Source organism: Lytechinus variegatus, chromosome 12, assembly GCF_018143015.1.
Source record: "Lytechinus variegatus isolate NC3 chromosome 12, Lvar_3.0, whole genome shotgun sequence".
Classification (NCBI taxonomy): Eukaryota; Metazoa; Echinodermata; class Echinoidea; order Temnopleuroida; family Toxopneustidae; genus Lytechinus; species Lytechinus variegatus.
Genome location: NC_054751.1, coordinates 33,756,278 through 33,900,456, shown reverse-complemented (window position 1 = coordinate 33,900,456; position 144,179 = coordinate 33,756,278). Strand labels below are relative to the sequence as shown.

The window sequence follows — 144,179 nt, the reverse complement described above, 5'->3', positions numbered from 1 at the left end:
TCTGTCTAATATTTCATTTATATATAGCAATTTTGATCATTCAGTATAGAATATCAATTTCAAATATTCCAATAGTTCCAAGAAAACACGCAGTTCAAAGCTATGTCATGCTACAGTGGACATCGTATAAACCAAACCGTGTTTGGTCAGCATGCATGTACAATTAACATTTTGCATTCGACGGAGCATGGAACTCAAATCATTGTTGTTTTTCAATAGCTTTCTATGCAATCGTTCTTCACGGGTCACTTATGGAATATGGATGTATAACTGGTAGAAAAATAAATATCATGGAATCCAAATTGCGTGTGGGTCTACGCCTTTATAACAATGATAACCATAGCATGCAAAGTCGAAAACTTCTAAGGCTAATGTGTATGGTCACTTGTTGACAGGTGGGGGTTGGTGTGAGTGTGTGCCTGTGTAATAGGTGTGTTGATGTGTTTTTTGTGTGAAATATTTTTCGGGTGGGGGTATGTTATAGACATTATAAATACTTTACAATGGGAAGAAAGTTTTGATGGTCTCTTTATGTTTCCTTGTCGCAATCCCTCAGAGGATAAAACGTATATATTAGAAAACTTTCAGTAAACTTCACCCAACTTACTAGGATTTCAGATTTGAGGGTGGTTGCAAGTTTTGCATGTGAAACACTTGCACATATTTGTACAGAGTACGCGACGCGTTTTATTGGAGAGCAGACATCGGGCCTTCCGCGCGAAGTGCGGATACCTTTTTTTTTACCAAGTGCACACCAAGTTACCAATAATGCACATAGCATTTCCATTTATTTGAAAGCAGTATAAAGGAGCATTATACATTAAAATGCTTTGCTCACGGGCATAGGTGCCGCGGCCGGGGATCGAAGCCCGGACTTTCTGTATACAGCCAGGCGCCTTAGACCACTCTGCCACGGCACTTCCGTTTAATCAAATTTTAAGTGAATAGGAGGTCTTTGGTACTGAATAGGGCATTACTAGTAGGCGGGAAATAGGTACAGATCGAAAGTGGTCAAGAAATATTGGTTAAAAGGCAATATTGTCTTCTCCCGCGCGAAGCGCAGAACGAAACTTGACCTCAAAGAGAAAATATGCTTTCTTTATTTTGAGAAAAAAAGGGGAAATTCGCGTTGCTTTGATTCGTCCCATTTCTCACTTTGCTTACCCTTGTCTTTCCTCGTTTTGCATTTTTCTAAAAGGTAGGATGGGTGACCACCTCTCTAACCAACTGGCCATTTTCGCGTTCTTGTATCATTCAGGTAATATTTTTGTCTTGGTAGTCTATCAAACTTTAACACCGTTTAAAATCAGCAGACTGTCGGGTTGGGGAAGGCACTGCAGTACGTAGAAGTGATCTGTCAGTGATCCATGCCATTCTCTGAAGCCATTCTTCTCAGTGGTCTTGATCAATCTCTCTTCAGTTGTTTTTGGTCAAAAATCTCAATATTAATTTGATCTCTGGAAGATCTAAGTAAGTCCGTCAGATGACCTCAGTCTTCTCTCGATGATCAGTCAGCAATCTTCTGGGTCCCTTAGAGATCTCTAAAAACATACTTTGGGTTCTTTCAGAAGTATCCCTATAGTTCGTTACAGTCCTACCACAATGACACTTATTTCTCTGATAATGAAGACAGCAGATAAATATCTTTAGTTTTCATAATTATAGGTCTATATCCCTGATCTACTTTCGATCAGGGATATTTGGGATTCCGTTTTCCCTATCCATTTTGTGACTTATGAAAAGTGAAATATCAATGAATTTATCAATTATCAAATCCATTTGGATTTGGTATTAGATTCACATGTTAAATTTCATTTACACATTTGTATGAATACATGTTCAATGTCAGAAATTAAAACAAAGATTTTTTTTTCAACATTTTCAAGTGGTCAGATCCGAGAACTTTCCTCAATTTTTGTTTGGCTGAGAAGCACTGTTACTATGGTAGCAGTCCCGGCGATAAAACGAGACTTATTGGATAACATGTGAAGCGTCCGACAAGTCCTTTCATAAAACGACCCCCTGGTTTGAGTTAAAAAACATACAAAGGGGTCAGGCATAGCGTATAGTGCAAAATTTGTAAAAGGCTGCGGGAGAGCGAGGAAAGCTACCAAAAAATGACCATATATTCATCAGAATAATTTTATAACAGATTTTGACATAAAATCCAGAAAACAATATAATACATGTATTCATAATATTTCATGATTTTGCTTTAGGTTCTTTTTACCCATCTTTTTCGTGACAATATTTAGGGGGTACATGCCTCCAGCACCACCATCTCTATACAAGTGAAAAGAGGTAGATCATTGTACATAAAAATGGTGAACTTAAACTAAGTTGACTTACAAAAAATTATATGTCAACATGGCGAGATATGCAGTGTCCAAGGTCCGGTGAGAGTCCAAATATCTCGCCAAGTTGACATATAACTTTTTACAAGTCGACTTGACGAGATATTGTATCTCGCCTTGTCGACATATAACTTTTTATAAGTCGAATTGGCGAGATAACATATCTCGCCATGTCGACATAATAAGGTTATTATGTCGATATGGTGTCGGCACTTTAAAAGCTCCATACATACACAGTTAATAACAACAAACAATGTCTGTACGGGTGTTTTGATAGGTGGAACTTGATTAATCTAATTCAAGCTGAAAAATCCTGGTCATGTTTATACCTCGCCATTTTAATCATGATGATTGACTCGGTTGGTTTCTTTTAAAAAAATACACTCATTCGAATAAACTGAATAATCGTAATTATTACCATTCTCAATTTTTTTAATCAAGAGGAATGAAGAATGTACAACGAATGCAAAATGAGCATGATATGGAGGGAATATCTAAGAAAGCAGGTCTGGAGTTATCACTTTTTCATGGAATTTATCCAATGTTAAAAAAAGTTTGCTCTTTAATAAACCCCTACAAAACATGCAAAATGTATATATATTCTTCATGAATATTCGCTTTACAGGTCTATTTAGCATGTTTAGTGCAGGAAATATAACATCACTGCTAGAAAATAAGCATAACAAGGGCAATGCTATATTGTAACCATCTGCGTGTTTTAAGAGGAAGGGAAAAGGGCCACACGGAATAACTAATTATGAAAATTAATCAGTTTTTATGAAAATTGTTGGTGGACTACTGTTGTTTATATATTATTCATTAGTTGTGAAGAATAAATATTCTTACAACAGTGGTTTTTATATTACGATGATTATTAGCAAGGCCAGCTGACCGAAGCACAAAATGGTTTTACAAAATTTCCAGGAAAAAATTAATAGGGCATACGGAAACAATATTAATATGCATTATTTTTTTTTTTTTGGGGGGGGGTTGAATGTCAAGTCCAACCGAACAAAAAGTTTATTTGAATGAGAAAAAGGAAGATCAATCAAGCATGACGCTGTTTTATTGAAATAAGATGGAAAATAAGAAAGTTATTATATTTTAAAATTTCGCTTATATTTCAGAAAACAGTTAAAGGTACTAAAGAGTAATATGAGATCTAACTATGATAATTCCATATTTTCATAAAGGAATAAATCTTTATCTTACTTTCAAATTGGAAAAAAAAGATCAGATGAAATTCAAAAGAAACATGAGATGGGTGATCTCATTTGTTCCTTCACTGTATGATATCCGTACCAGGGAAGCGTTTCATGAAAGGACTTGTCGGACGTTTTATCCGACAAGTCCCATTTTATCTGACAATTGCTATAGTAACAGTGCCCCCCAGCCAATCAGAATCACGGAAAGATGTCAGATCTGACAACTTGTCGGACAAAAATGTTGATGAAACGGTCCCCAGGATGTGCATATATAATTATGTAACTCTTTTGAGAAGTTAAACGAAGCTTTCAAATATCATAACTTTCTTATTTTACATCCGATTTTCCCTTTTATGCATATCAATTGTTTGTTTGGGATGGATTTGACATTCAGATACAACAGTAAACTAGAAAATGGAAAAAAAGGGAAAATGGCAGAAAATATAATCAGAGCTGGCATTCACTAAGACTAAGAGGTCTTTAAATAGATTAATATACACATGTTTAAAATTACAAAATCCCGAACTTTTAACAAATATTTTTCTCTCGTAAAGTGTAACTTTTGATATCATGACTGAATTCTTATAACTGAATATTGAAATAATCATACCTCTTCAAAGATTTCATACTTATAATCGCATGAGTTTTGTCCATGCATGGATGACCCTTAAACTTATCTTCGCAAAGCGAACGAATCTAAAATGGGAAATGAGGACTTAATTTATTTGAACTCAATCTCATTAAGTTCCAAGCTGATGAATAATTAATTCCAAGGCATTTTTTAAAATTATCATTCTTACATTAAAATATCCTCGTGCTACGGACAACGTTAACAGTACTACAACACAGGTCAACAATGCGTAAATTTTACTGGTCCTGGTATTTCGAAATATACACAGCAAAAACTGTGGTGTACATAGAGGACCACACCAGTTATTTTACACCGTTGTTAAATTGGTGCTAGTTTTACACCTATAGGTGTTATTACAACACCTTTTGTTGTTACGTTTACACTCTTTCGTGTTACGTTTAATCTCTAGGGTGTAATTTTAACACCTCAGGGTGTGGTCCTCTATTAACACCAATTGGTGTCAGTTTTAACACCGCAGTTTTTACAGTGTAGCTTCTCTAGCACATCCGGTCATGTCCTTCAGAACAAATAATTAACAAATTCTATATTATATTAAAAACATCTTTATACGATATTGTAAGTACTTGGAGTATATCATTATGCATTGTTCATGCATGTACTTTGTATGTGTGAGGGTAGTTTTAGGGGTGCTGTATATATGCATGCATGGCTTTGGGGAAAATACTTAGAAATCATGAAATTATATTACCGTGTTGATTTTGGTTTCTCTTAAAGATCTAAGAAAGTGCACTTTTTCTGAGGTGAATGGTTTAAGTTGATTCATATTCTAATATCATTAAATTAATTCACATTATCGTGCACGAACGAAATACGCGTTTTCGATTACGCATTTTCTTAACTTTCGTAACGAATGATAAATCTGACCTTAATGAGTTGATCTCACATGGGGGAAAACTCGGGATAAGCATTGAAATTGCCTTAATGAGGGGTCAGTAAGCACACATTATGTGTCCTTCACAGTAATAGATAATCTTGACCATCATTTACGACAGACAAAACATATGGAACATAGATCAGCCTGTGTGATTCTTTATTTCCTCTGAGCATTCAGACCTGATTGTCTTCAATTTGATCCATTTCCAGCCCCCACATCGCATACATTATCTCTCCTCCGCTCTCCTCCCCCTCACTTTCGTTTCCAAACTCTCTATTTTTGAAGATGGCGACGAGCTCTAATTTCTTTCCCTTTCAGCTCATCTTCTTCTCATCAAGGGAGCGGAATTGACCATGAGTGACCATTGATCAGCTGCTATACTGACTGACCATCGAGGAGTCTGGTCCAAGCAGACGTGTTAGTGTGAAAAACAAACCCCGCCAAAGTATGAAAACAGGAGAAAAATCAATCGATTATGTTGATATGCTTTGCTCGCCTCCATATTAGTTCTCTCACACGATAATGCATTTCTGTTTTATTTTTGTGTGTCCTTCAGTTAATTCTCCCGAATAGATGACCAAAAAGGATTTTATTGATATAAATGGACCATCAATCAGTAAACAATGTAGTTGAATAAACAAACAAACAAGCACATTTTCCTTGCTTACAAAAATATGTGTTTTGGGGTGACTGTTTTTGCATTTATTACACTTGGTATCTTCTATGTACAGGAAGACACACGAGCTCGCGGAGCACACATGTAATTGCTATCAAAATGTAAATTCTTTATGTTTAGCATACATGTTCTTAAGGGGTGATTTAAGAAATATTAAGGACTAGTAGAGAATGGGTGGATCCAGATTTATTAAATGGGGCCTGGTGGGAGAGCCGAGAAAAGTTCGATATTAATATTTTATGACAATTTCATTTTCGACTTAGTGTTCTTGTTGCCAGTCATTTCATAATGGTTCCCGAAAAATTTGGCCAGCAGAAATAAAGCAGCCATTTGAAAAAATAAAGATTTGACAAAGAACAAGTCATATTTGCCTGGCAACGGACAAAGAAAAATAGGTTCGCAACTAAGCAAAGGATCATATTCTGTGACATTACAAATTAAAGGTCATCACGGATCCATGGGGAAGGGGGGGGGTTGGTCCATCTCTTCTTCAGTTTAAATATCAGTGGATTATCCAGGGGTTGAGCCAGGGTATCCGGATCCCCCCCCCCCCCCCCCGATAGAGAAGAATGCTGGATGTGCAAAGAAATCAAACATGTTTTTTGATTTATAACTATTGATTGATCTAAGCACTACTCTATTTCTATAATATTGATATCATATTTCTTAGTTTATCCATTTTCAATCATTCATTTATCAATAGTTTCCATGTTAGCCCATACCTTAACACATGATTTTTTATGAGGAAATTTTAATATCATTACGGTTCATGAAATGTTTATATAAAGGAATGGAATGTATCATCTAAAAAAGTAGCATTCAGTTTGTAAATATATGAATGTCGTATATAAGCCTATACTGGGAATATCGGCTATGTGAAAAATAGCACCGGAATATATTAAAGTTAAAGTTTGATTTAAAAAAAAGTCATCTCCTTGACTGAATCCCACCATAATCATCAACTGATCTATTCAAGATATAGTTCAGCATGTTTAGCCGCTCTTCACCTTTATGAAATTTGTGATTAAAATGAGTTTATATCAATATCTTCTTCGTAGAAACATTTCCATTACCAGAATGGCCTCAACAAGTTCAGGTAACATGGGGAATGCTACGGTTATTTTTTTTATACAAACTGGAATCAAACGTATTTCCCTGTTCGTATGACTCGAAGGTTCGAAGAGTTTGGTAAAAAAAAGGTGTTCTCAAAGGCGTCCCTATGAAGTTCATACGAACACAATTTCATTCGCAAGAACAACTTCAGATCTTCATGAGAAATGAAGTAATTCTTAGTTGCGTAGTGACGTCAGATTTTTTTTACATTTTTTTTTTTACTGTTTTTCATATTCATGCTTAAGATCTTATCTTTTCATACGTAACATTTTATGCTCACAATGTATATCATGATATGTGTGGTTAAAAAGATCCACACTTATTAAATGGAAATTTCCCACTGGTCAGAAATAATTGACGGTAGCCCTTCTGATACGTGACTGGAATATGATACTCACCATCATGATACATGGCAAAATTAATATTGAGTGATGAAGAACTGACCATGAGTGACCAATGGTCAGTATATCATGCATGATACAGATACACATTCAAGGACATGTAAAGCGGTCAATTTCAATTTGATATATGAGGTCGGTAAAGCGCACTGCCATGTAACTTTTTTTTGATGATCATCGAAAGAAAATCAAATCATATTGCTCTGGATACTAGTATGAAAACGCAAATAAAGTATCTAAAGAAATTAAACAATGCAAGCATTGTCATTTAAGTACATTGCTGTCTTTTTTACAACCCCTTCTTCTCTCTTCCCCCTCCCCTCTCTCTCTCTCTCACTATCTCTCCCTCTCACTCTCTCTCAGGAAACGAGGAACCGCGTTTGGATTCAGTCCGTGTTCAAAACATAAAATACCATGTTATTGCCCCCCCCCCCGATACCCTCTCCCAAGTTTAGAACCGTACTGAGGTACATGATTGTCTCTCACCCACCCCTCAGCTATTCTCTATGATATTATCCCCAATATAAGCTGTTTCACTCTATCTCTAGTGCCCCCACCTCTTCTCTCTTCTTAAAGGGATGCTCTGGGTTGAAAATAATTATATCTAAAGAAATAGAGTAAAATTCACAAAGCACAATGCTGAAAATTTGACCTAAATCGGATAACAAATAACAAAGGTATTGCATTTTTAAGATTTTGCATTATTCCGGTGAAACAGTTATAGACATGTCTTCATGAATATTCATTGGGTGGGCTGATGATATCACATCCCCACTTTCCTTTTTCTTATTTTATTACATGAAATCATGATTCATTTTCCATACATGTGTAAACGATGAGTCTCCATTATTATTTAATAAATTGGACCAAAATATAAATAATGCACTGAATCAGTTGCCAATCTAATTGTTTAGTTCTTGGTATATAGAAAAAATAAATAAACCTAATTTCATGTAATAAAATACAAAAGAACAAGTGGGGGATTTGACATCATCAGCCCACCTATTAAATGAAGACATGCCGAGAGGTGTTTCACCGGAATTATACGAATATTTTAAATTCAATAACTTTGTTATTCGTTATCCGATTTTGATGACATTTTCAGCATTTTGCTCTGTGAATTTTCCTATATTTATCTGGATACAAATATCTTTAGCCTTCAGAACCCTTTTAAAATCCTCTATTTCTTTCTGCTTGATGAGTATCGTAATTTACTAATGGTCAGTATCATCACCATGCGTGTTAATCACCAATCATTTATAGAGTGAGTCATAGAGTACATCCATTGACCAGTCATTCATCCACAGTCCAGTAATATAACATCAATTGGTATTTCACTAAATATTCTGTTCATCGTTACTGCTCTTTCTATCAATGTCTATTAACATTGGCCAATACATGTATATATACATTGTACAGCTTTGATTGAGGTGTACAGGCAATATTGGAATATTTACTTACTATATACTAGTAACACAAAATTAGAAGTAAGATTTTGAGCACATTTCATTTTTGTCTCGTACTTTATCAAATCTGAAATTTTTAATGTTTATTACAAAAAATACAACTTGAATAAATATTTTACATTTAATAATGGAAAAAATATATTGTTTTATTCTAAATCCTTTTTTGTATTCGTGACTACCATTCCTATACACTGTAAAAACTGTGGTGTTAAAACTGACACCAGTTGGTGTCTATAGAGGACCATGAGGTATAACATTCTAGAGATTGAACATAACACAAAAGAGTATAAATGTAACAACCAAATGTGTTGCAATAACACCTATAATATATTTTTAAAATACTTAAAATGGCATATTTGGTATTGATTTGTGATTTTCAGAAATAATATCTTGCAATCTTTTTACAGGTATCTGACCAAAAATTACACGAAATATCAAAGTACAGAACCATATTAATTACACCTGTTAAGTTGAAAATCTAGTATTATAGCAGATATTTAATTGAATATATGTGTGTATGGGGTGTGCATGCGTGTGTGTGTTCTTTGTGGCATGTTTATTATAAAAATTAATGATGGCTTAACACTTAACAACATATGGAATTGGGTAAGGGATAATGTGGACAAACTTAAAATATCGATCAAATTCAAATGAAAAATAAAGTGGACAGAAAAGACGATACATGCAACCCTTTGGTAAACGCTCTTTACAGATACCCAGCTTATAAAAGCCAGACCTGACCTCATTATGTATTCAAAATGAGAAATAAAAGAAAAGAAAAGGCATGCATTGAAAGCAATTGGGTTACATTCAGTATGCACTAAAATCACTCATCAAGGATGTCTGATCGAATTGACCGAAGCTAGCCACATTCATTAGAACGATGGTCAAGCAGTGGTCAAACAGTGCAAGTCCACAGCCAAGGCGAGTTATGTTAATCACGCTTGACCGGAGAGCTTCGACTGACCAATGGTCACTTTTCTGTCAACACCGCCAGGCACATGTCCAGCTGAATATCCTGAATGGTCAATCTCGAAAGGACAGCAAGACTTGAGGAAGGGGTGATAGGGAAAGGGGGAGCGGCTCATTCGAGATGTGAGCAGACATTCGTGAAATTGGCCAAAGGAAGTAAGCATAAAAACAGTCAAGAATGGTTTCATAGAAGCAAAGAATGAATCATCCAGCTTCAGGGCCTTGGTGTCATTTTATATTGATATCTTATCAAAGTATTTTTAGCCAGCGAAGAGTGCTGCTCGGACATCTGGATTTTCTAACTGAAAGTCCCACAAACTGTGCCCCTTTTCTTATCAGAGTCCAGTAATATTACCTGACCACACCATCCGTTTCTCTCTTTCGAAACACTAAACTAAAACTTATAGGATCCATACTGTAATTACAATTCTTGTGCTCTCCAATACATATCGATGAATAAATTACGTTTAAAGACAAAGTGTTACCGAAACGACAATTCCATGCGACAAGTGGACTCTATTATCATTATTTCAATATAAATAAATTTCTTAATGTACTTATTGTTAATTTATAACATGAGTAAAACCAAAATATCAAAACAAAATGCGGAGACTGCATGCATTCTTATTTGGATTACATTCCTCGTAAAAACTCCGAATATAGTGTTGCCATATTTATGACACAAACTTCGAGAAGACAAATCAAAATAGATCATTTATAGAAATAATCTGTTAATAGGAGTTTTTAAATAATTTTTTTTAAACTTTTACAACGGAAAGGTGAAAGTTGGTCTTAAGATATTAGTTCACATTATGAAGGTGTTGTTCAAGAAATTAATGAACTTTGATGAGTGTTGTATTGAAAATTATTGATATGGAAGAAAAAATACCCAACAAAATAATCCTACTTTCAATAATATCTGTGAAAATTCATCATCCCATTTAGATGACACCGTGCGGTAGCTTCAATCTAGAAGACAAACAGAAAAGTAAAACAAAAATTATTTTAAAACTCCTATTAACAGATTATTTCTATAAGTGATCTATTTTGATTTGTCTTCTCGAACTTTGTTTCATAAATATGGCAACACTATATTCGGAGTTTTTAAGAGGAATCTAATCCAAATGAAGAGTCTTTTTTTAAGGAAACAAACCAGAGAAGTAGATCGGCGACAGTTTGAACAAACTGGAACAAGCAACAAGAAAGTTATGATTTTTTTTTCTAATCTGTCAATAATTGTAAACACTAGGCCTATTTATGGGAATGTTGAATTGGTTACATGATTATGTTGATGTCACTATGACGTAGGGAAAAGACAATCATTCGATTTCATTTAGTACACAAAAAAGCTAAAATGTCATATTATTCCAGAATTTTTCTTGAAATGATCATGTCTTTTTTTTCTTTATGAAGAAACTGTAGCAATATGCTATCTATATATGTTATAATTTGATAACTGCCCAAAGGGAAAATTGCACTAGAGAGAAAAAATATCACTAATTGGTAATAATCAAGTAGGCCTACACGACATTCTGCGCAGTAGTTGCCAATTTGAGATTGACATAATGTTAGCGATCTCATTATTTTAAACCGACATAACTTGGAGCCATGCCCCGTCCAAAACAAAAGTTTCATGACCACCAAAAAAAAGAAGTAAAAAAGGGAAAAATAAAATGGTAAATATGAAATCATTGGTTGAACAATATGTAAAAGCTGTCACAAAATTAGATTTTTATATGAAAGAGGTCAAAATGTCTGCTCGCTCGCTTTAGAGAAATTTAGCACTTTATACCATGTCCTGCCCCTCACATTTAGATTTGTTTACCAGAATAAAAGGAGTACAGGTAGAAGAAACAGAGCACGTAAAAACACAGATGGCAACTTGAATGTCTATTAAACAAATTTAAAATCTCCAAAACCATCAATGGGAATTGGGATGACATTCGATACTTTACCCCAAACTGATACAAAAATTACCAATTTGAAGAAAAGAAAATATTTTTTACACTAAAAATGGCAATGATATTATTTGCAAACAAAAGCATACTGCTTCTTCTAGTACTACTAGTACTACTACTACTACTACTAGTAGTACTAGTACTACTACTACTACTACTACTACTACTACTACTACTTCTAATAATAATAATGATTATGATGATGATGATGATGATAATATATATATTTATTTCCCAGTTTTACATCAAGTTTTCATATATACATATAGAAATAATACGTTAAATGAGCAAATTCTTTATGATTGATAACATTCACTCTGTTTTAAAAAAAGTGAAATAATATCCCTGGTATGTATATAACCTTGTATTCAACTTTCGTTTCCTGTTCCCATACACTTTATTTTCTTTATGTGCCAATCTACGACATACATTTACAACAAAGAAATGCAGAGATTGGCTTGTGTAGGCCGATGGTGGATAAATACTTGGAATGTAGCGTGTGGTCAATCGCTATAACGGCTCACATTGAAATTGGAGGGGAAACGCAAATAGAATATGTACACTATTTCCTTTCATGGACTTGACATTGTGACGTCACGTTGATGTGGACGGAGAGAGTCGCCTGCAAACGTACACACGGCAGCTGGACCATTCAACACGTTGTTTCAGCTAGTCAAGTTCTCGAGGAACAAAGAAAGAAAAAAAAAGAAACGGGTCATTCAAAACCACAAATAACCACCAATAAAATCATAGTAGCAAAAAACATATGCTGCATATAATCGGATGTATTCTCGGATGAAACTTCTCCCCTCTTTCGGGATTAGTAATTATTAGTGAGAGAAAGACACGTTCTTATTATTGGTGAACTTTATGTTTAAAACTTTAAATGATGACATAGTCATTAGTAAGGTTCATAGTCCTCGAAGCTCAAGTGTACGAAAATGGCCTCGGGCCAGAGTTCACCGCAAAGTAGTTTAAAATGACCTACTTCTAATGATATGTTTCTGAAGGAATTCTTCTTCAGGAGTTTGAAAAACTTGATAGCAACGCGGACCAACAGTGTAGGATCCAGTTGACCCCTCTGAGCCTATTTTCACTCCCCTTTAATATCATGTAAGTTATTATCTTTGAAAACGATGTACAAAATTGAGAAGTGATGTTATGAAACACGGCATCTTTTTATTTTACAACATGTTTTTAAATAGCAATATCATATGATTATGATACAGTTGATCATATTCTTAGGTGCACATTATCTGTTCAACGCCTTAAAGGTTAAAAACTTACGATAATACTTTGCTTTATTTGCTTTGTTTTTGTTATTGTTTTTGACGAAGATTTACTCCTCCTACTTTATAGCTTATCTTCTCATAAATAATAAGATTCCACTTATTTTTTTATTTATGTACCTTGTAATAAGATATCAAAATTTTTGTAGAACGGTTTAAGAGTGTAATAGTACCACTGCACCACAGGCCCTACAGCACTAATACTAACAACATGTCCAATTAGCGGTGGTGAAAATAATCGGCACAAAAATACAAATTAATGCGTAACACAAGCTATTCATGATGATACATTGGTTACAGTACTCCCATTACTACTACCACTCCTATTCCTATACTATATCATAACCAATCGTATAGATTAAACCTTTACGCGAATAATTTTGATTTACCGTTTAATTTCTTTTAACATCAACTATAATCTGCATAATGAATAGATTTATCAAAAATATCTATTTTTAATATCAGTGAATATCCATGTTTTGCTTGTGGAATATATTCAACCCATTTGGTAAATGATGAAATCTAGGACAGTGTCCATTTACAAGGAATCTTTTGATCTCAATGCTTTTAAGCTAAAACTGTTGTGAGATTTAAGAATGCTAATAATTATGATTTATTTCTGAAACCCGTTGCCTAATCCGGATTTTAAATAAAAGTAACTTTGTGCTCTGGGGTCCGTTGCAGAAAGATTTGCGTTTAAACGCAAGTCAAAATATAAATCGCAAATCCCAAATGCGCGCTGTTGATTGGTTGAAAATCAAGTTGCGTATGATTTTTAAAGTTGTGTTTGATTGCAACTCTTTCTGCAACCGGCCCCTGATCGGGATGATGCACCAATATGTGACCTTTGTCTACATTTGGTAATTTTATGGGTCGGGTGCTGGAAGGGGACATACTCAAATTTGGTAATACCAAGATTTTCTAAAAAGGAAACTTGTCAGAGAAACAAATGTTGAAAAATCTATCAAAGATTGGACTAATGAAAAGAAATTTATGGCTGTTTCGTTCACCAAGATCATGTAACTCTCAAATTCATTACCGTCTCGGTGAGTGTATTTAGATAGTGATCAGTAGTGTGAACGAAGTTTGACCTCCCATTTCCCATCAGGGCTGTAATAAAAATATAGTAAAGCATTTTGTTACATATCTTCATATAAAGAAACAATAATTCTGAGTAGAACTAAAAATACATGATTTTAACTATTTCTGTAAAGCACCAAAAAAGCAGTAGTTGTCCTTTCATTATCACCTGTGCTTTAGGCTTGTAGAAAACAATTTCCTGAAAAAAAGTACAGCTATAACTATAACTAAAAAATGACAATTAAAAATTATTGATGCATTCGAAATGCTTAATATTGACTACAAAATTTAGTTTGAAGGAAAAAAAACAACTACAAAATGCTACTTCAAGGCAAACAAAGAGCCATAGCAAAAACCAATGAACGTAACGAAACCGAGTGTTTACTTCACTTTTTACTTTTGCTCGCTTCTAGATAGGGTTTACGTGGAGTCCGACAAGGATACTTTCTGCACACATTCTTGTTATTATCGAATCAGTGATCTGAGTCAGTTCACGATTCCTAATGACAGATTACATTTCGAAATTGAAGAATTTATTTTTCACATTCCTGACTACATACATATCAGCTAATAAAGGTTATCTTTTGATATATTATAAGGAAGAATAGTGATGAGGGCTCGACAAACTTTGTTTAAAGTAATATTTTTAAATCAATTCCGTATAAATACCGAAAAAGTACAGTTGGCTTCGTAACGGTCCTGCGCTGATGGTTTATAGAAATCGCACGTTATAACATTTTCATAGGGACCTCTCTAATACTAATTAGACTTTAAGAAGGATTTTGCAAGTAAGAGTTTAAGATCTTATTTCAACCATAATACTCCGTAGCAGTGGCGAATCCAGGGGGCATATCCGGCCCGTGCCCTCTTTTGAGAGTCATAGTTTATATCTTTACTTTAAATATGTCGTTAATACACAAGTGTGCCCCCTTTTTTGAGAGTCACAGCAAATATTTTTAATGGGAATTTGTCATTCATACGCAAGTGAGGAATTGGCTTTGGCAAATTGTACGTGGGACGAATTTACCTTCATTTTTTATGGGGGGGGGGGCTTGTCAAATTTTCCCTGGGGAAATATTTCCCCCTTATGGAAAATCCTGGATCCATCCATGCTTTGCCAAGTTCTGACTATAGTGATGATTGGCCGAAAATTCAGCAAATATGAAAAACCCGACCCTAAAAAAATATCCATGATAACAATTCATATCCATTCACATCCATTAACATTATTATTACTGCCAATATTGATAAACCTACTTCTGTCAATATTAATGTAGTATCATGAATATGAATTGTATGAACTTTGTACTTATCTATTTATTTACATACACACGAACTTGCTAAATGTCATTTTCAGATTTTATGCATAATTGTTCGAATTGATTGAGTGCTGAAATCTATATGTAAGCAGACATATTAAAACAAAAGTGCGCAATCATGACGTAATATTATTGTTATCCATGACTAGAAACCCTAACAAAATCCGCGGGCCGTTTCATAAAGCTGTTCGCAAGCTAAGAACGACTGAACGACTGGTGATCCTTTCTTGTTTTTATGGTATTCACCAATTGTTGGTGATGATTTATAGTGCGTAAAAGGTTTACCAGTCGTTCTTAAATTCGCTCTTAACTTACGAACAGCTTTACGAATCACCCACCTGATGTCAAAGGGTCTGCCAATACATATATTTCAACAAACAAGAGCTTCATATACCACCTTGTACGAGTCAATAATATGCAGTTTTTGAGAGGGTTGGAGAGTGTACAAGATGTTTGGAAACATAAGGAATTAGCGAAGCGACACAGCTTCTGATTAAAAAAAAAAACTTGTTCTAGCATCTCGGGTTGAAAGTTAACGGTGCACAAATTTCATGCCTTTTTGTACAAATTTGCAATGAAGAAAGGAGGATTTCAAAATTTCGGGGACGGGGGCATCTGCCCTTGCGTCCCGCGTAATGCGGAAGACCATGATATTAATCATGTTATTAAGAACTTGGCGATACGAATGACGAACTTTGCAAAACCTTTCCATTGCACTGAGCCGTGTGTAGTTCATAAAACAGATTGATGGATACCTCGTTACCAGGGACTGAACACATCAAAGCTTATAAACATCTGTATGTGATTGGGTTTATTGGCCCAAAATCGTAAAAATCATCTCGAGATATATGTATATATGATACCCACGGCATTATAGTAATCATGTACATATAAGTGTAATTTAGATGTCATTAATCATTGAACAAACATTAGTTTATTTGATTATATTTCTCGCTCTCACCAGCATAAACTCCAAGCTCGTGTATTTATGGTTCCAAATTGAGGTCAATCGTCTTCTCCGACCTTTTCTACAATAGTATTCGTTCTATCAATTACTTTGAATTACCTCTCAATAATAATCGTTATAAAACATCGATTTGTTTTAGGAAAACATCACTAAATAACTTTTAACAACGTGAAATTGTAAATTTTACTCTAGACTTGCAATGACCTCAGTCGAACATGTTAGTGAAAGGTCATTCGATTATTTAATCGGTTCGTAATCATGACTTATATATTGCTTGTATTGGATTTTATTTGTAACATGACTTCATTTATGCTATACAAATCTTATTACTATGATATATGAAGAAGGGTATACTTCGCAAAGATTGAAAATGGGAACCCGGATCGAATTAATTCAAAATTCAGAGAAAATATAGGCCTATAAAGAGCCTTATTGAGCCTCTTTTCTGAACTCATATTTTCATCTATATAACGCAATAATGAATATCATTTCCATAATTATTGCTAATCGACATTGAACTTCAATAGCTTTGCTGTCCGGGAAATGCTTTTAGCACGGGTCATATTTTATCCTTTTCTTTATATTCTGTAAACTCTATGACCATCATATTTCATCGTATATGTCCATATGTTTTTCATTGAAGCGGTGTATTTGTTAATAATATTATGTATTGACTGTTTAAAGTCCAATATAATGTGGACTTGGGCCAGTGGTCATTCTCGATAATAAAAGATCTCGAGGTCATATTGACGTAGAGACCATAATCAAACTAACCATGATATATACTCACGTAAACCATATACATTTTGTCGCCATATATCATTCTTTGTAAACAAACTTATGTATGGTTGGAATTGCACATGCACGAATCTATATTACTTGGATTTTAATTGGTGTGGTTCTCCATAGCATTTTCCCTCGTTCTCGCCATTTTTTAATTTTATATACTCATTAATTTTGATCTTAGGGTTTTAATGAGTACAGCGGGTGGTGGAGAACCCTTTATTTACCAAGATAAATTTTCAAATATATGGATTAATCCTCATATATCTGGGCTATAAATTCACTAAAACGAAATGCTATATATTTATGTAATGATCATGTAATTGGTATAAGATCTTAAAAGATTTATATATATATATATATATATATATATATATATATATATATATATATATATATATACATAGTTGGGCTATAAAACCTTTATGATTACAGGACAATATAGTTCTATATTCTCTCGATAAACAACACAAGTACAACTTTATGTACAAACGATTTGTAGCAAAGAGATATAGGTTAACGCTTTCTAATTATTCATTGGTACTTAAAGATATAAGATTTTTCATGCATTTAATGCAATATGTTTATCCACATCAAATTTCTGTTTATGAAAACACCAATAATTTGAAAAGAAAGATGTTTTCAAATACTAATATATATCTTTGCAGACGCTAGTATATGTAACCACGGTAATACAAACTATTCAAAGCAATGTTGCACCTTTTTTTAAGAAAGATCTATTATGGAGTTTTCCATCGTGAACAATTTGATTTTTTGTTAGAAATATAATGGAATCCTTTTAACGTAATTTTTTTCATGAAAATGATCTGTATTTTCTTCAAAATATTGTACTTTTTATGCGAATAACGCTCAAACTGCCTGAATTTCTGAGACTTGAGTAAGCATGTTGATCAGTTATTTTCTTTAGTTTATGCCTTAAGACACACTATATGCATGAATTTATCTCTAAAGCGTTTGAACTTAAGGATAAAGTGACTAAAGAAAAATACATAATCTTACAAATTATTGTTCACCAATTTCCAGAGACACGGTGATGCACTAGCAAAACTTATATAGTCAAAATTGTACTTTGAGTGGATTCAAGTTCTTACGAGTCACGCCCCTCCTCAAGAATGAGTGTCGATTTACTTTGCATCTGCCTCATTGAATAAAAAGTGGTAATTTCCAATACATTTTCCATTTTCCAGGAGGTCACCTAAAAGATCACTCTAGGTAATTTTAAGAAAATAATGATTACAAAGCTATCCATTTTCAAAGAAATGTGATTTTTTGATGTAGAACTGGTTTGTTGAAAAATGTAAGTGTATCACAGGGGAAAATTCAATTTTTCAATTCAATTCAATCTTTATTTCGCAAAATAGGATAAAAATACAAAGAAACATCAAGTAATGTGATTAGATTATAAAATAAATTGCGTGGCTTTCCATGAAGGTTATAAGAAACCTGTAGGGCTGGATCGCCAAAACATAGTTAAAAGACAACAATATTAATTTAAAAAAAAGAATGTCATATCATTATAGTAAATACAATGTAGGAAAAGGAGAAAAAACAACAACAAAGAAAACAAAAAGACACGAATTGAAGCGGGGGTGGGGGAGGGGGGGGGTAGATACGGTACAAGTAATGCATTGATATCAACTGCGAAAATTAATAATCATTTGCTAGAAAATTTTTGCACCACGCGGCTACTGTTTACAAAGCGACATCTTTTTGTAGCCAACAGATCTAGAAACGCCATCCAACACCATCATAAAGAAAACCTTTAAACTGTTATAGGTATCCATTAAAAATATCACCGGATATTGAAGTAAGCATGGACAGTTTTTCATGACACTTAACCCTGCTCTATTGAATATTACGCCTGTGATCTAGTTGAAGAAAAAAGAATAAACAATAGAACTGTGTCTTTAACGCTACATAAACATTTTCATAAATCCATATATGATTTTAGTGGTGATAGCCCACCCCCCCCTCCCTCATTCAACGATAAACAACCATTCTATGCATTTCTCTGTGAAATTAACCGATTTATGTGTTGTTTTATAGTTTGCTTGGCTTACTTTGACGGTAATTAAATTGCACTCGATAACAATTATCACCCTATAGTTATTAATGCATGTGTATCCTACAGTAGAAAGTGGAGAATTTATATGATGCGTAGTGTGAAAGTGCAAAAGATAAGAAAATGAAATGTGTACTAAGAACGACAAAATATTACGAATTGCGTTCATATGCAAAGTTTTATCGATGAGGGCGGAAACTTCGAAACTTATTCAGTGCTTACATATTTTGTCTTCTTATCCTCTTTACGCTTCTCCTTCTTCTCTTCCTCCTCTCCCCCTTTTCTTCTTCTTCTTCTTCGTGTATAAGATTCATTTTTAAACTGACAAAATCATGCATTCATGAAGTGCATGAAAGCACATGATTATTTTACATTACAAAACAGTGATCCCGATTCCAGTTGCAGATAAAAGTGTTAAGTTGAAAATTTGATTAAAGAATGAATTATGTTGATTAAATAAAACTGATATCTCTGTAAGACTTTTCTTCTATTTCTATAATACATCATAGAAATGTTTTTAAGTTTTCTAGGGGGTGAAATGAAGGTTAGGCCGAGTGCCAGTTATTTTGAACTATTTCTATAAGGCCCACCATCAATCATAAGCAGTATCAAACATCAACAATTCAAACAAATTGCAACAATATCTGAAATTGACAATGTAGGAATGGACTGGTCTGGCAAAGATTATGTGACGTCACCATCACTGACCGTGACTTGATCGTCACTTAATGAAAGCTTATATTGACGAGTCATATCCCCTTTGGCCCCTACTGGAACTTGCTTTTGCACTCGCACTCGCACTTTTTTGTACAAATTTCCCAAAAAAGTATTCCTGAGATTACATCGAAAGAAAATCGTAACCGTATAAGAGATATTTGAGTAATCTTTTGACCAGAGTGTACTTCTAATTATTAATGAGCGTTGTTATTCATGAGAGAACGCATGCGCATTAGAGGAAAAATATATAATAGGGTGCGTGTGTCTATAAATAGACCGGTTTACTAACATATTCAAATTTTATGCATACCAGTTTAACAAAGGTTGCCTCTAACAACCGGAAAGCCTGCCCGAGGTTCGCCCGACATAGCAACAACTAATGTACGCAAAGTGGATACCAAGTATTGAAATACCATTGTTAGGTACAGGTTAATGGAATATCTCGTTACTAGGCCCCGAGGGAATAAACATCCATAAATTTGACTACATTAGTAAAGCCGTCTATTGGCACTTGAACACTTGAGGGGGTGGGAATGGAAAACGAATAACATGTTCAGACGAATATGTATTTGATGTTGTATATTGGATAGTGACATTGATGTTATCCCCCCCTTCCCTCCTACTTTGAATACTGATATTTGACATTTCAGAAAATTTCTCTCTCAAAGCGTGTAGTAAAATGTCCCTGTAATACACACGGCCTTTGTGAAGACATTCCTATTGCCATTGTCAAAGAGGGCCAGGTATAAAGGGGGTCAGGGCGATGAGTGAAAGCCCGACCCAAATGAGAAGAACTTTCGTGCGAGGGAAAACAAAAAAAGGAACTTTACTTTGATATCATCCTTCGTGCTGACATACGGGCTTATCTCGGCTTAGGCGGCTGGTCATGACTACCCCCAGCCTCCCCTACTCGCCTGTGACATGGTTCAGGGCAGTCTTATTTTGTCAGTCCCACAGTTCCTTTGTGCAACATGAATTCATTATGAATAATACAAATTTATCCGTGAAAATATTCGAACATAATCTAGTGATTTGAATTTTTGCATAATATAGGCTAACGTAAATACTTAAAACCATGTTAACACTGTTGGTGGCCAATTTTTATAGGCCTACATCTACCTTAGACCTTAGCACTGATACTACACTAATCCATTTCGGTTAGAACGAAATATCGAACATTTTTCAGGTACCTTAGGTACGGGGACAAGGGACGTTCCCCTTGTGCCCCTGAAAGGGGGGGTTGAATAAAAAGTAAAATAGCCCTATCGAATTATTCACCATGAATACATATTTCTAAGCATTATGAAAGGAAAGAGTTTTCAATGTTCAATCTTAGACATTTCTGGACTCTTCAGACTATAATTTCTTATCAGATTCTTATCCCAATGACATAATTTTAACACGCTCTCTTTAAAAGTAAATAGATTTTAATTTTGGAGTTAATGATGCCACACTTTCATTGGTTTTGCTTGCTCTCATGACTCAAGTTTTGTTTGCTAGTTGCGACTCAACGTTTTGTCTTGTTACTCAATACAGAATTTTAAAGACTGAGATTTGAAAGAAATTGAACATGTGACAAGTGACAACACCAGCACCTGGCGGCGAAACTCTATAAAGGGGGAAAAATAATTAGAAATCGTAATCTTTAAAGGATATCTTCAGAGTGGATGCACTTAAGATATTTTATTTATAAGTTAGATTTCTTCTTCCTAAACTCTGTTGCTTTTATCCACAGTATGAATATTCCTTTCAGGGACCTACCCTTGCAAATAAGAATCGCGTAATAACTGTTGAATGATCTGGCTATTTTGTTAACCATAAAGTTCCATAATTTAACAACTTGTTGTCAAATAGAAGATACCTTCGAATTGAAAAAGTAAAACGGTTTCAATTATTCAATTCAATTCAATTTATTTTTTCATTCTTCAACATAATACAAATAAGTACAAGATAGATTGATTCAATTTAAATAAAAGTATGAACAAAATTCAATATTGAAAAAAGATATACATATTTGATAAGTGATTTAAAAATAAATTAACATACATGTCAAGTTTAAATCAATATAATCAATATCATTAGATATAATTAAATCAATACAATTATATATCATAAGAAGAATGGAGGGGTCCACTGAAAAGCAAAGCTTGTAGAATGTGGACCCCTCAAAAAATTATGTACAAGGAATATTGAAATATACGTAAAGGAATACATGAAGATAACGAAAAGGGCAAATAATAATAATAATAATAAATAACACGAAACAACACAACACAGGAACATGAGGTGGACAATAGTACGATGACAACTGCCTAGAATATAGAAAGAAAAATAGAGATAGGGAGAGGGATGCAAAGCTAATCTGCTGCTAATATATTATGTCTACACATACAATTGAATTGAATTGAATTATTAAAAAATAATCATTATTATGCAAAGACTTTTAGCAATATTAGTGGAAAGATACAAAGAGATACCAGAGATTCAATTGCTAATTTCATATTAAACAACCCTTTCTTAAATAATCTACTGTATATTTTTTCCTATATAGGCATGTTTAACTTTACAAAGTCGAATTTCTATTTGTTTCTTGGAATGTGTATATGCTTTTTTGTCATCATTATAACTATAACTTTAAACCCTAAAGGAACGTTGTATAAGTTAATAATACTTGCATTACTTACTAAATAATATTGATATTCATGTATGAGTGTAAGCTATTCGGACAATGAAGAAGTTAATTGATATTGTATACTTAGTAAAAAGCTCATTAGGCCTACATCCTGGTTATTATTTGAACTGATGGGGTATTGTTTATATTTAAGCAAAACGTTTTTTTTGTATCTATGCAGAAATGTTTAATTTTTAAATACTCTCATGGAAAGTTGAACGTTCCAGATTTTTTTTTAAGTAGTAGTTTTAACCACCTTGACACTCTAACGGAATGTTGTAAGTTCATTTATCCCTAATACTTCATACATAGTAAACTAGGAAATTGAAGACAAAATAACATTTTTTTTTATTACAATGTAGTTAATTCAATTCAATTCAATTTATTTTCATTCTTCAAAATAATACAAATAAGTACAAGATAGATTGATTCAATTTAAATAAATAATAGCATGAACAAAATTCAATATTGAAAAAAAAAATGAATTACATATTTGAAAGTGATTTAAATATAAATTAATATACATGTCAAGTTTAAATCAATATAATCAATATCATTAAATATAATTAAATCAATGCAATTATATATCATGAGAAGAATGGAGGGGTCCACTGAAAAGCAAAGCTTGTAGAATGTGGACCCCTTGAAGTTGCAACAGGATTCTCCTTGAATGACCTAAGTAGGTCCTATAGCAAGACGATCGAGTAAGCTACAATTGTGCAATTACTTAATATATAATGATTAATTATTTCATTTGATATTCATCGATCATTATCAACTTCAAACAAATCACATTGATGCCCTTTACAGAAGGAGTAAGTAAAGCACTGGAGGTCCATTTCACGAAAAGGTTTGTTATTAAAGTGTGAATTAGTATTGAAAAATATACAACAAAAAGGCGTTTCAGATGAGAAAAAAAAAGAATACTGGTAATATCAAAATTATAAAATCATAAAAAGACATAGACATTAAATAATTTTGTCATTTTCTTTCTAAATTCAAAATGGCGTCGTCTTTGTGTAAGAATGACTGTGCAGTTGTGTACAGAACATACACGGTGGTCGTGTGCTTGGGTTACACGTTCACAAACTGACCTCAAAATGTATAGAACACATAAATAATGCATATCACATGGATGGAGTATACGTGTAAGTCCAATGTAATATACTATGCACGGAGACAAGCCTAGTCACGATTCAATCAACTCTGGTAATGATAGGATGATATATAGCCTTGACCTCGACTATGGATACCCCCTCTCTTTGTCACTTTCCTGTCTTTTTACCCCACCCCACCCTCCCAAACATCATGCAAACGTGCCTTTTATAATCATCAAATCACATTTAACATTAACGTTTATTGAGTACTAAACTGTTTGTATATTTTTGTGTAATTCATATTTACCATGATATGGCCTTAAAAAACACGTTATTGCGATTAGTTGTATTTCTTGTCTTTAATCTTAAGCTAGTCCCTCTAATTATCTTATGTTGTGCAGTAGTTTAATTATGGACACACATAATTATGTGTGACGTAGTAAAAAGATAGCTTTATGTAAAAAAAAATGATTGTAACTTTTGTCCACGGATTGCCATCGATGTATACAATTATAAGTGAATATATTTCATTATTTTGGGGGTTTCTCAGATCGAATTTTAGATTTAAAAAAGAACAATAGGCCCTAATACATGGATTGAGTGAATAATTAAAATACGAGAAAAGCAGAGGAGAAGGAAATCATTAAGAATCAGATGGGAAAGGTGTTTATTTGAAATATAATTATTATTCAATAAATAAAAGAAGCTTGTGCGAAAAGTTGAAAGCGATAAAAGGAGGAAATCACCGCTGGCTAGACATCTAAGGTGCGTTATGTATTCAATTTAGGCATGCTTTAATTATTAGCAGCACGAACTGACCGGATAAAACCATTGGACAATGTGCCATAAAGAGAAAAACTAAGAATGCGCGCGAGAATCCGCCAAAACAAATTATCACACATGGGGAGAAACGAAGCAATATCGTGCGATGGTGGGTTAGAATGACGCTGATAAGAAAAACAAAATGGAACATGATCGAGACTGATTTAATTTCAAAGTGGTTGTTGAAAAGGCAAGGTGGGTTCTATCATGTGTGCGTAATGCTTCAAGTCCAGTTCTCTTTGTGGATATTGTCCAGGGGTTGACCAATCCACGGGCCTGGAAAGGGTCAAGTCTAGCTCAGGCCAATCTATAAGCGCACCCCCGGGCATTATTGGAATGAGCTGAAGAGCCGGCGAGCGTTTGGATGTCAGAATGCGGTCAGTGACCCGAGTGTGATGCACAGCGGACCGCTACCGATCGATGAGGCGGACCGTCATCCCTGCACGAATGTTGAGACGCGTGCGGAGGTATAACCAGTTATGATTATCATACTTTAGGGGTGGGGTGGGTGATTATTTCCCCAAATCCCATCTGAAACATAGGGAATTGTTATTTTTGTTTATAAAATAAAGATAAAAGTGGGTAGCCTGCAGCCACGTCATCTTAGGTGAACATTTTTTTTTCAGATGCTTTGAGTTTGACATAACAGATGATGTGCTTCTAGGATTAAAGAGGTGGGATTCGTGAGTGACCCTGGGGACGTTACAGATGCATTTAGAGAATTGATACCATGCGTCATACTATAAGCTGTTGAAATGAGACGGTCACCATGTAAATTAGGCTCGTCCAATCACATCAAAACTAGTAGGGGTAAAATAACGGGAAACAAGACTGAACAATCAGTCGGGTCACAGCGAAAATAATGGAAAGATTGATTAAAAAATAATAAAGATGAAAGACCAGCAGAATGAGACTGACTGAATATTAGAAGAAGAATAGTAGAGGGAAACCCGCATCTCACAATTTGTTATTTTCCTTATTCTTGAAACGCCACATTATCGATAAATATGTTATCATGGTACCGGTCAAAAAAGTGGCATACACAAATATTTTGTAGTGTCCAGAGGCTGTTTTCATCATTCAACCTAAATAATTCCACCCTTTCAATCGAGGTAATACACCTGTTTAAAATTACTTATTAACTCAACGTTTTCAGGTGCCAATAAGGATGATCGATGCCTAGAGATAATTGACGATTTATTGGCCAGTTTCTGGCTGATTCCTTTATTTTGTGTGATTTGAAATATTACCGTAAATGATTTTGATATTGGCGTCGATTCGATAATCTTCTTTAGTGGGGAGGGGGGGTGTTGAATTTCGACCATGCCAACAATAATGATTTTTATATTTTTTCCATTCAAATAATACTCAAGATTGAATGTCAATATTTTGTCAAATGATTGAAATATAAATATCTGAGATATCAAATGAAACGAATATATACATAGGGATAAAACATTGGTGATTGGTTATAAACAGATGTTTTAAGATTGAGTGATACGAGATTTATTTTGGTTGGGGCAATCATACCTTTATCTTAATAATCTTACAAATCCTTTTAATATTGCAGGCGTGGATCCGGAAAGGGGGGGGGGTGGGCTGAAGGTGCGCTTGCCCCTCGTAGGATTAAAAAAGGGAAAAAAGAGACGAATTGACCTTAAATATAGATGAAAACGTTTTTTTTAGGGGGTTGTTAATTTTTTGGCGGACGAATTATGGATCTTAAATTTACGTGACAACCTTTTTTTTTGCTGGTCAAATTTCGAACGGGTAAAATTTTAGAAAAATCGTGGATTCTGTAAAACCCCGTAAAATTTCAACTCTGGATCTGCGCCTCCTTAGCCCCATGATCGTACACAATTTTTCCTATTCCTTACCCTTTTGCTTGATTTAAGAATGTAACGTATTAATGACCAATACCAAAGTAAAGTTTATCTCTCATATCTTTTATATTCAAGCGTATCTGATAATACAATGCTGCCGTTATGTTCGTGCGTTCAATGTGCCTAAGACCTCATTCATTTCAATCCAATATGAAAGTTGGTAATCAATACCCCCAATCCTTTTAGAAGTCGAGTATTAAAGGCCAATGACGGTGATGGAATATACAACAAAATGGAATATTCTGCCAAGTAAATTTTGAATACAGATGAGGACACTTTATGTAAATATAATTAGAGCTTAAAACGTGTCATGTTTCCTTTGGAGGTAGAATGAGAATTGGATTAAAAGGTGATAAATACCAGTGTTACAAAATTATACAATAGAGCCGTTTTAGTGTTACAAACATGTCTAGCCTATTAGAATGAATGCTGTGTTTAATTAAAGTAAAGGAGCATTTTATGGTGTTTACTAGTTATTAATAATAAATAATGTACTACCGTTCTGGATTCTTACGTGCATTGACAAAATCATATAGCTCATCGCTATTGTGACACATGAATATAAATACAATTTTTTTGAAAAATATTTTTTGTGATAAGGTTTTATACTATGTCCACATCAGCGTGAGATAGTAATTCACCCCAAGCTCCCCTACTTGACCATCATAATGATCGGCTGAATAGAATAGGTCAGAGTGGTCAGCTTTAATCCATATGGTCATCATGCAACGATGGTCAAACCACTATGACGTAGACAAAGAGACTGGATCTGTGATTTTTTTTTTGTTCCAAATGAGTGATGAGTTGTGATTATTGTTCGTTCTTTCCTATTTTCCAGCTCGAGATATCCCCTTTCCTTCCTGGCACATGTAAAAATCACCTTTTCAGGAGATTGGAGGACATGCTTCCTTAATGATTCATTTTTTGCCAAAGAGAGAGGTTGTTAATAATTGATACTGCCGACCCTCCCCTTCCTAGCTCACTCCTCCACTTTCAATTCCCCCTCCCTTATAGTATTTTTTTCAATAACTCACACGTTAGGAGACAATTAAAATTAAAGGGGAGGAGGAGGGGGGAGGAGGAGAGAAACACCTGTCGCGCATATGCTTTCCATGGTCGTCCCTTAAAAACAAAAAAAAGCTCTTGACATTATAGGGCATGCTCTGTTTATATATCACTTGTCGCTCACATGTGTTCTACAATGATTTTGAAAAAAAAAATAAAAGGAAAAAAAGGAAGGAAGAGATAGTGAGAGAGAAAGAAAAAGAAGAGGATGGCGTCGAAATGAAATTAAAAAATATATGTTTTTTTATTTTATTGGTTTTGTTTTTGGTATACCCCCCCCCCCTCTATCAACCATCTCTTTAAAAGTATTTTAGAAAAAGAAAAAGGAAAGTTCAGTGTAAAATACAGAGATTAAGGAGAGAAACACGAGTAGACAGATATAACAAATTCTTCTCACATCCGTTATAACTTACATTTTCTCAATAATTAAAAAATCATTTCACCTACATTTCCACTAGAAAATGATAATGGAATGAATCTTAACAATTTATTTTCTTTTACATGAAAATATTATAATTCTCAGCCAGTTTGGAAAAACTTTCGTTTTTTGATATCGTATATGTTTTCCATCTTAATTAGACGTAAATTTTAAGTTGTCGTAAGTGTCAGTGTCCGTAATACGTTATAACACTTTCTAGAGCGTGATGTATAGATATGAATTATACATAATTATTGTTACAAAATCATAAACAAGATTGAAATTAGAAAAATGAAAATTGAAGAAGCTTCTAAAGGGTATTAGGTCAACGTCAAATGGTTTCTTAACATCATCCATTAGCTTAGTAATCGATTTTATCGTTTTAAAGTCTAATGAATACTGTCGTGACAAAGAACAAATAACTATTGTATAAACTATATTTTCTGAAATGGCATGACTTCATAAAAATCGTAAATATCTTATTTCCACTTTGCACTTATCTTCAATTTCAACAGTTTATCGAGTATTACTCTCCAAAATTAGGTTAAGCATGTACATGTAATTTAGATATCCCAGTTTGGACAGGATGTATAAACTTTTTGCAAATGGCCATTATTGTCAAAAGTACATGTCTTGCCATTTTTTGTTAATATATCATTTAAAAAATAATTTCACAAATAGCCAACCGTAATTTCTAAGTTGTCAATTAACTTCTTTCAAATGCGCCAGTTTCTTGAAGTTATCATAGCAGATAAGAATATTGTCCTGTCCACTATAACCCTTTTAGATCGTATTATACTTTCAAATTATGCAAAATGGTATTAACTAATGCATTTAACCTATACATAAACGAGAAAGCCATAAAAAATCTGACACTTCTGTCATGAAAAAAATATAAAAGTGAGTATCGTTGATGATCGAGTTTGTCCGTATAATTGTGGTGATCCTCGAACCTTTATATTTATCTTTGAAAGTTAGGACATTGAAAAATATGATATGAAACCTAGAGTTATGTGATTTTAGGGAGGAGAGGGGTCTTCAGCCCCTCCGCCCCCCCCAAAAAAAAATAAAATAAAAATGGGCATGTGCATGACTCTGAAGACCAACCATACTAATCTTGCCATTTTCAGCAATAATGTCAAACTATGTAGATGAAATCAAAGAACACTTAATCATTAAAACACAATTCTTATACCCCTTTCATACTGCCCTCTTCATTTTTCACCAGCGAACTTCGCCGGCGAAGTTCTCCGCCTCGCATTCCTCACTTCACCGGCGAAGAAAAAAATGTACCCTTTCGCACTGACATTTCTTCCCCGGCGAAAGTCAACGGGCGATTGCAGAACAAACGAAAGAAAATTGTAAACATTACTTCTTACCTATTACAAAAGGTATAAAAAATAATTACAACATATTTTGGAAGTATTACGAGAATTACTGAAAATTTCATCAAAATCGAATATTAAATAAGAAAGTTATGAAATTTTAAACTTTCGCTTATTCTCAACAAAATAGTTATATGAACGAGCCAGTTACATCCAAATGAGAGAGTTGATGACATCACTCACTCACTATTTCTTTTGTATTTTATTATATGAAATATGAAATATTTCATATAATTGTCATTGTCATGTGAAATGAAGTTTCATTCCTCCCTGAACACGTGAAATTACATTATTTTAACATTTTGTGCTTCAGGCAAGGAGGTCCTAATCGTCAAATTTGTAAAAATTGAAATATTGTATAATTCAAACAATAAAAAACAAAAGAAATAGTGAGTGAGTGACATCATGGATGTAACTGGCTCGTTCATATAACTATTTTGTTGAAAATGAGCGAAACTTTGAAATGCCATAACTTTCTTATTTTTCATCCGATTTTTATGAAATTTTCAGCATTGTGCTTGTCTGATTTTTCTCTATTGATTCAAATCAACATTTTTGTGAGGTGGACTTGACCTTTAAAGATCTCCTGCTTGTATCATATCTACGGTCCTGGTCAAGAAATGTATCAATCTTGCCCATTTAATCTCGAATGACTTAAAATCATACCTCAATACTGACCGCAACACAATATACTCTCATCCCTTAGACTTTAATAAAAATACTGTATCTCATTTTCCTTGATAGGGTAGAGGGTGTATAGAGGTCCATAAGAGATCTATGGGTTTAATGTAATCGATGTATACATTTTCTTCAAATCTTTTATTCTAGTTTTAATATTAAAGGACTCTAAATGTCTCATCTTGAAGTAAATAGTAAAAGAGTCAACCACTATGTTAATCCTCGTCTTCCGTGATCATCATCCATGTGGAGTCAGTACCAGGCGCGGATCCAGGATTTCGTAGGGAGGGGGGCCCAAATTCGACCTGATTTTGGCGCCCCTGTGTACTTTTCGGAAAAATGGCGGCCCCTCCCTCCCCCAGGCAATCATAAGTGCCTTAAATGCATGTTAAATTATCTTATTTCATGGGCACATGAATCAGGGGCGGATCCAGCCTTCGCCAATAAAGGGGCCCGGAATTTTTTTCAGCCATATTTTCCCCGATCGGCCGCTCGAAGATGTTTTTTTTTCGTTTGTTTCTTTGAAGGGGGTAGTCCTATAAGTCACTTCTTAACTTTATTCTTTAAATCAACATAAATGTATAATATCATAATCCTTATTTTATAGTGCCTGCGCGAAGCGCGAGCAATTTTTTTTGAAATTGTATGTATTTTTTCCTAAAACATTCGGAAAAAAAGATGTGCCTGCAATAATTACTGCGAACGCGAAGCACTAGTAGAAATTTTTGATAAACGTTTTCAACTGATCGGAAAGGTAGGCCTACCAGTCCTGTTAAAGACTGCATACAGTTAGCCATGAAGATGTTATATATTTCAACAATCAAATAATGCGAGCGCGAAGCGCGAGCTGAAAAATTTTGACATTTCTACATAAAGAATGGAAAACTTTAATCAGTTTTTGTAATCATGAACAGGACAGCTATACAGTATAACTAAACAATTGATACGAGCGCGAAGTGCGAGCGGAAAAATTCTAGATTTAGACCTAGAACGGGACACTCTATTCATGTTTCCTAAATCATGAAAAAGATGAGTAAGAGGGGATCTTCCTACAATGCGAGCGCAAAGCGCGAGCAGAAAATGTTTGTATACGTTTTGAACTGATCGAAAAGTGCCTTTTAAGGACTGCTTGCATTTAGACATGAAGACATTACATATTTCACAATCAAATAATGCGAGCGCGAAGCGCGAGCTGAAAATTTTTGACATTTCTACATAAAGAATGGAAAAATTTAATCAGTTTTTGTTATCATGAACAGGATAGCTATACAGTATAACTAAACAATTGATGCGAGCGCGAAGTGCGAGCGGAAAAATTCTAGTTTTAGACCTAGAACGGGACACTCTATTCATGTTTCCTAAATCATGAAAAAGATGAGTAAGAGGGGATCTTCCTACATTAATAATGCGAGCGCAAAGCGCGAGCAGAAAATGTTTGTATACGTTTTGAACTGATCGAAAAGTGCCTTTTAAGGACTGCTTGCATTTAGACATGAAGACATTACATATTTCACAATCAAATAATGCGAGCGCGAAGCGCGAGCTGAAAAGTTTTGACATTTCTACATAAAGAATGGAAAAATTTAATCAGTTTTTGTTATCATGAACAGGATAGCTATACAGTATAACTAAACAATTGATGCGAGCGCGAAGTGCGAGCGGAAAAATTCTAGTTTTAGACCTAGAACGGGACACTCTATTCATGTTTCCTAAATCATGAAAAAGATGAGTAAGAGGGGATCTTCCTACATTAATAATGCGAGCGCAAAGCGCGAGCAGAAAATGTTTATATACGTTTTGAACTGATCGAAAAGTGCCTTTTAAGGACTGCTTGCATTTAGCCATGTAGACATTACATATTTCACAATCAAATTATGCGAGCGCGAAGCGCGAGCGTAAAAAAAATCGAGATTTCGACCTTGAACGGGATACTCTATTCATGTTTTGTAAATCATGAAAGGGGATCTTCCTACGTTAATAATACGAGCACAAAGGGCGAGCAGAATTTTTTGATATTGTGATCTGAAACTGGATAACTGAATGAAAATGCGCGCGCATATTTCAGATTTAGACATAGAATCTAGGCATTCTAAACAATCTTTTATCATGGAAATAAAAGCGAGCGCGAAGCGCGAGCTTAAAAAATTTGATATTTCAAACACTTTGTAGGAAACTTGTAAGGTGGATATAAATCGCACTTGATAAAGAGCTGATATGTTTCATTATTACTTTGATTTTGAGACATAGGACCTTGACATCCTTAGGACATGTTATCATATGAATATGATGACGGTATATCTTCCTATTCATCTTGCTAAGCGCGAGATAAACCAAAAGTGACAATTTAATTATTAAATTGATATATTAGTATTAATGCATAATGAGGGCGCGGAATCTGATGATATTATGGCCTGAACACTGAACATTTCAAGCACCTTTTTTATTTATGAATAGGATGCATCATTAATTAGTTGATATATTTTTAACCATTAATGCGAGCGCAAATCGCGAGCCGAAATTTTTGATAAACTGTCATGAAAAGGGGATTTTAAGTAGTTTGTTATACAATCAATATTGAGACATACATAACCCGCCAATCAAAAATGCAAGCATAGCAGCGCTAGCTGATGCGTTTTGACAATCAGACCTGAAAAGGGATATTTTGAAAACTTTATGGAATACATTAAAATAATAGGTACCTGATAAATCAAAATTCGCGAACGCGCAGCGCAATTGGAAAATGTTAATATTCAGACCATAAGACTGACATTTTTACAGAGCACTTTTTAAAAATCAATATGTAAATCACAAAAATTAATGAGAGTTCAATTTCCAAGGAGAACTATGTTTTGTATACTGACTTCCAAACTTGATATTTAAGCTCAGTGTTGAACAAGATATGTGGATCACTTAACAGGCAATGCGAGCGCGAAGCGCGAGCGAAAATTTTATATAGTGACATAAAATATTTTTTCCAAGTCTTCCTCTCATCTTATTTTATTCATTCGTCTTCCTCCTTTTCTTTTTTCTCTTTTCTTTTCATTCCTTTTTCTTTCTCCCCCCCTTTTTTTTGCTCTACCAATAGGGGGGTCCGGGCCCCTCGGGTCCCCTTCTGGATCCGCCTATGCATGAAGAAGAGGCAATTGAATAATGGTTTTATAATGTGTTCATGAATAAATGTACTATCACCTTAAAAAATAATCAATGCGAGCGGGAAACTCGAGCGATTTCTAATTCAACCATTTGATGCTTTCAATTTCGTTTAAAAAAAACTTCTCATCAGAGTAGATCCTGCTAGAATTATGTGATTGGGAGCCAGGCGCGGATCCAGGATTTCTTAGGGGGCCCTAATTTTAAGTCAAGTAATAATCGTGCCGAAATATTGACTCCCATTGCCGAATGAGTAATGTCTAGTTCAGTTACTTCTCACAGAAACCTCTCTTGCATTGTAGGCATTCTTCGTTCTTGTGGGTACTCCCATTTTTTTTCTACTTTTTTGCTTCAGGGGTTGAAAAATCTTACGGGGATGACGCCCCTGTATCGCCGCGTATGAAAACTGGTTGTGCAATAACTAAATTGCACATTCTGCATGAAAGAAAATTAATATTTTGTTTTGGGTAAATATTCTTGAAAAGAATCAAAAGTATCAAAAGGTTATGTATCTTATAATCTTGCTCAAATTTTATATACTCCAAATAGATTTTCAAAAGAAACAGAATGCGTGTAAACGGTGTATATAAAAAGAATATAAGATACTAAAGATAAATATACTGTAAAAATATACTTTATTGTCAGTGTCTTTATAAATATGAAAACAATGCTCTTAAGTTCGCATCATTTTGGACGATAAGTTCTTATCTCTCTCTTTAATACAATACCAGTGAAACATGACTTCCAATGTCCCATGTATCTTGTATACATCAACTATTTCAAGATGTAACAATAAATGTAAATGATAGCAATGCAGTTTAGGCCTGAGTAAATCCACGTAATAGTTTCAGTGGAATTCGTTTAAAAGAAATAAAACGTGATTTCCCACTGTAGGTTGGAAACGAAATGGTGTCGTATCAACTGTATATAGCTGTCTTTTACGCATTACTACATGAAACAAAAATATAGGAACGATATAAACCATAGAGTTATTTCAGTTATTTGAGTATTTGACGATTCGTCAAAAAAAAAAAACGCATCCGAAACTTTCACCATTACAATGAAAGTTTCATTTATTCTTTTACATATTGCACACTAAGAAATAAAGGTTCAAAATTGAACCCCGAAAGGTTCATGCAAAATCAGCACCCTATGGGTTCAAAAATTGAACCCCTGATTTGGGGTTCAAAAATTGAACCCTGCGGTTGGGGTTCAGTTCGAACATCATTTTGGCATCCCTTCGAACTCAATTTGCCTTCCCTAGTTCGAATATCATTTCGCCCCCCTAGCTCGAGTATCAATTTTGCGCCCCCCTAGTTTGAACATCAATTCGGCGCCCCCTAGTTTGGGTATCAATTTGGCGCCCCCTACCTCGAACATCGATTCGGCCCCCATCCCTAGTTCGAGTATCAATTTGGCGCCCCCCCCCCCCGTTCGAACATCAATTCGGCCCCCAGTTCGAACATCATTTTGGCATTCCTTCGAACTCAATGTGCCTTCCCTAGTTCGAATATCATTTCGCCCCCCTAGCTCGAGTATCAATTTTGCGCCCCCTAGTTTGAACATCAATTCGGCGCCCCCTAGTTTGAGTATCAATTTGGCGCCCCCCTACCTCGAACATCGATTCGGCCCCCCTCCCTAGTTCGAGTATCAATTTGGCGCCCCCACTTCGAACATCATTTCGGCGCCCTCCTAGTTCGAATATCAATTCGGCGCCCCTACATGTAGGTCCAACATCAATTTGGCGCCCCTAGTTCAATATTAATTTGGCGCCCCTACATGTAGGTCGATCATCAAAAATTGAACCCTGCGGTTGGGGTTCCGTTCGAACATCATTTTGGCATCCCTTCGAACTCAATTTGCCTCCCCTAGTTCGAATATCATCCCCCCTAGCTCGAGTATCAATTTGGCGCCCCTAGTTCGAATATCAATTCGGCGCACCTACATGTAGGTCGATCATCAGTTCGGCCCCCCTCCATTCTAACTTCAATTCGGCCCCCAGTTCGAACATCATTTTGGCATCCCTTCGAACATCATTTCGGCGCCCTTTTGGTTCGAACATCATTTTCTTTCCTCCTCTTCCTCTTTTTTTCTTCTCGTCCTTCCCCTCTTTCTCTCCCCTTTTCTTCTCTTCTTTCTCCTTTCTTTCTTTCTTTTTTCTTCTCTTCTTTCTTCGCTCTTCCTCTTTTTTCTTCTCCCTCCCCCTCCCTTTTTCTTCTCTTCCTTCCCCCTCTTCCTCTTTTTTCTCTTTCTTTCCCTCTTCTCTTTTTTTTCTTTCCCTTCTTCTTTTCTTTCCCCTCTCTTTTTTCTTCTCTTCTTTCCTCCCTCTCCCTCCCCTTTCTTTTCTTCTCTTCCTCCTTTTCTTTCCTCTTTTTCTTCTCTCTCTTTTTCTTCTCTTCCTTTCCCCTCTTCCCCTCTCTTTTTTTCTCCTTTTCCTTTCCCTCTCTTTTTCCTTCTCTTTCTTTCCCCTTTTCCTCTCTCTCTTCCTTCCCTTCCTTCCCCCTCTTCCCTTTTCTTCTTTTCTTTCCCCCCTTTTCCTCTCTTTTTTTCTTCCCTTCTTCCTTTCTTTTTTTCTTCTTCTTTCCCCTCTTCCCCTCTTTCTTTCCCTCTATTTTTTTTTAGCCGAAGGGGGGGGGCCAAGGCCCCCTCGGCCCCCCCTATGGATCCGCGCCTGGTCAGTACAGCCGTCGGCGCCGTCGAAATCGGTCTCGGTGGATCAGCCATCATCCTAGCATTATCATCGATTGCGGTGGAAAGGTAATTCTACAGTGAAAGAAAATTTATAAGAAGGATTTCATTACAAGCCAAAAAGATTTGCAAGATAATACAAAGTAAAGTTAATCTCCGTCATCTTATACGCCTACATAGAATGTTAGCGAAATAGTAATTTAAAGAAAAAATAATTGCAGGGCATATTTTAAGGAAACAACATGACAGGCAAGTAGCAAGTATAATCGGTCTTTTTTATTTTTTTATTACCTTCCATTTTATGATATATTCAAAGAAGATGCACAGTAAAGTGGTCATAAAGTATATCATGTCATTAGTCCTCTACCACGCCAGACTTCTTTATTGGAGTATAGGTTTTAAGAATATGTATAAAACATTTCCTCATTAATCATTTTGTATCATGATTATTTTGGGGTAATCGTTCTAGGATCTATCACCTAAAATTGATGCATCAGTTGATACCTTGTAAGTTTACATAAATAATCTTTGAAAAGCCTCGAGTGTCCCTATTCCTGTATACTCAGCGGGTATCACGGCGGATGAGAAATAATGTGTTTTAAAGCGATATTCAGTTTGAAGTACGATCGTTATGAGTTTTTTTAATGCTGATTCATGAATTTCATGCGGTGAGAGTAAGTTTTAATAATTATTGCCAGTTGGGGGTATGTCATGTTGAATATGACATGCACAGCGAGATATTGGGGGATTTATGTCAGCCCATGCTCGGAGGGGGGGGGGGTGAGATGGGATGCTTGCCTATTTATGTTTGATTTCCGTAGCATAATTTGCCACTACCCATGAAAAAGTTTAGGTCAGTTGTAATTTGACCATTCGAATCAGCGGTCAGTTCAAATGCAGCAGCTGCACATAATAACACATCGCATTGGACTTGTCAGTATAGTCTGCCATTTCAAACCTTATTTTACTGTGTATGCAGGATTAAAAATAGTTTTATAAGATTATCAATTTTATTATCATTATCGATTTCGTAGCATTCTCATGTATTTTAAGTGCCCCAAATCTTGCCAATCGACTTGTATTGAGTTAGATCATAACTGACTAACATTTTGTTGATCCGACACGTAAATCCTAAAACAGATTATGAAATGTAGAGGTATTATTACTTCTCTGTTTTCTCAAGGTGCGTGGGTTTCAAAGATATTCTAAAGTATATTCTGATAATTTTAAGCAGTTCACATTGACATTTCCGAAATCAGACTTGTGTTTTATTGTTACATTATTTGGTCGCCTTGGATTATCTCTTCTAATTTCTTTTACCCAGTTATTCGCTTTTTGATTTTTTAGCATTGACAGTAGTCTTTCGAGTGGAGCGATACTATTTATATATTTACAGCATTTTTGTTTTCGATTCGATATTGACTTGTTTTGACTATACAACATATGTTGTAAAAAATCAAAAGAATTGACTGGATAATTATGTTCTAGTAGGTACCAGTGACTTGTAACACTTTTAAAAGATACGGTAATAAAAGACCACATTCAACAGATTTTATGAAGAGGTGTTATGGATGCATCCGACTTTAGATCACTGCAATCATGGACCCTACTATGCTGTAACTTACATTATGGCGGCTATTTAAGGAGGCCTTCTAAAGAAGAATAAAAACACTTTCAAATGGTTACGCAATGAGCAAGGTGCGTTGCTATGTCAATGCATATATTACTTTTGTTAGGAGCTCTTGAAGCCCCCCCCCGTTAGAAATTACCAAGGAATTAGTGATTGTTACCCAGTTCTGCACCACCATTGTATCTCCATGAATTCACTTATTTACGAATGTCTTGACTCGCTATTTAAATTCACCAGCAATTCGGTAATCCAATGATAACAAAGTAATGTGATATAATAGATCGATTCGACTTGGCCGTTGTTTCTTATGGCAATGGTGGGGAGTCAAACATGCTTTAAACGAAATAATGTTGGCACCCTAACCCCATATAGCAACGTACGTGGCTCAGTCATTGCATAACTAATTGAGAGGGCTTTGGCTTTGGAAGTCACCAGATGTGGCCGCCATGGGTTACATTGCTCCGACATCGGATTCATCTCAAACTAGAAGATCTAATGAGTGTCACCACAAAAATTGTTGCATTTACAAAATCATGCTGACGCTGACGATCGTAGGAACGTCAACGATGGTAATGTTCTTTTTAATTTTCTTTTTCAATATGCTCAGATCTTCATTGTCTAAGTTCACTTATGACTGTATAATTAGTATTATCCTTGAAGACTCCGTGATGATATTTTAAAAATATTTTTACATATACTTTTACATCATGGATGTGATGTTCTTTTACATCCGTGATGAAAAAGTAAGTATATGTAATGTAATATGTTGGTATAATATCTGTAATGAAATATGTTGGTAATATCGCTACAAGTACATGTAAAAAGTGTTCTAAAAATATCATCACGGAGTCCTTAAGGCTAGATTAGTATATCGTCGGTATGAGATCTAGTTTAGTATATCGTTTTACATGTGTTATTTCAATGTAGTATCTCAAAAACATGAATAAATGGAATGAATGCTTACTTCAACACCTAACAACTTCCTGGTCTTTGTATGAAATAACAAAATTTAAGATATTCATGCAGCTCTCTTCACTGCGACAGAAAATTGTAATAATCAGAATGAAATATTGTAAGTGATCCTTTAAATCTGTAAAGAAAACAGAATGACATAAACTAGTTGGTAATATCGCTACAATTTAACGTTGCCCTTATATTAATGTTCATAGTAGAACGATGGTGTAGAGATTTTCATGACCAAGAAAGAAATGACGAAAAAGGGAAAAGGGACATGGTGGAATGTGATACTATGTTATGAATACTATGTCAAAATATGTCACAAACTTGCGTTTTTAATGTAAAAGTCAATTATTTGCTCGCTCGCAGCGTTTCAGGAGTTTATGCTCTATACTCCTAGCCCCGTCAAAAGGATTAATCAACTCAGCATATAGGTCTACAGTGTGGACTATTCTTTTTACACTCAGAGTGGAAAGTACTTGATACACTAAAGAGGAAGTTGGTACACCCGGTGTGGACTTTACTTTACATATACAGTGTTCACTGTCACTAACATACTCGATGTGGACTTCTCTTGATCACATCAACTCCTTCGACCAAGGAAACTCTTCGACATTCTTGAAAATAAATATCCTCTCTGTCGGAACATAACAAGCTCGGATGAAAACCTAGACAATGATTCGAAATCGGTGTAAGTTTACCAGCTGACACCGCCAAAGTGCAAATTAGGTTATACAACTGGAAGGTTAAGAAAGCATAGGAGCCTTGAAAAGAGACATATGGTCAAGAACTTAACCTGCTTTTTGGTCCAGATTATCAGCGACTCCTCTGAAAAGTCTCAAGAAAAAAAAGTGGGGCAAATATTAATAACCTTCTTTCCCACCCACCACGGGAAAATGAGTCTCCAAAGTTTGACATAAGAGGAAGTACGGGTCTGTGGAATTGGAGTGGGTGACCAAGAAAGGGGGGCAAGAAGATGATCTCAAGGGAAGGGTGTAGGGATAGCAACAAAAATGGATAACATGGGTGTGGGAAGTAAAGAGGGTGTGGGTGTGAGCTAAGGCCAGACTTGTTGTGTGTGTGTGTGTGAGCAAAGGCCATACTTGGTATGTGGGTGTGGGTGTGAGCTAAGGCCAGCCTTGTTGTGTGTGTGTGTGTGAGCAAAGGCCATACTTGGTATGTGGGTGTGGGTGTGAGCTAAGGCCAGCCTTGTTGTGGGTGTGGGTGTGAGCTAAGGCCAGTCTTGTTGTGGGTGTGGGTGTGAGCTAAGGCCAGACTTGTTGTGGGTGTGGGTGTGAGCTAAGGCCAGTCTTGTTGTGGGTGTGTGGGTGTGAGCTAAGGCCAGCCTTGTTGTGGGTGAGGGTGTGAGCTAAGGCCAGCCTTGTTGTGGGTGAGGGTGTGAGCTAAGGCCAGCCTTGTTGTGGGTGAGGGTGTGAGCTAAGGCCAGCCTTGTTGTGGGTGTGGGTGTGAGCTAAGGCCAGTCTTGTTGTGGGTGTGTGGGTGTGAGCAAAGGCCAGACTTGGTATGTGTGTGTGGGTGTGAGCTAGGCCAGCCTTGTTGTGGGTGTGAGCTAAGGCCAGTCTTGTTGTGGGTGTGTGGGTGTGAGCTAAGGCCAACCTTGGTGTGTAGGTGTGAGGTAAGACCAACCATGGTGTGTGTGGGTACGGGAGCTGGGTGTAGCAGACAAAGCGATCATATAATGGTGACTCTTAATATTTATATTTTATCATATGTTTTGATACACAAAACCTGCCAGTGTGTGCATTATTTTCTCCTCTCACTTTGCAAGTGCTAAGAACTTGTATTTTTTTAGGTCCAACGAAATAGTCCTAATTGTTTGCTAGCGCGTTGGTCCATATAAAAACCAATGGATTTAAAGAAATTCACTATGGGTTCCGATAATTATTGTCTTTGAAACTAAGCTCTGACGCAGAGAAATTCAACTTGTCATTGTAATTTAAACTTTAATACTTCCAAATTTTTTCCAGTTTTATGGAATTTCTCTGAAAGGTCTTAAGCTTACTGAAATAGTAGGCCAGTATAGAACTTCTTGAATTGTCTAAAAAAAAACAAGTTTATTTTGTTGGAACACTCTGTAGGAATATGTGTTTGTCGGTCTTTGCAAACATACGAAAAGAAATAATATATATATGATAATTTCTTTGTCATAGTTCTGGCGACAGAGCTCGTTCAAGGAATGTCCAGTCTCTTTATTACAGTTATTCATTGACGCGATCCAGTGAACTAAAAATGATATTGTAGACTGAGGTCAAAGGTCACTTAGGTCAATTCGGAGAGGGAAAATCATTTATAACTGACCTAAATATCTCATATCAACATTCCTTTCTTTTGTTTTCATATATTTTTGTTTCACATGCACATATTCGTTTCTTCTTTTCTTTTCCTTTTCATATATTTCTTTCGTTAAAATCTTCGTCCCTTCTCTCTTTTTCTTGTTCTGTTTGTCCGTAATGTGCGTTCCTAATTTACTATTTTTTAAATTCAATTTCCTCTTTTTGGTGGGTATAGATATCCTTTTTGTCATGAAAGTTTATAGAGCTTAGGCATAGGCAAATAGGGATAATCTTTGGAAAAAAAACAACAACATAATTTTTTTGTAGCCATTGCACATTGGGAATTTTGTTGTCGGCAAAAATCAATGTACCATAAAGATTTAGCAATCAAATTCCTTGCTATATTAGCAATTCGTTTGTTTGTGTACTGCTTATCACTTCTCACCATATCCGTGTTTTGCTGACAATTTCGCTGAAGGATTTTCGTTTTCATCTAGAGCCTATAAAAACGAACGAAACACTTTCAACTAGTTGGTTTGTCTGAAAAAAAGGAAAAATCAAATGCTGACATCAATGAATGTTGAAATCAATAATTGGACATACAATATGAAAGTTATGATCACTGGGATATAGAAATCAGAGATGTTACAGAGATCACTCGTTGTGCTAGCACACAAGTACATGTATACTGAAAATAAACCACAAAACATTTTCCTTTGCTCACTCTTATGGTATAAACTTTTTTCCACGATATACTTTATAAATATTCTATGGCATGTCCTCATATGAAAAAGTTAAACACATTGATCGTAGACTTACTAAAAAAAAATGAGTGCCAATATGCAACGTATGTTACAATATGTAACGATAAAAATGTTTTCAGCCTGGACCATCCCTTTAATGGGCAAGGAAAAGAAAAAGAAAAGAAAAACCCGGAAATTATTAATTCTACATTTACTATTTACGGTATATACATTATTAGTTGCATAAGTCGTTATGCCTTTAACCACTTCCACGGCCAGCATGAAAATTGTGTACACAATTATTGCAGTGTTTGTTTTTCTATGAACATGATGATAAATATCGTAACCTAGTATTAACCACAACGGTCGACTAATATGATGTAACTAAGTAAATACTTGCTCCAGCATGATAGTAAAGCTATTAAATGATTAATCGTAAAAAAACACATGGTTGTAACAACGGGGGCATCCCCCTCCCTCCCCACCAAGAAATTTTAAGAAATGACATTGTTATCTGAAAATTTCCATAAATTTACCAAAAGAATGCATGAAATCCTTCAATTTCACCTCACAAAATGCAAAGCCGAGTCCCCTCCCGTGAGAATCTTGGTCACTTCGATCCCTCGCTTTCGAGTATCTTTAAAAAAATATGCGTCTTGCCCCCCTCCCCAGAAAAAAAATTACATATACCATAGATCACACATGTTTCATGTCAGAGCCCGAAAATAGTTTTTGGTAGGTATGAAAGCTTTATAAACAAAATATTAAGCTACCCTCAATATAAGATCAGTGTGAATCAACATTGAATAACTTGAAACGTAACTAAGGAGATCTACATGTGTAAAATCACCATGGAAATCACACATATTGGTTGCATTTCAAATGGGACGATGTGCACATTTTTAGTGATCTCAACATCCAAATGCTTCTTACTTATTGCTACAATTAAAACATTCATTGATTTCGATTTCAATTTCAATTTTATTTATTTCACTTCCATCAAACAAAAAGAAATTGTATACCAAATATATAAGTATACTATTTTTCAATAGAAATTAAATTAAGATGGAAATGGAGGGACCCACTAAAAAGCAATGCTTGTACAATGTGGGCCCCTCAAAAGATAGATAACAAAACCAATAACAAAGTACAAATACAGACATATGTAGTCAAATGAGATTTGTTTCTTTGATTTTTCTTTTTTTTCAAAATTAACTTGTTTCATGAGTTTTATTCTCCTTTACGAAACTCCATAAGAGTAACATGGGTAAATATAAAGCATGACATGATTAATGATAAACAGCTGTTGAATAATGATGCGTTTCATGTGTCTTAATAACATTGTAATTATACTATGAAATATATAAACAACGAAACTACACTCGAGCATTTATCACGTTACAATGTTTCTTCATCATTCATGGAAGAGGAAAAAAGGGAAAATTAACCCAGACTTGACCCGTGAAAACCTTGAACAATTACTTAAATGATTACCGAAACTGAAATTAATGCATGATTATCTAACATAAGATATAATTGACAAGAGGTTTTGTATAATTACATGAAGTAGATTGAAACAAACATTTACCACCTAAGTACTTCCCACTATTACCATCGTTTCCTCCCGTCGACTACCACTTGAACAAAACTCCTCAACATTCACACGACATGGACATTTTGGAAATTGGTAATGTTAATTTTGTCATTTAAACTATCTTTTGAAGATCGATGCTTAATGAAAGGGACAACTACTTATTTTGGTGGATATTTATCAATAATTCATGGTATTATGATTTTTTTAAAGAATTTTTTTCATGGATCTTCAAGGATTGCGATGGGACTTATCTATTTGGAGCCTAATACAGTTTACTGTTATCTTGAATATTGTTTCCACGAGATTCCTTGTCCTAACGAGTATATTACTTTCTCATGAAATCATGAAACTGTTTCTTCTTCGACAAACAGTTATTTTAATGGGTCTGACGTTTTGAGAGTTTCTTCTTTGACAAACAGTTATTTTAATGAGTCTAACGTTTTGAGAGGCTCTACTGATAAGTTTCCGGGATGTAGGCAACACTTTCAAATTATCATTTACTTGAAACCAACTTCACCACCTCATTTGATTTTCAGTTAAAAGAATTTAATCAAGAAACAACCGACCCACCCCAATTAACGCTGAAAAAGGAGAGATAAATTTACTTGCATGCTAGTTTAAATACATAAGTGTGCAATATATATGATATCTGCAAATTATAACCTCACCTTTTAAATTTTCTCACGCTGTATCTAATGTAGAAAATGATTGCCGATAATGAGTTCTATTTTTTGATAATATGAAATGTTAATTTGAGATTTGCCTGCCTTGGCCTGAAATTACCTTGGCACATTCAAAAAGTAGGCGTGGCCTGCCATGTATGTGTTACATTACCAATGGTTTCATGCCCCGCGGGCAATGAATGTATATTCCATTGACCTCTCAAAATGACCTAGCCCGTCATAATGACCTCAGCTGACCCTGGTAATGTGTACGTGAGAATGTTCCAAACCTGATGACCGTTTCAATTTTGTTAGAAAAAGTTAATTTTTCCACGATTCATGATGATGAGGACGTGATGTAGTGAAGGACGATCAATACCATTTCAAGTAAACAAAATGGCCCCCTTTTATTATTGGTCAGACTATGAATCCATATGAATCGGACAAAATGTGATGTGTGTGCTATAGACATTAACCTTGTTGACGAATGGTCAGGGAAATTGAATTCAATTCGTATCTCTGGGTCAACGCACAATAAAACAATTTTTTAAATCTTTTTCTTCACAACTCGTTCAATATGAGCAAAATGATCCGTAACATAATCTTTGAATGCTCTATTTTTTGTTTTCATTGTCACCCGATGTCCATGGAATGGCCTTTTTAGACTGTAAAATTCAACAAATTCAATTAGCTTGCTCTAATTCTCAGCCAGACATCTTTCAAAGTACCTGGGAGTCTGGAATTGTACTTTCGTAGTTTGTGAAATAATCATGAATCCACATCAGCGCGGTGCACGAATGACCGTTTATAAACCTGTAAATTCAATATTGATAAACAATATGCATTTAATATTTCGCTATTTCTTCTTAGTACTGTTGTTCGATTAAAAGAGAAAACATATATCCAGTAAAGTGACATATCTATCATTAGACGGGAATTACATTAGAAAAATATTTCGAGTGATTTTTTAGCTTTTCCACGTACGAAAGAAATGCCCATTTCAAATAAGTTTAAAGACTTAATCAAACCGACAGTCCAATTGCAGAACTGTTTCAGTAAAGGGTGGAGAATAGGAATATGGAATATATAATTATGACAGACACAATGGGGTAGAATGTCACAAGAAGCCTAACCTTATTCTTTTCCATCATGATCTTCTCACCGCCACATTTATCATAATGACATCATCCATATCATTCATCACCAAAATCGTCACTCGTTATATTAGTTAACAGAATCGTGTTCATCATCATCATCATGATCATCATCACCACCACCATCATCGTCATCATCATCATCGTTATAACATTCTCAAATTTCAAAGGAAATAATCATTAGAATGTTTTGTTCTGTTAAGTGGTTCAAATTTGGTTGTTGGTCAATCATTTTCTCTTTCTCCCATGTTTTTGAAATTCCATAGGTATTCTCAATAGTATACTTTGTTTTCCTTTTCGTGTAAGTGATTAGAAAAAATTGTACTTAACCACTTTGTCAGATTTGTTTAATGTCTCTTAGACCTGAATACAGGTTATATTAATATATCGTGTATATTCACTTCATTATCTTTCATTTCCCCTTCTTTTTTCTCCCTTCATTCCATTTTTCCCAAAACTAGTGCAAAACTATTCATGAGAGCGGAATTGGGTGCACTGTTAATATGTAATTTATGTTTCATCCTGGTCAAAAAAACCTTTCATAATTCATACTTCTGTGAGCTTATTCCCTTTGTATTTTTTTTTAGTTTGCTTTATTAAAATCTGGCTAGAACATGTTCTAGCTCATGAACATTCTTTTGTTACTGTTCTTAAGGAATCTAATTCAAGCATTTTGAACAAAACTTATTGTTGATAAAATTACAGGACAACAATTTTTCAAAGTTTGGAATTAGGTATTTTATTATACTTTCATACAAATATAGTTGGCCGGGTGTATATCATATGCCATTATTTTCTGGATGATCACCCATTTACATCATATAATTTTCTGAAATACAGGTTCTTGAGGAATATATTGTAAAAGCAAAATATCTAATATGTTCAGATCAATGAAAACTTGGATATAATTGACTAATTAATGAACATATATCTTATGTAAGAAAATGAAATGTTTTTAGTGCAATGAAACTATTTTCAATATAATACAATATACAATACAATATATTCATTTACATATACAAATTTCAACTAAAATACATTTAATGCCCAAATCTAAATAATATTTATCACATTAATATTGCAGGTATTGAGTAAAACTGTATAAGTAATTACATAGCATTATCACATATCCTTTTAAAAGAATCGTTCAACAAACATAAGCAATTTTCTTACTTAACAATCAAAACTTTATGTCAAAACCCCTCTTAACATAAAGACATGTTTGCTTTCTGTAGATTTATGCATACAATATTAAACATTACGAGATATATTTCTATGAAAGAAATGAAAAGTTGAATACTTGAGATAAGTTTGGTCTTTAAAAAATATGTATATGGACAACAATTCAAAATGAATTTCAATTCCAAACATAATTCTCTTATGTATATACAGTAAATGCCACATACATATGGTTTGATAATATTCTCTATCAAATATTGCAAAAGAAGTTCAGCATAAAATTGAAATTAATGACAAAATAACATCCCATTATTGAATGAATATACATACCTTCCTAAATTTTGTATCAAATATTGCAAAAAAAAAAATCAGTCTGAAGTTCATATCAAACAAATACAAAAATAGAAATTCATCATCTTGCATTTTGGGTGAAATGTGTCATAAAATTCCTGTAAATAGGTGTCCATTATGCAAATGAGGTTCAAGAATGGAAGATTTACTTGGATTAGATTGTTTTCTGTATTCATAGGCCATTGCATACCATTATCTTTATTAATGAATTTAAGATTATTTGCTAAGAAACAAAGGTTGACATGAATCAAGAACAAATGAGAGAATGTCTTACACTCCATTGTTCAAAGTAAATGCATGCTGTCAATGTGATGAGAGGCAGGGGGGAGTAGAAGATGGTGCTGGAAGGAATGGGTAGGGATAAACAATGAACCTCTTTTTGGAATGAGGTCAAGAAATAGACATTCTGCATTTTAAAACAAGGTTCATCGTAAAAGATGATGGGGATTGTTGAAGATACTGGGGTAAGGAAAAGGAAAGGATGTGGATATACTGTAAAGAACTTTGTTTCATGTTGTCAAGAATACTGTCTTTAACTATGGAGTGGTTAGAATAAGGGTTTATGGTAAAAGACAATGATCACATCAGCCATAACACTGCTTGGAGCAATGGGACTAGATGAGGATGAATGCTTGAATGCATTACAGGAAAACATTTATATATTGCAAATTGCATGGTTTGTAAAAGGCAACTACTATCAATGCTTCAGGTAAAGGCAACCATTTCAATATCAGAAGATCCTGCAGGGAGGCTGAGAGTCTGTCAGATGGCAAAGACCTCTTGAATCATTGACAATGGCATACCCTGATGACAAAGACCTCTAGGTTCGTTGACAACGGTAAGCTCTGATGACATCCCTTATAGGTGCCCTGCACATTGGACAGTGCGAACCCATGGTTGAGAGACGAAGGCCACACGTCAGGCAAACACACATATGACCACACTGGTAGAGCACTGCATCCACTTCTTTATCAAGGCAGATGATGCAGTTACCCTCAGAGGCTGGCTCCGAGACAGGGGCAGCAGGAGAAGCAGCAGTACCTGAAAACATACGAGAATGATTTGAAACAGAACATTATTAAGTGACCTTTCAATTCCTCTAGAAACACAAGGCCATCTGTCTTTTATTCTCATGTATGGTATTTTCCATATCAACAATTTCTTTAGAGTCAGTGACATGGAATACCTCCCCAGACAGAGGTACTGGTGTCCATGTCCGACCAACCCTAGGCATTAAGTCACTATCCAACGATTACCATCGAATTAACAGTCAGAGACATGTGCTTCTAAGCCAATCAAAGCCAAAGAAAGTTCTGTCAACTTGTCAGACAATCGTTGATGAAGTGCCTCCCTGATTGTCGAAGGCCACACTTACCATTCTGTTGATGAAGTGCCGCAGCCACCTCCTGTCTGATGGCTCTTTGAAGATCAAGCTGCATCTCCATGCTCATCCTAACCATCTCATGGAGTTCAGACATCTTGGATTTCAAACTATCCATCTCATGGATCTGCAGGAAGAACAAAAAACAGATAGAAAAGATTTGATAGATCATTCATCCGACTAGTCACTATTATGTTGTACTGTAAATGCATAAGGAAGTTAACCCTTAGGATCTATGCCCAAATAAACATGGGATAAGCTGTATGGAAAAAAATGCACAAAAATCAAATCATATTCAATGGGTTAAATTTGACTCAAAGGTTAGCTGGGTGCAACTGTTTATAATTAGTCATATTTGACTATTTCCTGATCCAATCTGACTAGAATAAATATGACTTGACCTATCAGTTGCTTCAAGTCAACTACTAAGTGTAAAAGTGTAAAAATGTTGTTTCTGTTTATTCTGTTTATAAATTCTGTTTATTGAACTTGAACCACTAAACAGAATTTACTGAATTATAAAGTGACTTATCATTGAAAAACTACTTTCATAAAACAATGCAATACATCTTTGTGTAGTTGATAAGGGTCTGCAAGTTCATGTATCACAATGCTGATAATTTCATAAAGAATAAACATACTGCAAAATTCAAATTCAATGTCTGTATTAACCGAACGTGGCATTCTCGATAAATAAGATTGCAATGCATTTTGCCATACATAAATAATCAACATAGAGAAAGAAATGTTGAAAGGCAGCTCAATATTCATCATTATAGGCAGAACATTCAATTATTAATCTTAGCAGCAACAAAGACCAAGGCTTCCTTTTTGCATCAATCTCCAAACTGACCTTTGCATGTGAAATACACAACCTGTTTCTCAAACCACCCATCATATTCAATCCAGGGTCACGCTATTAGGACTATCTATTATTCAGGAATCGCAGATGTGTTTATGAGTATTGTCCATCCATTTATGATACATGCGTCCATACATTGAATTGCATGGTGCATGGATAACAAAAGAATGGACTTGTACAAAACAACCCATGCAAAGGCCATCCCATATTTGTTTGTGCAAAGTATTCTACCACTCCTGCTATGTAGTAATGCACATACTAGAATCCCCAAGCAACCAACAATATTTTACTGGAAGTCTGTCACTGTGAGTGAAAAATAGGGGGATTGATCCTTTTAATGAAAATCTATTTTCCTTCTTGTCCTTAAAAAACATTTTAGATTGAAAAATGTGAAATTAATTTTCTCTATGACAATTCTCTCTATATCATGGTCATGATGATAGTGGGGTTTATGTGTCAGATATAAAACACTTCAGAACGGTGTCAGGTAACAATCTCTGTTATTGGCTATCAATAAATAAAACGTGAAATTAATACAATTATCCAACTCATAAAGGCAAGAGATTTACTGATATTGACACTGTTCTTAGAATCCTTCCAAGATTAATTCAGCAGAAAACCCCACCCACTTCAAAATAATTTGATTTTGAATTACTAGTAATGTGATGTTAGAGTAAATATTGTAATATCTTGCAGAAATCTACACATTTGTGATGTTAGTTGCTTTGTGTTTAATACATGAATTGAAATAACATATTCAGTACTGAAATGCAGGTAAAATTTAAACTGAATGGAACGATTCTAACATCTTACTTCTAAACAAGTAGTATATTCCAATGGTTATCTAATCTAATGGAAATCAACAAACTTCCATTTCATGATTTTGTTTTTACAGTTCCTTCCAACACTGAAGTTGTGAAGAAGCAGGGGTAATGAAGAGCACCCATTCACCTGTTTGGGTGTTCTGAGAGTACCTCTTTTCTTGTAACCTCCCATTGTGAAGTGGGTCAAAGAGGGTAACATGGACACCCCTTATAACCCTCTCCATTACCCTGTAGGCACAGTTAACTTGACCACAGCCTTTTTCTCTGTCTAGATCGAACATGCCAAATATGATTGGGGACGGGCGATATGAGAGGATTCAGACTCCATTTCAGTCCTCAACATAGTGGATAAAAAGAATACAATGCTATTTCTTTCCCTAACAACCTATCCATCTATTTAATACTCATCTAATGTAAAAAAAACAACAAAAACAACAACAAGACAAGAGTTTTTGATGATCATGTTCTAGTCAAATGGCTTTGTAAAGAAAAATCTATCTATCCATCCATTTATCTATCTATCTATCTATCTATCTGTCTGTCTGTCTGTCTATCAATCAATCAATCAATCAATCTATCTATCGATCCCCACTTTACCTACACACATTTTTCCTTTCTAACAGATTTCCACTTATAATTTATGAATCCATTCCGAGCAATTATGAAAAAAAAGACAATTTTTTATAACCGTTTTCTTCTCTTTACTTCACTAATTTTCCTACCCCTCTCAAACTGGGTCTAGCTGCTATGATAATAGTCGTGTAAATTACAATCTTACATTTTGAATGTATTTCTATGTAATCCATAATGCCCATTTACTTCAACCATGCAGAAGGCCTATATGTGTATGTGGCAAATTTATTATACTCTTCCCTAACCATTATACCTTCTTTAATCATTAACATTAACCAAGAAAATATTGAGTTATTTTTAAGGGATTAAATTACATGAACCATTAGAAAATGAGGTATTCTAAACAACCTCTCACGAAATAAAATTCCTTCTTTATCCCAAGAGTACATGACATACATGCAGGCCTATATCATTATCAGTAGGGTATATGATTGTATAATCTTGCAGAAGTACACATCCTTGGCTATTCCCAAGAAAGTTTGTGTATTGAAATACCCATATAACATTTTCAAAAAAGAGCAAAATTGCATAACAGACTATTTTTAATTCTTTGTTCTTCTGAACCAAGTAACTTCACAATCTGAACTCATTGAGTTCAATAAAAACTAATTTTGGTTGTACTTTAAAATGCACTATTGTCCACAGAAGTGCTTAATAACATGCCTTTATGTTTAATCCAAATAGGAAACACGTTGTCTACATGGAAATTACATTTAACCACAGAATAACAACAAAAACCGCCCCGAGGCATGGTCAGTTCATTAGTCTGGCTTATGGTCAAGAAAGTACAGCAGTCTGGAGTTTAAGGTCTAAACCTTGACCTGCAATCATATTTTAGATCTTTTCATACAGAAGAGGGAACAAAAATGGAGAGGAAGGGAGTGTGAAGACAGGGGAAAAGTTTTTTAAAAAGCGTCCTCCAGAATGAGTAAAAAGGATCTGACCTGACCCGGTTCCCCTACTATAACCCTACTATTGTCAGCTTTCCAAATGTTTTTGTGATTACTGTTTTATGGTAGTACTCTTGAATTCAGCATTAGTCATTATCGAGAAAACAAAACCCTTTTTAAACAAATTTAGCTGCAGAAGAAAATTTTGATTCTCATGTCTTCCCACCGATGCAAAGAAAGTAACACTTGATATGCCAATTTGTTTGGTGTTTTTTCTAAATAGATTTCTTGTTGAGCAAGTCCTTTGGAAGCGCATAGAGACATTATTCATAATTGTGATATGCGCTATACAAGAACTGTTTATTATTATTATTATTGAGCAACTGATAGGTTATGCCGATATCTTCTGTGTAACTGCCAATGATCCAATCACTTTGTATTTGTTACAAGCATACTTTTTTTTTCTAATGAAACCATTGTTTGTTTGTTTGTTTTTTTCAGAATGTAACTTTGTTTACATAGAATAAACAAAATGGTTATCAACATACCATGTACATGTACATAATATCCAAGAGTTCTGCAGTGTGACAATTTTTTTTTTTAAATAAACTTGTTTTGTGACGTGTTGGGGATATTTCTGTTTCATTATTTCGGAGTGACCATTATAGGAATGACCATCGGTACATCATCTGGTTCAAACAGTCATGCATCATCTATCCAATCTATCTAATTCATTTTAAAATGGCTAGCACAGGTCACTGGTCTCCATAAGTGATTAATCCACTTCTAATTTATGAAATATACCTCCTGTAACGGTACAGGCCTACACAAAAGCCAATCCATTTCTGATATACCCTGCCAAGGATTCGCACAGCTTTATACTGGTATGACCAAAGCATTCATGCAGTGCTAATTAATTGTACATTTCCTACCATTAGGAAAACAAATTTTCTCATTACGCTTGAAAATGCCAATGTCAAGTTTAAACAGTGACATTACCTTTTGAGAGCAAAGCTAAAGCATATTCAATGTACCATGCCGACCACGGTCATTTAATGGGTTGTATTCTTATAAATCATTTCTCTCCATACCCCTTCTGTCCATTTGAATTTCACTTTGGAAATGCTGACGTAAGCCTTTAAATGTGAAAACCTGTATCAAACCATGAGATTTATCTCCAAGTTCAGTCGTCAACAGGTTGATAATAAAGAGTTATTGATTTCACAATGGCATGGGTACTACTGTTGTTTTCAATTACTGCGCATGAGTCAATGCCTATCATTAATTATCTAATACTAATCTCAGCCACGGCGCGTATTCATTCAGCAAGAAAATTATCTACATTGTGCTGCACTCAACCCAGGTGAGGTGAATGGGTACCGGCAGGATTTCATTCCTTGAATGCACCAAGCGCCTTTAGCAGCTGGAGCTACAGCTGGGTTATATATAGTGCGCAATTGAATAGGAAACTAGATAAATCAGCGGCTCATAAATGCTATATATTATTATTACTAGTATTCCAAGATTTGAAAATGCCACACCTTCACTGTAATTGTCCATTCAATTCATTTTAGGTTGTATATAGGCCTATATTGAGTGATGATTTTCTTTTTTATTTCAAAGTGAAAAGATTTTTTTAGCAGTGGGTAAACAAGGATAGCTAATGCTACATTTTGTGACATCATCCAATGTGACTCCCATCTCCCTTCTCAAAATGAATTATAAACCTTAAAAGAGAAAGGAAATTAACCATTTACCAGTTAAATACTCCAAAGCATTTTCTCCCAAAGTGAAATTTTTATAAAAAAAATGTGGCATAGTCATGTTATTGTTTTAACATTTCATTCTGTCTTTTTTTAAAACATTTTTTGGGGTAAAACTCAAACTGCAAGCAATATTAAAAACATTGTAATTATCTCCGCAAGCTTTGAATTTACTGTAAATGTGATTTTTTTTCTTTTCCTCATTTCTTGACTTTATTAAATAAGGTCATGATTTTTTTCAAATGGTATGAAATCTAGAGTACCTAAAAATTAAAAAAAATTTGATGAAACTTAATCCTTGGCTCATCACTTTAAGTACAGGTGCAACTTTTGAATGTGAATAGGGTGTATTTGTATTGGTCAGGTCATGTCCATAGAGAGTGTAATATTACTAGGGTTAGAGGATATAGGATGAGGTGACCATTACATTCAAACCACAATCTGACCTTCTAGTTGAACTCAAAATGACCTCACACTGGACCCAAACAGGTCATATTTTCTGAGTTCTCCATCATGGTGTGTTCACACAAGACCATCCTAGATTCAAACATCCCAACATATTGGTTTTAAGTCATTACCTCCTTGGTGTAGGTACTTGCTTTACCAATCGAGACCATCAAAGTTTCAAACATTAGACTGATGTTTGATCTCTACAAAAATGTGCAGGTTTCTGGGTGGATACGTCTCGCTAATCCGGTTTAATGTTGCATAAAACATTTAAATTCTTCCTCTAGGGGAAACACTCGAGGCAAATACGCTTGAGAAATTATCTGCTTAATCTCTATTGAGCTTTACAGCTATTGTTTAAGCCCTGGTAAGCTTCCTTATTGTACCCTACAAGTGTGTTGTTGGATGGGGCATTTTCACTAAAAAAAATGTGCTTGAGATATTCAGACTCCAAGATAACAAGATGGATCTGGCCCCCATTTCATAAAACTTGTAGTAATAACATATTTGCAATAACAGTTAAAAGCTACTGAAATTCGTTGTTTTGATTGGCTGATTGTAGATTTGTTATTATAACAAGTCCTATGAAACTGGACCCTGATCTTATTTTCAAAGAAAACATTTAAAACTTGAGTGTTATTATTATAACTCATGATTGTCATTTTCCATTATAAAAATGTGCTTAAGAAGGTACTAAACAGATATAATACAAAATTTTTACCTAAATGTGTGCTCTTATAACTAGAAAGTTAATGATGTTTAAAAGTTATAATATATGAAGTTAAAGCCATGACCCAAATTTAAAATTCATGCCCGGCTATGAGAACACAACTAATGAATGCGCCATGCAATACAGAGGGAAATGCACATGAAAGGAGAGATGTATGGGTGGTATTGAGATTGAGGTCAATGCGTTTCTAGCAGGATACACAAATATCCTTTCTGAAAGTGACCATGAGTTGAAACATGGTTGGATGAATTCACCCATTCATAAAGGCCTGCACTTTTGTTGCTGACTAAAAATCATTTATTTAGTTCCTTTATTTCATGTCCACTGCATTGTTGAAAGGTTGAGTGCCTTTGAATGGAGCGATTCAAGCAGGAATGATTGGCCTACATACATGGAGAGCTCTTTCACAGTACTGTACTTCAATTACACATTGTGAATCATCATACAACTGTAAAGACTTTACCAACAGATGGCGCTAGGCTTCCAATCAAAGTAGTCCATGATTTGGCCCCCCCCCTCTCTTTTCAAAGTTTTCCTTTTCTGCAACATTGCAGTGGAACCAGATTGGATGTATGGTATGTTCTTCAGTCCTTTCCTTCCACGCAGCACACTTCTTGTGATGCAACAACAGATGGGGCTATGATAGTTTGAACGACTGTAACTAAATCTTTGGTAAACCATGAGTCACTTCCCTGGATAAAGTTGGCACACGTTTGCACTTTGCATCCTGGCATAATCATACCACTAGAGTGTGCTAGAGCAGTTTGACTGTTTTCAAATGTTAACTTTATCCAACCGTTGTTTGAGATAATTCTTGTGATAATATTTTGTTTTTTACAAGAAAAAAATAATGAAATATCATTCAAGCAAATTTAAACGATTTATAATGGCTGCTCTTATTTTTAATACTTTGGTTTAATTCGGTTGTTCCAAAGATACAAGGAGGGCTTGATTCATTTTACACGATATGGTTCACAAAGATAAATTATTAAAATTAAACTAAAATTAAAAAAGAGGAGTCTGTATACAGTCAGAATTCTACATAATGATGCTTTTCTTCAAATCTTCTTAGTTTTGAATTTGTATTTGCTACTTCATTACCTTATGATTGGTTCTAAACTGGTAGTTTCATCTAATTCAGAGGGAGAAAATCAACAAATATATCAAGCCACTATTATAACCATCATTGTCAAAGTACCCTCTCTCACTCAATCTCAAAGTGAGTTCGTTACTTACGAATGCAGCAGGTACTGTAGCGCCCCCAACGGCTCCGGATGGTCCATCATCCCTCTGAGTAGAAGGAGAGTGAATTCCGAGATGAGTGAAATCATTTCGTCTGATATGTTGACTCTGTGGGATTGTGTTGAGATAGTTCATCACCCGTTCGCCAGACTCAGGTCCAATGGTTTCCAAACGATTCTAAAAAAAAGTAAAATAAACTTTAAATGAGAGTTACAACCCTGGGCCCTGTTGTACAAAGAGTTACGATTGATCCGATGAATCGTAACGCTATGGAAATCCATCAGTGTCCTAATTTTTTCTACGAAAAATTTGCACAATGTCCTTTTCATGCAAAGAGAAGCGCAGGGGAATTTTCAAGGAAAAAAAGGAATGCATGAATATACATCACAGCTAGAAAATATTTTGAACAAACATGCATAATAGATGTTGACGTTGCTGGCCGTCCATAGTTGCGATCGTTCGGATCAATCGTAACTCTTTGTACAACAGGGCCCTGAAATCTGAAAAATTCCTTGACATCTCAAAGACAATAACATTAATTGTGTGTCGCCACCAAGCGGCAACGACGATTTCCCACAAGTTCAGGCAAGCTAAAGAAGCGTCCCAGATCGCACGTGAAACTGTTCTCTGATTCAAACCAGTAAGTCCAGATGATCAGATTAATTTCTATTCGTAAAATGAGATATTGATGAATAATTACACTGATCAGCTGATCCACACAAATAGCAAGTTAATTTACATAAATAACTTAATTTGTGTAAAAATCAAGTAAGTCTTACAGTGACCAACTAGAAAAAAATACATATTACATCTCAGAATTACTGAATTTGGTAGTCATTTTTCATAAAATGGCATACAAAGGCATAATGTGGTCTGTTTGTAAATGAAGGAGTGGGGAAGATTTGTTCATAGATTTACAAATTATGGTTTCATGCACAAATTGGCATGTAATTAATTCATATGAAATAGAACAAATAGATCAAGTGAAAATTACTGATGGGAACCTGCTATTTTTGTTGTGATAACACAATCCACAAACAAGGACAGACAGGATTACAAAATACCCCAGGTGGGTGTTTCATAAAGCTGTTCGTAAGTTAAGAGTGACTTTAAGAACGAATGGTGATCCTTTCTATGGCAAATGGTATATTCATAAGCGTTGGTTTTGCGCATAAGAAAGGATCACCAGTCGTTCTTAAAGTCGCTCTTAACTTACGAACAGCTTTATGAAACGGCCTCCAGGACTACTAGGGCTGAATGGACACTTACCCTCATCAAGAATTCTAAGCGTCCTCTGAAATCACTTTCTAGGGTCTCTTGGACCAGCTGACGATGGACTAACTCACTGATCTCGGAGACCACAGCCTCTCTCTGGACCTGCTGTAGGACCTGGGTCCGACTGGGAGTTCCCTGGGTTCCACTCACACTGGAAAAAACAAACCCAAAGGCCCTTTACAACTTTGCCCAAAGATCTGTAATTGGTGAAATAACCTACTTTATTGGTTTGCACTGGAATTTGACCCTTTTTTGTATACTTGACTTCTGTAAAGATATCGTATTAGCACCTCCATGTAGAATGCCTAGCATAGCACCATGTATGTGGCCGCTGTGCATTCAATATTAATTGCCAACACTGTTTACTTGGGTTGTTTGTGAGGTACAGGATTTTCTTTAATAAGATATCTTTGCAAAGACAGACATCTCAAGTTGTTAGAAAGGCAGGCAGAGAGGTTAAGTTTGATTGCTTATTTGTATAACTGTACTTATTGTCTATGTGGAAAATTAATGACATTTAGGAATTCATTGAGAAATATAATTTACATGCATGTTACGTACGTTACTTTCACAAAGAATATGTGTCGGCAAGGATAAATGAAGTGTCTCTGTCACAGAGCATTTCACTTCAATTTGCATTTAATTAACGAGATAACAAATCTTGAGTTCTCAAAGTCGAGTTTTTAAATCTTACCTGTTTTGTACCAACCAAGGTGCAGTAGGCATGGGCCATCTGTTGGCTTGTTGTGGTTGAGGTGGTGGTGGTGGTGGAATGGTAGCATTCTGTGGTTGATGATGTTGCTGGGGTTGCTGTGATGGGGGTGGGGGCGGGGCTGGAATGTGATGCTGGCCAGGAAATGGAGGAAGAGGTGGTGCAGCCTGTTGAAGAGAAACATAAGAAAATTTTGATGATGATGATGATGCACAGCATTTGTATAGTGCCATATATCTGTCAAAGACATTCAAAGGCGCATTGGAGGAGCCAGCCAATCTGGGTCGCCTACAAGGGCGCGCACACAGAACTGTGACCCGCAGGTCTCTCCTCCTGATAACTGGTTGGGGAATGCAGGTGGACCACTACACCGGGGTTTCCCCCTACTCTTATTCGAATAGTGCAGTGGGTTCTTAACTTGTAATTCACGTGTGATTCTCCACTCCTCTCCTCTAATTTTCATTTTAAAAGGAGCTATAGCAGTTTAAGCATTGCTCTTTTACTGATAAATTTCTGTGGGGTGAGGGGGCGGGGTCAATCTGAGCGTGACAAGTTTATATATAGAGTTTTTTAATTTTTAGATATCAAATATTCTAAATATCACATTTCTCTAACAAAATACACTGGCAAATTATGATATAATTACCTAATTAAGAATGGGTTTGAGGAGAAAAATAGAAAATGAAATCGAGTAGAGAGAACGGGGCTAAAGGGGGGCAAAGAGTAAAACACATGTGATTGAGAGAGAGGGGGAGTGATAAAGAGAAACCAAGCATTCAACAGAGGGCAAGCTAATTATCAAACCCAAGAAGGCAAAATACATGAAAGAAAAATAAAAGGAAGAAATTCAGAAGGAAAAAGGGAAAGGGAGAGGTGGAAGATAGAGTACCCCAACCCCTTCTCTGGGACAACAACAAATGTGTTACTAATCACAGACCTTTTGGCTTTAAAAGACATATGTGGTAAAAGATATGGATAAGTTTGAGAATCTGCCAAAAAGGTATGATACCCTCCTACCCTTGACGAGGGCCCCATTCAGCATAAGCCTCTCCAGGCATTGTAAGGGTGTTTAGTCATTCAGTATTTCCTACTAGTATCAAAGTCCAAACCTTTTCAACAAGTATGCTCACTTATGTACTGATACCAGTAAATGGATGGGACATATCATATCAGTTGACCTAATACTCTAAGACATATTAGGAAAGACATGGTTTCTACATTTATTCACATTTTTCCTGATCAACATGCATGATCTCATCGTATAAGCCAATAGCATTCGCACTGGACTATTTCGTCCATAAAAATATTAATTGTCCTTATTTACTTTTTTGAATGGGATAGTTCTTGTCAAAAACATGCTAAAATTGTCAATCTAATCACATTTCTTAAAATAAATTAGCCAAACATTTGGTGTGTTGTCTCATTAGCATTACTAGCTGGATTACAACACAAACACTATGTATTGCGCAAGCAATGAGTCATAGCAGATGCTACTATTGTTTGTCACATAACAAGGATATTGACATTTATATGGCATTAACTCTTAAAGGTCAAGTCCACCCCAGAAAAATGTTCATTAAAAAAAAAATAGAGTAAAATCAAACTAGCGTATTGCTGAAAATTTCATCAAAATCAGATGAAATAAGAAAGTTATGACATTTTAAAGATTCGCCTATCTTTCACAAAACAGTTATACTCACATTGATGTTCCTCACTCACTATATCTTTTGTTTACCGATCAGGATGTGTATATAACTGTTTTGTGAAATCAAGCAAAACTTTCAATGTCATAACTTTCTTATTTTACATCCGATTTTGATGATATTTTCAGTGTTATGCGTGTTGGAATTCCTTTCTTTTATTCAAATAAACTTTTTATTGGGATGCTTATTTGATGATATCCTTCACATTTTGTTCTGACACTGTTCAAGATGGTATGGCATGTAAGGGGAGGGTTTAAGAAGTCGGTCTGTCATTTAAGAAAAATATATTAAAGGTAAATTCCAGTTCTGGTAACAATCTCAAAATGACTTTTACAGAATCTGATATAATGACCACCCAAGTGTCTGTTTGTATGAATAAAAAATATGTGCTAAAGAATTCTGGAAGAAATTGTGTAATTGCTGAGAAATAAGCAAAATAAGCGCGGATTCTGTCTCTTCCGTCGGGTCTTTATTCCAGCAATAATAATACACTGTCCCACATGTGCCTATCTGTGTTGGTGATCTTCAGTGTGAACATTTTTCAGCGTAGATTTCAAGATTTCACAAAGTTCAGTTAATGTAACTGAACCAGATCTAGATCCTCAATGATATACTGACAATTAAGCCTGGTTTTACAGACTTTCTCACAAAATCAGTGTTTACTGCAACTACTGGCATTTCTCTTTAATCCTGGACATGGCCATTGCATAAAATAGAGTTACTTACCGGAATACCATTCAATCCTAACATGGATACTGATGGAAGGAGAGACTGTCCACTGGAGACTGACGATACCGCACTGATAGAACTCCTGGTATCAACTCCACCTGCTTCACCAGCAAGAGGGAGGGGCCTGTTTCCAGGGAGACCAGCTGTACGCAACCTCAGAGCAGCCTCAACCTCCCTCTCCTGTCTTACGACAACGCCGCGAACCATGTTCTCAAGATCACGACGAAATGTCGGGCAACGGAGACGCTGGGTGACAGACTGTTGCCGTGACAACCCTTCCAGCTCCTGCATAACGATACCATTCCGCCTCCTCCGTCTTGGAGACTGGTTGGTACCCTCGTTGGAACCCTCACTGGTGCTGTCCGACACTTCGCCATGGAGATGTTGTCGGAGGAAGCGATCAATGTTTCGTCTCTGATCACCCTTGCTTACTGGGCGATGACTGTTCTGAATCTGTCTTAGTTCATGGTTCAGCTCCCTAAAGAACACAATAAAAAATATATTTTTTGTCAAAAATAATTATTAATTTACTGTGTTCTATTAATAAAGTTGCACTTATTTCATTATTAATTTATTCTCATTTCATTTAGGGGATGTTTTGAAATAATTTGGCCACGCGTGTGTACAGCAATACATTTGACTGCCCCCCCCCCCCCCTCAGGGTGTAGGACCAAAATCCCGGGATCAGGTGGGGTGTTTTTAGATTAGATCAACCTGTATTGTTTTCTCTGTGTGCAAAATAGTTTGACTCCAGGGATAAAGAGCTTGGGAAAAAACATACCTGATTCATGTTTGGCTAGTCTTAATAAAATACCCTAAATACATTTGACCCTGCAATTGATCATTGACCAGTTTTTTAAAAACTACCCCCTTTTTTTTAGTGTTTTTGATACCCTTAACAAGTGCCCACGTGGCCCGCGTCCAAAACTGACAAAACACCCCTTTAAACGTGTTTTGATGGTCATGCGTGTGTACAACAATATATTTGACTGGCCCCCCGGGCGTTACACCCCCCCCTTGATACACCTCTTTAGAATCAGCCCTTATTCACTTTCTTTCTCTCTCTTCACACTAGTTTCGACCTCTTTCTTTCATTTACATATTCTTTCCTCTTAATATATCTGCCATACATAGGGTTTTGAAGCTGAAGTAGATTGATGTTGGGTATACACTATAATCTATATATAGACTGAAAAAAATCCACTGTTTGAGTTTTTTTTCACATATTCTGATTTTGTTTTCAGCCCTCCTCTAATTATGGGAGGGGATGCCACAAAAGCAGGACAAAGTCTAATTAGAGCATGCATATGCAAAAAAGACTGATTTTCTGTTTATTTTGAACTAGCTGTAGCCTGGGCTGTAGTCTTCTCTCGTTTATTTCTCTCATTGGCTCAATGATCATAGTTCTTTAATTCATACCTGCGTTGTTTGATAAAAAGCTGATCAATAAAATCCTGTTTTTCATTTCCATCACCAGAGCCCCGTACTTCCTCAGTTGAGCTATCCAAATCACTCAGTTTGACAGCAGCAGCTGCAAGCTCACCGGCCTCCAGTGGACACTCAGCCGTGGTCACCATGGACGTCGATGCCTCTGCTTTGGGGTCCACCTCCTTCGGCGAGGACCCCCCTAAATCTGTTTCCTCAACATTTCTGGAAACTCGACGAATTCGCCGGCTAGCACTTCGCAATAATTTCCTTGCAGACTCCATTATATCTTCACAGTCAAAACTAACGGCAGATGATGACAACGGAATTACTTTCTTCCCACAAACAGTGTGAGTACCATACTTTCTGCACAGGATTGAATTTCCTTTTTATACCGCTCTCGCGAACAATATTGACAGTTTGATGTCATGCTCTAAAAATAGATTAGGGGATGTTCCGATCCGTAGGACGATCGCGCTCTGATTGGACGATTCGTTGGGAAGTACCGTTACATCATTGTGTGGTACAATATTCGGCGCGAGGCAGCTCTATTGACAATTGAAAAACACCACACACCGAGGTTAAAATCAATACGTGAATAACTTCTTCCATCATTCATATAGCCAGTTGATTATTTTCGCTATTATAATGGGACCCAAAATAATATAATCGTTCACTGGCGGATCCAGGGATCCCCCTTTTGAGAGGCACAATCAAAATTTATAAAGTAAAAGATGGCGTTAAAACAGAAAATAACCTTTTTTTATAGTGTATTAGTTGTAAAAATACTTTCGCTCAGCATAAACGCCTTTTCATTACTGTATTTTTTCAACAACAAAAAAGGAAATCGTTTTTCAAACCTAAAAATGGAGATATTGTTATATTCTTTTTAAATACTTATTTCCTTTTCCCCAAACAACATTAATGGGTGCCTTTTGAGGATGAAAAAAATGAACAAACAAAATACTCCATGTGATAGCCGTTGTAAGTTGAGCTTGTTTTTCTTCGTATTTCACATCAAATCAATGATACAATTTTATCAGATACACAATGGTGGCATTAGGATTTTTAAACTAGGGGTCGGTCAAAAAAAGGGGAAGTGTGAGATAATATTTTGATATAAGCCCTACTGATTTGAAAAGGGACCTGGACTGTTTGCAGTGACTCAATACGTGAACCCAATAAATAAATGATGCGAGCGCGAAGCATGGGCTGAAAAAATTAATATCCTGAGATAATATCTGGACTCGACGTTCTAAAAAAAATTGTAACCATGCATGGACAGGATGAGCATCTCACTAAATAATTGATGCGAGCATTAAGCGCGAGCTAAAAATGTCAGATTTTCAGCTTTTTTTTGGTAGAGTGAATTTCAAGAGTGAAAATGTAGTTTTGGAGCACTTTACACCTTGAGTAGGATCAGTGGCGTAACTACGGGGGGCATAGGGGGCACGTGCCCCCCAATCGTCTGACCAAACAAAAAAAAGGAGAAAAAGAGGGAGAAAGAGAAACGTAGTGGGAAAGAAGACATTATTGTTCATTATTATGTTATATTATATCATAATTATGTTATGTTATATTAAATAAGAATTTTTTTTGTCAGAACTTTATGAAACTTAATTTGCTCAGGGCCTATGTCTTCACTGTTCCTGGTGCTCGCATTGTTTGTTTACCGAGATATATAATCCCGTTATACTAAAACCTCCCATTTTCAAGTGAATATACACCAAACTGCCAAATATATTTCCTCGCACTTCGAGTTATTATTGTTTTATGTACAATAGTATGCTTCTTTTTCATGACTACTTAAAGTGATTGCCCAATTTTAAGGTCTTAATATAAACATTTCCTGTCCGTGCTTACGTTCGCTGTAGTGGATTGGTGAAATATGTCTGCTCTCCATGAATCAGTCCTTAAAATGTCCCTTTTCCTAATCTGAATATCAAACATTTTCAGCTCGCGCCTTGCGCTCGCATCATTTGGTTAGTGAACTACGTATGGTCTTCGTGAATTCCTACAAACAAACCTTAAAATGGCCCCTCTTCAGGTCTGAATTTCCTAAATTTTCAGCCTGCGCTTCGCGCTCGCAAGATTTGGTTAGTTAGATGGGTATGTCAATCATAATTACAAGTGCTTTATGCGCATTATTATTATTATTATTATTATTATTTGTACTGCGCTTTTCCCATTAGGCATGAAGCGCTTACAATGAATCAATTAAATGTAATATTTCAATGACTACAAAATACGAAAAAGATGAGGTTTGATGACTTTTTGAAGCTTGCTAATGATGGAGACTGTTTAATTATTAGTGGCAGGTCGTTCCAGGATTTTGAAGCCGACATCGTAAAATTTCTGTCACTAGCCAATGTATGAGTTAATGGATATGTGAGGCGAAGGTGATCACTGGCTGACCTACATGAAAGAGCTCTAGTTGGTGTATAAAGATTCAAACAGTTACTTAAATACTGTGGAGCCTGTTTATTCAGTGTTTTGTAGACAATCAAGAGTAATTTGAACGTAATTCTCTGTTTAAAAGGAAGCCTGCATGGCAACTTGTTTAGATGTAATGTTAACAAAATCAGTAAGCGCTTATTGGCACTCGCATTAGATGACTAAGGAGATATGTGTATACTCTTAATGGATTCCTAAAATATAGTCCTTAAAATCTTCCTGTTTGGGGGGGTCAATATTTTAAAAAATTTCAGCTCGCGCTTCGCGCTCGCATTATTTTGCGTGACATGTACGTATCATGATTACAAAAGATTGATTATAATGTCCCTTCTTAGGTCTGAATATCAAATATTTTTTACGCGCTCGCATTATTTGACCAGTGAGAGACATATCCGTTCAATGGCACTGTCTCTATTAGGTCAGTATACCTGGAAACCGGGCGCGCTTCGCGCGCTCACTTAGTGAATAATTTTTTTTCTGGTCCCCCCCCAATGCCGTGACCCACGGTACGCCACTGAGTAGGATTCTTATGACAGCATATACTATACATTTTTTAATGGGGGGGGGGAGTGCTCCCCTGCCCTCCCTTGGTGGTGTCATTGCAGATACAGCTACAAATACGTTGATAACTCAATACGTTGTCAGGATCACGTACATCCCCATATACATCCTTCTTTAATTTAAGTCATTGAAGGTAGAATAAAAATCATGGCAAATGGGCAAATTTAAAGGGTGTTCATAAAGAGTTACAACTTTTGTAACTTTGCCATCATGCATGGCAACTACCATGGCAACATGGCTAAGCAGCCAATCATAATCAAGGTTACCCCCATGGTAGTTGCCGTAATGTCGTAACAGTTGTAACTCTTTATGAAACGGGCCCCTAGTGTGTATTTGCAATATTTAATTCAACGGTTTGAAGTTTATTAGCAATCCATCAATCAAAATAGTTTCAATTAACATTTCTTCTTTCCTTTGTCATTAACATTTTTTTTCTCTCCATCATTTAACTGACTTAATGGTATATCACGCAATAAGAGAATGATAGACTGATCATAGAGCTATTATTTAACACAGAATAGCCTCATGGTCTGATCTATTCTGCTTCCGATTTGTGTTACACATTAAATCTAGTATTAACCCATTCGGATACTGACGTATTTCCACATTTTCCTACCAAACGTCAAATTGGTCGACCACAACAAGATTTCGATGGTCAGATGTTATTTCCTATCCAAGGGGCATAGTCATTATTACACAATATGCGATTGATTCTTTTACAGTATCCGAAAATGATTGTTTATCATACCAGTGATATGCCTATAATGAACAATCTTTTTCAAATACTGGTACATTCAATTAAAACCCATTATAGGTGCACGATTTTTTTTCAAATGAGAGTACCCTATTTGTGTTTATATTCTATGTCACATGTCAGGCGTATCCCGCCACAAACTATTGATATTTACAAATTACTCCTTCTCCTCTTAAAAAATCTACTATATAGATATATTCTTTGATAACATATAATTTATTATGATATATATTGTCAAAAATATAAAGTTTGAATAAATGAATAAATTAAAGTCAGAGAGGAGCTGTCACAGAGAGCGGAGCAGACAGAAGAGTTGTTTCCGAAATGAAATAATTACTAAAGTCCAACATGTCCAAGGTTCATTTTTTGAACTGTTTAGGATTAAAGGAAATGTGAAATGTAAAGTAGACAGAAACACAAATCCATCATCCAATGGAACGAAATGAAGTTTGAGAAGAATAGAAAAGATGAGGAGGACATGGAGGAGGAGGAGAAGGAGGGGTGGGAGAAACGGAAGAAAGAGAAGGGAGAGGAAGAAATTTAGAATATTTTATTTCATTTTTATGAATGGCCTATACGACCGCTATTATATTATTCAATTATGTTGTGGACGTAGGCCACATTCTTTCGTTATCTTTGAATGAGACCAAATAATTGATAAAATACATGAAAAATAATGATGTAAATTAAAATTCTTTTTATATATAAAAAATATTATTTTCAGTTGGATAGTTCGCTATATTTTAGCAAATCCAATCATATCCAAAATTTATCCCCTTTCGTTCGTTCTTTCTTTTTTCTTTCTTCATTAAATACGCAGTGCGGTGTTTCAATATTACTTCCATTGAATACGCCCCTTTCCAGTTTTGCTAACAATCTTTTTTTTGCGAACAGTTGTCGGTTCTGCAAACAACTATTATCCGTTTCGTTTCAAGTCAATAATTATATCTATGTAAATTTTGATTCGTTTTATACTGAGGGCTGCTTTAACTTACTTGATATTTTTTCCGTTAAATTCTCAACGCATTTTGAGTAAACGAGCTTTAAAAAAAAATAGATGAGACGAAACAACCCCCCCAAAAAAAAAAAATTGTGTAATTATCTTGATCGTAATATTAATTCATTTAATTGCTTCAATCAAATAATTTATTGTATAGGCATCTTTAAAAAAAATTGGACAAATATGTAATGAAGTGATCAACCGTGTCAAAATAGGCTTGGACCCCTGCCCCCCCCCCAAAAAAAAAGAGAGAGAGAGGGGGGGGGGGGGAGATAGAACTGTGCTTCTCCTGATATGATTTAAGTGTTATATTGAGTGTATAGACAACAAACCCAGTAGCCAACGCCCACCTATTATGACGTCAGCAAAGATCACACAATGCTTGAAGGACTAACAGGGCATAGTTTAGTCAACAATGATGGATGACTCATTGCTTCTATCATTGTGCTAATGGTCAAAGTGTAGAATAAAATACGCGTAATTGATTGGTATCTTGTTGATAATTGTAATGACGATTGAGTTCTTGTCAGGGTGTAAAAAAAAGCAGTGGCACCAGCACCAACACTTGAATCAGAAAAAGAAAGGAATGGTAATGGATAGAATGAGAGGGGGATGGGGAATCAGGGGCTGATCAAGTTTGTCTAATGGGGTGGGGGAGGGCCCACACGCTTAAGGGGGGGGGGTAGGCATCCAGACTAAATTTTAAGTACATTTTAAAACAATTTTTCATCTATATAGAACTGAAAGCGGATCATTTTATGAAGCACATCAAGTCGGGAATAGGATGAGTATCTTTGTAATTGAGCGAACGCGAAGGTCAGCTTAACTTTTTTTAATCGACCTATACCCGCCTGCGCGTTTCCGTTTTACACCCTGGCGAAGGCATTTTCCGGAAAAGTAGCCAAAAAGCGACTAGTGAAGAGTCTACGTCTACGTTTGTTTACATTATCAGCTGGGCGCGCGATCCAAAGTCCGCACCGAAGTTATCCGCAGCTGAGCTTATACTTTCCAGGTTCAATACGAATGTTTGCCTTGATCATTTGCCTAACCGATTTGCTGATGTCTGTCTTTCTCTCTATCTGTCTATATATCTATCTCTCAATTTCTATCTCTATAGAGTCTATCTATCTATGTAACTGCAGTATCTATCTATCTATCTATCTATCTAATAACCTTCTCTGTCTCTCTCATTCTTTATCTAACATCTATCTATCTCAAATTCTCTATCTCGATCTCTCTATCCATCCATCTGTCTGTCTTTTTTTATTTCTCTCTCTCTACCTACCTATGTAACTACAGTATCTATCTGTTAATTTGTCGCTCTACTCTCTCATTCTTGATCTATCTGACATCTATCTATCTCTCAAATTATCTATCTCTCTATCCATCTATCTATCCATCTGTCTGTCTTTCTCTATTTCTCTGTATCTATTTATCTATTTTTTTAACTAGAGTATCTATCTATCTGTTAATAATCTTCTCTGTCTCTCTCATTCTTTAATTATCTATTTAATATCTCTCTCTATCTATCTATCTATCTATCCATCTGTCTGTCTTTCTCTATTTCTCTCTATCTATCTATCTATCTATCTGTTAATTTGTCTATATTCTCTGTCTCTCTCATTCTTTATCTTTCTATCTATCTAACATCTATCTATCTGTCTCTCAAATTCTCTATCTCTCTCCTTCTCTAGCATCTGTCTGTCTTTTTTTGTCCGTCCATATTTCTATCTACAACATCTATATTTCTCTCTCTCCCCCTCTCCCTCTATATATCGATCTCTCTGTCTCTCCCCCTCTCTCTATCTATCCATCCATCTCTCCCTCTTTCTCTCTCTTTCTATCTATCCACCCCTCTCTCTATTTCTATCTATCTATCTGTCTATCTTGTCTCTATATCTATTTATCAGTCTTCTATATCTATCTTTCGGCAGCTTCTAAGTGTATCAATCCATCAAACTTAAATTTGTCTTTCCATTATAAGTATCTGTTTATTTTGATTTTGTCTGTCATTCTATTCATTTAGTTAATAATTTATTTTTAGAAAAAAAAAAACTATCATAAACAACGCGACTGCAAAAGCATGTTCAGATTTCACTCCTGACTGCCGCTCTCTCTGTACATGAAGTGCCGAGGAACTCTGTGCTCTCAGTAACTGTGAGTTACTGTGCAAATTGCATGCGGTGGTGGACTCGCCTGTGTCGCACGCTGCATGCAACCCAGCGACGTGTGTAGACTCTTCACTAGTCGCTTTTTGGCTTCTTTTCCGGAAAATGCCTTCGCCAGGGTGTAAAACGGAAACGCGCGGAATGGCTACCCGCCTCATAAACGACAATATATGAACTGTTTGGGATCTAATAACGCGAGTGCAAATAATAATTCGAAAAGGAAATAATAATTCGAAAAGGATATACTATTAGTAGGAATTGATGAAAATGAATGATACGCTATTTACCAATGTAATGTGAACGCGAAGTAGAAGCTAAAAGCGCGATTTTAAACACACTTTTCATTATGAACATGTTTGTTCTCTCCCCTTCCTTCCTCTTCTTTCTACTCCCCCTTTTCTAGCCAATTGTATGTAGGTGCACTCGTGATCCACGTCATGATCGTGTTCAGTTGAACCATGATTGATAAAAAAAAAAAATTAAAGGTATTTGCGTTTTTTTTTTCTGTTTTTATTGGTTTTTATTAAAAAAACTTGATCAGTTACTGGTTAAGACAAAAATAGCGCCCTCTTTTAGGTTTTTATATATTGATTTTCAACAGCATCACTCCTGTTCGAAGAAACTGCAATTTATTTTGTTTGAAATTGTCAATAGTAGTGATCTTTGAGAGAAATGGTTACAAGCTAATTATAGTTGAAGAAATATTTTGTGGAGTGATCTTTTGGTAGCCCCCCCCCTCAGCGCCCCTACTGGTCGATCCTGGATGCGCCTCTGGTAGCCTCCACCCACAACCACCTGTGGTTTCCAGCACTAATATTTAATTTTTTGCAGTATAATGTTCATCTCAAATGGATCAACAGGCAAGTGTATTCCTCCACCCTTAGCTGAAAATCGGAACATAATCAAGGTTCGTAGCTTGTAACATAAAACTTAATTAGCAGTTGATCGTGGGCCTTTCACAATCGATCATACACAAATCGGCCCCCAAAATAAAGTGCCAAACAACTTTTGTGATGAAACTTTTGTGGTACGACAGGCTGATTAAAGTAATTTTACAAAACGGCAAATAAAACAACACTGAGAATGCAGATGACATTGTGCTTCGTTTCCAATCTTCATTTTATTGTGAAATTACGTCTCATAATGTTCGGTACAAATATTGTAATATGTTTGTATATTCATCATCATACGCATTCAGCACGGAGCACCTCGTTAAAAGAGAGCAGTGCCTAACCATGCTTGAATTCAATGAACAAGAGAGAAATATTTACAGCAGAAATGGGCAAAAATCCCATATTGTAATAACCCTTTCCTTCTCTATACCATGAAATGACTATAATTACTTGCATGTAGCAAAATTTTCTACAATACCAAAATGGAAATATACATATCTGATGGAACTAAACAGAAAGAAAGATGTACACAGAGAAAGATTACTGACCTAGCATATTGAATGTTAAACCATTTGCATCTGAGGGGTGCTTGTGCACATTTTCTTTTAAGCATTTCTTGTTACAAAGATATCTGTCATGACAAGTTCAAAATGTTTTGGGCTATTTTGAACAAATGAAATTGATAAGTACAATTTTTACGTCATTTCATTCTTTTATAACTGAAGTTTGATTGTGAATAAATTGAATAAACATTTATGCCATGGACAGGGAAAGAAAGAAAACATATTTGTTTTATACAAGCAATACAACTTTACTTAAGTATTACTTAAGTATTGAGAAATTCTCTTTAATTTTCATCCTTTAAAAACAATGGAGAACGGTTCACAATCTAAACACATATCCAAAAAGTGTAAGAAGAAAAAGCAGTGAAAACACACATTAATGATTAAACCATAGAGGAATTGTTTGATCAGACGAAACAATCACTATTCTATTATCTGATACTGACGGTGAATATGATTTCAATGCGAATAGCTAACACATTCTGTTCGTCCATGCATAGAGCTATAGCTTTCAATTAATAAACTGGAAAGAAAAATCACAGTATATTTCAAACAAATTTTGGTGAGTTTACCAAAATCATCAAGAATACATATTCAAATCAGAATTACTTAAAACCCTGTCCCCAATTCTTGATATTGTGTTTTTAATATAACAATGTAAGGCTCATTTTTAATCATGTGAATGATATAATCCTAGATCAGAGACAGAAATGATACGGTATGTAACAATATCTGAATTTCATCAATGGTCTTATAAGTGATATGAATGCAAAAGTTATATCAGGAAACGACCTCTCTTCTTTGTTACTATCATCACTCATTACTTTTTTTTTCCAGTGACAAGGGTCAAAAATATACAGCAACTAAGCAGGCTTTTGTGTCATACTGAACTTGTCTATACATATAAAATGATGTGCCTCAATCTAAGCCACATTTCCATGATGTGCACAAGAAAAAAAGGTCTCTCCGATTCTGTTCAAGAAAGACGATAGTTTGCCTTTTCACTTAAGAAGGCAGGAACAACCCCTTCCCACTTTTATCAATACTTGTACATCTATAATAAATTTGTGGGTATAATGCAATTTTTTCTGTTGACTTTATATGTAGAGTAAGTAATACTGCATATGCTTATTTTGAATATGTGATTTTATATGGATTGAATATGATATAATAAAGATTATAATTTTTGTTGACATTTGCAGTTTTGATTAACTATGATACATGCCCTTTATACAAATAAAGTTGGGATAATGAAAAAATGAATGCAATATCCACAATATACACCAGAGAATACAAAGAGAGGTATTATGGTATGATAAATATACACATAGTAGCCATGAATTGCAATGCTTTCACAAATATTTTTCAGAGAAAAAAAGTTAATCCTAACTGAAACAGAATGAATGCAACACTTATTCATATCATACAGTTAAAATGAAATCCAACCTCCTCATATCTTATAGAATCAAATAAAAATACTGTCTATTACTCTGGCCACATCCAACTACATTCATACATCATCTCTATATTGCAATATCCACTTGTATTATTCATACAAATTGAAGAAAAAAACCCAAAGAAAATATTTTTTCTCAGAGACAGATATAATGATGTACCAATGTGATTTACATACTTGCACTTTTCCTAAAATTATGACATCTTTGAAAGCAATTTATACCTCGATCACAGTTGCTCTACGGTGGCCATACGGCGAGTCGAAAAAAACAGCCATTTGAACATTTTTTTGTACCAGCTACATATAGGTGGTTAGATTAAAAATGAATAAAACGCTTGTTTACAGCTTGGCGTATGGCTGCTGTAGAGTAAATGTGACCGAGGTATTAGGAATTAGGAATAGTGATTATATTATATTGCAAAAATAATGTAAATAATTCATAATTTTCTCTTGATAAACTCTCATACAAAGCTTTTATACTTGACCCTAGTGTTATATTGGGATGTTCAAATTTCCCTCTTAACCCATTGGAGACAGTATGATTTTGGTATAACACACGTTTTCCATACACTCCACCCCACATACATGCAGGCTCAGTCTACAACGGGTTAATGAATTTAAAGTTACACCAACAAAACTAACTGATCAAAGCTGTTACATTATTTCAAATGGCATGTTATCAGTCCATTGTTTGTGTGACTAAGGAAGAATCATAATCACAATACAAGTATGGTGTACGAATAACCTGCTATAAAAGTCAAATATTACATAATTTATTTTTTATCCATAATGGCATAGATTTAGATCAAATTTGCAGATATTTCAATAGGAATATATACACAGAAGTACTACAATAAATCAACTTAGAAGCTTGAAAACGAAAAAAAAATTCAATCCAACATAATAGACAGCAATCAATTCTATTAAACATTGCAAATTTATGCCTTCCTAAGAAGCAATAACAAACTAAAATCAAATATATCTGAATATTTTTGTTTAATACCATATTTTGTGAAGTACTATAAATGATAAAACTTCTGAAATGCATAAATGTATTTTTTGTTTATTTACATACCTCAATAAAGCTTCCAATAAATATGAAAGGCACTTTGTAAAAATGTGATCATAATCAGAAGAGGAAAACGATATCATTTTAACTGATAATAGCATAAAATATCAAACTAAAATTCATAAGAAAACTAAACGACATTTCATCTAAGGTCGTAACACAAAGATAAGCAGTTCATTTTGATATATAGAAATGGAATGCAAAATGTACAGAGAAGTAAACTATGTCATTCAATGTATTCACTCATTGGACCTTGACAGTCCTTGTATAAAGTCTATGGAGATTGCAAAATTCCGTAAACTGGTTAATCAGTTTAACATACAGTCTATTGATGAGCTTCAGAGAGAATATAATATTGACTGCTCTGGAGAGGAACAGTGAATATGTTGCCAGGAACAGAATAGTACTGCACCTAGCCTTTAGATAAGGGCAATATTGTTCTTTTAAGGGCAAACATTTTTCCAAGTTCCCCAAAACAGACCCAGCCAAAGATATCATTAGCTAGAGTGGTATAAAACGCACAATTTAAGCGCATTTTTTCCAGGTTATTTAGGTATTTATTTAATTCTGGATTTGAAAAAAAAGTTGTGATGTATTGATACCATGTCTCTTTCAGATGTACACAGTAACTGTGCATTGCACTTTGATAAAAACACAGGATGCAATATGAATAAATATTGCCTTCTTTTATTGTATAGCCATCGATGAAGGAAAAAGAGAAAATGTTGCCCACTGCCAATTATAATTCTGAATAGTATGCAATTTATATTTGCAGCCATAATGTTTAGTATAGCTGATAATATCAAACATTGCTGTTTATGTCATGAGAAGGAATATTAATTTGAAAAATACTAGATGATTTATTATGTTAATGAATGCCAACTTCAAGATAGGGTAGGGGAGGCCGGGTAAGTTGAAACATTGTAATTTTCTTTAACGCCTGTAAAGTAAATTCATGCAATACTGCCCTCAATTTATTTCTATTAATAATACAACAGTTGTAGTATCAATAACAATAAATTGAGGGCAGTATTGCATAAATTTACTTTACAGGCGTTAAAGAAAATTACAATGTTTCAACTTGTATGTTCCAACTAACCCCGGTCTCCCCTATACATATTTGGAAGAAAAAAAGAATGAGGAAACATTGATTTATGAAAGAGTTATTGTTAGTAAACAGTTCCCGCATTAATAATGGCAAACTATAGAACTTGCATTTTAATTTCGGCAAGGCAAGCATAAAAACTTGTTCTGGTAAATTTCTAATTATTTGCTCCAAACACCTAAATTTTCAGGGAGAAATTTTACCATACATCAATTCATACTGTTATTTCAAATGACAAAAACATAGTCTTGCAATGCAGAGTAGCTACATGTTTTAAAATCAACAAGAAATAGGATTGTCTTCCAACTTTGCTTTCACCAAATTTATCTATCTTGCATTTGGAGCTCATGTAGTTATCAAAGATATCACCAATACTACACAAATTTAAACTGTCCCAATAAACCTAATCGTTTACCTATTATGCTAATCATCTAATCCTTATAACAAGTTATCAAAATGCATTGTACTAGTACTCTTTTACTAGTGATAACATTCCCTATCTCGTATAATACAGGTATTATGTAGTAAAAACCAGCTTCACCTTCAATAAAGAATTTCTTTGATATAGCACCGGTATAAATCAAGACAGTAGAGTTCTTCCCCTCCCTCAATTCTTCAAGAATGATTAGACTAGCATCCATGCTCTTTGTTTCTCTTTGTTTCACTATCACTGCATTTTCACCATATACCCCCGCAGGATACAGGCAATTTTTTTTTCAAAGAAAAGACTGGCGCAGCAGTCTATACAGCACAGAGAGTAGAAAAACTGCAAAGAGGTTTTTGTACAAAGTAAGAAAGGACACTTCAGGCTAAAATTGATAGTTGGGCCAAGATGTGTCTTTTCAATAAGTACAATTGGAGAATTTTACTACGTAAAAAGATCTTTTACAAATTCCTTTTCTGTAATGATATTTAATTTTTATTTTGCTATGCATAGAATGTACTTTCAGCAGATAGGTAAGATCTTTAATATGTGCGCAAGCACTAAACTTACTCAGTTTCACTTCAACTTATGAGGTGGGTAAATCATGAAGATACTGAATTCATTTCAATAAAATCCTGGATAATTCATAATGCAAATTTTATTTTCCAATAGAACTGAACAATCAGCATGCTTTTCTTTTGCAGAATGGAACCATCGCGATATATGAATATAAATTAACCATGGTATTGATATCAAAGACCAAACAATTTAATACAGTAAAATCCAGTAAAATATTGTCGGTAAAAGTTCACCCGATTACAATTTTAATCAATAGATGATTTTATGCGTCGTTTATTTTCAGTTTTACTTAGATTTAGATTGGTCAATCACTGCTTGGATTTGAATTCCTTTTTACAGAACTAGTTGTGCAGCGGACGAATCAGAAGCTAGATGCGATGTCACATGATCAACTGATTTGGGGACAAGGATGTATAAAATCTTGCAAAGAGTCTGACGATATAATGGTGAAAGTTTTTGCTCCTAATGTTGTATTAAAAATAAGTCTGGAGGATGTCTCTCCTTGCTCATCCAATGTTCAAACATTTCATCAGCTGAACCAAAGAGGGCGCCAGTGCAGATCATAAGATCGTGTCAAACACATGCATGGACTTCTTGATGTTATCGTCCTAGAAAGAACAAAAAATATTAACAAAATGGAATAAAAACACTGTCTTCTGAGCTTGTTAAGTGCACAAATGAAATAGATTCCAAAGATCAGTAGCTGAAAATAATATCATTTTAACTACCATGATGAGTGATGAACTTTATTATAACAATTTAAATTCAACTAAACATAAAGATGAAAATGAAGATAAATTGAATCTATTTTGAAACTTAAATCTATTGCTTGTGGAATTATATGGCATAAATATTTCATTTTTGTTCTGAATTAAATAGAAGTATTTTCACACATTTCACTATTTGTTCTGACTAAATTTTCTAAATCAAATCATATTATCCTAAATTCACTGAATCTGTAGAATTGATGGTAAATGGGTGATTTTTTAACTGGTAGCTAAGAAAGCATGAATGAATGAATGCTTGTAAGCAAGCAACCAGAGGACCGACAGCTTTAAGTCCCATGATGCAAAATTATTGTAAGAGATGTACCCCAGTTTCGAACCATGAAAATCTTAATCACCCCGGGCCAGTTATTTAAGTATCTAATCATGTGTTTCTTTACCTCGATGGGTCCAATAAGAACTAAACTGCAGTGACAGGAGGGGCCATACGCAAAATGAAAGTGGATGTGTGTACATATCTTTCTTCTCTTTAATAGTTTCCTTATTTCGGGCCCGATTTACTTCGTTCGAAATTGAAAACAAATTAACAAAATACAACATGCCTTTGAAAACTACAATAATTTCATTCTGAAGAGCCTACTAAAGGCAGAGCTGCTTTCAAAACAGGTATAAAACCGCAGGTCAGATCTGGGCAGTGGTCATCTCCCAAACCTGGTAAGGCCCCCGGAGGGGCCACTTACATTGACGAGTGGATACCATGCGCGACCAAAAAAACACGTAAAAAGGATGTCTTTTTCACGATAGGGCACGTTACGTACGTAACGTGATAAGGGTGCCAAAAACACAAAAATAGTGAAAAAAGGGTATCTATTTCGCTAGGAAAATTACGTGTTTAGGGTCTAATTTGCGGGGATGATAAAACAAAATTAAAATGTTTTATAAAGGATGTCATTTTTGCCCCAACACTTCGTGTTTAGAGTCCGATTTGCGCGAGGTGTAGAAGTGGGGTCGTAACCAAATAAGGTAAAGCCGACGACCGAAGGAACCGTAACAATAAAACATTCCTGTACTTGTTTAGGGGTCCATTTCTGGGAATATTTGCTAAGAGTATCGTTTTTGTTTCCAATACTTGTTAAGGGTAGGGTTTTACACGCCAATACTTGTTAAGGGGTTCATTTTCAGAATATGGAAATTACGTGTTTAGGGTGCTTTTCGAGACCCCTTGGTCGCGCATGGTATCCACTCGTGAATGGAAGTGGCCCCCCCGGGTAAGGCCTCTCCGATGGACCTGGTAATAAGGACACTAGCGCACTTAGTGGGGATCGAACCCGAGTCACTGGCATCTGAAACCCTGCATTACATCAAACCCTTGTTGCAGATTCGTCACACTAGCTCATGGCTTTGCATGACGAAAATCTCGCGTTTGAGGGCTGTATACCCCATTTTTCCTTATCATCAAATATCTTCTCCCAGTAATACAAATCCTATTGCCCTCAAGCATGAAATTTAAGTATAGAAACACCTGTTTCTTGACCTCGGTCCGAAGATAATTCACCCCAGCATCTACGGTCACAGCAGGGGGCCACACACGATAGATTGCAATGTGTGTAGTTCCGGCGAGCGCATGGATGTATACACGCGTTGATAGAAAGTTTTTTCTTTCTTTCTTTCCTTCTTTCTTTCTCTCTCTCTCTTCCTTCCTTCCTTTCTTTCCTTCTTTCTCTCTGTCTGGCTGTCTAATTCTTTTCTTTCTAGACTTATTTTCTTCATCCACCCCCTTTCTACACATGGGCAGTTTACCGGAGAACCACGTATGGTGCAATAATACGTTTGCGATTAAAAAAATAGTTACAGGCATAGTTTGTATTTAAATTATGAATAAGACTTTGGGGTAAAAAAAATAATGATTTCATATTTTTGTGCATATCAGCAGCATGATTATTATACTTTGTATGTTGGTATGCCATTCTATTTTTCGAACGTTAAGACTGTATCATTGCGCGAGTGAACCCATTTTCTTGCTGGACGGACAGAAACTATGCATGCATCGCGGTCCTTGCATGCTAAGCATACCGTAATTTTTATTCGCTTACTTTCCTTATTTCAAGGTCGATTTTCTTCGTTCGAAATTGAAAATGGACTAGTATTGGATGTCTGAATGTAATATGCCTTTGAAAACGTGATTAATATCGAATACAATAATTTCATTCCGAAGATCCTTCTACAGGCAGACAAGTCTTACGTAATAGCACAGCGTTGTTTATCATTTCGTCCTTGGCTCAACGCTCATTTAGCTGGCCCGTGGTGGTGAAATCGAGACAAGGGGATTACCTGGCCAAGATGGGTTTATCGGGGGTTGGAAAAGTTGTTTGAGATATTCCAAACGCAAATCGGGGTATGAAACCGCAGTTTGCAGTCCGAAGTGAGGTCGAGAATCAAACGGGAAATTTTCGTAATGCTATGGTCCTATATCCCGATAACAAAATCCTAAATGGAGGAACCAAGATATTTTATTCCCAAGCGCTATCAACCCTGAATTACGTAACATTTCTCCTCCGCAGGCGCAAGCCCGAGTGTTGGACCATAAACAACAGCTGTGATATTACGTCAGAGCAGCTCTGCCTGTAGTAGGCCTTTCAGAATCATTTTGAACTTCAATGTAATTCTGTTTTCAGTTTTGAATGAAGAAATCTGGCCCCGATATAAGGAAACTATCAAAGAGAAATAAAAATGAATGCATGCAATTGCTCGAATCGGCGCACTGCACATGTAATTGCGGTTTATTTTTTTTGAATCCATCGAGGTCAATAAATACATGTTTAGATACTTAAATAACTGGCCTGGGGTGATTAAGGTATTCCATGGTTTGCAACAGGGGTTTGCCTTCTCCAATAATGGTTTTGCCTCATGTGCTTTACTGATTGAGTTATCGCGTCATTCATGTTAAACTATAATATGCCCTTTTTACACAGGATTTTCTTAACCCCGGACTATCGCTAACCCCGTACTATCCTTAACCCCGTACTATTTTTTTTCCTTTTCACACATGCCAAATTGTTATTGCTAACCCCGGATAAGGAATGCTTGCTTTTTACACACGAAACTCGCTAACCCCGGACTAGTGGTTTTTGTCGATCATTCGTAGTACAAGTGCTTCACTCGCAATTTCCTTAACCCCGTACTATTTAAGCTTAGCCCACTTTCGTTTTACACATGCGATCTTAACCCCGTACTATTGCTCTTAGCACCGCAATTGGTGGGATAACCCTGCTTTTTTGCAGGGCCAAATAATCCCGTACTATAGGTGGGGTTAGCCCACTTTGCAAAAACGCTGTGTAAAACGAAAGTGGGCTAAGCTTAACCCCGTACTATAGGTGGGGCTAAATTGCCATTTAGCCCCACCAATAGTACGGGGTTAAGGAAATTTTAGCCTGTCTAAAAAGGGTAATAGTGAATACTCACTCTTTTACATGAATCAATGAACTCATCCATTGAAACTACACCATCTCTGTTCATATCCATTTTCTGTAGAAAAAAATAGTATCCAGAACATAGGATTCAAAACTATTCAAATTACTTTGCTTCTTTCTTAAGACAAAATTAAAGATAACATTGTCATCAACACCATTTATTGATGTATTTATTTATATCAAAGTCTTTTTGTAAGCTTACCATTAAAAAAATCAGTGATAGAAATAATTCAATACTAATGCTATATTATTTGAAGAATAAATAGTAATGATATGATACATGGTGATTACTTTTATCATATTATGTAACAAAGTACCAATATATATTGCACTCGATTAGAGAAAAAAAACCTCTTTGCCGCAGAAGAAGCTACTTCCCTTCATGAAAAATTCTTGGTATCTTGTCCAAGGGAGGTAGCAATGTAGTTTGATGGAAAATGGGGATTTGGAGCGGCCTACAAGAATGACATAAAAATGAGATTACCTTTTTCCTTAAATGAATATTATTAACTTATCAGGGGTATATAGTATATCTCAGTTTCCCTTTTTCGCTACTCTTCTTTATACACTCTTTTTCTTTTTTTGGGGGCGGGGGGTAACCCCTGTCATGGTGCCCCTGACCTCATTAAGTAGAAGATGAACTAACCTGGAAGACTCTTTCGACGTGTTCTACCGGTGAGATATCTTCTACCGTTGGCTCGGAGTATTTACCCATCATATCGTAGATAGCTTGTACTATATTTAACATTTCCTGCAAAAGAAGGAAACAAAAATCTCTGATAACTAACAAAGAAATGACTCCTTCACATTTTTCACATTATTTGTATGCATAGAAATAATGGGAGAATAATCTAAAGGCCAAAAATGCTAGGTTATCTCCAGTAGCTGACCGGAAGCACATATTAATAATATATGTAATAGAATATACTGAGAATGTCATCTCTAAATTATTTAACTCTTATTTGTTTTTAACAAGTAGTTTGTTATTGATTTCTAGGCAGAACAGTCAGTTATATCCACCAGCTAAACTATTAAAAAAGAGGCAATGCAGGCAAAGTTGCTTTGAGAAACCAAAAAAAAGTCTAAGCAAATTGCTGGTGAATCACACCAACTTTTTAAAAGTGAATGCTGCCCTCTTCTGTCTGAACTCATCCAATGATTTTCTAAGGGGGGGGGGCAAATCCATATGGGGGTGTTTAAATGATGTTTACTCTGCTTTCTCTGCCACATATCTTCACTTTCATCACCTTAACTATCACAACAGTCTGAATTATTCTAGAGCTCTTTTCAAAAAATGCATTCCTTCATGTTAGTCTCTGTGGCTGTAACATTTTCTACTACTTGGCAAACCCAATAGGACCAATCTCCAAACTGATTTATATGCATTTAGGCCACCGTCTCCAGCAGACCTCTGGCCATGTAAGCTCTATGCTATTTATGTATGTGTTAAAAATCCTCTCAGTCACATTAAACCTGACAAAATGATGAACGGGGGTGTTAGGGTGCTGCAAAGTGGAACATATAAGGACTCCTGGGAAAAGTTAGAGCAAGCAGGTTGTTTGTGTCTGAGATCACACCAATATATTAAAGATGAGGCTAAGAGGTCCTTGAGGTATGGAGTAGACAAAAAAAATACAATAAGGGAATGTAGAAAATAAGGTAGATATTATCAGTGTAAACTATGGGTCATCTAGCCACTTTCTGTTCATCAAAGTATCTGCAAGGATCTTACAGCATCTCTAAGAGCATGTGAGCTAGTAAGACATGATGCCTTGGAAGTGGATTTAAAGAGATCCTGCTTGATACCACTAAGGGAGCCTAAATGAGCTGCGATTGGATGACCCAATTTGATAGGACGCCCCCTGCTGACAAACGATTATCTTTGATAGGTAGACCTGGCTGTCCTAGGAGTTAGATGGTGACAATGTTCAAAGGTAAATGCCACACTACTGGGAAGGTGCATTGCTGAACTGTTAGGGTCACATGCGATTTATTTTCAAACAAGATATCATTAGTTAAGGGTTCGCTTGAAATGTTGTAAAGATAGAAAACAAGAAGGATTTTGCCAAACTATTATAATTTGAACTACAAAGTATATGGTACATATTCTCTCCTTAGTAGTCTTTGCTTATGAAGCAGCTAAAACCTTTCCTGCCGATTTAATTTTTAGGGAAGAAATGTTCCTCTTTTTAAGAAATATTTGTTTGGATTCTGTTTTGGCTGTTAAAATTGATGCTGATAATTGACGTGTTTATGTTGTTTTTTCCAGTTAAATGGTAAGAGTGAGATAAAACTGATCATGAGTAACAGTAGAAATGAAATTTGATGACCCTTGTTTGCAGCAATTTCTAGAGGGATGAATCACTGGTTGTAAGATTGCGATGGTCCTTATAGAAATTGAAGAATTTCAAAGTCAACCATTGCAACAGAATCCTTTGTGAAATTCTGCAAATTATTCATAAGGATCAGAGCGATAAATAAGAGATTCGTAATATGACCCAGTGTTTATTTTTATTTTCAAAGGGACATTAGACAACCTTTTTTCTTTTCATTTTATAGGAACAAAAACCAGAGAACTGGTTTCATCAACTTTCAATCACAAACATGAAACGGTAGGAGTAATTGGGTTCAGCCACATTTGGAAAGTAATATAAGATCCTGAACCAATACATCTCTAGCCAATGACTTGATTTATGATGTAAGACGATACTGTTTAAAATACAAATGTGTTAAATTCGGTGGCATAAAAAAATCCCAGCAGAGATATGAAGTATAAAGGAAAATGTAAGGCTTCATAACAAGAGATAAGAGAGAAGTGTGAAAAAAGAAGAAGATTAATACTACTCTGGATAAGATGGGGGGGGGGGGGGGGGGGCAATGCAACTCTGTTTATATTTGAATGATTATTTGGGATCATTCTATTCTTTCATCCTTCAGAAATCTTAATAGCAACACCCTCTGCCTATTTGGAAAACAGATCTAAAACTTGGGCACTTGAATATACTCCATAGAAATTAATTTCAATGGAAATATATCACTTAACCAAATGTTTAATAGACAAATTGTAATAAATCTTGTTTTCCTTCTGGATGGTATTAAGATATGATCAACAGAAGGAACAGTGTCAAATAAACTTGAAGAGACATTCACTATGATTATGTTGGTATTTCTATATACAGTTAGGTTAGCATGAGAACGCTTTCCCTTGAAGCATTTTTTCTTCAGACCAGTGCAAAGAAGGCATTATTTAAAACTTCAATTTCCAAGTCTCGGTTCCCAAGAGGCCTGTAGCCCCCCCTCTCTTCTCAGACATGTCAAAAAGAAAATCAATTCCATTTCCTTCTTTCTGTTCATGCATTTCACACTTAAGTCTGAAATGTATAGGAATTCCTGAAACCTATGAAAACAAAATCTTCTCTACCTTATTTATAGAGAGTATTAAAAAAAACTGCTTTGTACGTTAATACTTAATATTTCACGACCAATTATGACACTTATTTTGATGTGAATGACATCATTATCCCTAAACCATGATATAAATAAAAGTGATTGAAAGAGTAATGTAATAAAAATAGCCTCAGCTGGGAACTGAATGCAACATGGATGTCTTTTTAATTCTTGATGTCATTAAGAGCAATCATTATCCCATTAGTTCTCTTCTCTGATTTTATCATTACAATCCTATCCCATGACACCTGTCGTTTGGACTTGCTTAGTGATAGCTTGTTGATAGAGGACCATGTTCATATCATTTGAACCACAAATGCACAGCTGGTTTTTTACCCTATTTTATGAGAAATTTTGTTCAATTTATTGACCTTTGGTCCCAAATAAGGAGAATGAAGCTTGCTGGCAACATGGAGGTTAAAAATGGAAGGAGTGCTATCTCACTCGTTTCATTTAAAGCCACACAGCAAAAACTGTGGTGTTAACCAGTGTACATAGAGGACCACACCAGTTATTTTACGCCGGTGTTAAATTAGTGGTGTTAGTTTTACACCTATAGGTGTTATTACAACACCTATGGTTGTTACATTTACACATTTTGGTGTTACGTTCAATCTCTAGGGTGTTATTTTAACACCTCAGGGTGTGGTCCTCTATTAACACCAATTGGTGTCAGTTTTAACACCACAGTTTTTACAGTGCACATTTGATGCCACAGTGGAAATATGTAAAATATTGATGTGAAACTTGTCAAATTTAGAAGTTTTTTCACATTTTGAAACTGTTATACAATATTTTGCCCAATTTCAGAACATAAGGATAAGGCTTTGAGAGATATTTTGTCATGTGGGTAATATGATGAAATAAAATTGGAAATATTTGCAATTACCTATTTTTAACACAGGTTGCCACTAAAGGTTACAGTGCACCTGAGTATTCTTTTCTTCCCTTTAGAAATCGGAAGCTACATGAATCAATTTGCATTCTGTTGTCACTCCATCCTTTTTACCTCCATGCTGGAAACAACAGAGTGTTGCAGTGTATGTTCAGACTGCTAAAATGTCCAAGTCCACTGCGTAAACATACTGTACACGCTTATACTGTGGAAGTTTCTACAGTGTGATATTATCTTCACAGTGGTATTTTAGCATTATAAAACTGAATCACATGCATCTTCATATAATTTGTACATACACACTGTGACCCCACTAATATTTCCAGCAGGGAAGCGCGATCATCAAATACCAAACAGTATACATAATCTTAATGTTTTAATACTTTCTTGCTTGCTTAATTGCAGGTAAGAAAAAAAATTGTATATATGAGACATGAAAAGAGCAAATTAGGAAGCAAGCTACTAAACACCCTATCAGCTAGGTACAATTCATCCAAGAAAAGAGGTGACCTTTTCACAGTGTATCGTTTATCACTTCAAACCTTCGAACCTACTCATCATTTATTGTACATGATAATCAATAAATGGGAGCTAATTTAGGATAAGGCGTTTTAAAACATACCTCATTTACCTGAATTTTAGAGCAGATTGGAAATTCAATTTAGAATTTGTTCGAGATCGTAGTTTGGGTAATCTGATTTAATCTTGTAATTAAATGTATAAATTGAGAGCTAGATGGACCTCGTTTCCAGGTGAATCTTTTTGATAGAGTGTCTTCATAAAATGCAATTTAGATGTAATTACCGATACTCTTAACAGGAAAAAACAAATTACCTTTCTTGATGCTTTTATCTATCTAATCATGAAAAACACTATTCCCAGGTAGATGTTTGTTTTCAATCTTTTTCTGTACTTTTTCATGATGTACAATAAATTTAACAGACCATAAAACCAGGTCCTCAATAAATACACTGTAAGTCCAGTTTCATGATTGAATTTTGATGATACTAACCAAACACAAAATTTAATTTAATCTTTATTTTAAATTTGTTTATATGGTTGTGTTGCAAAGCCACTTCCTGGCTTGTCATGAATTTTTCAAAAATAGTTACGATAACAATGGACTTTCTTTTCAGACAATCATGCATTGTCCTCATCATATGATCTTATTTAGACAATACTTGTCATATCCATCAAAGCCTGTCCTTATAGAACATTCAGTATGTACTTACCTCTCTGGTTATGTAGCCATCCCTATTGATATCATAGAGATTAAAGGCCCAGTTTAACTTTTCTTGTAATGATCCTCTTGCTAGTATTGACAAGCCTTGTACAAACTCCTGCACGGGGGATAAAGATTAGTCAAAGATAGAAACGCAAAGATGCTTGAAAAGGTTGATTAAATAAAGACATTCAAAGTAAAGCAATTATAATTAAAGATTTCGAATGAACGAAATGCCTCGAGCGCATAAAGGCCTTTAAATTGTAATTAAGGGATAATATCATAAGGAGACGGTTTGAGCACTTTTAATGATATTGTCTGTTGAGAGCCAGAAACTCATCGAAGGCTGTCTCTGTTAATAGTAATTATTGTAATGACCCATATCCTCTGATTGGTCAAGTCTGCAAGAATAAAATTGATCATGACTTCTGGCATATTGTTGACCAGTCTTATAGTTCTTGATTTCACATTAAATGCAGGGAGGGAAATGATATAAATAATAAACAATTGATTCTTTAACCTGGCGAATTCTTTCACTAAATTTGGCCCAAAATGCCTAAATACATTTGTTTTGTAATATCAGAAATGAGCAGTTACTATAACTAACCCTTATTGCAATATCACATGATACTTACTTACCTGCTAGGCTTTAAAATTGTAATTGCGTATGTGTTTCTTGGGAAATAATGTCAATGATTTACCTGATTTAGATTCAATTCCATGATGTCCAAATTTTAACTCTGTATATTATTAAGCTAGATTATCTCCTTAAATTTGTTTGAGGAGTAAGGTTGTGTCTGATTTATTCACTGTTTGTGCTAGTTTAATTGCAGAATATACACCAGTACAAGTACTTTGAATTTTTATGAATAAAAGGTATGACTTAAAATAAAGTTTTTGCAAAGGTGTCTTTCCTCATTCTTGTTCTTAATAGCTCCCTTAATAACTGATATTAGATTATATCTTAATACTGGTAGTAAATTCATTGCTGGATATTATTACAAAAATTTGTTACCAATGCATACAACAAATTTAGTTTACACAAAATCTTGCAATTAATTATGGAAATGTTACAAGCAAAAGCAATACACCACTCCAAATCTTGTCAGGAAATCTATACTTTTATCATAATGAAATGAAACATTGCCCTTAGATTTAATTTATCTGATAAGCAATTAATTTGTATCACCTGCACAATTATAGGCCTAAGTTCATGTAAAATTAAAAAATAGAAAGAAAAGCTTTCCCATCTTTAATTCTTTGCCCTGTTTGCATCTTATCAATCAAATAGAGTTAGACGGAAGTATTTGATTCATAGTGTCTGTAGAAACGCTACAAAGGCCTTGGTGCCTCCCATTTCCATCTGAATTTCAAGTACTAGAGTTATCCGTCATTGTTAAAAAACATGCACAAACACACACAATCTCTTCTAACATGTTTGTCAGTGTTATTGCATGTAAGCTCCTCTATCTAGTTTTTACATCGAAGGAATACAACAGGAGAGGGCGGTGTCTGCCTGCTGAGATTTCTTTGAGTGAAAAGGGGTTGAACAAACATCATGCAAGCGGACGGACGAGGGATCCTTTCCTATTTCTAAAGATCAAATATAGACAGAAATGAGTTCTTTTCAGATGATTGATGCATTCTAGGGATGTTGTTGTCAATGATGATGAAATGTGACCCATTTTGGATCGGGAGTTCACTATCCCTGTTTAATATTTGTTAGCCAGGAACAAACAATGTATTTCTATACTGATGATTGAATTCATGTCATTTATCAATGAAACTTCCCTTCTTATGCAATTTTCTGAAAAGAAGAAATTCAAGGACAAGTGTTTCTAAGAAATGATAGCTTGGAGAGTGGATAAAGGGATGGGGGAGGGAGGGAATGGACTAACTTATTTATTAAAAAATTAACGAAAGCAACTGCATGGGGTATTTCTCTGATAATTTGAATCGACATCAAATCTACTCTATCTTCCAAGTTCTCATCAGACAATATCACATTTCTATTTCTAGAAGATGGGCTACAAGAATTGGAGTGGCTTAGCAGCATGTCAATACTCGAGAGTGAGGCTTTCTTTTCATTTGAGAAAACTTAGCAGACACCACTATCTAATATTCATTTATATGACGGAATATACACGATTTAAAGAAGCACTGTAAGTAGCATACATCAAGAAATAAGTTGACATGATATGATGACGGCAGAAAAACTTTTTTATCAAAACTTTGTTCATACACATAGTGATAAACCACCTCAAAATAATACAGAAGACACAAACAAATTAAGATCAGAATACTGCACTTTGCATAACAAACTCTCAATGAAGCAGGCAAGTAAATATGATTGAAGAAAATCTCTAAGCACAATTAGATTTTTCACCCAAGTTTATATTTCTGGTAGGTTGCATTTAATTCTCATTCCATTTCATTTCATATTTGATGAAAGATGGTTTACCAGTATTGCATGAACAAGGCCAAACAATATGAGTTAATGCAAGAATCAAGACGGAGAGTTTAAAAGAGAATAGGCAAGCAGAAAGGAGAGTGCATGGGACTAAGGATAGGAAGAGATAGAGAAAGCATAGAAAGTCTTGTACAGAACGGACCGAGTATGCTATTTTTTAGGACCTATTAAATTGTGGGACTAAAGACTGAAATCATTGGAAGACTTTCTATCTCAAGATCTAAGCCAATTTCTTCTAGAAAATATTTGGACTAGTTAAATTTTTGTAAGAAAAATAAACATTTACAATTAAAGCATTTTTGTAAAACTCTGGACAGAAATCTAATTTTGCTATGGATCTTAATCAACAAAGGACTGCATTACGAATTGACAAATTAAAATATTTGAAAGAGTAGAGATAAGTGAAAATTTCATTTTTAATGCATTATTTCGAAGATGGACATGAACTGAAATGTATGAAATGGTTGAAAATCCTAACCCCTGACATCTTAATTAAAATTAATTAAAAGTTGAAGTTTTAACTACCAGCTTAGTTCATGGGAAGCTTTCACGAATACTTGGAAATTTATTTTAGCTTTATTATCGCAATTGAGTCTTTCAAGGCAGTTATCGCTGTCAATGATTGAGACCACTTTTATAACCCTGAACTAGCATGTCATGAATATGCTATCTCCCTTTTGTATACATTCTCAACTGTCTATCATTGATAAAAATAATCAAAAATGAGTGAGTATATATTGTTTTATACATATATCTTTTTAGTTTATTCAAGCTAGGAACCACTGCAATACTCACAAGTCATTAATCTTTTAGAAGTACATAAAGCTGAACATGAGAATTTTAAAATCTAGTGTTCGTTTTTAGAGTTATGTAAAGGAGGGAATTCCATGCCGTGGTAGGGAAAGCGAGGGGTTTGGCGCACAAACTTTCTGGAACTTACCTCAAAGGAAAGCTCACCGTTACGATCGAGATCGAAGGATTTGAAGACATAATGGGCATAGTGGTCCGATCCTGAGTTATGTGTAACGGTGTGGGAGAGAGAAAGGGAAAGGGAGATCAAATTGGGAAGATAACTCAATAAACTTACCTCAAAGGTTAATGAACCATTATGGTCCGTATCAAAGGAATTGAAGACATAATGGGCATAGTGGCTCGAATCTAGGAAAGACAAAAAGGCATAATAAACAGACTTTGTTATCTCATTTTAGGAAGAAAACTGCTCGTATGACATCTACTTGATCACCCCATCCCCAGGTAATTACCAGCTGAAACCTGGCCAATTACAACATTTCCGACATATTCATCAACATTATCAGCATCACTTTGGAGAGTCAGGTGATCATCCTACAGGGGTAGATGAGTGGATGTTCTGGTAGCTATTTCCCATGAGAAGTATGCAGTTTCTGTATCAAACCTGAAAGAAATGAAGAAAATTTGGTAGTTAATAATGTGACATCTGAAGCAGGCAAAAACTGTTTTTTTTTCTGGTGCTACCTTTCACAACCCACTGTCTAAATCTGCAACAATGGATAAGGTATAACAATGAGATGAATGGGGACTTCCAGAGCTCCTTTTTTTATTTTTTAGTTTCCAATGCTCTTTTGATCATTTTGGGGGCTAAATCGCCCCCAGCCCCCTGAACATTTTTTCCCTTGATCTGGAGAGTGGTCAACCTAGCCAGGCTAGGTTCAATACCATTTCAAGGAAAATATTGTCTATGCACAATTTTTAGCCCCTCTAATGTATTCTGTCTTATCCGGCTAGATTCACCAATGAAGAAAAATTTTTAAGAATCTTTCAGACACAAATGTCTGAAAAATAATACAGGGCCAGTGAAATTTAACATGTTTTACTTTACAACGAGCAAACATGTACAATGTTCGCCTATTATTTGATATGTTTAGAGTGCAGTTGTATCACCTCACATATGTTCTTTTTTTCATTTTGTATAAAAATGAAAGGATTTTTTTGCAAATTGTCTCATCAATTCAGCAAAATAAAAACCTTCATTTTTGTAATTTCTGTGTGAAACAAAAAAAAAGGCATGTAACCATCATTAATGACACAACTGGCCAATAATCATCAATCTTCCGAAGAGTAACCTCTGGTATGGAGATGAGGAATGAGGAGATTCTGGAATACCCCGGCGCTTTTGAAGTTGGCTTTCTTAATCACTGGTCCATTACAGTATTCATCATCATGACTTTCTCTGACAACATTAATGCGACAAGGACTATGTAATTAGCATCAGCTGCTGTTAATTAGGTAGGTTAGAAACAGTCAAAATGCAGTTGGGAATATGCTTTACAATGTAATATCAACATTTTCTGTTGAAAGCTGTTTTAATAGTAATAACCAGAATGAAACCAGACCACAAATTTATTGATATAAACTGCTTGTGTGTCATTTGAATCTGGTTTTGGTGCCAAGGCAATGATGGAAAGATAGCACTTTGCATAAAATGTATTTCTGCACCAAATATTTTCATGTGCTTTTTTAAAATGAATATTCTCAAATATTTTATTCAGGAGCTACTTCTCACAGCCTACCACAACATCGGATAAGTTTTATCAATGCAAGAATGATCATTTCAGGATTGATCATTTCAAGGGCAAAAGTACCACAAGCCCCATGTAATTTTTCCCTGATGTTATAACTTTGCTTCAGACCCAGCCTGCTTGTTCGTTTAGCAACATTCATTCATCTCATGTTTGAGGCAATGTTTGTATCAAAATGTCATTCAAGGCAGAGGAGGGGACATGTTGTGATGTTATCTCATCGATTCTTCCTCCCTCCTCCTTCCCCTCCTCTCATCAAAAATACATCAAGGGAAGGATTCCATGGAGATGATGAGGACACAGACACGCAGATCTCATCAATGTTCTCTTCTTCTGAGGAAATGAAATGTGTTCAAATCCATCAAAACAGGGCGTTTATTAGGTGAAAAAGAAACATCCTGATGTCTAATTTGATTTGCAGGTGGGTGGAGGGGGGGGGGGGAGTGATATTAATTCAAGGGGCATCATGTTCATTGTAGATACAGGATTTCTACAGTTATAACATGTATACTGTGTCATTGTAATGATTGTATTCTTATGACATGCTTTTAAAGAAAAAACAATTATTTTTGTTTTAATCACATGATCTTGACTATTTACATTACTTGAAATGAATGAGACCTTTTTTTACTTAGGCCTATGAGTTTGTTAGGTGTAATATTTTGGACTTATGCAGTGCTTGGAGTCATTAAAATCATGCTTTGCAATGTGAATTTATGTGATTGCTTGACCTAAACACTATTGTATAGTTTATTGACATGCAATTTTTTGACCAGGCAAGTTTATCCTCTGCTATATCATGAATATAATTACATTATATCACTTTAAAGGCAAATTTGTTGCAATTTGATTTTTTTAAACAAGTATAAGTGAGCTTGATTACTCATATACCAAATACGCAAGATACAGGGTGTTTATAAAACAGCATAGCATATGGCAATGATATCTTGCAGAAAATTCCATTCTCTTATACTATTGTGCAGAGTGAAATTATACCCCTAGGAGATAGCTCCTATTTTTAATAACATTCAAGACTCCGAGGCTTAAGGCAGTAATGACAATATATAGAATCCATTTTCAAAGGCTTTCTGTAGAATATTGCTACAAATCCCTTTTTTACAACCCTTGATATTTTACTATAATCATTATCATATATAAGAAAGATAAACACCATATGTATGTGGTGATATCTTTAGAATACTGGAATGGCAATACTTGATACACTATCATGAATACCAACATTACAATATAACCATTCCAGGCTGAGAATAATATGATTTAAACAGATAAAGAAAACTCAGACTGACAAAACTTGATCAAAATCGGACTAGGAATAACAAAGTTATGCATGGCATTTTAAAGATGAGCATTAATTATTCCGGTGAAACAGTTCTAGGCATGTCTTCATGTATATTCAATGAAAAAACTTGATGTCAAATCCCCACCTGTTCTCTTGTATTCTATTATATGAAATTAGGTTTATTCAAAATTTTCCTCCAAGAACTGAAAAAAGAAATCGATTGACAACTGATTTAATGCATTAGATATTCATTGCTGCAACTTATTTCATCATAAAGGAGACACATTATTCACACATGTATGAATAAATGAAACAATTATGATTTCATATTAAATATAGGAAAAAGGAAAGTGGAGATGTGACATCATGAACCCATCTAATGAATATTCATGATGACATGTATATAACTATTCTCACAACATTTTGCTCTGTAAAGTTTACTCTATTCAGACATAAATAGATTCAGCCCGGAGTATCCCTTTAAATTGGGAGTCAAAACAATTTGTGACAGTTCAATTTTTAAAGACTTTTTATCTTTCAGGACATTTCAATTTAATTCATTAAAAAACCAATTTAGTGACAATAGCAGGTATAATTAAGCATTTGCACTTTAATTTTACATTGAACAATCTGTCAAAAGTAAATGATAAAAAGCCTCATGCCCATTGCACACAGTACATACAATTTTTTATCAAACAATTTTTTATATTTTCAAAATAATTTCCACAACTTTGTTACAGCTGCTATGCCTTTACTCAAGCAAACAAGTGTGGTGATATTGAATTTGAATAATGGAGATTTAATTAAACCCATTTTACATCTTCCTCTTAAATCAAATCCGCAGAGCTCTTGATTATACAACTAAACTGAGTAACTCTTACTGGATTAAGCTTGGAACACAGCCCTAATTTATCTGGTATGTGCTATGCTTCAGCCCTATCTCATCTGACTTGTCAATCATTAGGATATTACCATGGCAACCAATTTAATCCTATTAATTTTGATCCATTTCTTATTTTATTCCCAGTTGTGCATTCACTCTTATTAGCTCTTATCTTCATGCTGGATGATGGCAGTAACTAAATGGGTAATTCATGGAATCCTTATAAGATACTGTGGCTGTATCATGTTCTTATCTTCAGATGATTATCAATACAAAGGGACATTGAGTATTTTTAGAACTCATTGCCTTGCTTTAAATGAAAAAAAAAGCTCTTCTAGTAACTTTTAAATGGATTTCCATCATGTTCAATTACCTCCCTAATTAAATGATCATATTCAGGATCCATTTTCCCATATTTCTTTAAGACTGATGTTACCCAAGAATCTTTTTAAATATTTTCATCAAAATAGAGTTTCTTTCTCCCTTAATTACTAATTCATGGGAACCTTCATAAAACTTGCAAAAGTAGACATGACTCATAGACAGGCTTTGCACAAATGGATCTACAGTTAGCATATGATATACAGTGGAATATCACCATGCTTATCTTGTTCAGTTATGTTTTCATTCAAAAGTCAATTTAAATACTTTCATTTTATTCTTCAACATTAATTTCAATTAATCATAAAAATACTATTACATTCCACTCTAATAACAAACTAGTTCAAATGACTAGTATTTGTTAGTCAGCTGTATGATAAGCATTAAAAAGGATGAAGCAAAGTGCTATTCACCATAAAAATTTATATAGTGGTGAATGTGAATGGGGTTCTTAAGTTCTATATCTGAATGTCTCCAATTCTCCAACAGAATCATAAAGCTGGAACACTAAGGATGGTATTATATCTTTTCAACCATTCATCTAGCACAGTATCCATGACGATATCATGTTTCCTCATTAACATAATTTCATAATTAGACCACATTAGAACCAATTATAATGAATGTACCATCTGTTCAAATTTGCTTTCATTGTTTTTCATTATCAATGAGCATAGGGTTATTGATATACCTCTGACTCTTTACTGATTGAGGCAAGTGCCGTTTCTCATTATGTATTAAGCAATACAAAAAAATAAAAGAGAAATAGAAATATAACATAAGGATTCTACATCTTTGTCAGATGCCTTGATGATTATTTCTTTTTTAAAATATAGGACTGATTCTAGTTGATAGTATCTCCTACAATTATCATGGCAACAAAGTTATAGATATGCTTTGAGGATCCTGTTAGCTTAACTACCATATATATACTGGTCACGAGTCGTTAACTCTAGGTGATAAAAAAATGGAAATAGGAAGAGGATTGTGAGCTATTGGCTTTTTATTCTAGGAATCCCTGGTGACCCATTTCTGAATCCATACTTTTAGAGCATGGAATTCTGGTATCTTATGAGTTGACGGTCGAGGTATATTTGATCTTCAAGAAATAGGACAGAATTAAACTGGTTGTTATAATCAATGAGATTGAACGGCCTATTTATAAAAGAAAAGAAGAATTGGAATTGATGAAGGGTTAGATTAGTTCTCCTGCATTTCATCTCAATTTTGCATAACGAATCAGGTCACACCGCATTCTTGACAAATTCATGAATTTTGGGGCCCTAAAAATATCACAGCAGAAAAAGAACAAAACGTAGGGAAACTATGAATTCATATTTGCCAAACAAATATGAAATATAGTGAGGGTATCAAAAACAATTCAAAGTAAAACTTATATATCAAATAAAAATGGCTTTACTAAGACGAGTCAATTTTTATCTTATTTGCAGTATCTTTAGTTATACATTATGCCCAGTGGGAGGCATATATCTTGTGATTGGTGTTGAATTGACAGAAAACCCTAAACAAATGATACTCCACAACACGGGAAAGCCAATACAAGTACAGTGATTTATGTCAGGATTTCTTTCTACACACAACCTCAGCAATAAAAACCAATACTTCTAAAGCCTAGCGCGTGGTCACTTTATTGCAATTCAAATCTCAGATACTTGGAGCGGATCCCAGAAAATAAATATGATTTATTAAGGTCCTTCTCATAGAGTATATGTATGGAGGACCTTGGCTTTGCTGGGTACTTGGGACCTAATGAAATTCGATTAGGGCAATTTCATCCCATACATTTTGATTATCATCAATATAAGAGGAGAGCCCTTTCATCCAGCTGCTTCCATTATTCTTGAAATCCTGGAAATATTCTAGAAATATTGTTATAGAATGGAGTGGGGAATCAAGTAGTGTTGTGAAGGAAAGATGTATCAGCGATTTTCAATTTGATTTCAAGTGATGTTTAGTAAATGGTGATATAAAGAAATATGTGAACAGGATTCTTAGTGGTAATATGACGAACTGGCATACTCGTACATTCAGATGAAATGATTCATGGAACATAAACGCATTAGGACCTCGAATGACATCTCTTTAAGCTGTTTGGAAAGTAAAACATGATTTTATACAACTATGAAGTGTCAAAGTGGGGATGCTATTCTCCAAAATGAGGGATACTAATTAATTTATTAGAATAATAAACATGTGATGTTAAGAATGTTGGTTCAGTTGTTTAGGTAAAGGGCCAGTCACATATGTCCATTATATGTACATGTACACATGACAAGCCATTTTTCATTTAATCCTACTCTTGATTATCATGAATTTAAGACTCAAAATGCACTATACATTTTATTAAGAAAGATCAACTAAAACAAGAATTATTAGATTCATTATGTTTTCTTTACTCTGCTATCTCTTCTTAATTCAGTGATCAATTGCTTGTGAATTTGCAGAATTTGAACATGTGAAAGATTTGGATTGTAAATCACCAACTTTTCGCCTCCCAATATATTGCTGAACGAAGAATGGAATATGGTTTCATTTTAGATAAAATGCAACACAATCTTGATGCAAAAAATAGAACCGATAGAACAGGAAACAAGAGGTAAAAACATTTTGGTCATTTCTGGTATTCATGAATTCTTTCTTTCAATCAAATTTGCATTAAAGCAAACAACAAGGTGTGGAAAGTGCAGCACTGTCTTGGAAGAATTATCAATACCCACAGGAAATCATTGACTGAGACATCGAAGCTATGATAAAGGATAACTAGGAAGTGACTTGATGTGGATTCAGAAGGGAAGATGGTCAGAGGGAGATTAAGAAGGGGGAAGAAGGGGGGGGGGGTATGGTGATAGGTAAGGAGAGAGGGTGTTGGGAAAGTAGAAAAGGATAGCTGGGGAGGGGGGGAGTAGTATTTCTGGAAAGATTGGTGATTGAGAAAAGGAGTTCTTTCTTACCTCCTTGAGGGAAAAACTGTGAATAGATGGTCTTGAATGTATCCTCGTTAACCATTCCCGATGGACATTCCTATGAAAAAAACAAAAGGGAGAAAACAAAGAGAAAAGATTTATTATACAAATATAAACAAAATATATAAAGAGTACATGAAGAAATTTAGAAGCAAACATATTGGCATTTATTTTCAACATATTAGGTTATGTTTTTGTATCATACCAATCATTTGTTTTATGATTTAAAAATGAACTAGCATTCTTTACCCCTTTTTCTCTATCGAGAGATACATGAAAACGAAAACACCTATTTGAAAGGTCATTTCAAAAGAAAACAAGGTATGGGTTCTTGTTGAATCTGTTGGAGAACAATACATGAAAGGAGAGAAAAACAAATTGTTCAGAACAGAGAACATTAAACAATGGCAGCACACATATACAAAAAATACAGAATAATCCCACCTTAATGCAAATTGTACATCTTATAATCCCAAAGCAATGGCAAAACATCAAGAAGTAGGCAATTTTTCTCATTCTGAACTCATTATTTATGCATTAGTCTTCACAAAATCTTACTCTGAGGAGTATCAGCCCAGGTTTAGACAGACCCTTGTGAATTCAGATTTGAAAGATTACAACATATACATTGTGCCTACACAAGTGCCCAAATACTATTTAAGGACATTGCCTCTATGCCTACAGCAACAACATGGCATTTGGATAGAATAAGAAAAACAAATGGAAAGACTGCCTTATTTGGGTGTGTGTTCACATTGGTAAATTTATCACTTGGTTTAGCAAGTTATTATTGATTGAATTACATTCAAACATTAACAGATGGACCGTAATAGAACAATAGTTACTATAGTGCAGGGTACAGAATTAATTCTTCCAGATTATTCATTGTTTAACATGGAAGGTTCATTCTAGCTTTTATACATATATTCATATCATTCCTCACCAATCATACAAACTGCTACTTTCATCCAAATATTTGGGTTTGGAAGGCTTTGTTAAAGGCACAATAAATACACACAAATTTGGAGGGCTTTTCTTGGAGATAATTAGATGTAATCAAATATAACACACCTTCTGCTACTGTAAGTGATGTTTCAATGTAGATGGTTTGGAAGGGAACTCATCATAATATGAAATGACTTGTTTCATATCTAATAAAGATAACCTGTGCTTTCTCTTTTTTTCTCCATAGAGTATCCACAAGTAAATGCTTCACTATCCGTTTTCTAACCTCAATGACTAACCCTTCCCTCCCTCCCCCTTTAAAAATGATCCTCTCTATTTTAAAAATTTCTCCTATTCATCTAGAAATCTTTGTCCATTTTCCTTCCTCTCACGAGTCTTTCTATTAGTTCATCTATAGTGGCCATTTCCTACTCAAGCTATGTCTCAAAATCTTCAAGACATCTATTGACCCATTGACACCCAAGTCTGTTTTTATGTCTGTTTGTTTGTCTGTAAATCGCGCAATGTCTGTGTCTCCTGGTACTTGTAATAATTTTCTGAAAATTCTTCTCCCTTACATGACAATTGTGATTTGTTATAAGGAATAATTCATCACACTTCAAGTGTGTTCACACGAGACTCAATAATACAAGGTCAAACATTAAACAAGCAGACATTGCATTTATAGTTGGGGATTAGAAGCATTTGCTCTTGTGTGAACCCCCCCTCCGTTCTCTCATCCAGAGATTTCATCTTTAAAATCAGATGAAGAAGCTTGACATGTGAAAGAGCATTGATGCCCTCTGGCTGCAAGGCAAGCAATAATCCAACGAATCAAAACCTTTTTATCACCTTTAAGAGTTGGCAACATATTCCTTAACTCTGAACATAATAATGAAAAGTATTTCTAAAAGATGATGAATATAGAGCTACCACTAAAATAATGTTCTGAAGTTAAGTATCAGAAATTCACCTTCAGAAGGTATTAACAAAAGATAATACCTTGCTGGGAATACAATCAAAGCAAAGTAAAAACAAAATCTTGAATAATAGTCATCAAAAAACATTTGAATTATTACTTAAATCATTTACAATTACAATATCATGTCAATTATAATTTTCTAGAAAAATTACAAAATATTTTTGAAAAGGCTTGAAAGCATCTGAGTTTCTTACTTGAAATTTAGATAAAATGCAACATCAGTTTTGTTTAAAAATGTCAGCAGTAAAAATAGCATGACAAGCAGTTATATAAACTTTTAATGAAATTGTGCATAATTATTTCAACAATATTAATTTGTAGGGATTGACAGCAATAATACTGGGCTTTGGATCCTCACTGTAAATTAAAACTGATCTTGGTAACCATCTCTTATCTTAACCACGTATTACATTTTGAGAGTGACCTCGATACTGCTGCTATACAGAATTAAAACAAGTTAGGTCTTCTCCATACTTATTTGCCCCCATCCGTACCTCGAACGACATCAAAAATTAAAATCTAGGCTTGTCTGAGGCACAGCGGCTAATTGGTTGCCAATTTTGAGTAGTGTTGTGATCACGACAGCCACTTGTACTATTCTGCTAACGAAAGGTGACCAGTAAAACGTATGTCGTAAGTTAATTGCTTGGGGATACATTAAAATTTTAAAGAAAAAGTTTGCTGCTCCTTCATACCATACGCTCAATCATTTTGTATGTGTTTTTATTCTATTGGTAATTTTCCTCCCTATATTCAAATTATTAGTAGACCTAATATCAAAACCTTGTTTCATAAAGCTACCATCTGTTTTAGTTATTTTTAATACATTGGCTAAGATGATATCAGGTGAATGATATTTGTAATAATTCAAACTAGAATGATCTCTATTTATACACTTTTAAAAATGAAGGAATGGAAAGAAGTATAGTGAAGTGTTTTTAATAAGAATGGACAATGTTGTCACTCCTCGGCCCTTACCATCTGTTTTCACCCTCTTCACCTTTCGTGTTTTTAGAGTTCAGATATTACAAATGACAGAGCCCAAATGCAGTAAAGCTAAAAAGTTATCCCAAGTGAAAAAGTTATCGGAGGAAAGTTGTCGATATTCTCTGTCTATCCTCGACTATTTGAGAAAAAATCTTCAGAGGGCCTCTTCAATATAATTTGGATTGAAGCCAATAGAACCTGGTCATTGAGTGTCGTCTCTCTGGTGTCAGAATTCATACCCTTCCCTGACACGATAGATAGGAAGCTAGAGAGATGCCGACATTAACCAAAGGTGACGGAATTGCAAATGCTTTCCCGTTTTCTTGGTACTTGTGACAGGAGAACGACAGAGGCACTTTGATGTGAAATTTGCATAAATGTGCATTTAAATTGTCTGCTGCAAAAGATACAACAACCCTCATGTAACATGGATTGTAGATCTGGTGTTATCCTAAGCAGTATTTCATCCTATACTATACAGTATATATATAAAAAAGCCAAATACTTGAGACATAATGGCAGTTTTAAATGACCATTAACATGTAAAAAGCAGTTACTTCACATTGCCTCTCAGAAAATTGCAGGGTTTGTATAAGTTGTGTCTGAGAGAATGAACCTAGCCCCTACAAACAAAATTATAAAAAATATTCAAACACATTCTATGACAACAACTGTATCATAGATTTGTTTATAGTATATATGCACACCATTTGCTAAATTCTGTCATATTGACATTTCATATAGATATATCATTAAGAAAAACTCTTAAAAACCATTTGTCTAAGAGGGTATACATGTAGCAAGACAATATTTGCAATGCAATTGGAAGTTTCAGTTTCAAATTCACAAGAGCAGGGTTCCCACAGGAATATGAAAACGGGGTTCCATGACTTTCCTAAGACTTTTCCATGACTAAATTGCTGCTTTCCATGACTTCCTGGGAGATATACAGAATTTGGTATGACACAAAACTGGGGAAAACGGAAATCATGAACACCAATTATAATAGCAAAGTATGACAGTTGCAAGAAACGACAAACTGGAAAGCTGCCATAGCCAAGAGGTAAATGCAATTCCATGACTTTTCAAAAAATTTCCCTGACCACAAATTTTATTTTTTCAGGATTTTCCATGACCGTGGGAACCCTGAGGAGATAAATCTTAATTAAAGCAAATTCGTAATTAATGAAAGAAATTGTGATTGATTTCAAGGACTTGCAATCAATTGTTAGTTTCTTGCAATGCCCCAAAATACTAGAAGTCATGTTTCTGTAGACCACTAATTGTCTTCTCTATTCTTAAAGAATTCTGAAGATAAAAATACGAGAGGGAAGAAGGATGGTGGCAAAACTTCTAACAACCCACGATACTCTCTTGCCTTGATCTAGATGCCTTTAATAATTCATTATCGGCGCATGTTATTTCCACCCCTGGATGTTGTCATGGAAGACACCATACTAATGAGGCTTAGGGCTCAAAAGAAAATGCAGTCTCGCCTCTGTTTTTTAAGTATTAATACTTGATTACTAATCAGAGGCATTTTAGCAGCTTGAAAAAAAACACTTTGTATACAAATTTGAGTTTCAGGACTCGGTAAGGTACAGAGTATTTTTACATCTCATACTAGTGAAGGCCACAAGAGAAGGTGAGGGGACATCGTGTGTGGAAGAGAACATAGAAGAAATGTGTGATGGATGGAGATATTAAGAGTGAATGAGTAAGAGAGAGAGAGAGAGAGAGAAGGGGGAGATGTTTAACAAGCAAAAGACAAAAAGCCAATTATCTGAATTATGTGACCGATGAAAATTGACAAGATTTTAAATTGTGGATAAATATTTCCATATTTATCCTTCACAAACAATGACAGAATCATTGGTACTTACACAAACAAAGAAAGATGGAGAGACACCAACACATAGTCGGAAAACAAACTAAAAATTAATAATAAAAATATCAGACTATGAACCATGCTGTAATTCTCCATTAAAATGTTGAACAACCCTTTACAAGTTAGGTCATCCCTTGAGTCTATATCTCTCACTCTCCTATAAGACTTAAGTCAGTCCAGCATGTTTAATATAACTGGAGGTAAATGAAGCAAACTGGTAGAGAGAATTCTCAAGAGGTCTTCATATGATGGATGTATCGCCACAGGAACAGCTACCCCCTCTACCTCCAGATTATTGATTTCTAAAGATGAATATCTGGAGGTCACTTTATTGACTTTCTTTCCTCATCTTCTTTTCTACTCTACATCATTTCTTCTTGTTTATTTACTCCTACACAAGTCCTCTGTTCTTCTTCTTACTTTATTTTCTCCATCAGAGTATCACTTCAGGTCTTTCAAGAGATTTTGGTCCCAACTTATCGCAATTGAAAGCTTTTCAAAGATCTTCATGACATATCATTAAAAATATATATTTCAGCTTGTCAACAGTGCTGAATCTAAGACTCATCTATAAACGCTCAAAAGGCAAAATGTGTTAATTTTTCAACAACTTTAAAATATATATATTATATTTATATATAAATCATTTTGTATCTCATATATATGATATTCATATCTTTATGTAGTGCCAATCATAATTTACAGTATTTGACTTCTATGTTCTCCATGTCACTCTCCTCTTCTTCACCATTTTCTATTTTTCTCTCTACCTCTATCAATTTTCTCTTTCTATTTTGAGGACATACCCCCTCTCTTCCTCTCTTTCTTTCTCTCTATCTTCTTCTTCTTCTTCTCTTTCCCTCTTCCCCTTTGCTTATTTCTCTCTTTCTCAAACTTCCATTTATGAAATACATCTTTTAGTTGGAGATAAGTTTTGACGTAGAATGCTGTAATTATGTTTTTATGCATTTGCTTCGTTATATCTGTATATTGTACTTCATGAATTTTTGTAAATTGACCCTTTCAGCTTGTGCTGCTGGTCAATTTTTATGTGCATATAAACCAATAAATAAAATAAATAAAAATAAATAATAATTTTCAATCACATAATTTATAATGACAAATGCATTGTTGATGTTTATTTTGTATCATGCATTTTCGCTGAAGTGGAATGAAATTAAACTGAACTGAACGACATTTCAGCACATAAGTGATACTATATCGAAGTGAAAAGATTCTAGTATAATTCTGACTCCAAGGCATGCTTGAGGTGTCAAATTAGCCTGATTTTATCGATATCAACCCCCTAAAAGGTCTTTTCGATCAAATTAATTTGCTGCAGTTCCCAATTTCCTCTCTTTCCTCTCTATGAAAGAAACTCTTTCTCTCACATATTCAATTCCCCCACCCATATTCCTTTGCTGTCATCCTTTAGTCCTTAGAATCTCCCCCCTTCAATAGGCGGTTTCAAACCGCCTCGATCACAAGAATCCCCGTTAAATTACGAGAACTTTTTAAGGCTAAAAAATACCTGTTAATTATTCCTGCATTCACACCGCCCTGAAACACATCCTTCGGGATATGTTCCCGAAGTTACGAGCATGCGCAGTATGGTCTGATAAGCAGACAAGGCGCGAGATTCAAAATCACTAGCCCAGCAGCCACCCACGCCGCCGCGCCCAACGACACGCTGGGATAAAAGTTCCCGTAATTTGCTTTCACATCGCCAAAATACCTGCGACCTTGGAAAAATCCCCACGAAAGTTCTCGTAATTTCGCCAAGTACCTGCTATTTAGCGGGTATTTTCTTTCGGGGATATTACGCGTAGTTTGCTTTCACATTACCAAAATACCTGGTATTTTCTGATCGGGGTAAATTTCCCGATCAGAGAATACATGGAACTGGCGAACTTCGAGGCGGTCTGAAACCACCTAATTATGCCCTCCCAATTCACATACCAAATTATCATCTGGCCCAAATCTCTCAGTAGCATCTATTTTTCTTTTCTCTCATATTCTCTTAAATCTTGCCTCTATCTTCTCAATCTTTCAACCTTATTATTTTAATCTCCACTTCTTTCCATTCTATTTCACACAACTCTCCTTCCTATATTTCTCTCCATTCTTCTTACTTCCTTGATACAGTGTAATGTCCGTATACTTTCGTAATTCCGAAGCTTTGTTATTCCGAAGGTTCGTTAATCCGAAAGCAAAATGAGGTTCGTTGTTCCGAAGGTTCAACAATCCAAAACGAAATAAGGTTCGTTTATCCAAAAACGAAATGAAGTTCGTTGTTCATTTCATTTTTGGACTAACGAACCTTCGGAATTATGAACCTCATTTCCTTTTCGGATTAACGAACCTTTGGAATTATGCCACAAATGTTCGGATTAACGAACCCTTTTTCGTTTTCAGATTGACGAACATCGTGGTATAGGCAATTTACGTGTTTTGGAATTACGAACCTTCGGAATTACGAAGTGTAACCGTAGTGTCTATAGCTGTCACTCCCTACACCCTTCTTCCATTTCAACTCTCTCCTTCCGTTTTATCTTTCTCCACAATCCCTTCTCATCTAAGAAGTTTTGTTTGGTTTTCTTTGTATATTTGCAATTTTTTCTCTTTCTATTTTCCTTCTTTTCTTCCTTCATCTCAACCTTCCTATTCCAAGTCACAATCTTCGACCAATCGTTCTTCCCTGTCTGCCTTCACACCCCTAGGGTACAGAGATATGTAGGTTGACAATACCTCAAGAAAGGTTACTGGTTTTCCCTGATGAAAAAAGATATTCATTACCTGATATTCTGGATCCATAAAATGTCAAGTGTTTCAATTCTTTAATTATGTGAGGTGTGGGGCATTTGAAAATAGTTGTGTCCATTTTAATGGAAAGCTCACAAACAACATATTTAATTACCTTGTGTCATTCAATATAATAATTCCAACATTTTCTACGAATAATAATGGTGACATTTATCCACTGACGGATCTGTATAATGCAATTGCTGATGGGAGTATATTTTCATGATATTTTTCCTTTAAGAACTATTCATTAGCAGGCTACACAGATAAGTTATGTATTCCAGTCGCTTGAATTCAACATATCAAAAATTTACACCACAAATATGTCACAATAGATGAAGAAAAGCACGAAATTTTACATTTTACAAATCTTGATTTGAATGCCACTCCTGACGACATCTTGAATAAAGATTAATTATTATTTCTCTCTGAGCATGGTCAGACAATTGCACTCTTCCATCAGACTTTAATCCAAACTGTCATTGCGACACTGTGTGTCATGTTGCATAGCCTCAAATTGGCAACATCAAAAAGCAAAGCTAAATGCTGCTCATCAGGTATGCCAATTATGTTCAAGCTGACACGGTATTCAAACTTGTATGTTCAGCGAGGGATTTCAACAAGACAATAAAACAGTTGACATACCCTGGTGTGAGTTTAGTATGATATAGCAGGCTTGGTGAGGGATCTCCTTCATTAGACACTAATTATTAAAGCCTGTTTCACGTTGGGTGAAATTATATTAGGCTATCATAATTATAACAATACTCAATATTTATAACGTGCTTTTTCCACATGGCCCAAAGCGCTCACAATTTCAGTTAACATATTTTTTTTTTAAGACACCGCAGTGAAGATGAGTATTTTAATTGTCATGCAAAAGGTTCCTATGAGCCTAGGAATCTAATGCATTAAACTCATCGTGTTCCCGAGGAATATGAAAGCTGGAATTGCCATGGAACAGTATGTAACAGTATCATTCAAAATTTTCAATATTTTGAAAATTTAGTGACTATAAAATCCTTTTTCATCCACTGAGTTTTATGTGGAAATTTGACTTTGACCATTAAACTTATGTTGCAACCACTCCCTCTGAGCATTTAGAAACATACATTTAAAGCAACATATCAATCATTCTCTTAAAAAAAGCTCTATCTTTGCTCAACAAAGAATCAATAGTACTATTTTGCCTATCACTACACCATGACAGTGTGGGTAACTCATCATCACCATTATCTGGAAAGGAAGTCTTGTAATATTTACATACTGTTGCCATGGCAATTCCAGCTTCCATATTCCCAGGGCACAGGATGAGTTGAATGCATTGGATTCCTAGGTTCATAGGAAGCTTTTGCATGACAATTAAAATATTCATCTTCAACGCGGTGTATTTGAAAAAAAGTAAACAAAGCACCCTAAATTTAACAACCAAAAAAGAAATAGATGTTTACACATAGAGTATATTTTGAACAATCATGCATTTAAGATGTTGACGTTGCTGGCTTTCCATAGATATGGTTGATCGCGTCAATCGTAATTCTTTGTAAGACGGGCCCCGTGTTAAAGTGTTGAGAAACAAAGGAATGAAAAGGACAACCAAGTATGATCTATTTTACTTCATTCCTAATAAACAGGATCAAATGGTCTGCTATATTGGAAACATGACTGAACAAAATTGTAATTGGAATTATACTGTGGGTAAGAGGTGCTTTGTCTCCTTCTTTCATATGATCTGGTACTAAAAACCGAAGAATCAAAGAAAACAAACAAGGAAAGCAGTGAAGGCTAGGATATTACGTGTATTATGGCTACTAAATGATATTTAAGAAAATGTTTGTTTGACTGGAATAAAAATTCTTGAGAGAGCATGTTTATGATGTTTATTCAGCTGTCATTGGAATGATGAATCAGACAAATATTAGTAACTGGCCCAATCCTATATCGGTGGATTTGACCCCATAAACCAACGATACATCATACATTCTCTTCATTTCTATACCCACAATGCACCTTCTCTGCACCAGTCAAGTGGTTAAATTATGAGCTTTTGGATGGATAAAATATCAGCGGATACTCGAACTGACCTCCTAAATCATAGCTCAACATTTCAATGAAAGGATTTGAGATAAACAATCTCAATAAATCAGATATCAAGATCCTTTCGTTGATGGATAATACGGTTTGCTTCTGAATATAAGTGGGCATATCCTTTCATTATTATTTCAACAGTTGCTGCTGAAGTTTTACCGACTATCCAACCCCCCCCCCCCCAAAAAAAATGAAAGACATGGTATACTACGGTAAAATCATAATCTGAATAAAATGTATGGGTTTAACAATAAGAACAGCCAAGACATCTGCTTATGATTGCATATGATTGGTGTTTGAGGAATGTAGTGGTGGGGGAAAACCTTAACCAGAATAAATGTAGTACCTTACAATCTACTATAGATTTATAACACTCCTTACACTGAATCACATGAACCAGTTTGTATGGTTCATTTAAAAAGATTGATTTATGAAATTGTACACTGTAAAAACTGTGGTGTTGAAACTGACAGCAATTGGTGTTAATAGAGGACCACACCCTGAGATGTTAAAATAACATCCTAGAGATTGAACATAACACCAAAGAGTGTAAATGTAACAACCACAGGTGTTGTAATAACACCTATAAAACTAACACCACCAATTTAACACCGGTGTAATATAACTGGTGTGGTCCTCTATGTACATCAGTTAACACCACAGTTTTTGCTGTGTATGCTAGGTATTACACCTTTCCCTATTCTGACAGCAAGCTCTTGTATTTCCACATAAAATATGGTATGGATAAAAACATCTTCGACAAGGACCGTCTGAAAAAGTGAAAATATCTGCGAAAAACTCTTCTTAAATTAACAATGAAGGCTCAATACATGTTTAAGGTACTGTAGAAAGATACCCAAAGAAAATTAGATGTAGAATTTCAGAAGAAAAAATGCAGAAAATGCTAAAAAGCTCTTTGTGTCATTCATACATTTTCATCTGCTACATGTTCCATGCTATAATCAGAATAATTAATGCAAGATACAGAATCAATGTACTTCCAACATAACTGAAACAAATGTCACCTGCAGAAAGTGACTTGTTGATCCACGGAAAATTGTAGTTCTTGCGAATACTCGCCTCCCTCAAATTCTGCTGATAGACTTATCAAAACAAATCGTCATGGCAACTGATGACTACTGCGAAGGCGTTTCCTTGGAAACGACAGGTCGGTGATTGGTAAATGAAGGCAAGGCATTTGTAGGTGGATGGAATGATGAAGATAGATAGCCTGGAGGATATCAACCTCTCATAGATGATATCATACCTGATGGTCATTGTGGTTATTTCAAATTGACTCGGGTATGACTTGAGGGAGCTTCTATAATTACAAGATACTTCTAACCAATCACTTTGCAGTCATTCAAGAAAGTTTTCCAGCAGCGGTATTATAATTGAAACTCGGCACTTACAAGAATGCAGCCCCCAGATGAAATGATTTTAATATTTGTTGCAAATGTTAATGTACAAAAGGAGGAATTCATTTCCAAACCATCAATTTTGTTGAGATATTTTGTTTCTTACTAAATGAAACCTTGGAGGAAATGATCATTTGCTGGCCGTGCATACTGCAAGCTCTCATATGATAGAAAACAAACTTTTCTCCTAAAAACCCTTCCTCTTAAACACTCAATCCAAAGTGCTTTAAGGTGTGATATGTACGAGTACTACTTCCGTATCAACAAGCAAAGGAAATAGTTAGGTTGCTTCAAACATTTTGTTTCTTTGTTGCCAAGTAGATAAAAATTCTTTTTTTGTTATCGGCCTTTTTTGTATTCTATCTCTTCCAATAAAGATTATACCATGCTGGAATCAATCTACAAATATCAGAAAATGAATTAACATTTCCTCTAAAGAAACCCACTTACATGAAGTAACTCTGCCTTATTCATGAAAGTGTCCCAAATATTTGAGCAGAATCTTAATTTACATTCTAAACAGTAGATTGACTCAATAATGTTTTTATACAACAAATTCTGCCTGTATTCTTTTAAAGAGATTAACCTCTTAACTATCATTCCCAGGACTCAAGATTACATGGAATTGAATCATCATCATTCAACCATGCAATTTCAATTCGAAAGGTTTATTTTTCCTACCTCACAATGATTTACATTTAAATTTTTGAGTTTTAAATTAAAATCTGTTTGGGTATGAATTGAAATCCAGCTGGTCACTCAAACCAAAGCCGATTTGGATAATATCAAATCCACAAAATTATATGTTTTCTGATACCTTCTTCCATAGAATATCATTAGTTTTAAGAGATACACACATTAAACACTTATGTTGTTAAGATACCGGGAAGAAAACCCACTTACATCAGTTAATATTAACCCAAGCAACCTACTGCTGGTCATATTCCATTAAAACCAAAGAAAAACGTGAGTGAAGCACATAAACTCATTGTTAAGACTAGAACAATTTGCAATAAATACCTCAACAGATTTCCAATATAGTAAGTTTTAATTTACAATTATTCACTTGGTATTAAAAGCCAAGTCAATGGCAGAACTAAAATATAGTTAATATTTTTTCCATTATAATGATAAAAAACATTTGTGGCAAAGTAGAAAGGGTTAATTAAAACATATTTGCCAGAACATGCAAAACTACAGAGATTGCTTGCTTTACATTTGACAAAGAAAACATCCCTAATATTCCCAATTCTCCTATGAAAACATAAATCTCGCTCATTTGTCTTACACGATGGAGGTAGTGTAGATCCTATGTGGATATGTAAGTAGTTCATACTAGAGCACAAAAAACCAATGAAGAATACACGCTGACAAGGGAAGATGATATCTGAATTACGACCGCAGTTATCGATGGCGAAGTCTAGAGGAGCTCTTGCGCAAAGCGAATTTACGACCCCTCTGACGCACACGCTTGGCATTGATCCTTTTCTTCTCTGAGTGCTAAACCAAAATAAATTGGGTACCATGTAGGGTTGATAAAGAATTGGCTTGTCTAAGATGATAGGCTTCTGTCATTGGACTTAGTTCAAAATCTAGCTCTTAAAAGAAACATAAAGCTTATGCTGGGAGTGTCATGACTAATCTCTATTTTCATAAAGACATAATGAAAAGGTAGCTTAAAACTAAGATCACTCCTTCATTATTATCATGATTATACCGTATGTGCTTTTGTAATTTCTTGATTCTTTTGTAACATTGCTTTTTTGTTGATTTTATGTGTATTTTTACGCCTTTTTGTAAAACATTTGTCAATTCAGCTTAACAAGCTGCGATCATTTTATTTTAATAAATCTTGAATCTTAAATTTAAGGCATTTTGAAGAGATATTACCCCTTATTTGAAACACACAGCACAGGACATGTAACAACTAATATTTATGTAACTATTATCTCATTAATGCTTTTTATCTGATACTGGTTTAGAAAATTGGCGGGGTTATTGGTGTTAATTATAATCAATCATCATCTTACATTCCAATCTTTAACAAGAGTGTCGCTAAGGCAAGCCCATAATATGCCCTCTGTAACGCGGAAAATGGAGTTATGGGTCAAGCAAGAAAAGTAGAAGGTGGCGACTTCACCTTTGCCTGTATGGCCTCAAAATCAATTGACTTGCTAGGATTCATGCTAGTATCATACACACCAAATTATATGAGCCTCGGTTAAGTTGAACTAAAGTTATCGCATTTACAAGGACTGCAGAAGGGTAAGATAAAAATATGTCCCTGTGACCTCGACCTTTGACCTTTTGACTTCAAAATCAACAGGCTTCCTAGGATTTATGCTGGTATCATACATACCAAATTATATGAGCTTAGGTTAAGTCAACTGAAGTTATAGCATTTACAAGGAAAAGTTAGCAGACGGACGGACACCAAGCATGATACCATAATACGTCCTGTCCTTGGACGGACGGGCGTATAAAAAAAGGTTGTGATCTTTTAATCTTTCTCCATTCATCACTTTATTGTGGTGAAATTTGAATATGTGGATAAAGCATCCTCATTCAGGACTGATATATTTTCTCAGAAGGGATTAGAAAAAAGTCTTCCTGTAATTATTATCTCATGGAAGTTTCTTGTCTTAAACGTCGGTTGTCTCATTGTTCATAGTATTTGATGTGATCATCATTTCAAACAGAAAAGAAATATACATGAATAGATTCAAATTCAATATGTCAATGAGGGCTTCTATTTTGTTTCATCTATTCTAAACTGGAATTTAGTGACCTTTAATCATCTTGCCCATTTTAGTGAGAAATTGTTTTATTTTTTTTTTGTCCTCATCAGAGGTATTTATTACATTAAAATCAATAATCAAGCACATACAATAAATACAATTACTTTCATATTTCACCACCTTTGATTTCATTATACTGTTTTTCTGATATTATTTTTATATTGTTACTCTTTTACATTGAAATCAATAAACAAAACACAAACAATATATATATAATTAGTTTCACATTTCACAGGCTTTTGATTTCGTTGTACTATTTTTCTGTTAGTTTTATCTTATTACTCTTTTCAAGAAATCTTAAATTAATGAATAATTCTCTCTTGAAATCTGACAACATAGAAAAATAACTGAATTTTTTTGAAGTGAACTGAGCCAACATATAAACTCTATAAATCGTATATTGTGCGAAAAACAAAATTACATTAAGAAAAGCCATGTTTTCATTTTCAACATCGTGGCCAATCAATAGTGTTTTCTCATTAATCTGAATATTCACATTAAACTGGATCTTAATAAAATACCGTAGTTTTTGCCAAAATAAATTCACATGTGGACAATACAACAAAGCATGATCTAAAGTTTCAATTTGTTTTATATTCTCACTTCTTGGCAAAGGTACTCAGGGGGATTCCTTGTACATTAGAAACAATTTCCTATTCAATTAAATTAAATTCATTTATTTGACATCCTTTTAAAATATACAAACACATGAAAATATGATACAACAGACAAAAGAGTACAAAAAATAAATCACAATACAAGCAATAAAAAATAGTAGAAATATAAAAGAAATGAAAAATAAAATGTAGCGGATGTAGGAAGTCGGATAGGCCATTGACATGTTGAAGCCGACTTCCTTGATTACTACATTATCATATGATTAAGAACACATATTTGCATCAAGGCCCATCTTGCCAATAAGAGTGTGGGTCCTTGTAAGGCTAGATCATACCAATCCATGGTAGAACACATTCAATGTAACACTGAAGCGAGGAGTAGCATGTTGTTACCATGCTTGTATATATTTATACCCACTTCTGTCTGAAGCCTACTTGATAATAACACATAGCTTCTCCAGACTGCCATCACCTTCCCTCCATCCAGTCTCTCTAAGGTTTCCATTACCCCCAGGGGTTCTGAGATACATCCAAGATGCATTAACAGCATCCTGGCGGGAATAGGAGACATGGACACAGCAAGTTGAGCTCATGTGTAACATTCGTGAGATGGGGGATATTGACAGGGTATTTGAAGATAGGGAACACCTATCCCATCGGGGAGCCCCTATATCTACACAGCCCAGAACATCTATGTATACTATTGGTTAGATGTGATGAAAGGCACTATCAAAGTGAGCTTACAAGAAGAGCAGTAAATGATCACTTTCGTCTAATTATCTTAGATTTGAAATCAATCTAAGGGGATTAGATCATAGATGAATACAATAGATTTTTGAAGATTTGAAATGAAATCAAGTTTAAAAATTCAAAATCAAGTCTAGTCTGCATCAAATTAAAATAATTAAGTGTTCATTTCAAAGGAACTGATGAATGATTTCATAGTGATATAAATTGTTAACTCAAATAATAATTCATTAATTGACACTTGTGTTGAGGGAAGCTTTTAAAGAAAATTCTGGAACCCCGAAAGCTATCATAACGTGACATTGTGGTATAAAGACAAGGCATAGATAAACAAAATCTTTCCAAAGTACAACTACAATTGTAACACAGATCTTTCATGTTGTATTGTAACTGATATCATGTTTGTGAAGGTTTACAAAACGCTGCAGAGGTAATACAGAATCATTTAGAATGACGAAAAATAATTTATCCATTGGCAAATAAAGTTTTGTTGTCTGCTCAGAATGCCTCGGTTGTGATGATTCAGATGACAGTAATAAGGATCTCGGAAAGACAGGAACCAAGGAAAGCGTTGGACAGGAAGGTGTCATGGTAGACTGATGTATATAATTCACACAATATCCTGTCTGGTAACATTCATGTATAAACAAATCATTCACGGCTACATGCCTCCTCAGACATGATCAAGAATTAATAAGGTTCAGGAGGACTTCTTCAGCCTTTACTAGGAAATTTGATCAATTTGTGCTGAAATAACACTTCCAATCCATATTAACTGCATCATCTTATGCATGTTTGTTATTCTTTTTAAAAAAAAGATTTATAATATAATTTTTTCCATTAGCATACCTAACTTGAAAAAAAGAAACTAGACCTAGTATAGAAGATTCCGAAATATTTGAAATAGCAGATTAATTTTTTTGAAAGTCCCATAGTTCTATTTCCAAACAAAATCAGATTTTTTTCTTAATATATTAATTTGTAACAATGTTCTGAGTTCATGAATGCCCAAATGAAATTATATAAGGGGTTTCAAGAATAAAATTAGACACACACAAAATTAAGATATCTAGAAATAAGACTTCTGATAAACTAATTTCTAGGAACAATGATTAAGGGCAGGTTACAAATGTTCAAATTATTTTATCATTATTACATGGAAATTAAACATATAAAGTGAATATATATGCCACAAATACATAACATCTATCTTATACTTGAGTCTGGGGATATATTGTTGCATCTCTCTGATTCGAAACCATGATTAATCCCTGTCTAACTACCCCTTTCTACAAACAAGTCTAAGATAATTAGACACATGGGACTTATAGAAACAAGTAACCATGACGACATGGCCATAATCATCTCTCAGAGGTAGTTTTATATCATAACTGTCGTGCAGGAGCATCGGAGGAAATCTTGATAATAATGGATATTTTGATCATAATCACCATGGACGAGACAAGAATGATAACTTTCATAGGTCATCAAGATGTTTTTACAGATACAATATGCTTCAATATTGCCATTTGCTACAATCACAAAATCTATCATTGGAATTTCAAGATAGTTTAAAATCACATTCATTGTACAGGCAAATGTATCTAGGAAGGATTTGTTGATATACAATAACGGGATTAATTGCATTTTTATGTGAAATTTGTCTCTTCATTATGTTATGATCAATCTCATGCAATAATTGAACCAATGTCTTTTGAGATTAGAGATGCACAAATAGGCAGTTTGACCTACATAACTGAGGAATTAAAACCGACACCAGTTATTGTTCCTAGTGAACCAAGTGCCAAGGTGCTGAAATTACACCCTACAGATTGAACACGACACCAATGTCTGTAAAAGTAACAACCAGAGGTGTTGTAATATAATGACACCCATGGGTGTTTAAATAACACTGTAAGTAAGTTAAACACTGGATTAAAAATGACTGGTGTAGTCATGCATCTTTGTACACTGGCTGTGAAAAGTTAAACACAATGAAGCCAGGATGCCAAATAGTGTAAAGTAATGAACGGTTGACCTCTCGCAATTGTGGAATATTGACACACAAGATTGCTTTGGTTGTTTCACAACAAGCGAGGGCTTGGCTATAGATTATTGGGGCTGGAATACAAGAGGATCGCATTCTCTCAACGAGACCTAATCAAATTTTGGTGGGACATAGAAAAAGAAAAAATCAAATCACTGCATTGATATATTTTACTTCAGGAGAACTCTCACAAAGACAAAAGGTGGAGAGCTCGCTCTGAATGGATTTATCATCGTAGGGGAAGGACAGAGTATGTACTATCAAACAAAGCTGTATAAACTCAAATGACCTTTCTCAATATTTATGTGCTTCAGTTTATAGTCTTTGTTTTATATACAGATGTAGGATAATTTTGTTCACCCGACCTTCTTTCTTATGTGATTCCAAGATGCACCCACTGCTAATCATTCTTTTTTATTTACAAAGTCTGCAAATTATTCAGAGAACTCTTATGACTTGCTTCAAACTTTTGAGTGATGGTTTAAGGCAGTGATCCTGCTACAAAATCCTATGATATTTGCAAAAGGTGGAGTACATTAAACACATGCTATTATAAATGAAATGGCCTTTGTCACATGATTATAATAAGCCAAACTCCACAGTTATTGATCTACCTGTGGCAGAAAACATTTTACCAGAGAAAAGGCAAGTATTCTTTCACCCAAATTTTTTCTCTCAAGTTGATAATAATAACGATATATTTACCCAAGGTAGCCACTTCAGTTAATAGAAAACTGTTCTCCAAGTGGGCCCTGCTATTATTAGCAGAAATGTATTCGTGAATATTGATAACAATTGAATATGCATGTTTAAATATGGTTCTTCGTATGAGAATACAAATTAATAAATTGATTTGAAGAACAGCTGAATAGCTGAGAAAATATGAAATGAGGTTTCTTACTAAAAAAATTGCAACCAAACAATCTTGTCGACACACTGTAAAATTACCTTACTATATTGTTTCAGATGAAACAAGCCACCCAAAACACAATATCCAAGAGTAACTATTAAGGCTAAAATTGCAAGTCTGACAAGCAATGTTTTTACTGTATAGACAGCGGGGAAAACAGTTGCGAAGAAGAGAGCGATGTAAAGCCACCTATCGGATGTCACCAGGTAAGAAAGCAACATGTAATACAATCCTGTTTCCCATTCAACTAATTATGCGCTCTTTATTGTCCTAACACATCAAATACAAGATTTGTTTGGGTTGCAATCGTTTCGCTCAGACCACAGTCTTGTTTAGAGTATGAGAGGGTAGGATGATGAAAGCGAGAAAACGAAGAATGCAAGCAAGTACGATGGGAGAAAGGATACTACCTTACAAACAGGGGATGCAAACATGGAATGGATGATAATCTAATCAATTGAGAGGAAGATTGGTATAAACACAGGAAAACAAGGTTCATGTTTTACTTGGTGGAGTGGTATAAGAACTTTGAACTTGAGGATGAAGCTCCTCGCTTTGTTTGGGACATGGTTGCTCCAGTCATGCATGATGAAAGGACATAGTGTGAAAGCAAACTATACTTACGGGAAGATATTCAGGATTAAATGTATTTTAAACGACTATCCATATACATTACTACTTAATACAATTAGAATATCTCTCTCCAGATTCTTTCAAGAATGGATCAAGTTGTGATTTGTGCTTGAATTTATAAACAGGATGTTTTTCAGAAGTATATACTGTCTGCTACTCAACAATGAAATGAATCAGTCCTTGAGCATAAGAAGAAAAAATAATTTAATCTCTCTATTCCTTTCAAGAAAAGACAATTTTCAGAAATCTTATCAACAGCCGATGTATCATTCAGTTCTATGACAGATATTTTCAAAATCTGTCACTCAATTTAAATGTACACCTAAATAGTAGTTACAAGGTTATGGCGAAGGGACATGGTATCCTTTTGCCATTTGAAACTAGATATTTGCTTGACGAAGAATTATAAATGTATTTTGAAATGACGAATCTCCTATACCATGTCCTGATATCATTACTGAAGACATACTCGAGAAAAGAGGAAGCTTCATTTAATTTCTTGGTATATTATTGAATTTCATATGTCAAACTTCTCTTCTTTCTTCTAATATACAATGTTACATGAGACATAATTTCATTTTTTTCACATGATTTTGAGCAAGCAGAGAAAATAGGGGACATTGTATGGCAGAACATGTCATACACTGCTGATAATTATCACTATGAAACAATGTTTGTCTCTTATTTCATTAGAAATCCACTCTTATCCACAAAACTTGAAAGACTAAGTTCAAAATAATCATGATGGATATTGTTTTTCTTTCAAGAATCTCAATTGAACTCCCTGGAGAGATAAACATCTTATAATTCATGGGCGAAAATACATGTTTTTTTGGTTAAAAAAAATAAATAAATAGGTGGAAAAAATGAAAAAGTGGGCAAAATCAAATAATGCTGAGGTGTTTGGTAAATTAAGTGTATGAACAATCTACATTGCAAGACTTAGAAATAGTTGAGAATCTGAGTTCTGTTAAGAAAAAATCAAGGCTGTGATGTTAGGTTAAAAAACATGAATACTAATAACTATCCATATTTGTTGATAAATTTCAAACTTGATAATGGATCCACTGACCAAGAAAATGCCACAGTTTAGCCACAATAGATACGACAAAATATGAGAGAAATTTGGAAATCTTCACCATGTCTCTACTGTGCACTATTTTTCATTTATTATAACATTATGGATTATGTTCCATTATATCTTCATTATTTGTTACTTTTATTTTATTTGATTTTGAAAGTAAAATCTTTAAAAAGCCAATTTGAAATGAGGAAAATAAAGTGACAGAGAGAGACAGAAATAGAGCCAGTGACAGTAAGGAGGATAATACAATAAAAAAAGAAAAGGAATAGATGTGCCTGGTAGAAGTGTAACATAAGAAGTCCCTATCAATATTTCATTTTGTCTTGTCTGTATCCAGCATCCCTAGGGCCATGCTGCCTGAACTTTCAAACCATTTTACCCTCACATCTACTCCTTGAGAAACAAAGAGAAAAAAGAGAGGAAATAGTGGATTGGGGAAGATTAGAAGCATTAGCAAATTGGCAACAATTGTGTTCAACCAATTGTCTTGAAGCAAATACATTGGTTGATGTAAATACAGGGAAGCTTTCTGTTTCATCAGGTATACAGGAGAAAAGAAAGAACTTAAAAGATGTTTTGTGAAATTTGGCGAATAGTTTTCAGCCATCACTTCTTTCCTCATGTGCTGAAATACAAATCAATTCTAGGGCAAATTGATAAAAGATAACAGACACAGTAAATATACAACAAAAAAGTAACAATTGCAAGCTAAATTGAGAAAATTATCGTGCCAAAAATTAGAATGAAGAGACCGGTCTGCAGATGTAGAGAGATTTGAAGATGAGGGAAGTAAAATGTGATATAGACAGACTCTCTGAAGACTTAGAGAGAAGCATGTACTTAGAGAACATGGCCCAATAGACGAAAAGACAAATATTGACTGCTGAAATGTATGTGAAGAACCACCCAAAATACACCTCGTCCCCTCCCATAAGCCCCTATGGATGGAATGCAAAGACGTCTTGGTAAAAGGGATAAACACTGCGTAGTCTCCTCTTACCATCTCAAGATAAAAACAATCTTTGCTTCTCCTTGGGATAACTAAGTAATGGATGAAAAAGATGTAGAAATCATTATTTTCTTCCAAAGTGGTTTGAATCCAAGAAAAACAGAATTTAGATGATGAACCTGATTTTTCCCCAACCTTAGTGTGGAGTGAATATCAATTAAAGTTATAATTTCAAGGGATAAACTGACAATAAGAAAGGAGAAAGAAATATAGACAGAATGAAATGAAAGATTGAAGGGAGAGAAAAGAATACTACACTGTTAAAAAACCCGTGATTCTACAGAGAAATAAAAGAAGATTTTGCAGAAAGCAAATATAGAATCATTCTGTAAATTCATAAAACATGATTTTTTCCTGCAATTTAACAGAACAGGTCTGTTTAAAAAGGTGAAAAGACTGTTTTATTCAAGGAAATTTGTAAGATGCCATACACCAAATCCCAATTTCCTGTAAGATTACGCAATCTGTTAAGATTACAGGTGTTCTCGAGACTCTGCTGCAGGAACTTCTTTTATTTCAAGGATAAATTTTCTAACAGTGTAAAGTAAAGTCACTGAATGATTTTCAACGAACAAAAATATTTTCCTTCCTGTTTGCTTTTTAAAACCCTCTATAAACCTCAAGTGTAGTTAATTTCACAACCACTATCATCTGCCATTTTACATGTAGAATGAAAAGTAACAAGTGATTTTTAATTCCTATCACGACCAATATTCACCGGTGCTGACGGTGTAGGCATAATACTAGATCCCAGGGTATTATTGCACTGGTGAGAATACTTGTACAAGGTTATGTATGAAGTGCCAATTGAATACATATCAGCCATTACCTGCAAAACGTTAGATGAATGAGGTGACAGGTTTCGAAAAGGAAACATGGAATTGCGATTCTTTTTACATAACAAAGGGAAATGAAAGCGACACATGACCTTGCATACATTACTTTTGCTTATCTTAAAGATAAATTCCAGTTCTGGTAACGATCTCAAAATGACTTTTTACAGAATCTAATATAATGACCACCCAAGTGTCTGTTTGTATGAATAAAAAATAGGTGCCAAAGGATTCTGGAAGAAATTGTGTAATTGCTGAGAAATAAGCAAAATAAGCGCGTATTCGGTCACTTCCGGCGGGTCTTTATTCCAGCAATAATAATACACTGTCCCATGTGTGCCTATCTGTGTTGGTGATCTTCAGTGTGAACATTTTCAGCGTAGATTTCAAGATTTCACAAAGTTCAGTTTATGTAACTGTACCACACCTAGATCCTCGATGATATACTGACAATTAAGCCTGGTTTTACAGACTTTCTCATGAAATCAGTGCTTACTGCAACTACTGGCATTTCTCTTTAACTCAGTCAACTCTTCTATGGAGAGAGGTAAGGCGTTTTTCCATCATCTCTAAAATATGAACTTTCAACTCTACTGAATTTTCAAGCTTAATGTAATGTGTTATGCAAGAATGATGTCTTAAAATTATTGTATTTATTAACCGTTCAATTTAGACATTCATTAAGGGTTGAGTTAGTAAAACAAATCCACTTGAAAAGCCACAGTCAATCTCAATTACACTTACTTTCATTTACTTCTGCTAAATAGTAATTTATTATCGACTTCCAGACAATTAAATAACATACGCAAACAATGAAAATGATTGAAAATATCAAAGCAATTGGAAATATCAAAGTGATATTCAGATTGGCACTTTGAATATGTCACATCAAAGCAATTACTTCATAGTTCTGCCATTGACAAATTTGATTTTCATCATTTGGTGACAATGCGCAGACCATTAAGCAATGGCATGACAAACCAGCATCGATACGGTGAGAGACAGAGCCAAGAATAGATAGAGAAACTTAATGGAAATGAAAAAAAAAATGGTGAGATGTGTTCAAAATGACGAGAGGCAGACCAAAAGAGAAGAGATTGGAAAGTAAAGGCAAATAAAAAGAGAAAAATATCAGAAAAATCCTGAATATATTGACATTATTACTCATAGACGACAAAGTTCAGGGCTCCATTACATGAAAATTAATATTTTTGATAATTTTGACATCCAATATAATAACTTCCCTTAAGTATTTGATTCTGATAGGCTATTGGTACTAAATCAGTTCCAATTTGAGGGAAAAGTTTCGACCCATATTAAAGAGACAAAATATCAGGAATTATTTCAAAAATCACTGATAGATATCAACGTCACTGCAGCGAAGTAACAGAATCATTCACACAACATGACTAAAGGACTTGGTATGAAAAATGGCTACTGATGCCCACAAATTTTCAAACAAACACAAACAGTGAAAAGAATAAAAAGAGTTGTGACATAGAGGGTCACGTGGTTATTTCCAAGCAATGTTTGTCAGGTAAGGTGGTGAATGTGATGGTATATAGCAAGATAGCAGGTGGTTGAGCGAAAAAGGAGATGGGTATTCCCAAGAACCGGTGTGACAATCATCAAATCATTTTCAGCCTGTATCTCTATACAACGGATGAACACAAGATGAAGTGAAATGAAGGGAAAACGAAACGGGGGAAGGGGTGTGACAATCATCGGTTCATTTCCCTCCTCTCATCTCCGTGTAACGGAAGCAGGATGAACCCGAGAAGGGGGAAATGAAAGGCGATCAAGGATACATCTCTCACTGGATGGTGATCGTCATGACGAAGAGGAAGAGGGAATGTTAGGGTGCAAAATGCTATACCAGGAGCAGGAGGACGGGGTGGGTTAAGGCTATTGAAGGATATTAGAAAGTAACAATGTGAAAATAAGGATGGTCTGGTACAAGGATCATACAGAGGGGTAAGAGGGTGGGATGTACCACCATTTATGAAAGTAATCGGAAGATTTTGTAGGCCTAATATTGCCATCTCATCATTTAAGAGCAATAATGGGCAATATACACCATCTTTACAGCATACAAAAATCAAAGTTTTCCCTTTGTTTCAATAAAAATCTTGATGAAATTGAGCCATTACAAATGATTCTAGCAATGCGCTTGCCTTGAGAAGGGGATGGTCATTACATTTCATTAACAACTAAATACCTGTACCTGACTCTAAGGCCCGTATTCTGAAGTCAGGTTTAATTTAGACCATGGTCTAACTGTGCTAGAATTATGGGGAGCCAAAATTCAAAAATTCTGTTTCTATTGTATATTTCTTATGTTTAATGTACAAACATACATCAAAATACTTAATTTATCATTCTCAGACAATTATGAACAATTTGGGTGTCATATGAGTTAATAGATTGGATGTGAACTGTTAGGATTTGTGCCCCAATTGGCTCTCCATAGTTAAACCACAACTTTGAACCAGGGTTTAAATTTAAACCTGAGTTCAGAATGCAGGCCTTAGTATTTATCATATCAAAGTCATGAATATAGCATCACATAATAAAAAATAACTTCCATACAAGCAATTGTCTGTCAATTCAGGAGTAAGAAAATATTTTTTTGAAAAGAGTCTATGAAAAGCATCAAATATAGATGAAGACAGATTAAAATATTAAATAGTTCCCAGACAAAATATAAATATAAGATATCATACAAATTGCATGAGTGATTAGACAAATAAGATAATTGTGTGAGATACGCAACTAGTGACATCTTCTGGATAGCATTTGAAATATCAAGGTTTCCTTATAAGAGAAAAACACATTAGATTAGACAGATAAGCTAGGTTTATAAATACCACGCAGAGTAAATGGGAATTACATGTACTGAATGAGCTGCAGCATGAAAAACAAGTCTAACAAACATACTCATGAAGGACAGTGGAAATAGGTTGTACAGAAAAATACATGAACCAAGAAAAGCTAAGAGAAGTAGTAGGATATATAGGCTGAGAAAGTGAAAAGAGAGCGAGAGAGAGGATAACACTAATGAATACAAAGAAGGGGGGGGGGGAGAACACCCAATACATGGAATGAAAAAATGCTCTAATATCAGTTAAAGGGTTCAATAGATATGAAATAGACACAAAGAAAGCAATTGGAGAGAAAATGAAAAAAAATTAAGAAAGGGAGAGTATGGAAATAAAGAAATAATGAAGTTCATTTTTCTTAGGGAAAAATAGGAAAATGATGAAAAAACAATATATATAAATGGAGTTTGAAGCAAAATATAAATAAGGTACATGAAAAAAAGAAGATGAAATGGGAGTTGATCCAGGGAGAGCGAGAGATGTACTTGCTATGCATTATTCCCACCTGTGCCATGCAAGTCAATTACTGACTGCCTGAGGAAAAATACAGCGGCACGTGCTCTTGCCTTGCTAATTCAATTTTGAAGAAAAAAGGAGAAAGAAACAGGACGCCATGGCAGCAAACCATAATAATAACCAACCCGGGCAAAATGGCGTTTTCATGGGAAAGAAGGAAAACATATGAATGTTCACTGCATCTCATTCTCAACCAGCTTGACTTTCAGAGTGCTATTTTAACAGTTATATGAAATAAAGACATGAATTTGACAAATTGTATGGTTGCCATTTTGCAATGGAAGTGGAATGCCCTGTGGAAAAGGTTGAGGTAGCAGGTAGGAACAGCAGTTTCAGCGGTAGCAGTAGTAATAACCATAGTAGTATCATCAGTAGCAGTAGTAGTAACATTAAGTATAAATGATTGGTAATAAGGGAAATTTTAGGTAGATATTAACACAATGTATTTTTTATTTTGGATATTTAAAAATTAAATATAATTTTGCCACAACTATTGATATGCATAAAATAATTCAAATTTGGTTTTATATCTTAATATTTCAAAAAATAATACAAAATAACAAAATTTCCCATGTAATATACCAGCAGTTTCAGCAGCAGCAGTATTAATAATAATAATAGTAGTATCATCAGCAGCATTAAGTTTGAATGATTGGTACTGATAGCATAAGATAAATCTTGGGTAGATGTCGAAACACTGTATTTGATACATATTTTTAGATTATAGAATTAGCATCATGTAAAGAGGTCAATTATTGATATACATAAAATAATTTAAATAAAGGTGTTTTCGCCTAACATTAATGAATGGAGAATAACATTTCATCATGTAATCTAAGGTAGATGTTAAAGGGCTATCTATAAAAAAATATGAGGAAAAAACAAAAGATCAGCTGTGTACTTCATGCATTAATTCCAATAGTAAAACTACATGGATATCAATCAAATAAAAATAGACATAGAGATCCAAAACAATCATAAAATAATAATTGTGCACCATCTTCAAACCACAACGTATGTGATTTGTATTACTATTGGAGCATTAACAAGAGAAGAAAAAAAATGAAAGATTAAAAAGCAAAGAATAAAAATTATTCAAACTAAGATTGACATCTAAAGACAAGATATGAAGGGATTGATAGATTTAAAAAGAGGGGAGAAAGAAGAAAAAAAGGAAGGGGAGAGACCAGAGGGCAAAAGTGAGAAGGGGGGGGGGGGGGTGGGGTGAATGATAGATATATATATATATATATAGAAAAATATGGAAAGAAGATGGGATAGAGACAGGAGGGGGACATAGGAACAAACAGCATGAGATGATGAATAGAGGGACTCGAATGGGAGTAGATTCACAACTATTTACTGACCTGTTTGAAGCCTCTATACATCAGCTGGAGTTCCTTCTTGGAGAATTTGGTCATTTTACAAAGCTTGTCTAGCGCTTCTGGCTTGTAGCGGACTGTCTGCATATCAATCTCATCCAAATCATGGTCTGGAAGAAAACAACAAGCAAAACACAAAAAAACATGAAAAATAATAATCTAATAGACCAATAAATCAAGATTAGAAAACAATGACATACACATTTGAAATAATGATTGTAATACCAACAATTCAGTCCAGTTCATTTGTTCATCGTATATTTGGTCAAATATTCACATAGAAATTTCTTCAGGCCTGTATAATGGTTTAACAAAAAGGACTTAGAATGAAGCATATAGTGGTCACATGAGGGTAAATCTCCTGAAACAAGATCTTGAATTTAACTCAAAAGAGGATTTTGTAATGCAGTTGTGATATGAATGGTTATTTCTTAAAATATTTTGGAAAAAATCAACCAACCAATTATTCAATCAAAACAAATTTCACCCCTTTTTCATTTTGAGTGAAGATCTTCTAAATACACCTGTAGGTTGTCTGATTATAATGAGTATGCTGCACCCGTTTCCATATCAATGAACTCTTAATTATGACCCCCCTATTATCGTACCGATACTCCGAAAGTGATAACCTCAGTGATATCTGGTCCTCCCCTGGAGGTCTGAGACTTTCATTAACGGGCAGTTCAAACAGCATGCATGCATGAGAGAGAGAGACACCGGAGGTGGATTCCTGAAAATGGTTACCTACATCAGGCTATGCACGTAAGCATCGTTATCAAGGGAATTATGAATAATCATATGCCCACGGATGCATGTGCGCTGACATGTTAGTCCCACGGTATGGATATGGATGTTGTCTGGTCGGTGTATGTAATGTATGTTGATGTACATGCAATTCTTTTATATTTTGTTTGCATGACAAAGGGAGCAGTGTGTATTGCCTAGCAGAATATACCACAGCGATGTTTTCAACCATTCCAAAATTCATGAAATAAATATAATTAAATTTCAAGACATGTAAATATATACAACTATGGTTAATTGAGTTATTTTATTGTTCTCTGGCAGGTGGATAACAAGCATTTCATGAACATTTTGTCAGTGGTGTTCCTTGATTATTCTGAGCCAATCAGATGCAAGGATTTCAGTAACTTATAACAGTCGTCACTGAAAAATACTTGTTGAAAAAAAAGGATCTCTTAATGAGATCCAAGAAACAAATTATTTTGGACTTCCTAGAAACAAAGTCAGTAATACTCTCACGTACCAGAACTCAGCTTAAATCTTTTCAAATATAGTATTTCACATCATGTACAGGTCCTTATTGAAAGACAATCGGTCACAATCAGGGCATGAAATCCAACTCTATGCTGAATTTAAGAATTTGGAAAAGGTTCATCAATCTCGTCATTAGAATATTCTTTATCGAGTTTGCAGAGTTATATTCGGGACCCCAGCAGAAAGATTTCAGGTCCAATAACGCAATACGATCCGCATCGCCGTCTGTTTATCACAAGGGCAAAAGCTCGACATCAATATTCTAGTCATGTGCAGATGAAAGACTGCCAAAATTTGTGCACCATTAGTACCCTAGGCAACTCTAATAAAATTAAAGAAGTCTCTTCTTCCGTCCAAATACATGGGAAGGAACTATTCTAAAATAAAACCTTTAATGGAGCACTTCCTTTCTAGAAATTGCCATTAGTCATTAAGGAGTTCTATAATTTATGATGATTAATAGAAGACAGTAAATTTTGAATAGAAACAAAAATTGAAGATGGAGAACCATCTGAAAAGATATTCAGAAAAAATAATTGAGAGTATCCAAGCTTCACCTACTGATCTTACCAATTGGGATCTGTTTCTACAAAAATACTTGTATATTTCTTCTCATTCCTGTATTTTCAACATACCCCACTGCACAGGTGGGGTATTAAAAAACTGTTAATTACTTCTTTCTCATTTATTTTTTGTGAGCCATGACAAAATATTCAAAACCCTCATTGTAATTAATACAAGACACATTTGAAAACATCTTAATGATTCGAGTAAAGTTTACCAGCACTTTGTAATGTTTAAAACTACATTAGAATGCCAATAACTGAAATGATATTCACTATTGCTTCAAATACCTCTTTAGAAACAATCTTCTAAAAAAATTACTTGGATAAAGTTAGCCTATCTAATTCTATGGATAAAAACACAATTTCCATAGAAATTGCCAATTAATAATAGTGAAAATATTATAATATAGTGCATAATCAAGTACAATTACATTCGTTTTCTCATACACTAAGATTTCTAAAGGTCACAATGCAGAAATGTATAGTCTAGAAAATTTCTGCCATACCTGACAATATTAAAAAAAACTATGCTTTTCATCGCTCTCACAAAGAAATGAAATATCAACAGACTATTATAAATAAGACTATCCTATTACGTGTATTTCATATAGATCATGATCTTGAGATTATAAAATCTTATGTCTGATCTTCTGGAAAGATCTTTATTGTAGTTTTCAGTTTTCTAGCAACAAGTAAAATTCAAAACTAAAATTCATCACAACAGCTGTTAAAATCATTTTTCTAAAAAAACCCCCAGACTTCTGGAAAGATGTTTGATTAGCTTCAGTGTTCTAGCAATAAGTGGGGAAAATACTCTCAAAATTCAATATAACAATGCACTAAAGTCTTTTTTTTCTTCCTAAATTTCATAAATTCCAATCACTCAACTTGATTTTAGATCCACGACTATACGCTGGTTAAGTCATAAACTTAATTGGCACTTGTTTAGATGGGGTGAGCATATGTTTACAACTACACTAAATCATGACATAAAGTCTGACACCCTGAACACATCAATTATAATTATCACTTCATACTTTACACCTTCAGTGTTATGTCTAGTGGGGTAAACTTTAAAATCCAGAAGGGGTATTCCAAACACTCATGGACTTGTGGAATTATTATATTTTCTATATTAAACAGTATGTATAACTTTAATTTGATCCTATACTTTAACGATTGCATGGAGCTCATTTTTATCTTCACAAAATAAATGGGCATTCAATATCACTTAAGAGTATTACACATAAGATTGTTTGCTTCCCTTCAAACTAAAAAAAGAAGAGAATTTTGCATACAGGGACCTTGAATTTTGTTTAAAAATATAAATTGCTGGTGAAAAGCATTCAATTCATAACTGAATAAGTTGGAATTAAATGAAACAAATGTAACAAATAAAGACTTGAAGGTCTATAGGGGTTGAATTCCTTGTTTGAATTGCTAAAAAGCATACTGAGTGGACATTGTACAGAAAAAGAATTTGCCAATTTTAAGTGCTAAAGGGTAAATGCATGCAATAGTTTTAACTTTTGAGCAAATTCACCAAATTATAAACCTTTTGTGAATTGAAGCTAATAATTTGACACCCTGCTGTCTTCCCGTTAAGTTCAAATCTCGTCTGTGAGAACTGACCATAAGGTGCGTCAGATTCTTCAATGTGAACATGCCGGGAATGCTGGCAATTACATCACATTCAAGAATCCAGCCCACCACACGCATGAAAAGACACACTCCTGAAGTACATTATCTGGCAGGATGGATAAACGTAGGGTGTCTAACGATCAAGTCCATTACCACAATGGAGCAGACCAAAGATGAGGCGATGATAGAGGGGTAATACTGTTCATGAGGATAAAAGACTGGTACCTCAGGGATTTGGCCAGAAGCACATCTAAAAAATGGCACCTGGAACAGTTGTACCCCCTTCCAACAATGGACACTGAGGCCAGTGCTGAAATATTCCCCTTCAAACTCTTGATGATAGTGGCTTGTTTGGTTGTTCACCAGATAAAATCAAAGTTTTAAACAACTTTTGTTTTTTTTGTCACCACCAGACATTGGTGCCTGGAGCTAATGCCCCCTTGTCCCCCCCCCGCCCTCCTTGCCACTGTATGGATACAAGGTAGATCTGCGAATCAATGTCCTTTAAAATGGATAAAAGGAGAATGCCACTCCAGGACCCCACTCTATAACGTGTCAAGTAATGTGATTTGTGACCATCTGATCAGCACTAGGAAGGTGCTAATGACATAAAAAGGAATGCGAGGTAACAGCCTTTTGGCTCTCATAAGCTGGGTTATGACATCGCTCCAATTTACAAATAAAGTTCTTTGACCTTGTCACATGGCAAGGGGCAAGGATTCTAATGGCCCTAACTGTGACAAGTGAATGGCTAGATGACCTCAAACTACTCTTTCTTGTTCAATGCTTCGGAAAGTATTAAATTTGTGTGTAAAGTATATTTGATGTTATCTTAATTCTAATATATATGTCCTGTTGTGATAACCCATCCAATATTTCATTTCTGCTAAGAATACATGATATAGTAGCTTGAGGTCACCTATTTACAAAAAGAATGTCTTTATTTTCACTCAGAATGATGGGTCAGTAAAGAAACTGCAAGAGAACTGCATGCTTGTACTACAGTTGTATTCTTCTGTACAAAAGGAACATACCACCATTTTCAATGTGCATTCAAACAGGGTCATCTCATGTAAAAATGCTGTTTTAAATTTCAAGCAGGTTGTTTAATCCCGTCACTCTAACACCAATGGTTTAAAGTTTGAAACAAGTTATTTAATTTTTTTTAACAATTGTGTAAAAGTTTAAGCATGTTGTTAGAGTGATATAAGGAGTGTGATATTTTTTTTCACTGTGTACAGTTTACTGGATAAATATTAATGTTATACCACTGTTTTGTATAACTGGGTAAAATGCTTTTCCACCTGCCAACATACAGTGTGAGGACATTCAACACTCCAAATGGGGTAGCACATATTTGCACACACCCCCCCTTCCCATTCCTAAAAAAAGTTTGAATTGGCAACTATAAATGACTTGATATTATGTCCTTTGTCTCTTTGGCTAACCTTCCTGAACTCAGCAGAAAGACGCCTGTCACACGCATGAGTACTCATGCGCTCCCAAACAACATCAATGTAAGACCTTAATGCGCTAGCTGCAGAAAGACTTCATCTCATCGCAGGTAGCACCCTTAACGCTTTACACGGTTTCTTGAAACATTGCATAACACTGTAACACTATCGATCCGTTTGAGAGCTCATGCATTCCATGTTATGCAAATGAGAGTTCGTCGGTACATGGGCAGACAGCAATAAAGCTACATAAAATTATTCCAAATGAATTAATGCACCTCTTGCCCTTAGGCTTTTTTAAATGTTAGCAATCGGACATATTTCCCATGTGGTTGGCAGCTCAATCCATTATACAGACCAGGGGCCTGTTTCATAACGAACTACAACTATTGTAACTTTGTCTTATAGTATAACTTCCATAGGAACCTTGATTGTGATTGGCTGTTGGAACTTGGTTACCAAGGTAATTGCCACAATGGCACAAAGTTACCATAGTTTCCACATTTGTAACTCTTCATGAAAAGGGCCCCTAAGTTTTGCTCAAGAAAGACGGCTTCCACCCTTTAGCTTGGGGAAAATGAATGGGATTTTGGGGTACTTGAAAATTCAAACATGACTTATTTCATTAAAATCTAAAAAGATATCTTACTCCGATGAGAGCTGGAAGAACTTGCTTAGGATATTTTGGACCGACTGAAATGAAACTGAAGAAATAATTGATAATACATTTGTCAATAATCTCCTCTCTCACATAATTACCTTGACCAGAAATAGGATACAGAAAAGCTACAATGTATAAAAGTCATCAAGCGAGGAAGCAAAAAAAAAAATAATACTTGTGAGATACATCCTTCTTCTTCTCAGAATAACACTCAGCAGTACTCCAAGATCTCATAATGTAACGCCCAATCAGCTTTCTTCTTCACTGAGCATGTTAGTTCAGCGACATGACCACCGATTGTTAATGTGGAAAAACCCAATTATTCAAACACCTAACATAATAACATCAGGGATTTATGTTACCAACTATCTGCACAAATTCAATCCTGGTTCCCGTAACACAAAGGTTAGCGATTAATCGTACGCTTGATTTTCTCGACTGATTGTACATTGTAATCAATGCAGTCAACGTTAAAAGATATTCTACGATGATTGCTAAGCTATGTGTTAAGGGCACCTAATGGCGTTCAGAGTAAATGACCCAAGAGGTTGAATGTTCCATCTGACACAAGAGTGTTGTAATTCCATGAATAATTATAACTTTACAAGGAAATGACATTCTCATTCTCAAGTCAAAGGCAAACCCTCAATGACGTATGTTCTGTCTGTATTAATTGCATGTTTTTAATATCTTTGCTCCTATACAAGACTGACTCAGAGTCTAATTTAGCTGGAAAATGGTCACCTATCCCCTGTAAAAAGAGTCAATATACATGTAGATTTAAAGGGGGAAGGAGAAAATTGAATATTCCAGTATCCAGTATTGCATTATTTTACTTGCTAAAGAAGATAACTTAATTAAAAGGTAAGAATAAATCTCTATAAGATAATTTCATTAATTCAAAATGAAATGAAAACATAATTTTTACAAAAAATGGGGAAAAAATGTATACATTCTATATTTCAAGGATTTAAAATATATCCAGATTGGCTCTGAATAGTGACCAGCAAAATTAAGAATTTATTTGAAATCTGAAGAATTAACTTTTAAATCTAAAAAGATTTAAATTCAATATCTATTAGATTCATATTTAAATCAACAAGGTTCAAATCTAAATGTATTATTCGGCTAATCACTATTCACAGCCGATCTGGATTTATTTAATCCTTGTAATCTAGATTGCAATGAATGAAAATAAAAAGGATTTAATTCTGAGCATTATTCTAAATCATTCTAACTAATAGAGGATGTTGGAATAAATAACTATATGTTGTACCAATCTAAAGCAAAAACACATTTTTTCCTTGAAAACAGAGAAAACTGAATAACTATTCTAAATCTGTGTATAACTGTTTCATTCAGAATTTGGAATTAAAGTGGGAGGGGGGGTCCATAATATTGGAAAAAGATAATATAAATGTGTAAGTGAAGTAAATGATGATTTCATTCATTTTTTTTTCATTAAAAATCAATGACCCAAGATATTTTTGAGTATTAAACAAAGAAATGGTAATTTACGTTGAACAAATCTGGAGTAAAAAAAAACACTTTAAAATCAAGCATGAGTTCTGTAACTGAGCAGCAATTTTTTTCAAGACAGATGGAGAGAATCATGGAGACAACTTAGCATCCTGCACGTTGAAATTCCTTGACAATTGGGAATTGACCGATGAATTGGGTCACGACTCTAGTTTAAGTTGTTGAATTACGACAATGAAATGGGATGAGAGAATTATGATTATGATCCAGCTAGCCACCTCTTAATGGCTTATGGCCAATGGCATATTCTTCTATAGGTTTACATCTAGAAGGGCATCTCTCTTGAAAAATGACATCAGAGAATGAAGGAAAATTATTATGACTCTTATTGATTTCATTTCGTTATATGCTTATGGTGTAGATACTTCCCTATCTGTTTGACTTTTAATATTTGTTTCTTCATGTATGAATATTAACAATTCTGGGGTATTTTTATCTTCATACTAAGACTAGACTCTGGAAATTTGCTACAATAATGTGTCCATGATGTTAGGAACACTTTAAAACATTTTTTTTTCTAAGATAACTCATCTCCATAGAGACAAATGAGATATTGGATTAACAACTATTTCATAGTATTGAACATTCCGCCCTTTCACATGGTAAAAAAATTGTAAGTTGAATGATGATTCCAGTGAAAAATAAGGCTAATGACGAATATTTAGCTAGTGTGAAACCAAACTAGAACATGATTAGAATCACGAACGCTAATTACAGTCACGATTACAATAGCAATCATCATTACAATTATGATTCAAGATTCATGTATGAAAAGGCCTCTGACAGTCTTAGCATGAACCAGTCTCATCAACTGTCACTGTTCTAAAGGGCAATGTTTCAAATATGAATGTTACTCCATTTATCGGATATACAATACTATTAACACAAAGTCTCCTCTTATTTTGTAGACACATCAACAATAATGATCAATACTTCTTGCTGCACAAATGCAAGCAACTCGATAGGTGACTTCCGTGAAGCTTTTAATAGCTTTTAACAAAATAATGCGAAAATTATGGCTCCTGTCAAACCATGCATGCATAGTGGTTTTCGTGCACGGCAGCTGATTTATATTCAGATCAATTCTACCTGCTGCTAAAATGGATATATTGCATTGATTTTTGCCGAGATTTGATATTTCTATCACACCTGATTGGCCAATGCACTTTGAGGTAAGATATATGCAATCAAGCGAATCATGAAGATGTCATTACTAATGATTGCTATGCTTCACTAACCAAAAATAAAATATTACATAACATGATAAGCACTTTGTTCTTTACTTTGAAATGGAGGGGGAAAGGATTTCTTTTTTCAAAAGAAGCAGCATGGATATGAATTTTTTTTTTCTGACGAGCAGCCCATGAAAAACCATATCAGGGGGCCCATCCTACAAAGAGTGGCGATTGATACGATAAATTGCACCTATGGAAAGCCAGCAAAGTCAACAAATAAAATGCATGTTTGCTCAAAATTTTTTCTAGATATGAATGTATATCCATAAATTCATTGATTTCTTGACAATTTGGTGTGTTCTCTTTTCCTGTAGACAAAATTATTACGCTGATGGATTTCCATACATTTACGATTGATTAGATCAATCGCAAGACTTTGTAAGACAGGGCCCAGATCCTTTGGTGCCTTTTAGTAAGAGGATGGGGGATATACACCATTATAGAGTACTCATAACCTCTTTATTGATGTGCAAATCCAGGGAAATTAACTGCCATTTTTTTAGAGAATACTCTTGCACGACAATTTGTCATCTATTAATTTAGTGATTAACTTTTAGCTTCCATCAATATTTGACGAGATTCTATTTTAATATATCTACATAGTGTTGGAAAATTTCACTAACCACAATCTTGGCCCAATACCATATCAGTTTACTAGCAATCCCCAAAACAGCTTCAGCCAATAAAGATCATTGTTGCATATCCATTTTCTTCAACAGAGTAACGAGTAGCCAATCACAATAGCTGTTTCAAAATTGAAATTGACTGTAAACCCTTAATAATAATAATCCGCCTTTATATAGCGCTTAATACATCGGAACAATGTGTCTAAGTGCTTTACAGGTATATTATTACCTCGGTCATCGGGGTAATATAGCAAGGATCCAAACAAGGGAAAAATTATGTAATTTGGCCTATAAAGTGTGGATCTGTTTATGAAAATACTGCAGTTCCTGTAAAACTTTAAAAAGCTGAGTGATCACTCATATCCGGTCTACATCAAGGCTCTTTGCATTTTCAGTTTTTTTTTTTTTTACCGTGGAAACCTCTGCAGTGGCTTTTAAGCCATTTTTCTCCGTCCATGGACATACTGATAGTGATCCATCACCACCCAACCCTCATTCAATTCCTGCACACCCCCTTCGTATTACATAATTAATTGTATGGCAAAATAATGACAACATCAACCACCATTACGCACTTCCCATACCCACCACAACGCCTACAAAATCAAACAGCCTTGATTTTGAATGGAGCTAACAGTGGTATAATGACCTTTTCTGCTAAGTACCAATTTAAATCACATTCATGCACAGATCTCTCCTTTGAAAGTGTACTTGCCCACAAACTACATTCACATCTTCATGAGATCATATAAACATACATGTAAATCTACAGTGGCAGGAAATGATAATATGCTTAAGTAAAAGACAAAAACAAACAGTAATGGTACAAAAAATTATATTGCTATCTCAATAAGCACACTTTTGTGACCAACAAATGCCACATGGATTTGAAATAGCTATTAATTGTAGTTTCTTTAAAAATTGATATTGATAAAAGTTATGATTGTGTTGCACTTAACTCATAAAAATATATATCTTTGAAAAGGTCATGAAAATTGGTTACATTTATCTCCCTCTCCAACAATAATCAGGACGTATTTCTTTTAACACAGCACAACAATTGAAAAGGAGCAAATTAGATATTTCAGAAAGAGGAAAAGCCCAAATAAAAACCAATCATACGTGTATGCCGCAAGCAAGTCAATATGCCCACAGGAGATGAACTGATAAGCTGCGGACAGATCAACCAGTCAATATCTATGACTACAATGGATCAAGCAATCATGACAGTCATGTGACATTCATTGAACTTTGACTTCAGAAAATGATCAACATGGTGATTACATTACCATAAGTTTCTTCTTTCCTTCTCTCTCTCTCTCTCTCTTGCCCAACACTCGTAGAAACACAACCTGGTGAATATTTTACAAATCTACTGCTACAACTTATTAACATTCAGATACACGTTCAGACGAGGCTGAAGAGTGAAAACAGAAATATCAAGCATGCCACTTTAGAGAGATATAGGGGTTACCTTGGCCGAGCGTTGCCAGAAATGCTCCCATGATGCCGTGCTTGCTCACTACATGGAGGAAACTGGCCGTCGGCGGTTCGGTTCCGGCCCCTTGCCCGCTGTCCACAATGACCGTTACAGACAAACAACCCACGAAAAACAAACATACGAGCCCCCTCTGGTAAAGGCTGGCTCCTCCGTCCCCTAGTCAACTCTTTGAAGGGAAGACCGAAGATAAGACAAAAAGCCGTGTTCTTTAGATCCTGAGTCAGGTGGTTTCATCAATAAAACTCATACAGGTTTAAATCCTCGGCCTTATAGCATCTCGTAGGAGAATCATCCACTATCGCATGATGCATCAAACCAAAGTGACTTGTGTCTTTCTTTACCTTCTTAAATCATACAGTTCTAATATTTTGGCTACAGCGATCAAGCAAAGGCTCATGAGGAATAATGGAGAAACAAGAAAAAGATGTACTAATATGATATACAATTGGATGCATACAGCTATTACCCCGATCTCTTCTTCATCACTCGGTGGTGTATCTGTGTGTATTGTCTGTGTATGAGTTGTAGTGTGTACATCGATATATTGGCCTTCTTGCTTGGTTGGTACCACTGTCCCTTTCAAAACAGACACACACCAGTACATACACAATTCCAATCTCACAAATCTGCTCTGCCTAAATGCACATAAACACATGTGCGATGGGTGGCAAAGCGTAGATGTAATATTCAACTCCTCGACCACCACCGACTTTCTCCCTTTTCCCTTCTTTTTCCCCACATTTTCCCCATGCAAATATATTGTTTTTCTTTTCAAATGTTCACTGTTTTTTTCACTACAAAAGAGAAAAATCTGCCACTTAGTTTTTCCGCTTCGTTCATGATTTTACCCCGGCATTTTCAACCTATTGCGGTTTTGAAAATCCTGTCACATCTTTTATCACGTGTGTATCTCTCACATACTGAATACTGTTTTTAATCCCTAAAATGCTAATAATGCCTGTTTTTACCCCGCTACACACTAAGCTATTTCATTCTCCCCTTCCTCACTCTTTCTTCTCTAGGCTCTCTTCTCCTGTCTCTACTTTTATCTTTTCAATTTACCTCCCATTTCTGCCACCTTCTTTTGATTATAAATATTCCTTAAACTTCTGCCCTCTATACTTTCTTCTCTCCTATTCTGTTCACTTACATGATGTATATGTTTGTATTCTTATGTATCCTTGCACTGTATATATGTTTCACAGGTGAGCTATGTCTCGCAAGCTGTGCTTTTTAATGGATCACCTCAGCTCTGCATTTTAATTATTTTTAATACATTGTTACTTCATTGATGACATGTATAATGTTTTGTAGAATTGAAATAAACTTGAATTTAAACTAATCCCATATAACTGCACCTTTCCTGTTATGTTAAAAGTTAAGTGGCTTTTTTTCATTCAAAACGACCTTCGCAAGAAGTTAGCAAAAAAGAAAACAGAAAGGGAGCATCCAAAAATATCAAGCAATCAACCGCACCCCCAGTCCTAAACCCTATTAAAAGTATAAATCAATAAATCTAACATTTAAAATGCAAAACATATGTATCCAACTCTAAAAATATTCTTTTCTCTCTCATATTCTAATGGGATATTAGGGCGATTCCATGCTAGAAAAATCAGTCATTTTCACAACATTTTTCAACCTGCTGTACAAACGAACAAAGAAATTAAATTTGCTTTGTGATGATATTAAAATACTATTGGGTAGACATGCAAAAAAAACTGACAACCAACAAAAATATGTTGACCATAGGTGAATTACAGCTTAAAATGTTGCATGTCGTACGGGACATTTCTGCGTCTGTACGACACACAACATTTTCACCTACAATTTACCCATAATCAATTTTTTTGTGTCAGTTATTGGCTTTCCACATGACTACCCACTATAGCTTTATCTTTGACAAAAAAGAATATTTTATTGCCCAAGCATTCGGCTAGAAAACTAGAAATTGTTGTCAAAATGTCCCGTACGACACATATGGAATCGCCCATAAGAGTTTCCTGCGATATTTTTTATCTAGGGTTAAAATCATCTTTAATAAACAAATTATTATTAATGTAATAATAATGATAAAGGCAATCAATAAAGGCAATAGTGTGTTTCTCAATGGGAAAACAGTCAATTTACAAACCACAATAGTCCCTACATACAAGCATTATTTCCAATAACATCACCATGTTCCCAAACCATTATGATCATATTCTACATGGAATAGCTCTCATTTACCTAACCACAACTGACGTGAAGAAAAACCTCAATATAAAGACAAACGATGAGAAACCATGGTAACAGAAATTGGTTAGCTTGTATTTAAACCCCATTTGCCATCATTTTGAGTGGCAGGTGTTAATAAACCTAGTCAAATGTTGAGAATATAATAGAAAATACATGCTTCAATAATTTACTTATTATTCTCTTCTAACTTTGTTCAATCAACCACAAGGTAGCTTCCTTTCCATAGGTCAACACTGTTTCTCCTAGAAAAAAAATTATGTTAAAAGGTACTTTAGATGAAAAATTCTGTCAAAAATTACAATACCCCCTCTTACTCTGCCATATCTCATAATTCTTTATATCATATCATTGATGTTGCAAAAACTTTTTTTTTTAATCTTTAGAATTTATTTTGTATTACAAATATGAATATATATATTCATTTTTCCTTAAAACCCCCCCACAAAAGTGAAAATTAATTCTTATACTTCATTCCAAAATTGGAGATCTATTCCCCAATAATGTGATATGCAGTTGTGCACTAATCAAAATGAATGAATAGTATACCATGCAAAATTGTAAATAAAATTTCAAAATAACCCCAATACAACCTTAACTGTGATTCCAACACATGAACCTGTCAGGATTATCACTGAGTAACATGGATCACAAAGTTTGATGGAACAAAATAGGTTGCATGTCAGAGCACATGTGCTTTGAATGAACATTGTAGAATTATGATTCAATGCTACATACACTATTCTTTGACATACTTAAAACACATTTTAAAGCGTATTGCTGTAAAGTTTGACCCTATCAAGGATAAAAGCAATCTCAAGATATGGCATCAGTCATTATAATTCAATGCCAAAACCATGGACTGAGCAAGATTAAGTGAGAATAATCCTATGACCATGTAGTTCTTTAGTGCATGTGTGTTTATCAAATTAGTACAGTCCCTATAGCAACTGCTTCTCCTTACCATTAAGGGGATGGATTTAAGATGCATTCAAACAATCTCTCGCAGTTGTGACCATAAACATGAATTACAAATCAAAATACTGTATAGAGCAAGGTTACTTTACTTAACCTGCTACAAAGAGCACACATATCATGTTTGCAGTGTTTTCCAGTTCATTTGTGTCTTCATGTGTTCACAGTATTTTCAGTGATTTCACTGTGTTTTCACATTATTTTCACAGTATGTTCAGTGTATTTGCAGTGAGTTCACAGTGTGTTCTGTTCAAAGTGTGTCCTGAACCATGTTCACAGTTTTCCCTGTGTTTTCACAGAGCATTCAAAATGTGATCAGTGTTTTGACAAGACTAGAAAGACAAGGAAATTCAATGACTACATTTTCACACTGTGGTCAACTCCACACTGTGTTCACAAAGTGGACCCTGTCAAAATGAGATATAAATTGAGTTAAATTTAATAATTTTATTAGTGAGATCCACATTGTAGAGATCCAGCAGGGAACATTCCAGATGTTTTTTAACACTGTTAATTTCTTTTAAAATCCTGTCATTATGCCACACACTGTACAGTGCGACTAAAGCATTAAAGAGTGACTTAAAGAAAATGAATGTGCAAACCATGGCAAGCAACATTGATTGATGCTAAGGAACCATGAATGAATCTATAAATGTTTTAAACAATATGTCTGTGCTAAACTGTGCTCCAGATGCTTTTTGAAAAAAAAAATTGAATGATCGAGCGGTTTGCTCGAAACTTGAATATTTTGAAAACTTGGGCACTAGGATGAGAGATAGTCGCTTGAACACAAATTTAGATGGAAAGTGTAGTTCTAAACCCACTGCCTCCAGAAATCTTATATTATTTCATTGAGCCTACAGAAATGGGAGGGTTTAGGAGCAATCAGGTTAAAACCCATCCTCTCTTTGGTCTGATTGGTTTGTGGAATATTCACCATGAAAGATACCATCTTACAGGTGTTTATACAGGATATAGGATGTCAATTTAGCAGAGCTTTGCTCAAGGCATACACCTGTAATAGCATCTCATATCACATCACTTAGATGTCTCTCTTCGGGGTCATGCATTTCGAGGACATCTCAGATGTGAGACATGAGAGTGTAACAAAGAAAAATATGGAGGATTTGGAAAGATGGATACATAACTGTTGATTTAAACAGATTTTCTTATATATCTGTGAATCTATTTATTTAAAGAAATGTGATAAATAGTGAAATAGGAAAGAATACACAGCTTGTTTATAACAATATAAGTGAAGTCTAATCTTAATTTAAATAAAACATCTTTTTTTTTTAGTAAAGAGAATAATTGTCATTGCTAGAATGATAAGTTTTTTTGAATTCTTAGAGCAGTCAACAAGTTTCTACTACAAAACTGATAATAAACTTATTTGAGTTTCACAGCATGGCACCATCGTAGATAATATTTTCCATTATAATATAAACAATTAACTTATGTGATTTTATTTAAGTTTCTATTTCAAAGTAAAGTGGGAGGATAACACCAGTGGGATTGTTTAACATTGAAATCAATGGTCTTTGTAACAAAGTCATAAAAGTATTCTTTCTAATGACTTTTCTGAAAAAAATACCATGAACTAAAGTAGTTAATATGAATCCAATGCTGACCTTCAATAAACAAGGATGTGTGTTTCCTTATGATTAAAATGTTTTGGTTTTGCCAGAGAACATTTTAATCTTATCTTTCTGCAACAAAATATTTTCCTGTTTCTTATCCTAATGGTTCTATACTGGAAGCAACCGTTGGTATACACAGGCATATCGTTTGTCAAGACATGGCATCTTATTGAAATATGAAAGATGAGTAGAAGCCAATGACCGATAGAAAGAGAGAAATGCCTTAAGAGGATTACTCAACCAAATACAATCCAATTATTGATTAGACTGTGGTACGTCAAGGGCATTTCTCACACACATGAAAGTAAGCAACCAAAAACAATATAAAAAAAAGACAAACATGTTATTTTCGTACTAATGTCTCAAAAGATAAATGCATTTGGGGATAGTGATAGGAATGAAATTCAATACTTTCAGCTTTTATTATAAACCCTTTGCATCATAACAGTTTGAATTAAAATTGTTTATATAAAGTATGCAATTTGGAGAGAAGTGAATAATATATTGAAATAACATTTATAAGTTTAACATTATTGTTAGGTCTAAAATATAACATAAAACATAGAATTGGTAAGAGAAGCATACAAACATGATGCAAACACATAACAAATGAGCATGCATGGGTATTTCAAACCACGACTAAAACCATTATCTCACAGAACCATCACTACATAAACCACAACAAACATCAAAAAGCAGGGGCTTGATTTTAATGGATTTTCTATTGACTCAGACAAAAGAACCATGTTCTTTGTTGTTCCTTCATGACTTTTTCTGCTCGTTTTGCAGCTTTTTAATTCAGACCTCATCCAACACTTTTGAATCCTGCTCTTTTTGTAATGGCATGATCATAACAAGCATGATATCATTTTAAAGATAATTAGATGATCTTTTGAATGATACATATATGCACTGTGTAATTGGGAGTTGGGGAAAATTAATGGCCAAACTCAGATTTCCAAACTTATTTGAGGTGTTTATTTTGCATGAGGAGGTATAATAACTTCAATCTGGAAAAAATATAATGAACCTAATAAAAAACAAATCATGCAGGTTAGTAAATACCTGCTCTTCTAGATGATGAATAATGTGGATTAAATGTCAAATATTTTTGTCTGAAGATATTAAAATATCACAAATTATTTAGTTGACTGCAAACATTAAAACAGATGAAATTAACATTTTCCCACATCTTTACAAAAAAATACATCAGGAATCTGAGGTTATGCCTATGTATTGTAGCATCTTGAACTTTAAAACCAAGCTCAATTTAATATGACCTTTCCTTTGGAGAATTAAAGCTGTTAAAAAATGCAGAATTCAATCACAGTATTCCTTTCTGCTTATATTAGAGAAAGATTTTACTTCACGGAAAGCACTCCCAGGACTTGGCAAAGAGATCTGCAGCCAATTAAAATGGAAATGGCAAAGAATTATGACCTGCATAAAACTCAAAATCTAGGAATAGGATATCATAAACAGAGAAAGACAAACATAGATATGCAAGAAAATATGTTGGAAAGGAGGAAGAAGATTGCAATTTGGTATATGCATGAACCTTACCATATGGTGCAGAGATGATAATGAGTGTTGATGATATGGGTAAGGTTTACATTCAACAAGTCTTGCCAAGAGAGGGAGGTATTTAGGAAAACAGTGGGCCCCACAAAGAGGACAGCTTTGATCTGTTATTGAAAAGAGAGCCTTTGTAACGGCGACAAGAATCAGATAACTCTCACGATCATGAATGTCATTATGGCTGAGATGGGAGCACTGTATTTGAAATATAACATATAAGGTTTCGATTTCTCTCTGAAAGAAAGTTACACACACACACAAAGGGAAGAAATAAATGCCTAGACCCTTGATTCCCGGAGGGGCCACTTACATTGACGAGTGGATACCATGCGCGACCAAAAAAACACGTAAAAAGGATGTCTTTTTCACGATAGGGCACGTTACGTACGTAACGTGATAAGGGTGCCAAAAACACAAAAATAATGAAAAAAGGGTATCTATTTCGCTAGGAAAATTACGTGTTTAGGGTCTAATTTGCGGGGATGATAAAACAAAATTCAAATGTTTTATAAAGGATGTCCTTTTTGCCCCAACACTTCGTGTTTAGAGTCCGATTTGCGCGAGGTGTAGAAGTGGGGTCGTACTAAACCAAATAAGGTAAAGCCGACGACCGAAGGAACCGTAACAATAAAACATTCCTGTACTTGTTTAGGGGTCCATTTCAGGGAATATTTGCCAAGAGTATCGTTTTTGTTTCCAATACTTGTTAAGGGTAGGGTTTCACACGCCAATACTTGTTAAGGGGTTAATTTTCAGAATATGGAAATTACGTGTTTAGGGTGCTTTTCGAGACCCCTTGGTCGCGCATGGTATCCACTCGTGAATGGAAGTGGCCCCCCCGGGCCTTGATTACAGCGACTCTTGATACAAGAGAAAGATATGCAATGTATGTGTAAAATATACTTGTGTCAAGAAGTGAGAAGAGTAGGAGAAATGAGGTAGGATAGAGAAAATATTGAAGAACTTATGACATGTCTTGAAGCCTTTCTCCTCGACAGAGACATGATCAGATGGAAAGAGAAAAGAAAGTGTTTAACCCCCCCCCTCCTCCTGCTCCTCACAACACAAGGAACCCTAACACATTCAGGTCAGAATGAGAAGGAAAACGTGAGGGTGCATCTAAATTGAATCTTGAAACCAGTCTGCCGATTAGTCTCAAGCAGGTGTCTGAAATACTTAGAAAGCCACCGGCATAATAATATACCACTCAGACTACTGATGAAGATCTTCCCTATCACTTTCCTTGCTTGCATCTTCATGTCAATAGCAACTAGTGGGATGAATAAGAAGGAGTCTGCATTGCATCTTATGAGGGTGCTGAAGTAATAACAGTTGTTAATCCAGCTGTCATTATAATATTTTTTTCAGTTTGATTTTGCTTCTATTTTATTTTCATTATGAGATGAATGATGCATGAAGATAATGGACATCTCGTTTCAATCCAATCCTTTCTATAACCCAGTTGTTTTTATTGTATTCTTAATAAATGTATACTAGAAGGATTCATCAAAAGAGTTGGTTTCAGGCAGTGGGGGAAATCAACCATGTTGCTGTGCAGATGATGTGGGTCTTTTGGTTTGCTTTACAGATGTTTTTGTGAGTCCACATTTGTGTTCACACTACAAACCAACAAAATGACTCCACACCAACTGATAAATCATAGGAAACATATACCCCTTTCATAAACCCAATTATGCGGCTTATAGCAGCATAATTTGGTCGTAAGATCGGAGGAGGACCAGAGTTATCCGAATTATTTTGATGCTGCAATTATCCACATAATAGCAGCATCGGGACCAGATTTCTACTTTATGAACGCATTTCGAAAGTAATGCGGATAATTGCCATCGAGCGGTCACAAGGTCACCCTTTTCCAACGCAACCGCATCGGAGGCGGTGTGTGCGGTTGCCATGATGATTATCCGCCTTTTTTAGGACGGGCGCTCGTAAAAAGAGTGCGGATTATTTTCGGAGTTTATGAACGCAATTTTTATTGAATTATCCCCATTACTCTTAGGCAGCTAATTGGAGGATAGGTTTATGAAAGGGGTAATACTGTAATAGAGTTGGCCAGTCTGGAGTCGGTTATGTGACTACTGCAAAAAAGCCGTTCTCATCTTAGCTGGTCCATCCAAGTATATAAAGCAAACAGTGTCATGCTTTATCTCTAAAAGTCTAAGATAACAGTCTTTCCTGTCCATGTCATATTTATAAATAAACTTGATTCATTGTTTATCTATCACTGGAGATGATGTTCTTGTTTCTATAATATCTGTAATCAAAACAAATGATACATTGATAATCTTTGCCAACCTTGTCAAAAATTGGAATTTAATGTCTGACAAGTGATAAACTTTATAACTCTTTAGAGTAAGCTTCTCACTCCAATACAATCACTCACCTTGCTCTGAATAATATTTGAACCATCCCTTGTCTGTATCAAACCCTATTCCGAATTATCTGTTTTCTTTAACTAGTATAGTGGTAAGCAGTTTAGAGGAATCTGTGAAGTTTGATTGACTGTTGAACATTGCTACCATGGTATTTATCATTGGAGGGCAATTATTAGCAATGTCTCCTTATTTCAAAATAATTCATAAAAATCATCTTCATGAGACAATTAAGATCTTGATTAATTGCCTGGAGAGTACAATAGTTCAGCTTTCCACTTGGTTTGCTTAAATCTCTTTAGATTATGCCAAAGGAATGCAAATATTTCCCCCCTATTTTTTAAAAATAGTTTCAAGTAATGTTATTACAGCTCAAGTACAATTAGATCAAAAGAGATATATCAACTTCTCTCCAATCTATCTTCATTTCCAGCCAGGTGATTTGACAGGTTGAGAAAATTTCCAAGAAATCGAATAATCAGCAACAGACATCACTTGCTAATTTTCCCATCCTTGTTTTTTCAACCCTCTAAAATCAAATCACCTTGATTTTTCTCTTCTTTGCTTATCTCAGGTTCTAAACTCTTCATCGTTCTATACTATGTGACTCATTATCCCTCCCTTGCTGGTGTTGGTTTAGAGCCTGTCAAATCTGTTTTAGGGCCACCTTCATTGGACTTTGCTCCGATGCTTATCCAATATAACACCAGGTGAAGTTGATGGAGTAGCCACTCATGCTTGCGCCCTCGTTTGTTCCGACGGTGTCATCGCATCATTAATGGAGGTAGGGTTGGGATGTGGGCGCTTGGGAAAGAGCGAGGAGTAAAGCAGGATGACTTAATGGGAAAACAGGTCCTTACTTGTTGCGTAGCAGTGGAAGGTGATCTCGCTTGAGACTTAACATGTGTAAGGTTTCTTTGCACAAAAAGAATATATCAATGGATATAAGCGGGTCAGTGAATTAAGAACCGATTAAAAGATAGGAGAAAATACATTATCATAAATAGAATGTGTTCATATCTAATATATAGAATGATGTAGTGGAACCAAAATATATAAATAGACAGAAAAAATCACACGAAACATATTTTGAAATGTGTCAGTATATTTCAATTGATATTTTCAATACCTCTAAATTGGCAATGCAATGAAAAAAAATTTGAACAGTGTTTTCACTAGTAAAAATTCACAAATTTTTTACTCATAAAAACTGTTACCTATCAATCGTTAATTCTAATGCATACAATTTAAAAAAGAAACAAAAATAATATTGCCAATTTGAAGAACAAGAGATGATCAAATGAGGCTACAATGATTCATCATTCTGAATGGGTGCAGAATAAAAAAATGTGTTCATATCTACTCCTGATTCAGAGTTAAATGTTCATGAAGCATTTTGTGAGTGATTTTCACCGACAATTCTGCTCTGAGCCAATCAAATGCAAGGATTTCAGTACCTTATAACAGCTGCCAGATAAAATCACTAATTTACACTTCATGAAATAGTCAGGAGGGAGCAAGACCCAAGTATGAGAGAATGGATGGATAATTTGGGGGGGGGGATCAGAAGGGCAATAGATTATACAGATGAGATTAGGTGATGGGCAATATGAATTCTAAGTGGCTTAGAGGTGTAGGATGACTTAGTGAAGTGTATATCATATTTGCTTGAACTTTTATAGGATGGAAGACAGAGAAAAGTTGAAGACTTGAGTAAAAAAAAAATAAAGAAAAAAAGATACAATAGATGATAAAGGAAGGGTTACGAGAAATTTAGAGTTAAGGGATGGAAAGAGAGAAGTGGGGGGGGGGGGGGGTAGAGAAAGCAAATGATTCTAAAGCATTAAAGTTATTAACATATGAAACTGGGCAGGACACATGGGTCTCAAACCTTAGAAAAAAAAAAAAAACCTTTCCGTTCCTCCAAACGCTTTCCAACAGTGAGGAATCCCTGATAGAGAGTATCAGAAGGAAAAGAGAAGCGTAAACCAAAGCTAAATAGCTGGCATGGGAAGATTCTATCCAATGGAACAGTGACATTTCAACATGGATAGCCAACATGGCCAAGGGGTATGCACGAACCAAGTCATGAAATAAGAATGATGCATTCATTCAAATTATGTAAATCTTCACGTTTTCTTACAATTGTGTCCACGTAACCTAACATTATAGGAACTAAGCAGTGAGATGAGAACAAGATATTAATTCTTTATACTACCCATATAATACTCTTACTTGCAATTGCTATACAACTTCAAAGAGCAAGAAATTAGATTGGAGTGAAACAACACTTTATGCTATTTTTGTCTCCAACACCTTGTATTCAGAGTAGAGTGTTGCTATAAAAAAAACCCAAACAATATGAAATAAGGATAACAAAAGTTCATGCTGTCCAAAGAACAAAGAAAAGGCTTTACTTTAGATACTGTATTTTGCTCTGTAAACTCTTGTCTGTTCTACACATTTACTCCATATGTCTTGTAGTTTGGGTCTCAGCATACCCCCTTCCAAATACCGTAAATTATGAAAATACTTACCTGATTTTCTTATTTACGAGAAAACTCATACATCTACTTGATTTGCTAGTTCAGCCCTCTGGACTGCCATACCCGAATAGAACTCCCAAGGATTTAAAAAGCGCGAGCGCGCCCTCTCCCGTTCAGGCTTACTACCCATGATCACCGCGCAACTAGCGTCCATCTTCCTCACCTTTCGCAAGCCCATACGTTGAAACATGTTGCTACGCAAGGCGGAGGGTCGGTGGGAGGGTATCAAGTAGATGTATGAGTTATCTCGTAAATAAGAAAATCAGGTAAGTATTTTCATAATTTACTTCAATAACTCCATACATCTACTTGATTTGCTAGACCAGCACGGACTCAAACCGTAGGGAGGCATGTTTTCAATTGTAAGCCTAAGAAAATTTAAACGAAAAAACAAAAACAACGAAATTTAGGGAGAGGGGGAAAAACCGCAGCTGCTTTAAGCGCCGAAGCAGCAAATCTCGCCTCGCTGGACGGAATGTCCTTCAAGTAGAAAGAAGTGAAGGAGTTAGTTGAGCGCCAAAAGGCGGCCCCCAAAAATGTCCTCGAGGGGAATGCCCTGTATACTCAGGAATACTAAGTATCATGGGCCCTCGGCCTAGTGTCAGGAGAACAACATCACCTGCTGACTAGAGCATAAGAATCGAAATTTGTTGAAAATTTCAACAAGAATCGTGATCGGAAAACTGAAGCTTTTAAGGCTCAGTAAGTGATCAATCGACCAATCTGAGAAGGCGAGATATCACAGAACCCCTACCGAAATTTAAGCGTGCCGCTTGCTAGTAACTAGCATGCGACTAGCAGGGCACTCGCTTAATAAGCGAGTGCATGCTAGCGAACAGTCCCTGCTCGCTAAAAGATCGCTTAACTATTACTCTGCACGCATATCACACGCTTATTAAGCTAACCGCATGCTAGTTACTAGCATGTCGCAAGCTTGCGCAAGCTAGTCGCACGCTTCCCGCAAGCTTGGAAATTTCTGTAGGGGAAGCCTCCGCGTGGGAGAAAGCGCCCAGAATTCGATATCTGTCTCAAATGCGTGAGGGCAGAAATCTGCAGAATTCTGATAGAGAGCTGTGGTAAAAAGTTACTAGCGGTCCGAAGGGGACCAGGAACGACGGAGAGTAGGGATTTAGGAAGAAAACCACTCGTAAGGCAGACAAGGGTCGAGAAAGCGACTGAGTGCCATCCTGTTAATAAGGAATGCCGCGGACATGTTGCCTATGTAGAATAGAGCAGTCTGGTCAAAACAGCTCAACCGGGCGTGTCAGGGATACAGCGCGGTACACATCACGACAAAAGTGTGTTAGACCGAGTGATCGAGAGAGAACTCAGGATCCCCTTTCTCCCATACTGATTGAAGCACCCATCTGAGGGTGCAGTGCGCGCGGTGGAAGAGGTGGCTTGGCTCAAGCCACCATCGCCGAGAGAGCCCGTGAGGCTAGGCT

General features: G+C 35.0%; 2 protein-coding genes across 3 annotated transcripts; both read right to left on the bottom strand.

The window, feature by feature from the left end:
- Positions 1-45,518: 45,518 nt before the first annotated feature.
- On the bottom strand, positions 45,519-61,358 carry LOC121424951. Its single transcript, XM_041620852.1, has 7 exons — positions 60,938-61,358; positions 59,516-59,996; positions 57,069-57,253; positions 56,369-56,525; positions 55,094-55,276; positions 47,703-47,835; positions 45,519-47,368 (listed from the first exon to the last, which is right to left on the bottom strand). Exons 1-7 carry the CDS (start codon positions 61,225-61,227, stop codon positions 47,148-47,150), a joined length of 1,650 nt encoding a protein of 549 aa, XP_041476786.1. The 5' UTR covers positions 61,228-61,358; the 3' UTR covers positions 45,519-47,147.
- Positions 61,359-73,201: 11,843 nt separating this feature from the next.
- LOC121424775 (Kv channel-interacting protein 4-like) lies at positions 73,202-131,856 on the bottom strand. Of its 2 annotated transcripts, none has more exons than XM_041620549.1 (8): positions 131,344-131,856; positions 120,855-120,979; positions 94,293-94,362; positions 87,139-87,209; positions 83,739-83,846; positions 78,811-78,915; positions 78,157-78,219; positions 73,202-74,577 (listed from the first exon to the last, which is right to left on the bottom strand). In XM_041620549.1, the coding sequence occupies exons 1-8, from the start codon at positions 131,372-131,374 to the stop codon at positions 74,530-74,532; spliced, it is 621 nt and encodes a 206-aa protein (XP_041476483.1). In that variant the 5' UTR covers positions 131,375-131,856; the 3' UTR covers positions 73,202-74,529. The 2 variants fall into 2 exon arrangements, with proteins under 2 accessions (XP_041476483.1, XP_041476482.1); XM_041620548.1 differs by lacking the exon at positions 87,139-87,209 and adding an exon at positions 87,286-87,356 and having other exon boundaries at positions 131,344-131,838.
- Between the last annotated feature and the right edge of the window lie 12,323 nt (positions 131,857-144,179).

Bases quoted from the DNA above. Each gene is read 5' to 3' on its own strand.
- LOC121424775 (XM_041620549.1), bottom strand. From the start codon at position 131,374: ATGGGAGCATTTCTGGCAACGCTCGGCCAAG. The intron at 83,847-87,138 runs GTAAGTTCCAGA...TCCCCCGTGCAG, and splicing joins ACGGTGAGCTTTCCTTTGAG to GAGTTTGTACAAGGCTTGTC. The intron at 78,220-78,810 runs GTTAGTTCATCT...TTTTTTCTACAG, and splicing joins ACGTCGAAAGAGTCTTCCAG to AAAATGGATATGAACAGAGA.
- LOC121424951 (XM_041620852.1), bottom strand. From the start codon at position 61,227: ATGGAGTCTGCAAGGAAATTATTGCGAAGTGCTAGCCGGCGAATTCGT. The intron at 55,277-56,368 runs GTAAGTGTCCAT...ACTTTTTTTTAG, and splicing joins GCTTAGAATTCTTGATGAGG to AATCGTTTGGAAACCATTGG. The intron at 47,836-55,093 runs GTAAGTAACGAA...TTCTTCCTGCAG, and splicing joins CTACAGTACCTGCTGCATTC to ATCCATGAGATGGATAGTTT.